At 44.7% G+C, this 123,280-nt stretch overlaps 2 protein-coding genes across 4 annotated transcripts; one reads left to right on the forward strand and one right to left on the reverse strand.

Annotated features, from left to right (window-relative positions):
* Positions 1–16,009: 16,009 nt before the first annotated feature.
* Positions 16,010–30,434, forward strand: SH3BGRL3 (SH3 domain binding glutamate rich protein like 3). 2 transcript variants are annotated; one of them, XM_040424242.1, is made up of 4 exons: positions 16,010–16,140; positions 18,127–18,294; positions 26,700–26,734; positions 29,955–30,092. In XM_040424242.1, the coding sequence occupies exons 1-3, from the start codon at positions 16,090–16,092 to the stop codon at positions 26,703–26,705; spliced, it is 225 nt and encodes a 74-aa protein (XP_040280176.1). In that variant the 5' UTR covers positions 16,010–16,089; the 3' UTR covers positions 26,706–26,734; positions 29,955–30,092. The 2 variants fall into 2 exon arrangements, with proteins under 2 accessions (XP_040280176.1, XP_040280175.1); XM_040424241.1 differs by lacking the exon at positions 26,700–26,734 and having other exon boundaries at positions 29,955–30,434.
* A 10,745-nt stretch (positions 30,435–41,179) lies between these two features.
* Positions 41,180–99,954, reverse strand: UBXN11 (UBX domain protein 11). Of its 2 annotated transcripts, XM_040421894.1 has the most exons (14): positions 99,822–99,954; positions 99,705–99,745; positions 96,691–96,759; positions 96,520–96,614; positions 88,816–88,873; positions 88,664–88,743; positions 78,030–78,117; positions 77,706–77,920; positions 77,555–77,632; positions 58,750–58,867; positions 53,335–53,438; positions 43,953–44,023; positions 41,772–41,897; positions 41,181–41,698 (listed from the first exon to the last, which is right to left on the reverse strand). In XM_040421894.1, exons 1-14 carry the CDS (start codon positions 99,914–99,916, stop codon positions 41,554–41,556), a joined length of 1,383 nt encoding a protein of 460 aa, XP_040277828.1. In that variant the 5' UTR covers positions 99,917–99,954; the 3' UTR covers positions 41,181–41,553. The 2 variants fall into 2 exon arrangements, with proteins under 2 accessions (XP_040277829.1, XP_040277828.1); XM_040421895.1 differs by lacking the exon at positions 96,691–96,759 and having other exon boundaries at positions 41,180–41,698.
* Between the last annotated feature and the right edge of the window lie 23,326 nt (positions 99,955–123,280).

The following is a 123,280-nucleotide window of genomic DNA, read 5'->3' on the forward strand; positions in this document are numbered from 1 at the left end:
AACTGTGTGGTGCCAGAGCTACTATGTAACAGCTGATTGGCGGGGTATTCGATCCCTGACGATAGGCTGCTGGGAAACCCACCAATCCCATAAACACAGGGACTGTAGGCCCCTTTGGTTTTGGAGTTCACAATTAACTGCTTGCAGTACCTGTAGCTCTTTTCTTTGATGGGACTGTTTTTGTAGTTTATTACACAGCCTCTGGTCGATGGCAGCCCAGCAGAAGTGAGAACAGATGCACGTTTAGAATAAAAATTAAAAAAAATGCTGATCCTGATTTAATGTTTTTCATAATTAGACCAGTCTATCAATTTTTGAATACCTTAATGTGCCTCTAACTGCACTTCCTTGGCACATAAAATTACACTGTTCTAAGAATCTATGTATTTATTCTAGGTGTAAGAGGTCTTGTGTTTTTGTGTTTGTTTTTTTTTTTTACTTTAATACAATAAACGGCTTTAATAAAAAAAAATAAAAAAAAGTTGGGCATATATATGTCATAGAGGGTCTACTACCACTTCAGCCTCACCCATATTGTTCTGGGGCTGCTGTTGGTTGAATGGCTGGTGATGGTTTTGGTAGCTGTGCCCAAGGTCATTGGCCCCTTTCAGATGAGCGAGTGTCACGCTGCAGACTCGCAGCGCAGCACCCGACCTCAACTTCGTGCTCTGCCGGGGTTGCATTATATTGATTTATGATGCTATGTAACCCTTACAGTTCTGGAATGTATTGGATAACACTGACAGCATTATGTCAGTGTTATCCAGTACATTCCAGAACTGTAAAGGTTATATAACATCATAAATCAATATAATGCAATGCGACCCCGGCAGAGCTGGAAGTTGAGGTTGGGTGCTGCGCTGCGAGTCTGCAGCGTGACACTCGCTCATCTGAAAGGGGCCATTAACTGATTGGGATTGTGTTTCATTTTAAGTTAGGCTTGTATCGTGGTTTTAACCCTTGTAATAAGTAATATGTAGTAATGTAACCTCCTCTGGTTTAAACTCAATGATAAATCTGTCAGTAAGCTCCCAACAGTAACAGCTGCAGGCAGCCAAAATATTACCATGTAACTTTGGCTATATGAGGAAAGCAAAGATGTGATCCCTGAAGATAATTTACAAAACTAAACTGCACTTCAGTGCACTTTGGATCTTTTGAGATTAAAAAAAAAAAAAAGTTACCGTAAGTACTCTTTAACCACTTTACATCCGGGCCATTTGCCCCCTTCCTGACCAGGCCTAATTTAGCAATTCTGACATATCTCACTTTGTGGTAATAGCTTTGGAACGCTTTTACTTTTCCAAGCCATTCAGAGATTTTCTCGTGACACATTGTACTTCATGATAGTCATAAATCTGAGTCAATATATTTCACCTTTTTATTTATGAAAAATCTCAAATTTACCAAATTTTGAATAATTTGCAATTTTCAAAATTTCTATTTCTCTGCTTTAAAAATAGAAAGTGATAATTTTAGAAGAAATTCTTAAAATTTTCAATAACATTGCCAAAACCAAAGCCAAAACTTTTTGAAAAACCAGTTCAGGTATGAAGTCACTTTGCGGGGCTTACATAGTGGATACCCCCATAAATGACCGCATTGTAGAAACTACACCCCTCATGTTACTTAAAACTAATTTTACTAACTTTGTTAACTCTTTAGGCGTTCCACAAGAATTGAAGGAAAATGGAGATCAAATATTTCAATTTCACTTTTTTGGCAGATTTTCCATTTTAATTCATTATTTTCTTTAACACATTGAGGGTTAACAGCCAAACAAAACTCAATATTTATTACCCTGATTCTGCGGTTTACAGAAACACCCCACATGTGGTTGTAAACTGATGTAAGGGCGCAGAAGAAAAGCAGCGCCACATGGTTTTTGGAAGGCAGATTTTGCTGAACTGGTTTTTAGATGCCATGTCCCATTTGAAGCTCCCCTGATGCACCCTTATAGTAGAAACTCCCAAAAAGTGACCCCATTTTGGAAATTGGGGGATAAGATGCCAGTTTTATTGGTACTATTTTTGAGTACATATTTTTTTTGATCATTCATTATAACTTTATGGGGCAAGGTGACCAAAAAAATTGGTTGTTTTAGCACAGTTTTTATTTATTTTTACAGCATTCACCTGAAGGGTTAGGTCATGTGACATTTTATAGAGCAGATAGTTACGGACGTGGCGATACCTAATATGTATACTTTTTCCTTTTTATTTAAGTTTTACACACTAGCATTTTCTAAACAAAAAAAAGATGTTTTAAGTTTCATCGTTTTTTATAACAAGATTTAAAAACAGCAGAATGTAGTGGGCGCAGCCACTGGAAGAAGGCATATTACGGTGGATGCAGCCGCCAGGTATTAAACAATATAAATTGGTCACAGCCACCCAGTAAGGGCTCTTTCACACTTGCGTTATTGTCTTCCGGCATAGAGTTCCGTCGTCAGGATTATCCTAATGCATTCTGAATGGAGAGAAATCCGTTCAGGATGTCTTCAGTTCCGGAACGGAACGTTTGTTGGCCGGAGAAAATACCGCAGCATGCTGCGCTTTTTGCTCCGGCCAAAAATCCGGAACACTTGCCGCAAGGCCGGATCCGGAATTAATGCCAATTGGAAGGCATTGATCCGGATCCGGCCTTAAGCTAAACGTCGTTTCGGCGCATTGCCGGAGCCGACATTTAGCTTTTTCTGAATGGTTACCATGGCTGCCGGGACGCTAAAGTCCTGACAGCCATGGTAAAGTGTAGCGGGGGACAAGCATACTTACTGTCCGTGCGGCTCCCGGGCGCTCCAGAGTGACGTCAGGGCGCCCCAAGCGCATGGATCACGTGATCGCATGGATCACGTCATCCATGCGCATGGGGCGCTCTGACGTCATTCTGGAGCGCCCCGGGAGCCGCACGGACTGTAAGTATACTGCTCCCCCGCTCCTACTATGGCAACCAGGACTTTAATAGCGTCCTGGCTGCCATAGTAACACTGAAAGCATTTGGAAGACTGTTCCGTCTTCAAATGCTTTCAGTTCACTTGCGTTTTTCCGGATCCGGCGGGCACCTCCGGCAACGGAAGTGCACGCCGGATCCCAACAACGCAAGTGTGAAAGAGGCCTTATAGGTAAAATGTGGTGGACACACATCAAGTTCAATAAACAGGTTTAACACTAGAAAAGATTACTAGTGTAATAGTATCCTTTCATGTGAGACACCTGCCAACCAGGTGTCAATGTAATAATAAGCTAAAAAGAAAAAACACAAGTAAACATGAGCGATTGAAGAGACCAGTCTGTGAGGACGCTAGAGGCAATAGGAGAAATTTATTATCAGAAAAATGAGTGAGGTAGGTTCCAACCGGGAGAATCTTGGCTGAGACATTCAGGGGGCCCATGTTCGCTCATGTTTTGCGGGAGAGAGCATTGAGGGTGGAAGAATTTTTTTCATAGTGGCATGTTGTGTTCAATTCTAATATCACTTCTGAGATGTCGGGCGTTTCCAATGACAAGTCACTATTAATTTAGCACTGAGCAGTACACGTCCCACTATGGGCCTATGAGAAGGGTGTACATGATGGATGCCCAGGAACAAGGGTGCTAATTCCGGGGTCGGGTGTATGGTTACCTTCGTCATCTCCTTGAGTAACGTGAACACTCTTTGCCAGAAACCTGCAAGAACTGGGCATGTCTATAATATGTGGAATAATGATCCGAAGTTCCCACATCCCCTCCAGCAAAAAGGGGTAGTAGAGGGGTAGATAGTATGTAGCCTCTGAGGAGTAAAATACCAGTTTAGGAGCATCTTAAACCCCCCCCCCCCCCCCCGCTTTGTAGTGGGTGACACACTTAAAATTGGAAGTTAAAAAGCCAATAGCAAGTGACCAGGAGTTGTCAGAGGATGAACGCCCTATTTCCTGTTCCCACTTCGTGAAAGGTTTAGTCTTAAATATATCAATACACCAGGAAATTGATATATTTGGAGAATCCCCGTATGAATAGGCGGGAGTGATATGAGAATAGACGTTAGAAAATGTTTGATTCTGAGATAGTTGAATAACTCCCCAGATGGTAGCTGAAATAAGTTTTGGATATTGGTGAATGGGAGGATTCCATCAGCAGAAATAAGTTGAGAGACCCTCCCAATCTCCTTCTCACTATGTCCTCTGACTTTGCTCAGTTCTCCATGAAAGAGATCTAGTGGGTGGGTAGAGTGGCGGCATTTCAGATGATGACTCTTCCTAAACTGATCTATATATTCCGAGATCTCCCGATTTCGGTCCCAGAACTATTCTTTAAAAAGGCACAATCTATTTTGTCCAAATATATCTGGAAATCGTCCAAACCTAGAATAGCTCAGACACAACTCTTTCTAAGGAAAAGAGCAGGTGGAATAGGTCTACCCTCTATTAATGAACATTACAAAGCTATTGGGCTCTCACTTGCTAGGGACTGGTGGATACAAGACTGCTCCAAGGCTTGGCACCATATTGAATCCCATTCAGTTGGCGGAGGTTCCTTGAGGGACCTTTTAATCCGTATCCTATGGAATTGGAAAATCCCTGACCTCCCTTCTTTCACAATATTTTTATTAAGTTATTGAACAAAATAATACAGGCATTTAGTAATAGCAGCTTGTACAGACATCATGACATTTCCTCCATTGACTACCCGTATCAGGTTAAGGGAAGGGGATGGGAGGGACATAGGGAAGAGAACAAATATAAACAAACAATAATAACCTGTCCATGGTCCAAAATTATGCCCACTGCACAATTATATCTTATGCGCGAACGGTATTCAGAGCGCTCCCTGGTGACTCAAAGGTCTCATAATGAACTCCAGCTTCATATGCACTTTGACACCCCTTACATTGACATATAAAGAACACCTACTCCCAAAGATTTCCACAACTCTCTCCTCTATCCATTGGTAGTGGGAAATTTCTCTTTCCACTCCCCCCAATTGTTCAAGTAATGTTTAAATCTGCCCTGACACGAAGCCAAGGTGCCTTCCATTTCACCTGACCTCCCTTCTGACTGTGAAACATACAGGGAAGCTTTGGTTACAGATTCATGATACTTTTGCAGACTCCAGAGATTCTCTGTTCTCTCATTCTGACACCTGTACTTTGGAGACACTAATCCAGAACATGAACTTATCCAAAAATTATGTTTTAAAGGGATTCTGAAATCAGATTTAACCCCTCTAACCTAAACATATGCTCATGTCCAGACTAATAAGAAGAATCCTAAGCTGGCCTTATTAAACCTCACTGTGGCTCTATTTGCCCAAAATACAGGTTTTTATAACCTGTCAATCACTTAGTTAGGGTGCCCAAGGGGAGGTCCGTTAATACAGGGTGTCCGGCCTCACCCCTCGCCGTCTGGTGCCCAGCGCCGCCTACCCTGTCTTCAGCGCCTCCTCCGCAATCCTCCCCATCCCTCTGCCAGATCCCGTGCCTGCACACTAGGCTCAGCCTGATGCGTCCGTGCGGACTCCTGGCAGCGGCTTCGTTGACCGAAGTACACATCAGGCCGGCACATGCGCACTTCGCTCAACGAAGACGGGAGGTGGTTAAATAACATGAAATGGGAACATTCTCACCCATCCACAGTGTAGAACTACTTTTCTACTGCAGTTCTTGTAAACACAATTTCTACTACTCTAAAAGAAAGATGGAAACATTGAGCACACACAAGGGCTATGGAGACTTGTTCACTGATGATTTTTTTTTTTGCCTCCTAAGTGCAAAATGTAGAAACTTTTACTAATACTTTAAATTATTTTTTTTATTCGTACCAGTTTGTGTAAGACCTTGATATAGCTGGCTACACTGCTGCTTCTGGCATATTTGACAGCCCACTGCTCCTGCCTCTGCTCTACACCTACCTTCTATGTGTTAGAGCAGCAGGAAGGTTAAGGAGGTGGTGCACAACTGATAAGCACGTCGAGAGGAGTAAGCATCTAAGGCTGCGTTCACAATCTCCATTTCAGAGATCCAGTTCAAAGGCTGGCGGTCAGCTGGACAAAAAACAGTTGCATGCAAAACAAAAACAATATAAAATATCCATAGATAAGCAAAGCAGTGAATAAAGCTAATATAACAGCGGGGTCCCTTTTATAGAAGTGTGTTCAATAACACATTGGGAACAGGACCACAATCCTATAGCCCCTCTGTAGCTATCTAGCTTTTATCCAAATATTGCAACCAAGGTATAGCCAATATTTAATTGTTTACAATAAGCCTACTATAATCAATATGTTGATTTGAGTCTAATTTTTTTATTTGCGATCAGTTAGCCCCACGTACTGAAGGCCACCCTTACACTCTTACAGATAAACCACACAAGTACTGTCACAAGTTATTTCATTAATTGGATACTTGCACTCATCTGGTTTTTCTTTCTAGAGAATACAAATTGTTTCTCCGGGTGCAATGAATGACATATTTTATGCGTGGACGGAAACTTTTTTTATTCCATGTATACTATCCCCTTCTCTCACTGTAGCACACTGTTACTGACCAATCTTTAATAGTGTGACTTTGTCTCGATACAGTGCCCATCTGGGTGCTAACTTTACAGAGGGTTTTCATCACCTATGCTCTCAGCATAAGGGCTCATGCACACGGCCATGCCCGTATTACGGCTCGTGTGCACACTGTATCACGTTAACTTGAATTGGTCCACAATCCGGAAGTAGTGAAATGGAGGCATAGAAGCACTGCGGAGTGCTTCCGTGTGGTTTCTCCCCATGCCTCCACACTGCAAAAAATTGAACATATCCTTTTTTATTTTTTGCACTGCGGACGATCACAGACCCATTCAAGTTGAATGGGTCTGCATCCATCGGTGGCAGCCGCACGGATGATGCCCGTCCCTTGGGACCTCAAATTGCGGTTCCCAATGCACGGAATGGCCGGCACACGTTCGTGTGCATGAGCCCTAACATTAGAGATTAAGCTTTACATAGCCCACTTCTGACACTGACAAAGCATTTCAGCCCTGTATTTATTCATCCTCACAGTAATGAGCCCAGTAGCTACAGCTGCGTTTGCCTCAGGCGAGGTAAAAGTTTTGTACTGGAGTGGGAGGGAATGGCGTGTCCCACTACCAACACCTACATGCCATTCCATAAAAATCCAAGCCCTTGAAACACTTCAAAGTGCCTCAACAAACCACCCAGCTCTCCTGGATTATTTTACCTCTCCCATCTGAGCGTTCTGGTTGATATTTACACCACCCTTTAAATACCCTCTTAATTCTGTCTTCATCCCTGTATTAATAAAAGGTGGAGTTACCATCTTAATCTCAACTTCTTTTCCCCCAATAAGTTCTTGTTCACATTTCTGAGTCTGTTTGAAGTCCAAGAAAAAAAAATCCATCCGCATTTCATTCATTAAGTCATCCATGTTTGGTCTGTGTGTCCGTTCTTGCTTTTTCAAAAGTATCTCCTATCAATGAAAAACGGACCAAACATGGACCCACAGACTTCAATGGGCATGTTTGATCCACATCACAGACCAAACCATGAGGGAGTTTTATCAAAATTGGTGCAAAGAAAAACTGGCTAAATTGCTTATAGCAACCAGTCAAATGCCACCTGCAAATTTTTCAGAGCTCCTTTGGAAAATGAAAGGTGGAATCTGATGGTTGCTGTGGGCAACTAAGGGTACTTCCACACTAGCATTTTTCTTTTCCGGCACTGAGTTCCGTCCTAGGGGCTCAATACCAGAAAAGAACTGATTAGTTTTAACCTAATGCATTCTGAATGGAGAGCACTCGTACATCAGGACGTCTTCAGTTCAGTCACTGAGAAGTGTTTTGGACGAAGGAAATACCTCGGCATGCTCCGCTATTCTCTCTGTCCAAAATTCCGGATCAGTTGCGTTCATTTCTATGGGGCCGCCGTCTGCCCCATATAAATGAATGGCACCATGTGACGCGCATGCGGGGAGCAGTGTTTGGTGGTGGATGGACCCTGGGAAATCCGGGGTCCTCCAGCCACAGCGCTCCCCGCTTCTCGTTGTAGGTGTGGGTCCCAGCGGTAGGACCCTCACCTATCAGACAATGGGGGCATTTCCTAGCGATATGCCCCCCCATTGTCTGAGATGGGAATACCCCTTTAACCGCCTCACGTCCGCCCATAGGACATAAACGTCCTATGGGTGGACGTCTATTTCTGACAGCACGTTTTAAAACGTCCTGTCAGAAATAGCAGCTGCACGCTAATCGTGCAGCTGCTGATCGGGTTGCCTGCTGTCAGTGACAGCAGGGCAACCCTAAGACAAGGCAGGGACAGTTCCCAGGTGTCCCTGCCTTCACGATCGCTGCAGACACAGCGCTCACCGAGCGCTGTGTCTGCAGAGCAAGAAGCGCTGTGCGCTTCCTGTTCCGGCCCGGCGGTCATGTGACCGCCGTGACCGGAGTGTGCAGGAGCTGTGTGAGGTCTCTCAGAGACCTCGATCAGCCCTGCTGTGAGGCTGTACAGCGCAGGATTGCTGCTGTACAGCCTCTATAGGGGTGCATTTGTCCTGTAACTGGGGCTACTATGTCAGCCCCAGTTACAGGAGAAATCAACAGTGTAAAAAAAAAAAAAAAATTGAAGTAAATGTCCCCCAGAGGTCTTGTATGGCCTTATGGGGGACGAAAAGTGTAAAAAAAAATAAAGGGTTTAAAAAAAAAAAAAAAAAAGTTTCACATGTAAAAAAAAAAAAAATCCCAAGTAAGGAATAAAAAAAAAAAATTTAAAATAGAAAAAATAAAATAAAATAGACATATTTAGTATTTCCGCGTCCGTAAAAACCAGCTCTATAAAAATATCACATGACCTAACCCCTCGGGTGAACACCGTAAAAAAAAAAAAAAAACGGTGTCAAAACAAGCAATTTTTGTCACCTTGCATCACAAAAGGTGCAACACCAAGTGATCAAAAACGCGTATGTCCCACAAAATAGTACCAATAAAACCGTCACCTCATCCCGCAAAAAATTAGCCCCTACATAAGAAAATCTCTCAAAAAATAAAAAAACTATAGCTCTCAGAACATGGACACATTAAAACATAATTTCCACTTCACCACCATGACGGCCCAGAGAGATTGACCCCTGACCTCTGTAGGGGCAGGAACAGAGATAGGTTTAAAAGGACCCCTCCCACCACCATTCACCAGTGTGTTCCTGCCCCTATAGCGGCCAGGACAGAGTAAAGTCCTCTCTGGCTTTCAGGGAGGTGAAGTGGACCTCGTTTTATTATTTTTAAGTACCTGGGTGACCGCATCGGTGGTGTTCCTTGCCTCCCTTGCGGGTCCTTTTCACCCAGAGATGCGTCCCCTGCTCTCCGGCGGACTTTGTTCCTAAGCTGACAGGGAGACGCCGGGGTCACGCTCCCTGTTGTGGGAAGCCTGCCCTGAGCTGCCGCTGAGTCGCCTGCCTCCAGGGAGGTAGCCGACCGGAAAGACGCTCAGCGCTGTCGCGCGCTTCTGACGTCACTTCCGGGCCGCCGGCGGAACCCGGAAGTAGACGGAGCTCCTATAAAAAATGGCACCTTCCCGTTGCGCTCTCTGCAATCGTGCTCTGACCGGAACATGTCGGACCAGGAGAAGGAGCCACAGCAGCAGCAGGAGCAGACCGCTCCCGAGCGCCCCTGCGTGAGTAGCCCACCTGGGCAAAACGGCAGCTTCACAGGTGGCAGGGGGGGGGGGGGGGATGTGTGCTTAGAGTTAACCGCTTTTCCCCTCCCCCTGGTGTGTCTGCTGGCATACTGCATCAAATTATGCTCCTATACTAGTCTGACATAAATTTAATGGGCTGCCTCTCTCACTTTAGGCCAAACTTACCTTAAAAAAAGGAAAAAGGACCGCCAAATGCATCCAGTGCTCCGTCAGGCTTCCTGAGGACTATACTAAAAAGCTTTGCAAGCATTGCATTTCTAAAATAGTGAGAGACGAACAGCCCTCAATTATGCAGGAGTTTAGATCCATGATTCAGGAGGAGGTTAGGTCCTCACTGGCCTCCCTCCGTGAGGATTCCAGGGGGATCCGCCCACCTAAAAGACCCAGGGGGGCGGACATTCCCTCTGACTCCGAGGATTTAGAAGATGATGCCTCATCCTCTAGAAAAGAGGACGACGACCCCCTTTCTGAAGGAGAGATCGTAGAGGACTCTAGGAAATTTTTCTTCACTCCCAGTGAAATGAGTGACCTTTTAAAGGCGGTCAGGGATACCATGGGGGTGGAGGACATTCAGCAACCCCACACAGTTCAGGAAGAGATGTTTGGGGGATTGAGGGTCAAACGCTCCAGGGTATTCCCCATAAACGGAAACATTAAGGAGATGGTGATGGATGAATGGGCCCATCCTGAAAAGAAGCTAGGAATTTCCAAAGAGTTCAGAAACCGCCTTGTATTTGACCCGTCAGACTCAAAAATTTTTGACGAGGTCCCTAGAATTGACGTCCAGGTGGCGAAAGTCAATAAGAAAACCTCACTTCCATTTGAAGACTCCTGTCAGTTAAGGGACACTATGGAAAGGAAGGCGGACAGCTTATTAAAAAGGTCCTGGGAGGCAGCCATGTTTAGTGTCAAGACAAACATAGCCGCTACTTCAGTCGCCAGGTCTATGTACCTGTGGCTGAATGAGTTAGAGGGTCATCTAAGCAGTAAAACTCCCAGGGAACAGATACTAGACTCTATCCCCTTGCTAAAGTCTGCCACGGGTTTCTTAGCGGACGCTTCCGCAGAGACAATTAGATTTTCAGCCAAGGATGCAGCCTTGTCCAATGCGGCCCGAAGGGCACTTTGGATGAAATCTTGGTCGGGAGACATCTCTTCCAAGATGAAGCTGTGTTCTATAGCCTTCTCGGGTGAATACGTGTTTGGTCCCGTATTAGACACGATCCTCGAGAAGGCTACTGATAAAAAGAAGGGGTTCCCTGAGGATAGGACCCCTAAAAAGAAACCCTCCTTTCGTGGTCAATATGCCCAGAATAGTTCCTTTCGTGGAAAGGGAAAAACCGGACGTTGGAGTTACCCAAAAGGGGGGAGGGGTAGAGGGTACCTCCTTAATCCCCAAAACAAGGGTGGCGAGAAACAGTGACGCCAGGATAGGGGGAAGACTATCCCAACATTTTGCTCAGTGGCAGCAGACTTCTCCGAGCCTCTGGGCGCAAGATCTTGTCAAGTCGGGGTACAGGATAGAGTTATCTTCCCCCCCTCCAGATGTATTTCTGATTTCTCACCACCCTTCTCCTTTTCAGCACAGCCAGATCTGGAAGGAGGTCCAGAATCTCCTGGACCTGGGAGTAGTAATTCCGGTTCCCGTGCCTCAACGGGGGCGGGGGTTCTACTCCAGCCTTTTCTTGGTAAAAAAAACGGGGGGCTCCTTCCGCATGATCATAAACCTCAAGAGGCTAAACAAATTTGTGATCTACAAAAGGTTCAAGATGGAATCTTTAAATTCTACCATCCCCTTAATTCAAAGGGACGCGTCCCTCTGTACAATCGACCTGAAGGACGCATATTATCATGTTCCCATTCACTCCCAGTCTCAGAAGTTCCTGCGTTTTGCAGTAAGGGATCACAGAGGGTCTGTTCACCACTTCCAGTTCGTGGCTCTCCCCTTCGGGCTGGCTTCAGCCCCAAGGATTTTCACGAAGCTGGTGGTAGAGATGGTCGCCTCCCTGAGACCTCAGGGGGTGACGGTCGTTCCTTATCTAGACGACTTTCTACTAATTTCAAACACGGTGGATCAATCTATAGCAGATCGAGAAACCTTCTGTTCCCTTCTGACATATCTAGGCTGGGTTATAAACCTAAAAAAGTCATCCCTAGTTCCGAATACCAGGGTAAAGTTCCTGGGGGTTTTGCTGGATTCGGAAAAACAAACTACCTTCCTTCCAGCAGAAAGAATCCAGAACCTACAGTCCTCAATCAGGGCCTTCCTGAGACGTCGCTCCTTCTCGTTCAGAGAAACAATGAGCCTTTTAGGTCAGATGACAGCCTGCATCGTAGCAGTCCCGTGGTGCCAGGCCCATTACAGAGCCCTTCAGTCCTGGCTTCTAAGAAAATGGGACAAAAATCTGACCTCTTTAGACAGGAAGATCCTGATCCCGGGCCACATAAAATCTTCAGTCCGGTGGTGGCTTCAAACAAAAAATTTTAAAAAAGGCATGGTCTGGTTCAAGACCCCGGCAGTACATATTCAGACCGACGCCAGCCTAAAAGGGTGGGGCGCAAAAATCTACTCCAATCTCTACCAGGGAGACTGGCCTCTAGAAATTGCAGCTCAGTCCTCCAACTACAGGGAGCTCAGGGCAGTTTGGGAAACAATACGAGCAGCTGCTCCAAAACTAAGGAACCAACATATAAAGGTCTATTCAGACAATGTAACGACCGTGTCCTACCTCAAGCATCAGGGGGGCACACGGTCTCAAAAACTGGAAGGTCTGTCCAGAAAAATCTTCCTCTGGGGGGAAAAAAATGTAAGATCAATATCGGCAGTTCATTTAAAAGGAAGCCTAAACTGTGCGGCGGACTTCCTCAGCAGGACTACCATAGACCAGGGAGAATGGTCCTTAAACATCGAGATCTTCAATCTGATTGTCCAGAGATGGGGCCTTCCAGTGGTAGATCTCTTTGCTACAAAGATAAACACAAAGGTATCAACCTTTTGCTCCCTAAACCCAAGGGACAGGCCCCTAACGATCGACGCTTTCTCCCTGCACTGGGACTGGGATCTTGCATATGCCTTCCCCCCGTTCCCATTAATCCCAAGGGTTCTACAAAAAATCATCAGGGACAGAGCCAGAGTCATCCTGGTCACCCCGTACTGGCCCAAGAGAAGCTGGTTCTCGATTCTAGCCAAGCTCTCCCCACAGGAAGCATTTATTCTCCCAGCAAGAAGGGATATCCTGATCCAGGGGCCGGTTCTCCATCCTCATCCGGAAATCTTCAAACTCTCGGCCTGGATCCTGAGTCCAACCTCCTGAGACAGAGAGGTCTCTCTGAGGGGGTTATATCTACCTTGAAGGCCAGCAGAAAAAAGGTGACTAACGCCATTTATTTTAAAATCTGGAAAAGATTCTGCACCTGGTCAGGCAACGAGGCCCCAGACCAAACCAGACCAAATATACAGAAAATTCTGGATTTCCTTCAAAAGGGACTAGAATTAGGGTTAAGTCCTTCCACCCTGAGAGTCCAGGTCTCAGCGCTTAGTGCCTATTTCGATTCCGAATTAGCCAGCCATAGATGGATCCAAAGATTCCTGAGGTCCGCAGCCAGACTAAGACCATCTCTCAGATCAAAGGTGCCTACCTGGGACTTAAACATTGTCCTTAGAGGACTCACAGGTCCACCCTACGAACCCGTGGACGCATGTTCCTTGAAGAATCTTTCTCAGAAGGTGGCTTTTCTTATAGCCATAACATCGGCAAAAAGACTGAGTGAGATTCAGGCATTGTCAATCAGACAACCATATCTCACAATACAGGAGGATCGTATTACCTTGAGGTTAGACCCGACATTTTTGCCAAAGGTAGTAACAGACTTCCATAGAAACCAGGAGATCATTCTTCCCTCCTTTTGTGTGAATCCTAAGAATCCTGGAGAGGAACGTTTCCATACCCTGGACGTCAAACAAACGGTACTAAAATACCTAGAGGTCACCAGAGACCTGAGGAAGGTGGACAACTTACTAGTGCTCTTCTGTGGTAAAAATAAGGGGAAGGCAGCTTCCAGATCTACCATTGCCCGATGGGTAAAACAGACTATTACAGACTGTTACAAGATCGAGGGCATCAATTGTCCAGAAGTCATCCGGGCTCACTCCACAAGAGCTATATCTGCCTCTTTCGCTGAAAGGGCAGGCGCTTCCCTAGATCAAATATGCCGGGCTGCAACTTGGTCAAATGTAAACACCTTCATTAAACATTATAGGCTTGACTTATCCAGGTCTTCCGACCTCGCATTTGGTCGCAAGGTCCTACAGGCCGTTGCCCCACCCTAAGACGTATATAATCTGTTATGTCTCTCTGGGCCGTCATGGTGGTGAAGTGGAAAGCCGGAATTAGACTTACCGGTAATTCATTTTCCACTAATCCACCATGACGGCATGATATCCCGCCCTATATATATAAAAAAAAAAAAAAAAAAAAAAAAAAAAAAGGAAAATTTTTTTCCAATGACTTGGTATGAGTTAATACCAAAAAAAAAAAAACACTTGGAGTTGTTTCACTCGTAACCGGTGGTTGTAGCACTATAATCTGGAACTCACTGGTGAATGGTGGTGGGAGGGGTCCTTTTAAACCTATCTCTGTTCCTGCCCCTACAGAGGTCAGGGGTCAATCTCTCTGGGCCGTCATGGTGGATTCGTGGAAAATGAATTACCGGTAAGTCTAATTCCGGCTTTTTTGGTTTCAAAAATGCTCTTATTGTGTAAAACTTTAATAAATGAGAAAAAGTATACATATTAGGTATCGCCACGTCCGTAACAATCTGCTCTATAAAAATGTCACTTGACTGAACCCCTCAGGTGAACGCTGTAAAAATAAATAAATAGAAACTGTGCTAAAACAACCAATTTTTTGGTCACCTTGCCCCATAAAGTGTTATAATGAATGATCAAAAAATCATATGTACCCAAAAATAGTACTAATAAAACTGGCACCTTATCCCCTAGTTTCCAAAATGGGGTCACTTCTTGGGAGTTTCTACTGTAAGGGTGCATCAGGGGGCTTCAAATGGGACATGGCATCTAAAAACCATGTGGAGTTCCTTTTCTTCTGCGCCCTGCCGTGTGCCCATACAGCAGTTTATGACCACATGTGGGGTGTTTCTGTAAACCGCAGAATCTGGGTAATAAATATTGAGTTTTGTTTGGCTGTTAACCATCGATGTGTTAAAGAAAAAAATTGATTAAAATGGAAAATCTGCCAAAAAAGTGAAATTTAAAAATTTGATCTTCATTTTCCTTTAATTCTTGTGGAACGCCTAAAGGGTTAAAAAAAAGTTTGTAAAATCGGTTTTGAATACCTTGAGGGGTGTAGTTTCTACAATGGGGTCATTTATGGGGGTATCTACTATGTAGGCCCCACAAAGTGACTTCAGACCTGAACTGGTCCTTATAAAGTGGGTTTTGGCAATTTTCTTAAAAATTTGAAGAATTGCTTCTAAACTTCTAAGCCTTCTAACGTCCTAAAAAAATAAAATGACATTTCCAAAATGATGCCAACATAAAGTAGACATATGGGGAATGTTAAATAATAAATATTTTATGAGGTATCACTTTCTGTTTTAAAAGCAGAGAAATTGAAATTTAGAAAATTGCGAATTTTTCAAATTTTTGGGTAAATTTGGGATTTTTTCATAAATAAAGGTGAAATATTTTGACTCAAATTTATGACTATCATGAAGTACAATGTGTCACGAGAAAACAATCTCTGAATGACTTGGATAAATAAAGGCGTTCCAAAGTTATTACCACATAAAGTGAGATATGTCAGTTTTGCAAAATTTGGCCTGGTCAGGAAGGGGGCAAATGGCCCAGATGGGAAGTGGTTAATGTGTCCTATCCTCTTCCTTTCTATTATCTGTACTGGATACTTCCACTCATGGAATCTAGCACTGCACTCTGTAATTGTAATGTGCAGTTTCTTCTAATCTTCAAGGTCTGGTTCCTAGGGATATTTTTTTTTGCTTTTTTCCCTTGTTTTACATCTGCTTCCCTGGAGATTTTAAACAAAACATTCAATAATGATTTTGTGGCCAAATCTTTGTACCTGTGGCCAGCAAGTCTTCCTCAATCCCTGACTACCGATGGAGCAGCTGTTTGGACCTCTCTGGACTGTTATTATTTATTTCCCCCCACATTTCATGGATACATGTTCTACAGGTAAGTACAGGAAATAAATCGCCATCTAGTACTCCCAGTGGCGGCTCTGTCTACTCCCATCTCATTCCCCAGGGACAGCAGGCAGAACCGCAGTGCACGTCGGGACTTGTAGTTCACAGCTGGTGGTCCGCGATTGGTCTATGTATAGACACGTGCTGGGAGAGGTCGGAAGTCCACATTTAACAGAAGTGGCTGTAAAAGATCAGGATGGCTGGGAATCTGACGTTCTACATGACCTCGGTGACCAGCTCCCGTGAGGTGAGGGGCCTGGCGTGCCGTTACACCGTGGGGGATGGGGGCTGCTAGCGGTCTGCAGGCGGCGGCTGATGTGACTGTGGATGATTTACTAATTGCTGTCAATTACCTGTCAGCTGCACACTAGCCATGTCCACTCCTGGACTTCTGTGTGTCTATTGATCATTGCTTTATAGCGTTCACATATACTGTAGTGCTGTACAGCGGGTAACATAGCAGTCCCTGTCCCCAGAGAGGTTTATTAAAAAAAAAAAAATGTAGAAAAATACACAGTGTGTATATACTGATATGTGGTGCAGCAGGCAGTCATTTTGGGCGTCCGTTATATACTTCCTCCTACATAGCAGATGCAATCCATGCAGTACTTAGGGTACTTTCACACTAGCGTTTTTCTTTTCCGTCTTAGGGGCTCAATACCGGAAAAGAACTGATCAGTTTTATCCTAATGCATTCTGAATGGAGAGAAATCCGTTCAGGATGCATCAGGATGTCTTCAGTTCAGTCTTTTTGACTTTTCAGGACGGAGAAAATACTGCAGCATGCTACTGTTCTATCTCCGTCCAAGGTTCCGGAACACTTGCCGGAATGCCGGCATTTTTTCCCCTTGAAATGCATTAATGCCGGATCCGTTTTGCTGGAACACTCGGGGCCGGATAAGTTTTTGCAGTCTGTGCATGCTCAGATCGCAAAAAATGTGAAAAAAAAAATGCCGGATACGTTTTTCCGGATGACACCGATCCTGATCCGTCTGCCATCAGTTTGCATACATTTTGACGGATCCGGCAGGCAGTTCCGGCGACGGAACTGCCTGCCGGAATCCTCTGGCGCAAGTGTGAAAGTACCTGTCCGGCTGCCTCTCAGTGTGCACTGCCGCTGGAACTCCGCCCCCATCATAGTCAATGGGGACAGAGCGGCAGTCCGGGGGCACACGTGAACTAGCGGCAGGACGGATCCGACAGGCTGTTCACCCGCCGGAACAGCCTGCCGGAGTCCCCTACCACTAGTGTGAAAGTAGCCTAACTAGTTAACTTTAATACTTTAGATAAAGTCTGAGCCGAGCCGCGAGCCCTCTTAATGACCTCGCTGTCCATAAGCTGCCTGCTCCCCCTGCTACTGATTGACAGCTTTCTCCATCGAGAAAGCTGTCAATCAGCTGTGGACAGGGGGCAGCTTCTGCCTTTCATGAATACAAGGTTTAGAAGGTGTTTGGCTTGCACTGCACCCCATAAAATGTCATTTGATAAAAACTACTGCGAGAAAATAGCGGACCCCACCATTTGGGGTGTCAGCTTAGTTGAATTGCAGCCTATATTACCAGTGAAAAAACTGGTGGGGGAGATTTATCAAAACTGGAGCGAAGGAAAACCGGCTTAGTTGCCCATAGCAACCAATCAGACTGAGTCTTTCATTTTCCAAAGGATCTAAGAAATGAAAGGTGGAATCTGATTGGTTGACATGGGCAACTCAGCCAGTTTTCCTTTGCACCAGTTTTGAGAAGTCTCTCCCAGTATCTTTACTCTGTAATAATCCCAGATGTCCGTTTTTAGCAATGAACCCCATTTCTCCTGTATTTGAGGATCAAAAACGCATCTGTTAAAACATTTCAGCCTCCGTTGTCGCAGGGTAATGCAATGCCGTAATTGGACATTTGGCCGTTGTCTAGCAGTTGTGATGGTGTCACCCTGTGCTCTGAGGAGAGCTGTCCCCATAGAACGGATGCACGTTATGACTCAGTTCTGCCATTCGCCTTCTGGAAAGTAAAACGTTCTTCAGCCTGAGCATGGCTTTTTATCGGCATCTGCTGTTCTTCTATATTGAGACTTGTATTACCACATTGTTCCTTTTTTTGCTCCTTCACCTCTTCTTCCTCTTTTCTGCATAGCCCTTCTATGGTCTGTTGGTTTCTGGCCATTGTTCTACACATTTCCCTTCTTCTCAGTCACAGTTAGTAAAATAATTCCTTATGAGCCATGTCCTCTTCCCTCCCAGACGAAATCTCAGCAGAATGAAATAAAGCGGATACTGGATTCACACGGAATCACATATGATTCGGTGGATATTTCCATAGACAAGTGCCTTCTGGACAAAATGAGAGAGAAGGCCGGCAATCCCTCTGCTGTTCCACCACAGCTCTTCCGTGGAGAGAAGTGCATTGGGGTAAGGACCACTTTTTTCCTATACTTAAAGTAGTTACAGGGAAGCTCCACTTACATGGAAGGATTTCCTGTAAGATCTACCTTTTGGTCAGTGAGCTGATTAATAGTCACATACCAGTTATGAGGTAGGACATTTCATTTTCAGAAGATTCCCATTATGAAATATGGAAGCTGCTGGTATGAACTGCTATGTAGAGGTTCTATTACACAAACTGATCGGCACACGTTTAAAATGCCTTTGCACGGGCCTATGCAAAGTGAATGGGGACTAATGATCGTTGCTACGATTGCTCATCTCCCCCTTTCACTTTGCATTTTGTCAGGAGCACATGACCTGTTTACATAAGATGATATGCTGCCAACAAGGACTTATATGGGTGCCGTATGAATGATGTGATCACCTGGCAAAGAAGCATTCGCTTGTTTGTCAGGTGATTAGCAGTCCTTTTTTTGCCAATTTTAATAATAATAATTTGCCTGATCCTCCGCCAGTGTAAAAGGTCCCTTAATAAGAAATGTCATCTCTTAAACCAGCTCAAATCCCTAATGAGCTACAGTAGGACCTGCAACATTCCACATATATGCTGTTTCTTTACTTTTTTATCAAGTGCCACGGTGAGGCCATATGTGGCCATCATGAAGGGAACTGGTTACAGGACAGGCCCCTTGGCAAAGCCTAGAGAGGTCAAATGACACGGGATGAGCTGTTTTCAAATTCGGCGTACAAGGTTCGGGTTATCTAAGAATTCTGTTATGCATTCCGCTACCACCGCCCATAAGTTATGGTCCATGGTAACTGAATCCATAACGGAATTCTTAGATAACCCGAACCTTGTACGCAGAAATTACTGAGGGCACAATGGGTGTAAATTATATATACTGAGGGCACCAATAGGATTATACTTTATACTGGGGGGCAGAAGCAAGCACTTTATTAAGATAATTACACCACTAGTGTGACGTAAAAAAGTTTTACATTATGGCACCAGAACTGCAGCTTTGCCAGATTCAAGACGATGGAGTGAACTGAATGATGGAAATAACATTGCAGTGAAATTGTGCAGCCCCTTAGAGGCAGTGACAAATGTCTTATGTCAAGTTGTCCCACTGTGAGAGATCTGTCATAAGTTACCGTATATCTCTACAGGAGGGATCAGCTTCCACCATACAGTATGTTAAGCATGAAAGAGTCAGACTCCTAAGAAAACACTAGGGGTAATTGTAAGTTGATTGAAAATCCTACTTTATAGAAGGAACGCACCAGTTTAAAAGCCTTTTTTAGTGGAAACACTGAAACATAACAAAGACTAGTGCACACAACAGTGAAGCCTCTTTTCCTGAGATTTTATCTGCTGCCCACATTGGATTAGGCTAATTTTCCGTTCGCATAAGTAAACAGACATTGACACACGTCAAGGCATTCAATCCTTTTGTAGACCCTTTTTAAGAATTGGCGTTTACCTCTTCCTTTGGCAGAGAGTTCAAGTCTTGGCTTTCCTGAATATAAAGAACTTCCTTTGACTTGTGCGTTCTTTCATTATGCATGCATTATGAGGCTAGACTTATGACAGTAAGAATGTAATCACACTTAGAGCCTTAGGTGCATAGAAAATAGCATCGACCGATAGGTGTGAATATACTCTAATAGATGAGTAAGTTCTGAATATGGTCACAGAAATTTGGGATTCTTCTGACTCCATTTGTTCTGGTCTTTGCACAGACTAGCTGTTTTCTTTGAGCAAAAGAGTCACAATGATTATATTCTTCAGAGAAGCATTTGATATCTTGCAGGAAAGCATTTTTTTGTTTCAGATAATTAGTGTGAATGATCACTAATGGTCATACCAATGAAATGATGTTCTTTTATTGCTGAGAGCCACCTTCTTTTTATGACCTACTGTAGGAGTCGTAAGAGGAAGCTGATTAAATGCCAGCACAATTTTAGTCTAATATTCAGCATCAAGCATGGGTACCAACGCTGCTAGGTTTTTCATAGTACATGAGGCTTACAAAATATTATGCAGATCATAATCACAGGTCCTCTCTGTTGTTTCCTGCTGGCCAGAAAGTGAAATCTCCCCCTCGCCTATGACAGCATCCATGGCCTCTTACTTCTTAGGACAGGAAACAGGAACCAGAAACCGCTTTAAAAGATGGACCACCCTCTCTGCCTCCCGTTCTGTTTCCTGTCTTAAGAGGACAGGAGGGAATTTGGAAACTGCAAGAATACCATTGAGCTGCAGGTGCCCCGGCTATTTAAAAGTGTATATACTCGTGCGGCATAAGCCTTCATTAGGAGCCGCTGCTAAGTCTGGGCCTCTTTCTCCCTCCTCCCCGCTCTGCTCCTTCTCAGCCCCTCTGCGGCTGTGTTGCATGTCCGGCTGTCAGAACCTTGCCTGTAACCAGGGGGAGCAGCCTGGGCAGTGACGTACTTCCGGTGCGACAGTAGAGGGAAGCAGGTGCTGTAAGCCGGAAGTGGGGGGAGCCGGTGTGCGCACCTGGGTGAGAAAAGCTCAGCTGCCTCGCTGGTGAAGAAGCGGGCAGTTCCTCCATTGAGAAGATTCAGGTCTGAACATGGAGCTGTCTCAGTGTGAAGACGCCACTGAAACCACCAATGATACGCTGGTACCGCGGTGGGGTAAGAGGGGTGATTCCCCCTACGTGCATATTGCTGATTACTCATGGGGGTCATCTTCTGTGTCTAGAAAAGGTCTCCAGATCCAAAGACAAGGGTTGTGCTAGATGTAAAAAGAAGCTACCCTCTGCTCGGGCAAAGCCCCTTTGCCAAGCTTGTGTGAGCAAGTTAATGGAGGCGGAAGCTCTGTCTCTGATGGGCAGCATCAAGCAGATGATCCGGGAGGAGGTTAAGGAGTCAGTTAGCGGTCTTCTAAAGAGCCGCCCCAGTACCTCTGCAGCTGCATCAAATCCCCCCTCTAGCGACAGTGATGTGCTTTCTGGATTGGAGGAAGAGGGAGGATGTCTTTCATAAAATGACTCATCTGATGACAAAGCCGCTGGAAAGCCGCTTTTTCATACAGAGAACATTAATTCCCTAATAATAGTAGTGAGAGCTACTATGGGTTTAGATGACCAAAAGCAGTCAGTCTGTCCAGGACTCTGTTTGAAGGTCCGGGCCCTTAGTCTTTGATGTACATAAAAATATTCAGGCTGTTATTGATAAAGAATGGAAAAAGCCCTCCTCTGTTAAGCGTAAATACCCCTTTGATGAGGAAGTGTCTACCTCTTGGGATAGAGCCCCAAAGCTAGATGCCCCGGTGGCCAAAATAGCTAAAAAGCTGCGCTCCCCTTTGAGGATATGGGTTCTCTAAAGGACCCAATAGATAGAAGGGCAGACATTTATTTAAAGAAAAATTGGGATGCCTCAGCGGCGGCCTTTAAACCAGCTGTTGCCGCTACTTCGCTAGCTAGATCCCTTAAGGCATGGATGAAGAAGTTGGAGGATCACATTAAAGGGCGTACCCCTAGAGAGCAGTTATCTTCTTTTCCTACTTTTTATAATGCCCTAGATTTTATGGCTGATGCTTCGGCGGACTCTTTAAGATTATCAGCTAGGGCTGTTTGGTTGAAAAGCTGGAACGGGGATGCTAGCTCTAAAGCTAAGCTTTGTGCTATTCCGTGTGGGAATTCTTATTTGGCCCGGTCGATCTTCTTGATAAGGCCTCTGATAAGAAAAAGGGCTTTCCTTCTACCAGTCAGCAGCCCCCTAAAAGATCTTTCCGCCCCAGGTTTAACAGAGAAGTTTTCAGGGGAAGAGAAAGGTCTAGACAGTATACAGGAGCAGCAAAAAAGTCAAAGGGGTTTCTTTTTTCCGGGGCAGAGGCCTCAAAGAAACAGCCCCAATGACGCCAGGCCACCAGTGGGCGGTCGTCTGTCTCACTTCTAAGGTCAATGGCAAAAAGTCTCCAACAGCCCATGGATAAATGCAGTTATAAGAGAGAGTTTAAGATTAAAATTTCAGAAGCTGCCAGCAGAGAGATTCGTGTTCACAGACTATCGTTCAGACCCCCCCCCCCCCCCCCCCAAAACAGGCAGCCATCATTTCAGAGGTTATTCCCTATTAGCAAAAAAGTATTGGTGGAGGTTCCAAAGCAAGAAGAGGCAAGAGGATTTTACTCAACTCTTTTTCTTGTATAAAAAAAAAAAAAGCCGAATGGTTCTTTTCGTACAATAATAAACTTGGTGTCTGAACCGTTATTTGGTGTACGAAAAATTTCGGATGGAATCCATCAAGTCAGCAGTGAACTATCTCTTCCCAGGTTGTTACATGGCCACAGTGGATCTCAGGGATGCATATTATCACGTTCCTATCCATCACCACCACCAAAAATCTTTGAGAGTAGCAGTTCTCCTAGAGAACGGGTTTCTGCATGCTCAGTTTCAGGCCCTTCCCTTTGGACTATCTCAGGCCTCAAGGGTTTTTACGAAGATCATTGTGGAGATGATGGCTCATGTGAGGGAAAAGGACTTGGTGATCATTCCCTATCTAGACTATTTTTTTTCTCATGGCTCAGTCATGTCACATCTTGGAAGAACAAATTACCTGGTTGAAAAAGGTTCTGGACAAGTTAGGATGGGAGATAAACATAGAAAATTCCAGTTTGCACCCAAGTCAAAGGTGCAGTTTTTTGGGGATGATCCTAGATTCAAGATCCCAGAGGTGTTTGTTGCCCTTGACTAGCAGCGGATTCTCTCATCTCTTTCTGCTGTGCATCTAAAAGGGGTAGACAACGTAGAAGCAGATTTCCTCAGCTGTCATAATCTATGCCAGGGCGAATGGTCCCTAGACCAAGGGGTTTTCAACAGGATTTCAGCCTTATGGGGCGTCCCGAAAATAGACCTCTTTGCCACCAGGTAAAACAGAAAAGTAGAGGGATTCTTTTCTCCATCACCGAAGGAACAGCTGAGGGCTGTAGACGCATTAGCTCAGTCCTGGGGAAGGAGTCTTCTTTATGCCTCCCCTCCTGAAGCTGTTGCCAAGAGTCCTCAAAGAGATCAAGGAAGATTGTGCTACGGTTATAGTAATAGCCCCGTTTTGGCCAAATAGGGTGTGCTTTTCAGATCTCCGCAGAATGTCAATTGCCACCCCCTGGGTTCTTCCAGTTTTCCGGGGACTTCTAGCTCAGGGACCAATCATTCACCCAGAAGTGGAGAGTCTTCATCTGACTGCCTGGCTATTGAGAGAGAAATTTTTAAAAAGAAGGGATCTCTCTGACGATGTTATCACTACTCTGTTGGCGAGTTGTAAGAAGGTCACTTATGAGATTTATTTGAGAATTTGGAGGGCTTTCTGCAGATTTGCCAATAGACCAGTGGATATTCTAGAGACTCCAGATATTCCTCTTGTATTAGTTTTCTTGCAGGAAGGTTGGAGAAAAGAAACTTAGGCCTAGCACTTTAAAGGTGCAGATCTCAGCCTTAAAGGGGTTGTCCAAGTTATATTTATTGATGACCTATCCTCAGCGATTCGTACCATTTGAAATTAATGGAATGGCTTGGGTGTAATTACACCTGCTCACCGCTGCAGATGCAACAGCGAGCAGGTAGACAATGAAGAGGAGGCAGTGCTGGCACGGCGTGCGCCTTCTCTTCAAACAGCTGATCGGCGGGGCTGCCGGGTGTCGGACCCCAGCCGATCTGATATTGATGACCTATCCTGAGGATAGGTCATCAATAAATATAACTTGGACAACCCCTTAAGTGCTTTATTTGAATTTAAATTGGCAGGGCATCCCTGGGTGAAGAGATTCATCACTGCAGTTTCTAAGTTATCCCCTGCTTGCAGAAATAGGATCCCTCCTTGGGATCTAAACTTTAGTTCTTTCAGCCCTGACAGCAGATCCTTTTGAGCCGATAGCCAGCATTTCCCCTAAGATGCTCTCCCTAAAGCTGGCTTTTCTCCTAGCTTTTACCTCTGCTAGAAGAGTTGGTGAGATTGCTGCTCTTTCCATTGACTAACCTTACTTAAAAATTTTGGAGGATCGGGTGGTTATTTCTCCTGATCTTTCTTTTTTGCCAAATGTGTCTTCCTCTTTTCACCGTTTCCAAGAGATAGTTCTTCCCTCCTTCTGTGCTTCTCCAAAAAAATTGAAAAAAATCGGCTTTCCATTGTTTAGATGTGAGGTTTAATTCAGTATCTGCAGGTCACGCAGACCTGGAGGTCCTCCTCCCGTCTGTTGCTTTCCTTTTCAGGGTAATAAGAGGGGCTCTGCTGCATCTTCCCAGACTATCACTAGATGGATCAGGCAAGCTATTTACTTAGCATACTCATCCAAAGGAGCTGTTCCACCATCTGTGTTCGGGGCTCACTCTACTAGATCAGTCTCTACTTCTTGGGCAGAGAGGGCCTCTGCTTCTATAGAGCAGATTTGTAGGGCTGCCACCTGGAGTTCTCCGCATACTTTTTTTTTTCAAGCATTATAGACTTCAGCTGCCTTCTAATGAAGCACTGCGTTTTGTCCGTAAGGTACTTCAGGCGGTTGTACCACCCTAAATAAATCTCGCTTAATTCTCCATAGGGGGGAGGGGGGGGGGGGATTGAGATTACACTTACCGGTAATCTGTTTTCTTTGAGCCTATGACAGCACCTGGTTAATTACCTCCCCCCCCCCCCCCCAAAAAAGGAAAATTCTATATATTAGTTCTTGGAAAAAAACTGGAGGTGGAGAGGGTGGTCCCTCTTTTAAAGCGGTTCCTGTTTCCTGTTCTGAGGAGTAGGAGGCGGTCTCTCCATGGGTGCTGTCATAGGCTCAAAGAAAACCGATTACTGGTAAGTGTAATCTAATTTTTCCTATAATCTAGAGATCTAAGAGTATCTAATACATCGTGTCAGGGAAGTATTTCAGCAGCCAAGGACATATGAGTTAAATCTTTGCTACTAATGGCTCTATCTCAGACTGTATAGGTCTTAATGTTAATCTTCATATTAAGGAATTGTGACTTTAGAGCAAACCCCGGATACCTGAGCTAGCTGCAATATAGCCTGAGATACAGCCAAGTGAAGTGGGAGCTGCAGGTCTCAGTCACAACTCTGTTACTAAGGCTCTATCGCAGGCTGTATAGCAGCTTAGCTGTAAAGGGGTTGTGCAGTGGGTAAATATTGATGACCTATCCCCACAATAGGTCATCATTATCAGATCGGTGGTGGTTCATTTGAAGGGATGAGCAGCTGTTATTACTCTCTGCCACCTCTAAAAGCAAGACAGCTCACAGGTAAATATGAAGAGGCAGCAGCACTCGGACAAGCGCCGCCTCCTCTTCAAACAGCTGATTGATGGGGGTCCCGGGAGTCAGACATTGCCTATCTGAAATTGACCCATCCCGGGGATAGACAATTCAACATTTGCCCACTGCACAACCCCTTTAAAAGCAGACCTGGCTTGTATCTTTAGCTGTTGGGGTAGGTTCACACGGCTAAAATGTGCTGATTCAGCAGCGGAAAACAAGTATTTTTCATTTCCATCCACCATGATGGCCACAAGGATACCGGGCTGTCATGGTGGATTCAAGGAAACAGAATTACTGGTAAGTCTTAATTCCGTTTTTCCACTCCACCAACAGTTTCCCCATTGACTTTAGTGTAAAAATAATAGATGTTTTTTTGTGTAGCTGATTTGAAGTGACATGTTACTTCTTTGAAGCAGATTTCATTGGGGAAGCAGGATTTCAGCTGTGTGGCCTTACCCTTGGGGCTCATGCAGACGACTATAAGGGCTCTGTGCCCGTATTGCGGACCGCAAACGGCAGGTCGGCAATATGCAGGCACTGCCCGTGTGCACTCTGTGGTGCGGATGCAGACCCATTGACTTTAGTGGGTCTGCATTACGCAGGATACTTCCAAAGATAGGACATGTCCCATCTTTTGTGGAGCAGAAGCATGGATTGGAAGTCCACGAAAACACTACAAAGTGCTTCCGTGGGCTTTTGGGTCCGTGCCTCCGCACTGCAAAAGATAGGAAATGCCCTATATTTGGCCGTATCTTGCAGATCACGGACCCATTCAAGTCAGTAGATCCGCAGAACTGGCACAGGGCCCTTATGTTCGTGTGAATGATATAGTGCAGGTTGAAGAAGCCCCTCACCTCTGTCAGCTCCAAGATGGAAAAGATTTCCATCAGTCAGAAAAGACATTTTTGCTCATAAATGATCATTTGCAGTTAAACAGAAATAAAACCATATTTCGCCACATAGAAAGGCATAAAAGAGTTGCTTTTTAGGTGCAATATTTGTATTTGTTACAAGGAGTTCATGGCTCTCATCAATAAGGTTATCTCCTTTCAGCAAATATACAGGATTTATGGGTGCGCTTGCTTTTCCAGGATTGTAATTCCTGTATTTTACTTTTTAACAATTTCCAGCTTAAAACCAGATTTTTTTTGGTTTTTCCAGTTCTAGTGATTTTAATGAAGATATAGTCTTATGTGGTATGTATGAACTCTGCACATCTTAGATTTTTTTTGGAGGTGTGTGTATAACTTTCTGCTTGAGTCACACTTTTATCAACTAATTTGAACTTTTGTGTAAGTTTTATGAAAAATTTAACTTTGATGCAGAATTGCATGAACGTATCTGTGTGTATAAAGTGCAGGCATTTTGACAGTGTGCCGGGTGTCTACTTTCCAAGAATGAAGTGAAAATGTATAAGGGTTTAATATGATTTATTTTATAATTTAGTTTTTATATGTGCATGTCAAAAGTATAAAAAAAAAAAATGTCCTGGTTACCAAAGGTGCAAAATGTCCAAAAACTCTGACATGAAGATTTTGCTCAATCTGCAGGTAGCATATTATACCAGAGGCCAATGCATAGTTTTATGGAAAAAGATTAGGTATAACTTGTATTTCATTCATTTAAATCTCTACTTCTTTTATGCCTAGGACTTTTGGCGGTTATTGACAGCCATCTCTGTAGGCATATTTACATGAATGGCACTGATGAGACCACGGCACTCAATATAAATGCACACTCATTAAATATAAAATTCCACATCTTCTCTTTGGCTCACAGGCCGTGAACAAGGTCCTGGTGGACCGAAACGTTGGCCTTGCCTTAATCTTGTAACTGGATGTAAATAAATATTTAATTATTTTGCATTTATATTGAGTGCCGAGGCATCTTCTAGACCAGGGGTGCACAACCTGCGGCCCGGGGGCCACATGCGGCCCTTGATACCATTCAGTGCGGCCCCCAACCATCTGGTAACAGACATGTATGCCTATGTCTTGTGGCTGCGCACATGTATTTTTCATGTATTTCTCCCATTAGATGGGAGTCCTGGAAGTGTAACTACACATTATTGGTATATAATGTGTGTTCAATATGCCATAAGTACAATATTTCTGTTGTTAATACACCTTTAAATTTTAATTTCGGCCCTCGTCATTGGTTCAGTCTGGCAATATGGCCCCCAACCAGGAAACGTTGTGCACCCCTGTTCTAGACTGTACTGGGTCAATCACCTTACCACTAAGCGCTAGAACACATGATCTGTGGAGTGCCAACCATTCTCTTTCCTGCAGCTGATGTGACCACCCCTTGACTACTCCACACAGAATGAGCTAAAATTTAAATGAATAAATTACAAGTTTTGCTGAATCCTTTGCCATAAAACTATATATCAGTTTGCTCAGCTCCTCCTGCTCTATAACCTGCTGCAGTTTGCACTGAATTTTCAATGTGACAAGCTTGCTTTAAGGGGCACAATTTCATGATCCAGCCCTTCCCTTTTTCCGCTACATACAGAAGATTGGGGACACTACTACCCATTCTGGGACTTATGCATAAGAGGAAGCAGATGGGGCCCTGCGATCAATGTTTTGCTTAGACCCCAGGACTAAGGAGATGTGAGATCTCTGCTGTATGAATTTTTTTAGCTTTTGCCTGGAGGTTCATGTAAACCCATTACTAACTGCTGAGTGTAATCTAACATGTACAAGACTAAACCTTTATGTACTGTAGAATTGGTGCCATTTCTGCATGTGGTGAGATAAAGCACAAGAAAGAAGCGTGCGGCTACAAAACTGAAATCACACAGTGGTAGTTTCCTGTTTCAGCAATAGGACGCTCGTACACTGGAGCCCATGATGTGTGATCATTTCAGAAGTCGAGGAACATCTTGAAATGTTTTTTTCTCAAGAAGATTGCATAGGTTTGGTCAATATACTTGGCTGTTTGGGAAAGACTGTGTAATATGGAATAGTGAAGAGTTTGCTTAGGGCGTTACATCAGATCAGATACAATATATAAGGTGGGTTAAAACCTGTTTCAACCACACACAAATATTTAATTTCTGCTTCATCATGCATACAGCATATGCCAAGTACAATAGCTGTTGTGGTTCATTTTTACTGGGTGCTATGCGCTGGCTGTTTGCAGCCGTCTGTTATTACCTGCAGATGTGGATAGGCTGCAGGTAAGGGCCTACGCACACAAGCTCAATACAGCACCCACAGACTTATGGGGCCCTAATAAGCCTCTGTATACCTCCATTGTATGAAGGTCATATGGGCCAACACTCCCCCAGCATGGGTGTTCAGGTTGAAGGATTGCCATCAAGTTTGCCAAATAATTAGTTCATTCATAGTGACTGTGACGTGTTCGCCAGTTTATAGACGAACTGGAAGCAACATGTTCATGAGAGGATGGTATACATGCAATTACCTGTACTTAAAAGGAAAAAGGAGCCTTTGTTTTTCTTCTATGGAACTGCCTGGCAGTGCCCAAAATCCATGACACTGCATTTTAAAGGGGTTGTCTGAGCTACAGATGTGAATGACCTATCAATAACAGATCAGCGGGGGTCCAACTCCAGGTAAACCCATCGATCAGCTGTTTAAAGGGGCTGTGGCATCCTCTTCAGTGCTTACCTGAGGCTGCACAGGGTCATTTCAGCTGTTCTTCCCATTCAGGTAAATGGGAGCGGAAGCTGTAAGGACACTGCACCACCACTAGACTGTGGGTAATTTGGAACCTAATGGGGTGCTCCATGTAAAACTGGGATGATAAGAAATAAAGTTAAGTGAGATGCTCCACCAAATAGAGTTGTGCATGCAACCAGCACAACTCGGTGAAGAGGGTCTATTGGATAACACATATGTGGACTGCTTCACCTCCCCACCGGGTCACCAATTCAGGCTCCATAAATCACGTATAGACGTAGATACAAAAAATGGGATACAAGGCCTCTTTCCACCATAAATAAAATTACTTTTTTTTTTTTTTTTAAACTAAAATAAATGGGCAGTTACGACATTTCAAAGGTGGTCTGCCTTCTTCAAATACCTATCTGTATCAAAGGAAGGAGGGAAACCTCATCTGAAACGCGTCAGACCTATCTGTTTCTTTTAAGTGGAATAAAAGTCATTTTATGTATGGTGGACAGCGCCCTGGTAACCTATTTTTTGCATCTACACTACAAAGCAGACGGCATGCAGGTAAATATTGAAGAGGGCTCAGCGTTCGTACGATGCTCGTGGCTCCTTCATCTGGTTAGCGGGGCTGCCGGGAGTCATGCCTTTTTAATGACGTATCCTGAGGATAGGTCTTCAATATGTGTAGCCTAGACAACCCCTTTGAGTGTATAATGTATCGCCATACATTGAGTTTTGTTTTTTGCTCACGTTTACTCCTCTTTGTTTCTTGCAGGGTTTTGAGCAGCTTATGGATGCTGTGGAAAATGGCAACGTGAACGAGTTCCTAGAGGTGCAAAATTAAGCCTCCTGTTACAGTCGCAGTGGAATCGACCCTGCATCTATTCTGCTCATCTTTAAGCTGGCTCCTATTATTTCCTATGTCACTTTTTAGTCAGTTTTGTCACTGAAAACTTGCAAAGTGGTGTTGCGACTTATAATTTTTGCTATATTATTTTTTTACTTTACACCTTTGGTCATTCCAGTTTTGCATAAAATAAACCTACATTCCAGAGGAATGTGATACTATCCATTCCAAAGTAAGCCTGGATGGCAAGAGGCTATTTTTTACCTTGTGATGTTGCAAAAGCCCCTTACCCTTCTGGCCGCTTTCTGATCTCCCGTCCCCATTCCTATTATGACTGTGAATATAAATGTGTCTTTCCTGCCAAAGAGGAAGTGAGTCTTCCAGCTGATCAATAAATGTGTTTCACAAACGCTGTCCCTGCGTATTTATTACATGTTGTAATGGTTTTCTTTATGAGCACTTACCTGGAGGATGTAAACACCTTGGAAGACTTTGAACCTCAACATTTCGAGGTTTAGCTGTGTGTTTGACCAAGGGCACTTTATACAAGGCATTTCAGATTTTATCAAGGACCAAAGTCACAGGAAGAAACTGCAATGGTTGTTTTTTTTGGTTTTCCATATACACAGGCTAGTTATCTGCCTGATAGCGAGCACTGATCGGCCATATTGTATTAGCAGTCATTACCGGTAAGTTCCATTTACATGAAGTGATGATCGATTGTTAGTACAAATTGCTGACTAAAAGAAATGTCATCACAAAATGACTTGCTGTTTAAATCCCTTTATTTTTTATATATATTTTTTAAGAATTTTTTTTATTTACTTTTAAAATTTCCATTTAAATAAAGATAAAATCCTGCCATTTTTGCACTGGCCACTATGTCTAGTAATTGGTGCCACTTCTTGGTCTGTACAGATTACTTTACTTTACTGCAGTTACCTGCGTATCTGTCATTCTAACCCTGCCTGTAATGATATCACTTCTGTGTATAGATAAGGCAGGATCTATTATTCCCAATAGATGATTGTTACAGCTTATCTATTCTTTTCTTGACCTCTGCACTGGTCACAGCGCATGTTTAGAAAACTTTCCAATGTAAGTCAATAGGGTCCCCTACTGACCATTTTGACTATGGAACATGGGGCTGCCATAAAGCAATTTTTTTTAATGCTGTGTAAATGCTGGTAAGAACAGCTCAGGCAAAATGACCACCTCCATAATCATGTTCAGGAAATAGAAGAAATAAATCTGTAATCAGAAAATAAAAAGATTAGAAAAAAGTAGGGATCGACCGATTATCGGTTTTACCGATATTATCGGCCGATATTGAGGATTTTGAACGTTATCGGTATCGGCATCTATTTTGCCGATATACCAATAACGTATTGGGAACACAGAACGCGCTGCTCTCAGCGCTCTCTGTGTTCCCTCCGCAGCACAGGGGAGAAGGAAGCAGTGTCTCCCTCCCCCTGTGCTGCCGCTGCCGCCAATGAGAGGAGAGAAGAGGAGAGGAGGGGAGGGGCTGTGGCCACCACTCCACCAATGAAGATAAGTCTTTCATTAATTCATACACAGGAGGCGGGAGCTGGCTGCAGAATAACATAGCCGGCTCCCGACCTCTATGAGCGGTAGCTGCGGTCCGCGGTAGTTAACCCCTTAGGTGCCGCGGATCGCAGCTACCGCTCATAGAGGTCGGGAGCTGGCTATGTGATTCTGCAGCCAGCTCCCGCCTCCTGTATTTGAATGAATGAGATACTTATCTTCATTGGTGGCGCAGTGCCCCCCCCCCCCCCCCAAGCCCCCCAGTATTAAGCATTGGTGGCGCAGTGCGCCCCCCACCCCCATCCCAATAGTAAAAACATTGGTGGCGCAGTGCGCCCCCCACCCAGTATTAATCATTGGTGGCAGTGGCCACAGGATCCACTCTCCCCTCCGATCGGAGCCCCAGCGTAATCCTGGGGCTCCGATCGGTTACCATGGCAGCCAGGACGCTATTGAAGCCCTGGCTGCCATGTTCAGCTCCATGCTGCTGTGTGCACAAAGCACAGAGCAGCAGGGACAGTGTGAGCTCCTATTCACCCTGATAGAGATCTATCAGGGTGAATAGGACAAGGGTTCTAGTCCCTAAGGGGGCTAAAAGTTAGTAAAACAAAACAACAAAAAAAAACACAAAGATATTAAGTATAAATGAAAAAGATTTACAATAAAAATACACGTTAACAATAAACATATTAATTTTCAGCAGATTTGTGTAGGAAATTATTTTTTTCTCAAAAATGAAAATTCCCAGAATATCGGTATAAATTATCGGCTATCGGCCTGAAAGTTCACAAATTATTGGTATCGGCCCTAAAAAAATTATATCGGTCGATCCCTAGAAAAAAGGCTATGTTACGATCTTATGTTAACTGGCAGATAAAGTTTTTTTTTCCTTTTAATGCCGCAAACAAATATGCGATCAGCCCGCAAATGAGTATTTGTTTGTCAGCATGTTACACGGAGCAATGATCGGCCGAACAAACTTTCACAGGAATGTTCCTGATCATCGGTCTGTGTAAAAGTGCTTTAACTAGAGTGTTTGAAATAGACTAGCTAAGACCTTGGAACCTGTGTACAATATTGTCATTTAATAGCAAGTTAAAAAAAATAAAAAATTGTAAGCTGGCAGTACACTTGAGATAAGTCTTCCAAACTGGGGATTTGTCAGGGTTGACCACATTGATCTTGTCTAGAGGTCTCATGACAGCAAAGGTATCTGAAATTTAAATTCCACAGCAAGGCCTAAGATCTGAGTGGATTATTCTTTATTGCGTGAATGGGGTTGTATCATTAAAACTGAGGAAACCAAGCAGAAAATAGATAATTAAGACTTGTAAGAAATAGCATGTGTTGTATGTCAATAATTTTTACTGGGACATACACCAATTTTCATTGGGGTGCATGTCTTTTGGGAAGATCTGTATACTTTAAGGCAGTGTTTCCCAACCAGTGTGCCTCCAGCTGTTGCAAAACTACAACTCCCAGCATGCCCGCACAGCCAAAGGCTGTCCAGGCATTCTGGGAGTTGTAGTTTTGCAACAGCTGGAGGCACACTGGTTGGGAAACACTGCTTTAAGGTACCAGTACTTTCACAGAAACTGTATCAGTGTGTGCATCTATATTCTATCCGTCTGTTTTTAACGTGCGTTTTGCATCAGTTTTTAATGTCTGTAAAAAAAAATAATAATAATGAAATTAATTTTAACCCCTGCAGGCCCCCAATGTATATTCTGCCCCCAGTATAATGCCCATGTGATGTCAGGATGCTGTGAGTATCAGGTCCTGCTGCCTACAGTGTGGAGCAAGTGGTCCCGCGCTTAACATTTTAACTCCCTGCCTTTCGTGATGCTAGTTTTCTTTTTTTTCTTTTTTTTTTTCAGTGGGGTCCATCTAGCCATCAAAATGGCCAAAAATAGGACGTCCTTTTTTTGACTGGTCTTTAAAAAAACTTTCAGCTATTTGCAATAAACCAAAACCAGAACAATTTAAATAAGTAATGCTGACAGATGCTGGTGTCTGGCTATGCATCACATTTGCATCAGATCATAAAAGCAAGAGAGCTCCCTACTAAGTAGTAAAGACACTTGTCATGAAGGGGGTTGAATAAATCCGAGACTGGAGTAGTCATTAAAAGTGGCATTTTGAGAAACCACTTGCTATATTTTTTGAGTTGAGCTATTTAAATGGTTCTTGTTTGGTTGACTGCGAACAGCTGAAAGTTTGTAAATTTAGAAAATAATCCTCATTTGCAATTGGGTTAAAGGGAACCTGTTACCGGGATTTTGTGTATAGAGCGGAGGACATGGGTTTCTAGATGGCCGCTAGCACATCCGTAATATCCAGTCCCCATAGCTCTGTGTGCTTTTATTGTGTAAAAAAACTGATTTGATACATATGCAAATTAACCTGAGATGAGTCCTGTACGTGAGATAAGTGAGGGACAGGACTCATCTCAAGGTTAATTTGCATATGTATCAAATCGTTTTTTTTTTTACACAATAAAAGCACACAGAGCTATGGGGACTGGATAACACTGATGTGCTAGCGGCCATCTAGAAACCCATGTCCTCAGCTCTAGACACAAAATCCCGGTGACAGGTTCCCTTTAAATCATTTTGTTTGCAGTTGTATCTTGAAGAGGTTTGTCAGGGTTCAATTTTAACCCATTAGTGACCAGTGACGCCTTTTTACGGCGGTCACTAAGGGGCCTTAGGCTGGGCCAGTCTAAGCACTGCACGTGGAGATCCGAGCTCCTGCTCTAACAGCCCAGACTGGCAGGAGTGCTGATCAGGGCTGTTTAACCCCTTAAATGCCACGGGCAATGATGCCCACTGCATGTAAGTGGTGACAGAGGGAGTGGACTCCCTATGGTCTCCCATCGGCACCCTGCAAATGTGATCGCTGGCTGCCGATGTGTGTAAAGGCTGGCTGGGGCCTGCCCCAAGCCTGTCTTGAGTGTTTTCCTCTATGGCGCAGCCTGCTGGTCAATGTCAGTATAGCACTGGCATTATAATGCAATGTAGGGATAGTGCATTGTATTTTAAAAGCAATCAAAATAATGTCTGTTATAGTCCCCCTTGTAGGACTATTTAGTGGTAAAAATTAAATAAAAAAATTCCAATAAAAATAGGCTTTTTTTTTCTCCATTGAAAATAAAAATCTCCCTCCACACTTTGCAAATATGTAAATTATCATCTACGGTGAATGCTGTAAAAAATAAAAATAAACAAAATGCCAGAATTTCTAATTTATTCTTAGTCGCCACCAAAACAACTTAATAACAAGTGATCAAAAAGTGTAAATTTACCCCCAAATGATATAAATGAAAACTACAAGTCGTCCTGCAAAAATCAAGCCCTCACACAACTCTATAGAAAGCAAAGTAAAAAAGTTATTGGTCTTGGGTAGCGGCGATGCAAAAAGATTATCTTTTCATTACACAAAAGTAGTAACACGTAAAAAAAAAATAATAAAAAAAAAATATTTGGCATCACTTTAATCATACTGACCCAGAGAATAAAGATAATCTTATTTATAATGAAAAATGAACGCCGTAAAATTTATAATTTCAAAACTCAGTGGCAGTATTGCTGTTTTTTTTTTTTCCCCCTCCCAGAAAGAGCTAATAAAAGTTAATCAGAAAGGTATGCGTACCCCAAAATTACACCATTAAAAACTACAACTTGTCCTGTAAAAAACAAGCCCTCATACAGCTACATAGACGTAAAAATAAAAAAGTTATAGCTCTTGGAACTTTGGTCAGTGTGAGCGATACCACCCCTCGTTCCCCGACTGACGCCGGATGTCAACTACGTTGAGCTCATGAGTTACGGTATGGTTACTGGCAGTGGCGGATTACAATAGGGACGTTCGGGTCGGCAGCCCCGGGCCCAGCACCGCCCCGAACGCCCACATACTGCGGCGGGGCACGGGAGCGCATAGCTCCCTGTCCCGTCGGCGATCACCGCCATAGGCTTCAGGCACAGTGAAATCCCGACGCGTACCTACTTTGGGGGACAAACAGTAGGACATATTAAGAGACATCAATTAAATGGGGGGGGGGGGAGAATGTGGGGGCTGTGGGGCCAAATTATTATGGGAGGGAATACTATGTGGGGACAAATTACTGTGTGGGGCCAAATTATTATGGGAAGGATTACTATATGGGGCAGTGTGGGGGCAAATTATTATGGGAGGGACTACTATGTGGGGGCAAATTACTATATGGTGCAGTGTGGGACTTTTTAAAGAACCAAATGGAACTAAAATGACATCAATTGTTTTTGAAATACAGTATTAAATGTTTTTTTTGTGATTTCTTCATTGACACAATTATTCAACCCATTAAAGACTACCACTCTTAAGAACAGAGGTTCATTCAAGTGTTTTCGATCAGGTATTGAAAACACCTGTGGATGTCAAGGAGCAGCAATCAAGCATAATAAGCACCAATTAGGCAGATTTAAAAGGACTGTGATACTCAGCTCCTTCTAGACATTTACTGGTGTGTTTACAAACATGGTGAAGTCAAGAGAATGGTCCAGGAAGACAAGAGAAGAGGCGATTTCTCTTCACAGGAAGGGCAATGGCTATAAGAAGATTGCAAAGATGTTAAACATACCAAGAGACACCATAGGAAGCATCATTCGCAAATTCAAGGCAAAGAGCACTGTTGAAACGCTACCTGGTCGTGGCAGAAAGAAGATGCTGACTTTGACTGCTGTGCGCTACCTGAAGCGCAAAGTGGAGAAAAGTCCCCGTGTGACTGCTGAGGAACTAAAAAAAGATTTGTCAGATGTGGGTACTGAAGTTTCAGCTCAGACAATAAGGCGCACACTGCGTAATGAAGGCCTCCATGCCAGAACCCCCAGGCGCACCCCCTTGCTGTCTCCAAAGAATAAGAAGAGTCGACTGCAGTATGCCAAAAGTCATGTGGACAAACCACAAAAGTTTTGGGATAGTGTTCTGTGGACTGATGAAACAAAATTAGAACTGTTTGGGCCCATGGATCAACGCTATGTTTGGAGGAGGAATAACAAGGCCTATGAAGAAAAGAACCCCTTGCCTACTGTGAAGCATGGTGGGGGGTCAATCATGCTTTGGGGCTGTTTTGCTTCTACAGGTACAGGGAAGCTTCAGCGTGTGCAAGGTACCATGAATTCTCTTCAGTACCAGGAGATATTGGATGAAAATGTGATGCAGTCCGTCACAAACCTGAGGCTTGGGAGACGTTGGACCTTTCAACAGGACAATGATCCCAAGCCTACCTCCAAGTCCACTAGAGCATGGTTGCAGATTAAAGGCTGGAACATTTTGAAGTGGCCATCGCAGTCACCAGACTTAAATCCGATTGAGAACCTCTGGTGGGACTTAACTGGAAAAGGATGTTGTACTAAGTACTAAGATTGAATGTCACTTGGGGGTTGAATAAAACTGATAATGATGTGAGCACAGAAAAGACATTTGTGGTTATTTCATTATAAATGTTATGTTATATTTGGGTGCCGCAGGGCGACAATCTACTCCCTGCTACCTCTCCTCCCTTCCTTGCCTTCATAGAACATTGCAGCTCACACGCTAGCTGCAGAATGCTGCGAATAGGTTCAGCCACATCGCCTCCCTTCGCCTATCGGATTTGTCTGACTTACAAGTGCCTCTTTGATTTAATTGTAAACAAGATGACTGAAATGATCAAAATCAATGTCAAACTGGCCAAAACACTCAATTTCAGTGGGGGTTGAATAATTTTGAACACGACTGTATGTGGGGGGAAACTATTGTGTGGGGGCAGTGTGGGGAAATTGCTATGTGGGGGCAAATTACTATGTGGAGGCAGTGTGGGGGAAATTACTATGTGGGGGAAATTACTATGTAGGGGCAGTGTGGGGGAAATTACTATGGGGGGATTACTATATGGGGCAGTGTGGTGGAAATTACTATATGGGGGTGTTGCTATTGGGGAGGCACTGTAGGGGCAATTCTATTTTTGGGGACACTATACAAGGATTGTTGCTTGGAGCACAATAGAGGGTGGTATTATTATTACTCGGGGCACTTTAGGGGACATTATAGCTGCTGTGGACACTATAGGAACATTTGGGGTAATTTATCAAACTGGTGTAAAGCAGAACTGGCTTAGTTGCCCATAGCAGACAATCAGATTCCACCTTTCATATTTCACAGCTCTTTTGGAAATCCAGTTCTACTTTACACCAGTTTGATAAATGACTCTAATTATGTCTATTAGGGTCACAATTTTTTCAGCAGTATAGTACCTTGGACATTGGGGAGCAAAACGGGCACAGTATTGGGGGTGGCAGCAGGATGACACTGTGGGGACACCAGGATGAGGAGGTTGATGGAAAAATTGAGAAATCTAACGTGTCTGTGTTACAAACTGTAGAGACGAGATGCAGCTGAAAGAATTTGCCATGGTGGTCTGGGTCAAATGGAGGAGAAGAGGAAAGAGAATGTCTACATGACAGGAGATGTCACTGGATGTAAGAGGTATGTGGTGCTGTATTCTCCTCCATGTCTTTTTTATTATAATTATATGTATTTTAAATTTGGCGACCAAATTTTTCAGTTTAGGACCCAATTTGGGGTATTTTTTTTAGTCTGAAGATGTCATATGGCTTAGGAAGAGACTGTGACGCTCATGAAGCACCGCAGCCTCTTCATACAAAAAAAAACTAAAACTAAAATGGAGGGAGGAGCCCAAGTTTGGTAAACAGCCCCGGGCCTATCATGCACTTAATCCGCCCCTGGTCACTAGTTACCAAGACGTGACGTTACGTCCTCCCGGAGGAGCAGGTAAGGTCAGCTTGGTATACTGATGACTCCTGTCCACACGGGCACAGAGTGGCAACAAGCTGAGAGAGCCTTTTCACTGCCCCAGTGAAACAGAGCTTGCTCAGCCCGGGAAATCTGCCACCAGCTTCTCGTTTGATATAAGCCCAGTCCGCTAACGGGATTATATAGGTTGAGAAACCAACCCGCGGTAGCTTATAACTAGGCCGAAACACGGACGTGGGGATTCGTGATCGAGATACAAGACAGCACAAGATTAAATTATATATTTAATCGCCTTAAGAGCACACTAGGCGACAATACACTATACACAAAGAATATATGCAGTGGTCTGAGGTTACAAATACAGGTAATATGGTACACACAGGATTACACAGAGCACAAGTCAGTTACCGGGTAGATGAATGTTCCGAAGGTTATGATGGTGGAATAGTCCTTGGCTGCGGTCACGTGGGGGCAGTGATGTCAGTAGTTTCCAGGTCTCTCCGAACGCATGGCACGATGTGACCCCCTTTCAAAGACACGCCCGCTTGCTGGCACAAGCCTTTTAACCTGTAGCCAGCCCCTCCCGGCCTCTGGGAGGAGTCTACCCCCCCCCTCTGCTGGACCGGCAGCAAATGACCCACAAAACCCTTTAGGGTTCATAGCTCCAGACCAGAAGGTCACAGGGAGATGGTTCTGGGACCAACGGATCCGCCTGGGTTCCGGCTACCAGTAGAGTCCAAGCATGGTACCGTTATTTGGTTTCTGTGGGGAGATATATATATATCTCCCTTCCCTGGCCTACCACCACAGGCCTGTTCATCGTGGCCACAGGGTCACAAATATGTATCCGGTTTGTGCGATTAATAATTCCTTATAAAATCGCCGGTTCCATGCTGTCTGCTAGATTTGATTGAACTGGGGAATGGACTAGACCTCATGCTGAGAGATTCTTCCTGTCACATTATCTTGGTTCCTTGCTGACTGGTTGAGGTGTGAATTCGTACGCATGTGGCCTCCTTGAAGCCAGAACCCCTGTGGCGTTCACTACCTCTGCTATCTGACAAGCAGAGGGTTGAAGTGAGAACTTATTTTGCATGTATACTAACAAAGGTTAATCAGATGAAAATAATGGCTGCCAGTAAATAATGATCCATATTCCTCAGTCAGTAAGGCCCAAAACAGGCTGGTCACTAAGGGGTTAAAGAGTATCTGTCAGCATGATCAACCCTATTAAACCAGACATATTACCTGGTAGGGTTGTTCATGCTGATTAAATTCATACCTTATTTATTTATTTTTTTATCCAGGTTGAAATACTGCCAAGATATCTTTACTTTTATTTACAGTATATGCAAATGAGTTATTTTGAGGATCACTAGTGCTACTCCAGTGTGCTCTATACACTCCCCCTTTGATTGACAGTGCTAGACATCTTGTATAGCCCTGTCTTTTGATCCTGTGCTGTGGCTCACATATGGTCATTGGTGGCCCAGCATTATTGTGGTGTACCAAGTCACTGGAGTCAGTGTAGTTTTTCCTAGAGGAATGAACGATTTTGCTAATGTGCTGTGGCAAATATGTGGGTGCAAGTGCTCATTGGTGGCAGTGGAGTGTCTGGAGAAGGCTGTACGGGGAGGAGAAAATACTTTGCAATCCTCCCAGCAGCTGCACTCCTCCTCTATCTGTGAAGCCGCCGTCGCCTTTATTTCCGGGTGGAAAGACGTTGCGGTCAGCGGCTTCACAGACAGCTAAGGAGTGCAGCTGCTGGGAGGATCAAAAGGTCAGTATTCTCTCCTTCCCGTACAACCTCTGTGCCTTCTCCAAAGCTTCAGATGCCACAAGATTTCTAGGAGGAGTACACAGAGCACCAAGGGGCGTAGCATTAGCGGTGCTCCAATAATTTTATAGCTATTTTCTCCTAGTTTCCTGTCCTTTGTTGAAAGTAAAGGGACTGTCTCATCAAGACAACCAATTTTATCATTGAAACTGCTCTAGTAGTCAGCTAGGCAAGCTTAAACTATTAGATGCTTGCCACAAGTGAATGGTGACAACATATTAAGCCACTGGGTCAAGCTCACAGAGTGAAAGATGCTCTTTATAATTGACTTTCCACCCTGGTTATTGGTAGGATGGGTCCCCTCTCCAACATAATCACTTTTAAATCAAAAACTAAATTATACCACCATTAAAAGACTATGCCCGAGTCCTGGTGCCACTCAATCATTTCAAATAATCGTGCCTATTTGTGGTGTAAGGTAAACATTCATGTGAGAATTCCTATCAGAATGTTTCCACTTGTGTATTTATCCAAGCAAGGGTTATATCACACGTGAAGATTCAGCAGGCGATTGTCAGGAGGGAAGCATTCGTTCCCGACAATCACCTTCTCGCTAGTGGAGGAGACCTCTGCTATTACATGCAGTCATCTCCTCAGTATGGGGAGGAGCAATCACTAATGCCATCGTTCGTCCCCATACTGCATCTTTATTTGCAGCAATTAGACGGCATGCACTGTCGCTGGCAATTAATGATTTTTTTTAGCCTGCATTAAAAAAAAAATGCAGTAATAGGCGGCACTTTTACACAGGCAGATCATTGCTAAACGAGCGTTCATACGGACGATTGTTAGCAATCTGGCCGACCGTCTACAGGTCTGATAAATCCCTAACTCTATAATGGTTGACATCGTATTGACGTGAATAACAGTAGGAATTGCAGCCCTGGAGCATAAAGTGCTGCTGAAACAAGTGACATACTAAACAGACTCGGAAAACAAAGCAGTTTACATGATCCCACAGAAGTTTACTATATTTGTATATGATTGTTTGCGTCCATATTATAGAGAATTTATCACATATCTGGCTAAATATGTCATTCAGGCTGAACACCATTGTTTTCAGTGACATTATTTCAGAAATCTGTTGTCTTTGCAGCGATATATTTGCTCCTCCCTACACGTGAACAACTTCTGAATTAGTTGGGCAAGGTGACTGTCAGATACAGGTATTTGCAGTAAAATTTCATTGTAACTTGTTGATCGTGTTCTTCATAAATTAGTACACACTGGATAAAATTCTGATAAAATATATTACACTAGTCAAAATTTAAGTGTACGTTTGTTTTACATGTTACATTAGCTCTTAAAAAAAAAATCACAGTACAGATGCTTGGTCGTTGGGAGTTACTTCTGTTATTCAGAATCTTTTGGCTTCTTCCTTCTAAGTAGGAGCAGTGCATTGGGTACAAGGCCAGCCTCTTGAAGAGTACAAGTGGTGTTGTCATAAACATAGTGGGGAAATCCACTGATTATATCACAGGATGAAACATCAGAAGCACTGTTGATAAAAATGAAGAGAATTGGTATGGTAGCAAGAGAGTAATTAGAGGGTATTTAGGAGCAGCACTCACCTATGTTGAGAAAGGTAGGCCCGCAGATCTCCAATGGTCTCAGTGGACAACATTCGCACCTTGTAAGTGTGGTCTCCAGCCTCAGACTTGATTCGTAGGGTGCACACAATTACATTTGCCTGGGATCTGGTATTAATAAAGTTTTGCATAAATGTTGGATTTTCTTATACAGTGTCCTCAAGTATTAGAGACTAGATGATCATGGAGTAAGGGTTTCTCCAGCCTAGAAATTTGAAGCAATGAGAGTTCTCCGTGGCGACCCCTAGCAGCAGCTCTTCAGTGTGGTTAATAGAGAGATCCTCTATTACCTCTACTACCATATATGCTACTGGGGCATAAAAAGAGGTTCTCAAAAGATGACTCCCACTTTCACCACTCCTGACATGCCTCAGGAGCATCTATTCTTATTACTCTATGATGTGCCATTCCTTTATTATTTGCACTAGAAGCTATGAATTAATTTCTATTAGCCTTCAGTAAGGGTACAGAGGGGAGGTAACCAGTTGGGGATGTACCTGCACAGTCTGACAATGGCAGCACTGATTGGATAGAGTGAGTCTGTGCAGGTACACCCCTCAACTGGTAACACCCCTCTGTACCCTTACTGAAGGCTAATAGCAATTCATTCATAACTTCGAGTAGAAATAATACAGGAATGGGGCAACATAGAGCCATAAGACTAGATGCTCCAGAATTGTTACTACATGGGGAATGCGTAAAGCTATTAAAACAGGCATGTCAGGAGTGGTTAAAGGTCCTTCCTAAAGGGAACCTGTCATCAACTTTATGCTGACCTCACTGAGGGCAGTATAAAGTAGTGACAGAAATGTTGATTTCAGCGGTGTGTCACTCATCAGCTAAAAGTAAGTGGTCGCCGAGAACCAGCATCATAATAATTGCAGCCCAGGCCTTGAAAAGAGTCAAATCTACCAGAGAAGAGTCATGGTTATTAATAATCTCCTGCTCTCCACCCACCTGCTGATGATTAGCAGTTCTCTCCTAGAGAGAAAGGGAGAAAACTAGGTAGAAGACTCAGTCATCAGCAGATGGGCAGGGAGAGCAGGAATTCATGAATAACCATGACTCTTCTCAGGTAGATTTGACTCTTTTCAAGGCCTGGGCTGCAACGATTATGATGAGCTGATGAGTGACACACCGCTCAAATCAGCATTTCTGTCACTACTTTATACTGCCCTCAGTACGGTCAGCATAAAGTTGATGACCGGTTCCCTTTGAAGAGTACTAATATTTGCCCAGCTTCAGGAGGAGTGTTTTGCCTTCTGATGGCTCTGGCATGTGCACCCTGTTCAGCTCTTGTTTACATCTCTTATTAGCACACTTGTACAGTTCTAATATTTGGCGTAAAAGTCACAAATTAAATTGCACGCCATATTTGGAGCATAATTTGTGACTTTTCACTGCAGTCCGTCATATTTACTATAATAGAGTTTTATAATAATAATCCCGGGTGTCGGACCCCCACGATCAGTAAGAAAAAGCTACAGAACCCCTTTAATTTGTTTTTTAAGACTTGCAGAATTTTTGGTGCATTTTGTGCCATGTGTTTTAGGTAAAAGGGCCACATCACAGCGTGTTATCGGTGGCTTTTTGGCCTCCTTGAATAAAAATACAAGTGGCAATATGTGTTGTGTTTTTTATGGCGTTCTTTCATTGAAGTTTTTTAATGGCTTTTTGTCATACCAATCCACATAGGAAGTGACATCAGAGGGGGGTATTTCTTTTACCTATATTTATTTACATACTTGCCTGTAGAAAAACACATGGATTCCAAAATAAAGAGTCATACAAATGCATATACACTGGCACAGATTTACTAATATGTCTATGTCTAGAATCCTAGTACAACTAGGGCTTCTACACTTTTTTTCCAACTTGCTCGAAAAGATAGCAGGGCCTAACATGTGCCATTTTGAGCTAGAATTGCACCACAATTCTGGTGTAAAATTCTGTTTCAAATTAAGTCTACCAATAGGTGGTATAGAGTTCAGCAAAAGTGTATATCCCTGCACCACATTTATTATTCAGCCTGAGTCACTATTATAAAAAAATATATATATATGTCATAATACAAGCCTGGCACAGTGTTTTGCAGCTTCCATGCAAACAGGACATGTTCTATTAAATAAAGGAAAAGTGTAGTCTAAATTTCAGATCAATTACCCCTTTTCCATTGACAACACAAGCGGAGATACTACTAGGCTCTGTTGCATCTTCTCATCTGCTTTGTGCCCCTGAAATATATGTTATATAAGGCATAAAAAGTGACAGATTAGCATTCTGACCTATTTACAATAATTACAATTAGTACACTGATACAGGTAATTATATACCAATGATGGATAGACTAAAGAGAAACTTACAAAAATACTGACCCTTTAATATGTGTATAGCCAGCTTTTATGCTCAGTAGATAGTGGTCTATCATACAACAATCTAAAGTTGGCCATACACATTCATTGGTGGGGTGAAATGTAAAGTGTAACTGTCATGTTTTCATAAATAAAAGGTTAGCATATGTTACTGATGCTGCAGCATTATGCATACAGCAGTCTTTAGTTTCTTCACATATCACAGTTTTCTTTGAGCTTTTCCCTTAGTTACAGCTATTTTGAACCCTACAATATGAGGACATTCTCAAGATGGCTCATCTGCCAGTTCTCTGAGGCCAAAACTGCTTTCCCTCACTTCACATACAGACTTGCTGTAGCCAGCAGCCCCCTGCCAGCCAATCAGATTGGATTACTGAGAGACACGCCTTCTCAGAAAATAGTAAAGGAAGGGTCCCGGAGACAGATAAAATCCTCTTTCAGCTCTTCTTTATTAGTTATGGACATCGACAGACATAACCATCAGGTGCACGGCAAGGTTGACGCGTTTCGGGTGAGTACCCTTAGTCGTAACAAATTGCTAACTGTGGCCCCTCAATATAAAGGGGTTGAAAGCACCCCTCCTCCAATGGGGAGGAACTGGTTTCAAGCAACATCCGTTGCACCACACCTAGACACACCTTTTTTCTTTCAGCTTGCATCAATCAGTTTGTAATTGGTAATACACTGTGCGAACCTGTCCTTGACATCTTAACCCCAGGTTGCCCTGTGATTTCTTTCAACAGAAGTCGCACAGTGTGAATACTTCATTCCATAGAAAACATAAAATATATGTAAAAAAACCTTTGATACAAACATGGACATACTAAAACAAATACAAATACAATGGCCCTATGTATTCAAACAAGTTCTAGTTAGCAGCCTGATATTGACAATCTCATAGTAGATTTGTCTAAAAATATAATGATAATGATACATTGTTGCATGTCAGTGGGGCTGCAAAAACACCACTTTCCCAGTAAAAGGCCGGACGTTTTGAATATAATTGCAAGATAAATCAGGTCACAGATGGAACATGACAAGAAATTGCTACAGTCCTGCGCAGGTTCGTTGAAAATCTTTTCTTACAACATCTAAAATAAAATAGGGAGATGAAAGCGCTGTATGATGTCAGCGCTATAGGAACAGTGACGAACAGAGATGTACAACCCTCATAGTAGTAGGGACTCTCACATGTACAATATTAATGTTGTGATCATATACATCACACTAATACCCCTAAAAATGGCGAGAAGGACATCAGAGATGTGTACCCGCCCGAATGTGGATAGACCTAACATAAAATGCTAATAGTGACACACATCGATATTCTGCTGTATGTGCCAAGCATTTTATTGATATATATAGATGAGTTCTTTCTTGAGGTTGAGACCCCCTGGTACCCAATCTAAAAATCCAGTAAGCCTCACGTAACAGAATTTTCTTACGATAATCCCCACCCCTTTGCGGAGCTAATACACGTTCGATGGCATACGCCTGAAAAAATGATACTTGGCGGGCATGAACGTGTATGAAATGTTTAGCTATATTTTCGAAATATTGAGGATATTGGGGTTACTGATATAGTTGAGATGTTCTAATACTCTGTTTTTGAACTTGCGAACAGTGCTGCCCACATACATAAGGTCACATTTGGTGCATCGAATTACGTAGATAACGCCTTCCGTATTGCAATTGATGTACGTGCGAATTGGGAAGTTATATATATGGTCTGCACTGTCAAATGTTTTTGTGAGCAGGACATATTCGCAGGTCCTACAGCGGGCACTGCCGCATCTCGTAAATCCTTTGTATATAAGCCAACTAGGCTTGGATTGTATACCACTGCCGCTGGCAGTGTAAAGAGACGGGGACAGTGAGCTAGACAGGGTGGGGGCCCTTCTGGAAACAATTCTACAACCTGATTTGAGTGCTTCATAAAGAATAGCATCGTCAAACAAAATGGGTAGGCACTTCTTAATTGCGGAGCTGATTGTGCTGAACTCATTACTGTATGTTAGAGAAACATACAGTAATGAGTTCAGCACAATCAGCTCCGCAATTAAGAAGTGCCTACCCATTTTGTGGCGTATGCCATCGAATGTGTATTAGCTCCGCAAAGGGGTGGGGATTATCGTAAGAAAATTCTGTTACGTGAGGCTTACTGGATTTTTAGATTGGGTACCAGGGTACCAGGGGGTCTCAACCTCAAGAAAGAACTCATCTATATATATCAATAAAATGCTTGGCACATACAGCAGAATATCGATGTGTGTCACTATTAGCATTTTATGTTAGGTCTATCCACATTCGGGCGGGTACACATCTCTGATGTCCTTCTCGCCATTTTTAGGGGTATTAGTGTGATGTATATGATCACAACATTAATATTGTACATGTGAGAGTCCCTACTACTATGAGGGTTGTACATCTCTGTTCGTCACTGTTCCTATAGCGCTGACATCATACAGCGCTTTCATCTCCCTATTTTATTTTAGATGTTGTAAGAAAAGATTTTCAACGAACCTGCGCAGGACTGTAGCAATTTCTTGTCATGTTCCATCTGTGACCTGATTTATCTTGCAATTATATTCAAAACGTCCGGCCTTTTACTGGGAAAGTGGTGTTTTTGCAGCCCCACTGACATGCAACAATGTATCATTATCATTATATTTTTAGACAAATCTACTATGAGATTGTCAATATCAGGCTGCTAACTAGAACTTGTTTGAATACATAGGGCCATTGTATTTGTATTTGTTTTAGTATGTCCATGTTTGTATCAAAGGTTTTTTTACATATATTTTATGTTTTCTATGGAATGAAGTATTCACACTGTGCGACTTCTGTTGAAAGAAATCACAGGGCAACCTGGGGTTAAGATGTCAAGGACAGGTTCGCACAGTGTATTACCAATTACAAACTGATTGATGCAAGCTGAAAGAAAAAAGGTGTGTCTAGGTGTGGTGCAACGGATGTTGCTTGAAACCAGTTCCTCCCCATTGGAGGAGGGGTGCTTTCAACCCCTTTATATTGAGGGGCCACAGTTAGCAATTTGTTACGACTAAGGGTACTCACCCGAAACGCGTCAACCTTGCCGTGCACCTGATGGTTATGTCTGTCGATGTCCATAACTAATAAAGAAGAGCTGAAAGAGGATTTTATCTGTCTCCGGGACCCTTCCTTTACTATTTTCTGCCTGCTACGGGAACACTTCCCCAGGGCCTCTGGAGCCGGGATTATATGCAGACCAGTTAGGTGAGCTGGATTATTTTTTCCTATTACACGCCTTCTCACTCTGAAGTCTAATGCAGGCATGCAGTGTGCAGTGTCTGTCTTCTGTTTACACAAAAGGGAAGACAGACAAGCCATATAAACAGGGGACATTAATGAAAGCTGTTATTATAAGGTAATTACAGATCTATTGGCAATTATTGACAGACTAACTCAGGTATACATGCCTAGCTCTAATAAACGAGTAAATAAAAAACAAAATATGACAGTTACACTTTAAAAACAAGCGATAATTTTAGCAGACCAACGACATTAAAAAGATATGTTGTGTTTTAAATTTCTGTCTGAAAGATCCTTTGTTCAAAGAAAGATCATTTATAAATGAAAGATCTATTCTTTGAAAGAATGGTCCTAGAAAGATATTTTTCGCCCATTGCCCAGTTTCATTGAGCATTGCCAGTTTTAATCCATATTGGTCACTTTGAACAACTGTCAACGGCCAATACATCTGTGAAATGATCGTTTACCAGAGTATTGTATGTTCAACTGGTGTTCAAGTCCACTCAGTTTTTTTCCCCCTAAACTGGATCCATGGTTTGCCAGTTTAGCATGCTACTGTATGTTGCTGGTGGTATCATTCATGTGAACAATTCCACGGATGACTGTCCACATTGCAGCCAATGCTGATCTCATGTGTATGGCTACCTTAATGTAAATAGGGCCTGACTCCCTTGGAACTTGATGGCACCAGATATTTCTGGCAATTGCTTATCCTCCTCTCTCTGTAGCAAAATAGAGTCACTTGGTTGAATTAAATTTCCTTTGATTTTTGAGGAGTCAAGGTAGCTAAACCTAAGCATACATGTTTATTTCAATATCATTGGGGAATAAGCAGCTGCAGCACACATCTGGCAGCGGCTGGGGTAAAATTTCAATATGTCATACTCTATTTTCACCCCAACTTTGGATGGCAGCTGGTCACATAGTCCACAGCAGTCTATAATTGGTGGGTTTGGCCAACTTTTATCTAATGTGTATATCCTGTTTGCCATTTTAAAAATGTATCCTAGAGACTACATTCTACTACATAAATCACTTGATACACCTATATGCTGCGGGTTCAATGACCAACACAACACAGATGGGTGCTACCCTTATGTATACATCCACTAAAATATAGCACCACAAAATAATATCAATAAAAAAGGCCATAATCTTTATTGAATCACCATGAAAATATCATTAAATTACAGACACATACCGACATGAAACGAGGTGCCATGCTGCAAAATACATAAAATATGAAAGGAGAACTAAGAACGTCTTCTGAGTCTCTGTTACCAAGGATGGATCTTGCCTGACAACAGGCAGTGGACTGCAACTTAGATGAGAGTGAGGACCCTAGTGGCCATGCCTTTCTGTTAAAGTACAGCGTTTCTTTAAGTTGATTAGAGGTACTTTAGCATCTGAGATATGGTGCCTTATTCATACTTTCAAAGTCCCAGATGTTTGTCCCATATATTGCAAGTTAAAGGAAGTGCAGGTAGCTAGATATACAAAATTGATGGTGTTCCAATTGATATACTGGGGGTGGACTGGCCATAGACCCTACAGGGAAATATCCCAGTGGGGGCGATGCTCAGTGGGCCACCAAAGCCCTCACGGGCCACTGGGTACATAATGATCAGATGCTCTCAGCATTAATTAGTGCTAGGACGTTCTTATGTTCCTGGCCAGAGGCCGCAGGTCTCTCTCCTGAATTCAACTGTATTGCCGTCTTTAAGATGATGATACAGTTGAATACTGTGGTGGAGGCAGCAATATTTTGAGCTGCACTGTGATATTAGTTTTTTCTGGAGCGGTATTTGCTGCACTATGGTATTGCTGGTCCTGTCTACTTCTGTTGTCCTGCCTACTTGTTTTGCCCTACCTTCTTTCAATTTGGACCCACCTACAGCATGTGGCCACTTAGTTTTTTTTCCAGGACCAATTTAAGTTCTTAGTCCGTCCCTGTTGATAGAAGTACGTATATTAGATACTTGGGAAGTGGCACATGACTGAAAGGAATCATATACGTTAATATACCTGCGTGCCTTACAGTTACAATGTCCACATTTACATGAACTGGAGAATGACAATAAGGCCTCATGCACACGACAGTTGTTTTTTGCGTCCACAAAAAAAACTGGTGCGGCATCGTTTTTTTTTTTTTGGAGGATCCGTTTTTTTCACAGATCCCTTGTAATAAATGCCTATCCTTGTCCGCAAATGTGAAAAAGTAGGACATGCACTATTTTTTTTGCTGAAGAAACACGGACAACGGACGCGGAACACAAACGAATGAACTCTTAGTATTTTTTTGCTGACCCATTGAAATGAATGGGTCCCCATCCTATCCGCAAAAAAAAAACGGAACGGAGGCAGAGAGTTGTTAATTTAGCATCTTCAGAAAAAAAAAAAAAAAAAGAAGAAGAGGCTTGTTGATAAGATGTTACCCAATGTTTATGCCCTTGTATGTGCAAAATTAACTCCCTTTCTTAGAATAAAGCAGAACACCTCATCCTGTTTCAAAGTGGGCAAATATTCACAAACAATACTGACAACCTGATCGTACTGTTTGCTGAAAGTGGTCACAAAAGTAACTGACTGTTTAATAAGGCTACTTTCACATCAGTGTTTTTGCTGTACGGTTTTGAGAAGGGATCTCAAAACCACAGCAAAACGCTTCAGTTCTAATAATACAACGGGTCAGAAAGGATCCAGTTTTTGGTGCCAGATCCAGGTTGGTGCCCGGCATGGGAATGCAACAAACCAGAACAGAATGCATTCTGGAGCACTCCGTTCTGGTTTATTCAGTTTTGTCCCCATTGATAGTGAATGGGGAGAAAACTGAAGCGTTGTGCTGCGGTTTTAAGAGCCTGTGCTGTATCTCAAAACTGGATAGCACAAAGCGGATGTGAAAGTAGCCTAAATTTGTAATTTGCCTTTCTGACATCCTTATTACATCTAGATACAGCTTTTCTCAAGGTGGAACCAGAGTTGCCTCTCTCTTTTTCCTCCATAAACAAGGTATCCCTCTAGGATGAACCAGCCGGCCATAGGGAGTATTCTCTACCACAGGGCATGCATAACAACAATCTGCTGGTAAAGTGGAATTACCTGCGGTACCTTTTCTGAAAAAGTACCACTGGTAATTCAATTTTATCAGCAGATTCATGTGCTGCTTCTCAAGGATTTCATAGATGTAGTGCTATTAATTGCAACACCACCAATGTTGTACATCTAGCTACCTTTACTTCCTGTAACTTGCAATATGTGGGGCAGACATATTGAGAAGTTTTAACAATTTGTAACAGGGTTGTAGTCAAAGTTGCAAAGAATTAAGGAAGGCGCTATATTTCTGATGTTACCTCTAATAAACCTAGGGGGTCATTTATACCGAATCTGTGACTTCTTCCCCATCCATGCCATGCATGCTCGGACTGGCCCACTGGGGTACAGGTGAATCCCCCGGTGGGCCCCTAGCCCCCCACCCCCTGCACAAATGGCACATAACACAGTAGACTTACTACCAAAGTTGCTGCAGGGACCCCCATAATTAATGATCTTGTAGCATCTTGCTGCTGTATTCTGCTGTGTGAGCAGGTAATATTTGGATGTATCCATATGGGGGGGCCCCCCCAAGATAAATTTTACTGGTGGGCCCTAGACAGCCCTTTCCAACACTGATGCCATGTACGCCAGTTCTAAAAAAAAGGGGGCGTGGTGTGGGTGGGGAAGGAGGCAGGCCGCTGGCCCGTCTCATTTATTATTTTCTACGCCTGCTTTAGGCCTCATGCACACGAACGTTGTTTGTTTCAGTGTCCGTTCCGTTTTTTTTGCGGATAGGATGCGGATCCATTAATTTCAATGCGTCCGCAAAAAACACGGACAGCACACCGTGTGCTGTCCGCATCAGTATGTACGTTCCGTTGCCCCGCTAAGAAAATAGTGCATGTCCTATTTTTTTCTAGTTTGCGGACAAGGAAAGGCATTATTACAATGGATCCGCAAAAAAAAAAAAAATGGATGCCATACGGAACGTCATCAGTTTTTTCTGCGGACCGCAAAACACAAACGGTTGTGTGCATGTAGCCTTAGGCGTAGAAAATTATCCAAATCTATACCAGCAGGAGAGCTGGTGTAGATTTAGGCCGGCGCCTCTACATAACTTAGGCACATCGAGTGCCAGCACAGGGGTATTAGGACCAGCTTCTAAAACGTTGGTCTTAATAAATGACCCCATTAATGTCTCTTTGACTAAATATTTTAGGGATGTATATACCAGTGATTTTTCTAGCTTTTGTTTTCATCCCCATACAAGAGGTGATTATACTAGGAAACTTTTGAATCAGTAAAAACTAGGCACCCATTAGGCTTGAACAAGTGTCAGAACCTTAATTATTATTATTATTATTATTAATGCTTATATGCCGGATAATAGAGTCTTTCCTGTTGTATTGGAATGGTTAATATTCTAATTGATTTCTCCTGATCGTCATCTTTGTTTCTCCCTTTTTTTAAATGCTGATCACATGATAGTTCACATCATGGAACTGATATGAAGGGGCTTGGTTTATTAAACATTGTATGTTATGAATAAGGACTAGGTTTATGTCCGACTTGCTACTATAGGGGATCCTGTATACATGGATGTAATTTTAATCTCATTTTGGTGGAAATGAAGAAGATTTGAATCATATCACAATCTGTCGCAGTGCAGGATTTCCTTTTCCTGTGTTATAGTGGATTTCATGGTCCGTACCCAGAAGATCGTTGGGTGCGGTGAGCTGATCTCCTGTGTGAGGTTTGTTTGATACTTGCTTATTGTTTCATTATTTAGTGCTGCTTTGGAGGCCGGTTGTAAATGGTTTTACTGCGCTCTTAGTTCCCTTTTCATAATGTCTGTATTTTACATCATGGTACTCATTTCATGTGGGTATGTGTCTGTATTTTAAAGAGAGTCTTTCACCTAAAATCACCATTATAGAACACTAACATCAGGACCTCCATTACATTCCCCATATTGGAATGCTACCTTCCATATTGCTGCCCATCGCTGATTTTCTCAGAAAAACACTTTTTTACTTCAATGTTACTTAGCTTTTATAGGTGCCCAGGGGCGGCGTTCATTCGGCCGTTGCCCAGGCCCCTCGTCACTTTTCATATGAAATCCCTCCCCTTTCACCCCTCTGGCCCGCCCTAGGTTCTTCTTATTACGTCCTCCTCTTAGTGAGAAATCCAGCGCCAGCGCCGTTCAACAGATTCGCAGCGCCTACGCACTTCATTCCCCATTATGGGCAGAGGCACAAGGCCGGCTAGATCGGGATGTACGGGCCGGCACATGCGCATTAAACGCTCTTGTGCCTCTGCCCATAATGGGGAATGAAGTGCGCAGGCGCAGCGAATCTGTTGAACGGCGCTGGCGCTGGATTTCTCACTAAGAGGAGGACGTAATAAGAAGAACCTAGGGCGGGCCAGAGGGGTGAAAGGGGAGGGGTTTCATATGAAAAGCGCCGAGGGGCCTGGGCAACGGCCGCGTAAATGCCGCCCCTGGGCACCTTTAGAAGCTAATTAACATATTGAATAAAAGTGTTTTTCTGAGAAAATCAGCGATGGACAGCAATATGGAAGGTAGCATTCTAATATGGGGAATGTAATTGAGGTCCTGATGTTGGTGTCCTATAATGGTGATTTTAGGTGAAATCTATTTTTTATGCTATTTTTTAATGGTGATTCAATAAAGATTATAGAATTTTTTATTGCTATTGTTTTGTGGCGTTATATTTTATGGAGTGGATATATAGATAAATCAATTGGTTAAAAACTGGGGAACATCTAAAATGAAGACTGTGATATTAAGAAGCACCAAACATAAATACACAGTGAGAAAATATACCTACCAACAGAATGTCTCTAACGGGACCCTGAATATCCATGACACGGCCACTTTGGATAACAGATTTAGGGAGCCTATTTAAGAATTGTTGTACAGAAAGCCGGGGTCCTAAAAACACCAATGTATTTTATTAATTACATATATTTAAAGAGGTTTTATCATCTAGGACATTGATGGCATATCGCTAGGATATGCCACCAGTGTCAGAAATATGTGTGGGTCCCAACTCTGGGACCCGCACATATCTCCAATATGGGCTCTGAGAAAAAAAAGCACAAAAAACATGCACGGCGTGCTCTTTGACTTCTGTGACTCGGCTATTTTCATAAATCCCATAGAAATTAATGGAGGGTGACTGTGCATGTGTGGTGCGCTCTTCTTCACTTTGGATGCTCGTTCTAGAGATGGATCCCAGAGGTAGGACTCGCAACTATCCAACATTGGTGGCATATCCTAGTTATATACAAAATTAAATATACCAAGAGTCCATGACAATGTAACGACCACCGTGTCACGGATCCTCCCACTTCTCCAAACTCCATAAATTAATCCATATACAGTACAGACCAAAAGTTTGGACACACCTTCTGATTCAAAGAGTTTTCTTTATTTTCATGACTATGAAAATTGTAGATTCACACTGAAGGCATCAAAACTATGAATTAACACATGTGGAATTATATATATAACAAACAAGTGGGAAACAACTGAAAATATGTCATATTCTAGGTTCTTCAAAGTAGCCACCTTTTGCTTTGATTACTGCTTTGCACACACTTGGCATTCTCTTGATGAGCTTCAAGAGGTAGTCCCCTGAAATGGTTTTCACTTCACAGGTGTGCCCTGTCAGGTTTAATAAGTGGGATTTCTTGCCTTATAAATGGGGTTGGGACCATCAGTTGCGTTGAGGAGAAGTCAGGTGGATACACAGCTGATAGTCCTACTGAATAGACTGTTAGAATTGGTATTATGGCAAGAAAAAAGCAGCTAAGTAAAGAAAAACGAGTGGCCATCATTACTTTAAGAAATGAAGGTCAGTCAGTCAGCCGAAAAATTGGGAAAACTTTGAAAGTAAGGGCTATTTGACCATGAAGGAGAGTGATGGGGTGCTGCGCCAGATGACCTGGCCTCCACAGTCACCGGACCTGAACCCAATCGAGATGGTTTGGGGTGAGCTGGACCGCAAAAGTGAAGGCAAAAGGGCCAACAAGTGCTAAGCATCTCTGGGAACTCCTTCAAGACTGTTGAAAGACCATTTCAGGGGACTACCTCTTGAAGCTCATCAAGAGAATGCCAAGAGTGTGCAAAGCAGTAATCAAAGCAAAAGGTGGCTACTTTGAAGAACCTAGAATATGACATATTTTCAGTTGTTTCACACTGTGTTAATTCATAGTTTTGATGCCTTTATAGTCATGAAAATAAAGAAAACTCTTTGAATGAGAAGGTGTGTCCAAACTTTTGGTCTGTACTGTATATTTTTGTATTTTACCAATTCATAACATGTAGTACATTCTTAAAAACGACACATTCACTTGGAGGTAAAAAAAAAGTCAGAGGAAAGTTCACTTGGAGGTAAAAAGTCAGCATAACTGGACACACAGAGGCGACATTTATAGCCTTATGCCACCAATGTCCAGGTGACAACCACTTTAAGTTGGGAGATATGTGAAGAGACATTACTTTCAGGCCCGTCGCTAACAGACAGGCAAAACAAGCAATTGCTTGGGGCCCCGAGCTGGCCCGGGGCCAAGCAGAGCCGGTGCTTGTTTTGCGGCTGAGTAACTCAGAAGATCCGATGGTATATTCTAACCCCCAGGCGTTCCCATGGTGACAGGGACGCTTGCCTGGGGGTTAGAATATACAGGGCCACGCCGCTCACAGCAGTATATTTATAAACTAATCAGTAACTACTTTAACTTTAATCATTGCTCATTGCTGAGCTCTTTACTTGGATTATAATTTATTTGGATATGGGATATCTTACTTTGTCTTAGCTCCGGTAATAGCAGGCAGTGCGGGGTGCGGCGTTCACTCACTGACGTCACCCGCCTGCTCCTCCCACTAGGCGGCGCAGGCGCGTGACGTCAGTGAGTGAGCGCCGCCCCCCCGCACTGCCTGCTATTACCGGAGCTAAGACAAAGTAAGATATCCCATATCCAAATAAATTATAATCCAAGTAAAGAGCTCAGCAATGAGCAATGATTAAAGTTAAAGTAGTTACTGATTCGTTTAAAAATATACTGCTGTGAGCGTCGGGGAGGGAGATCTGTGGATGGCACTGTAGGGGGATCTGTGGATGGCAGTGCCATCCACAGATCCCCCTACAGTGCCATCCACAGATTCCCCCTCCCCTAAACAGTGCCATCCACAGATCCCCCCCTAAACAGTGCCATCCACAGATCCCCCTCCCCTAAACAGTGCCATCATGGCACTGTTTAGGGGAGGGGGGGATCTGTGGATGACACTGTTTAGGGGGGGATCTGTGGATGGCACTGTTTAGGGGGGAGATCTGTGGATGGCACTGTTTAGGGGAGGGGGATCTGTGTATGGCACTGTTTAGGGGAGGGGGATCTGTGTATGGCACTGTTTAGGGGAGGGGGATCTGTGGATGGCACTGTTTAGGGGGGGATCTGTGGATGGCACTGTTTAGGGGGGGGATCTGTGGATGGCACTGTTTAGGGGGGGGATCTGTGGATGGCACTGTTTAGGGGGGGATCTGTGGATGGCACTGTTTAGGGGGGGGATCTGTGGAAGGCACTGTTTAGGGGGGGGATCTGTGGAAGGCACTGTTTAGGGGGGGATCTGTGGATGGCACTGTTTAGGGGGAGATCTGTGGATGGCACTGTTTAGGGGGAGATCTGTGGATGGCACTGTTTAGGGGGAGATCTGTGGATGACACTGTTTAGGGGGAGATCTGTGGATGACACTGTTTAGGGGGAGATCTGTGGATGACACTGTTTAGGGGGAGATCTGTGGATGCCACTGTTTAGGGGGAGATCTGTGGATGCCACTGTTTAGGGGGAGATCTGTGGATGCCACTGTTTAGGGGGAGATCTGTGGATGCCACTGTTTAGGGGGAGATCTGTGGATGCCACTGTTTAGGGGGAGATCTGTGGATGCCACTGTTTAGGGGGAGATCTGTGGATGCCACTGTTTAGGGGAGGGGGGGGGATCTGTGGATGCCACTGTTTAGGGGAGGGGGGGGATCTGTGGATGCCACTGTTTAGGGGAGGGGGGGGATCTGTGGATGCCACTGTTTAGGGGAGGGGGGGGATCTGTGGATGCCACTGTTTAGGGGAGGGGGGGGATCTGTGGATGCCACTGTTTAGGGGAGGGGGGGATCTGTGGATGCCACTGTTTAGGGGAGGGGGGGATCTGTGGATGCCACTGTTTAGGGGAGGGGGATCTGTGGATGCCACTGTTTAGGGGAGGGGGGGATCTGTGGATGCCACTGTTTATGGGAGGGGGGATCTGTGGATGCCACTGTTTAGGGGAGGGGGGGGGATCTGTGGATGCCACTGTTTAGGGGAGGGGGGGATCTGTGGATGCCACTGTTTAGGGGAGGGGGGGGTCTGTGGATGGCACTGTTTAGGGGAGGGGGGGGGGGATCTGTGGATGGCATTGTTTAGGGGAGGGTGGATTTGTGGATGTCACTGTTTAGGGGGGGATCTGTGGATGGCACCGTTTAGGGGGGATCTGTGGATGGCACTATTTAGGGGGGAGATCTGTGGATGGCACTATTTAGGGGAGGGGGGATCTGTGGATGGCACTGTTTAGGGGAGGGGGGGGATCTGTGGATGGCACTGTTTAGGGGAGGGGGGGGATCTGTGGATGGCACTGTTTAGGGGAGGGTCTGTGGATGGCACTGTTTAGGGGGGGATCTGTGGATGGCACTGTTTAGAGGGGGATCTGTGGATGGCACTGTTTAGGGGGGATCTGTGGATGGCACTGTTTAGGGGGAGATCTGTGGATGGCACTGTTTAGGGGGAGATCTGTGGATGGCACTGTTTAGGGGGAGATCTTTGGATGGCACTGTTTAGGGGGAGATCTGTGGATGGCACTGTTTAGGGGGAGATCTGTGGATGGCACTGTTTAGGGGGAGATCTGTGGATGGCACTGTTTAGGGGGAGATCTGTGGATGGCACTGTTTAGGGGGAGATCTGTGGATGGCACTGTTTAGGGGGAGATCTGTGGATGGCACTGTTTAGGGGGAGATCTGTGGATGGCACTGTTTAGGGGGAGATCTGTGGATGGCACTGTTTAGGGGGAGATCTGTGGATGGCACTGTTTAGGGGGAGATCTGTGGATGACACTGTTTAGGGGGAGATCTGTGGATGACACTGTTTAGGGGGAGATCTGTGGATGACACTGTTTAGGGGGAGATCTGTGGATGCCACTGTTTAGGGGGAGATCTGTGGATGCCACTGTTTAGGGGGAGATCTGTGGATGCCACTGTTTAGGGGGAGATCTGTGGATGCCACTGTTTAGGGGGAGATCTGTGGATGCCACTGTTTAGGGGGAGATCTGTGGATGCCACTGTTTAGGGGGAGATCTGTGGATGCCACTGTTTAGGGGGGGGATCTGTGGATGGCACTGTTTAGGGGGGGTCTGTGGATGGCACTGTTTAGAGGGGGATCTGTGGATGGCACTGTTCAAATTTCATGCACATTAAATGCAACAGCAGTATTTGCACTGTAAACCTCCTTTTTTATTTATATAAAGTGTGGGTGAACTTAAACTGTATGGCTATACTGTGGTTCCTGTAGGCTTTGCGTGCGTAAGGTGGGGAGGGCGTGGAGGGGGGAAGCCTCCATGTCTATTTTGCTTGGGGCCCCCAAATTCCTTCAAACGGCCCTGATTACTTTGCTCGCTTTGTGACCAGGCAGCTTCAGACTGAATTCCCACTTTGCACTACAAAAGCATGACAATACTTTAATAGGAGTGTTACTCTACCATTAAAGGGGTTGTCCCATGAAAAATATTCTAGTTTTCAAACCAGCACCTGGATCTGAATACTTTTGTAATTGCATGTAATTAAAAATTTTATATAACCACTGAGTTATTCAATAAAATGTATCTGTACAGCGCCACCTGCAGTTTGTTTTTTTCTTATTTATTTGACTTGCTCACTGAGAAGGCCGCACATGCTCAGTTTCATCCTTCAACTGCCTCCTGAGCTGTGATACGCCCCCTTAGCTGCAGCAGAAGACACTCCTCCTAAGCTCTCAGCTTGATGTAAATCTAGCAGAGCAATGAATGGGGAGATCTCTGGATTCATGTGAGGTACAGGGCTGGTTCTAGCTTTGTTACATTAAGCATGGGATAACCCCTTTAAGTTAAGAAGGAGCCTGAGCCTTTTCAACCACTGAGAGGTGCTTGAGAGGCTTCTGCCTTATGATCAACATTCATTTTACTATACCTGGTATCTCACTAGTCTCAGTTGGGTTTCCTTCTGCACACCCAATACTTTGACCTGGACCTGGAAACCGATCCCATGACCTACGTTCACGAAATACAACGTTACGCATATCTGTAACCTGGAAAGAACAAACATTAAGCTACTTTTTATGGCAATTATTTTACAGCAATAAAAATGAATACTACATGTTTTTATTACCAGTCATGAAGATACAGAGTTAGATGCATACAATGTGAAGTGATACTGAATGACCTGATTTAACTTCTTTTGTGTAAAACGATATATATGTGGCTGTAGAATAATTAAATAATACAATACGTAATCTACCACTTTAGCCAAGCAGAATAATTTTTGTATGTTGTTTTTTATGTTTCTAAGAAAACAACTCTAGGCCTTTTTAGCGGAACGGAACAGCTGGCCCCTAATAGAACAGTACTATCCTTGTCCGTTATGCGCACAATAATAGGACATGTTTTTTCTTTGAACGGAACAGAAAAATAGAAATACGTAAACGGAAGGCATACAGAGTACCTTCAGGTTTTTTTTTTAGGATCCGTTGAAATAATTGGTTCCGTATACGGTCTGTATACGGAACACAAAAAACGAAAAAAAAAAACGTTCATGTGCAAGAGGCCTTAGCATGGTTCTAAGACTGTATGGGGTAAAGTAGAAGCAGAGTCTCATTGTAGATTTCTGCTCTTTTTAGGGCTCGTTCACACGAACGTGTGATGCCCGTTGCCGTATTGCGGACCGCATTTGCGGATCCGCAATACACGGGCACCGTTCCGTGGCCATTCCGCATCACGGATGCGGAACGGAAGAACGGAACACTACGGAAGCACCACTTCTGGAGTTTCGTTCTGTGCTTCCACACTGCAAAAAGATAGAACTTGCTCTATCTTTTTGCGGAACGGAAGGATCGCGGACCCATTCAAGTGAATGGGTCTGCGATCCCCATGCGCCTGCCCCATGGACGGTGCCCCTGCATTGCGGACCGCAATTTGCGGTCCACAGCACGGGCACGGGCTTCACACGTTCATGTGAACGAGCCCTTACACTGTTTTAGCGCAACACTTTTTTATGGCACCAAAGCGTGGAGGCAAATGATTGGCTCTGGCGGTCACCTCACTGCTGAAGCCAAGTATACAGAAACTGGCAAGAGTAATACTTCTTTTATTGGTCCATGACATTTCCCCAGAAAACCTCTTTAAATTAAGAGATTATATTTAGCATATTCGCTACTAGATCTCTGCACTAGGCATACATGCCTGACTGCAAAATTACTGCTGCTGTATACCACACTTAATGGGGTTGTCTCATTTCAGCAGGTGGCATTTATCATGTAGAGAAAGTTAATACAAGCCACTTACTAATGTATTGTGATTCTCTATATTGCTTCCTTTGCTGGCTGGATTCATTTTTCCATCACATTAGACACTGCCCATTTCCAGGGGTTACGACCACCCTGCAATCCATCAGTGGTGGTCGTGCTTGCACTCTATAGGAAAATGCACAGACCTTTCTGGTGGTTGGGGCTGTAGGAGCACACATAGGCACAGATGAACAGCAGCTTCCACCACGACCACCTTGTATCTGCGCTGCATGGACATAACCTCTGGAAACTAGCAGTGTATAATGAGATTGAAAAAGGAATCAAGCCAGCAAAGGAGGCAATTTGGACAATCACAATACATTAGTAAGTGCCTTGTATTCACTATCTACATGATAAATGCCATTTGCTGAAGTGAAACAACTCCTTTTTTTTTTTTTGCTTAAAGAGATTACAGAACAAAGGACAGCATACTGGGGGCACCAAGGCACTGGCACTGGGAGGAGCATTATATACTGGCAACTGGGGGAGCGTTATATACTGGCAACTGGGGGAGCGTTATATACTGGCAACTGGGGGAGCGTTATATACTGGCAACTGGGGGAGCGTTATATACTGGCAACTGGGGGAGCGCTATATACTGACTGGCAACTGGGGGAGCGTTATAAACTGACTGGCAACTGGGGGAGCGCTATATACTGACTGGCAACTGGGGGAGCGCTATATACTGACTGGCAACTGGGGGAGCGTTATATACTGACTGGCAACTGGGGAAGCGCTATATACTGACTGGCAACTGGGGGAGCGCTATATACTGACTGGCAACTGGGGGAGCGCTATATACTGACTGGCAACTGGGGGAGCGCTATATACTGACTGGCAACTGGGGGAGCGCTATATACTGGCAACTGGGGGAGCGCTATATACTGGCAACTGGGGGAGCGCTAAATACTGGCAACTGGGGGAGCGTTATATACAGGGTTGCCAACCTTAGTACATAACATAGTACATAAGGCCGAAAAAAGACATTTGTCCATCCAGTTCGGCCTGTTATCCTGCAAGTTGATCCAGAGGAAGGCAAAAAAAACCCTGTGAGGTAGAAGCCAATTTTCCCCACTTTAGGGGAATAAAAAATTCCTTCCCGACTCCAATCAGGCAATCAGAATAACTCCCTGGATCAACGACCCCTCTCTACTAGCTATAGCCTGTAATATTATTACACTCCAGAAATACATCCAGGCCCCTCTCTTTAAATTTTTCTGGACAACTGAACCAAAAACTTTTACAGACATATGCCACACCCTCTTTTAGCAGCCACCCCCCCCCCCCCCTTCACGGCCTCAAAATGCCCTAAACATAACACCGAAGAATTAAAGGGGTAGCCCAATAGTTAAAAATAAAATATGGCATCTTAAAGGGAACCTGTCACCTCCAAAACACATTTTAAACCGACATCATTACCTTACAGGAGCCCCCAGTGTGTTCCTAATCATGTTTTTCATTCCTCTACTAGTTGTTGTGTACTTAATAAAAACACTGTTCTAATCTGTGTTTTCGCTATCCTCAGAGGCAGCTTGAAGTCAAGAGGCAGCGGCTTCCTTGCTTCAAGTCAAGCTAAGCCCGCCCCTTACCCATCCTCCCTTCACTGTGATTGACATCCTGCTGTGAGGCTGGGATCGTGCAAGTCTCCCGCATGCGCGGTGCGCTCCTTGTCACTGCGCGATCCGTCTCCGGCTCCCGCATTAAACCGGCCACTTTCCTCTCTCTGCGCATGTGCCGGGCTTTTCCATCGTGTGAGCGCACCCGGCACATGCGCAGAGAGAGGAAAGCGGCCGGTTGAGTGCAGGAGACGGATCGCGCAGTGACCAGGAGCGCACCGCGCATGCGGGAGACTTGCACGATCCTAGCCTCACAGCAGGATGTCAATCACAGTGAAGGGAGGATGGGTAAGGGGTGGGCTTAGCTTGACTTGAAGCAAGGAGGCCGCTGCCCCCTTGACTTCAAGCTGCCTCTGAGGATAGCGAAAACATAGATTAAAACAGTGTTTTTATAAAGTACACAACAACTAGTAGAGGAATGAAAAACATGATTAGGAACACACTGGGGGCTCCTGTAAGGTAATGATGTCGGTTTAAAATGTGTTTTGGAGGTGACAGGTTCCCCATTAACTTCCTCACTTTTCTATCATCCTCCTCCCCCCGATCATCCAACAGTGTTATCCTGCTGCTACCCTCAATACTGTGCTGATTATGTTCCCCAATGACCCCAAACACTATACTGTAGAAATAATAGTGCCATACAGGTAGTCCCCCTGTAGTAACAGAGCTCCCCAAAAGTCCCACTAATAATGAGTGCTCTCATTAGTAATAATGCCCCAATAGTGATAATGTTCCCGAAAGTACCCCTGTTAGTAGTAGTGCCCTCCATATTGTGCCAAATAATTATAATACCCCCAATAGTTATACAATAATTAGTAGTAATAATGCGTCATAAGGCTTTATTCACATAGCCATGGTGTCGCTGTGCACAAACTGCTGGTCTGCAAAACACAGGCACCGGCCGTGCGAACGCTGCATTGCGACGCGGACCTATTGACTTAAATGGGTCCGCAATCCGGTAGGTACGGTGAAAGATAGGACATGTTCTATCTTTTGCCGTATCTTGTGGATAGTGGACCGATTGAAGTCAATGGGTCTGCGCCACAATGCAGTGTGCGCATGGCCGGTGCCTGTGTTTCACGGACCTGCAGTTTGGGGTCCACAACATGGACAAAGCAACACCATGGCTATGTGAATGAAGCCCAATAGAGATTTTTTTCCTCATAGTGCCTCCAGTAGTAACAGTGACCCTGTAGGTGTGGAAACCTGGGTCAGCTGGCGCTTGGAGGAAGCATACACACTGGGCCTGGGCTGGGGGATGAGAACGGTCCTTAAGGGCAGGCTAGGTGCTGCTCCTCCTCCAGACCTCGCCTCATGTCTTACACTGCCCACACCACAGACTCACTAGGGGTTCAGGGCAGGCTCCATGTTATTTCCAGCCCCAGTCCCGCCTGCAGTCTTCTCCTTCTCTGTGTGCGGCGTGCGCTGGAAAGCATCAAGCAGGTAACAGGGCTGCACTTTCATTGCTGGCCCAGTGGGGCTCCTCTTTATCTCATCATGCTCTGCTTCACTTTCCAGAGCAACGCAGGCTCGCAGCATCGGCTTCCTTCTCCTTGCTTGCTGCACGGTTCAGGACAAATATTCTTACGGACAGTGTTTTTTCCTGCCGGACGCTACGGACAGCAGAAGAAAACACCCACTTTTTGCGGACTGTCCGTAAATTTACGGACGGTTGGCAACCCTGATTATATAGTGGCTGTGCAGGGGAGGGCATTATATACTGGCTGGTACTAGGGGTGCCACTATGGGGGAACATTATACACTGGTACTATAGGGGGACTAATATATATACACACACACACACACACACACACACACACACACACACACACACACACACACACATACTGGCACTATGGGGAAAAGAGAAACATTATATACTGGCACTAACTACAGGGAACTATTGGGGGGAGCAATATATATAGGCTACAGGGGAGTTATAACTGCAAGAGGGTATTAGAGCTACAGGGGGCACTGGAAGAGGGGCATTATAAATATTGGAGGCATTATTATTATTGGTCACATTATAGAGGGCATTGCTAACTGGGAAACTCTTGGGGAGTATGATCACTATTGGGGGCACTATTACTAATGAGGGCAGTCTGGGAGCACTATTACTATAGGGCAGGCATGCTCAACCTGCGGCCTTCCAGCTGTTGTAAAACTACAACTCCCACAATGCCCTGCTGTAGGCTGTTCAAGCATGCTGGGAGTTGTAGTTTTGCAACAGCTGGAGGGCCGCAGGTTGAGCATGCCTGCTATAGGGGAATCTTTATGGCACTATTATTTCTGACAGTATAGTGTTTTTGGGAGCACAGCGGGCACAGTATTGGGAGTAGCAGCAGGATGACAGTGTATAAAATGGGGACGGATTTGTGGTCTGTATAAATATGGGGACGGATTTGTGGTCTGTATAAATATGGGGGCTGATTTGCAAAATCTGTAATAGTCCCCTATCTACCATGTACCATATAGTAACACTGGTGTCTTCGTACTCTTATGTAGCTGTACACCCCTGACCAAAGACTCCTTCCTGTTAAGGTCTGGACCAAAAAGAAAGTGAAGAACTCCAATCTGTCACCTGTAAATCAGTGGGTCTGCCCTTCACTACGTCTTTTAAATGTGTTAATATATTTATCAGGAAGTAATGTCACTTAGAGGCAGCGGGAAAAGCAACTTGCCTGCTCCGCCTGGGAGCCAAAATACCTTGTCCCAGCCCTGAAACAATTGTTTAACACTCGTCCCCAACATCTTATGGCCCTGAAGACCCCTTCAGTCACATAAAGCCAGTGGGATATAATGCTGTAATGCTGAATTACTTTAAAAAGGTGTTATCCTAATTAGAGTTCTTGAAGCCCTACCCTTAGAACAGGTCATCAATATCAGATCAGTGGGGGTCCAACACCCCCACCAATTCACTTAAATGAGAGCTGTAACCAGCATGCCCACTATACAGAACACAGAGCTGTCTGCTTCTGCTCCATTTTCTGTGGACCCGGAGGATAGGTCATAAATATCTGTAACCACCTTTAACACTTAAAGGGGTTCTCCGAGCTTTGGGGAAAATCTTGCTGTGTGCTGACATGTTTGGAGGGAAGATAATCTGCTCATAGCGCCGCAGATTCTGCCATCTCCACTGCACTCACTTGACCGCTGGGACTGGATGCAGGCTTTCCCACTCAGGTCCGGACTAGATGTGTTCTTTAGTCTTTTTATTTCCCGCATACTGTACATGCAGCAAGAACACATCTGTTGGGGACCTGAGCAGAAGAGTCTGCATTCAGTCCTGGTGGTCATGTGAACACATCAGAGATGGCAGAATCCGCGGCGCGATAAAGGGGTAAGTACTGAGCAGACTATCTTCCTCCACAGGAAAACTCATTTAGGTTTTACAGTGTATACATACTTGTAAAGGGTTTTTAATCATACTACATTATATATACACTGTATAGATGGCAACCCTCTTCTAATACCGTATGTGCATGCTAAGGCTACTTTCACACTGGCGGTTTTTGCGGATCCGCCATGGATCTGCAAAAATGCTTCCGTTACAATAATACAACCGCATGCATCAGTCATAAACAGATCCGTTTGTATTATGTCTTCTATAGCCATGACGGATCAGTCTTGAACACCATTGAAAGTCATTGACTTACATTGTGTGCCAGGATGGATCCGTTTGGCTCAGTTTCATTAGGCAGCGTTTTGGTGTCCGCCTCCAGAGCGGAATAGAGATTGAACGGAGGCAAACTGATGCATTCTGAGCGGATCCTTTCAGCATACTTTCAGAAGCACATCCAACTGACACAGGGCGATGCATTTCCAACAAATGAGATTTTTAGGTGCCGCCTGAAAGACGTGATCACCCAGCAAACAAGCATTTTCCTTGTCAGGTGATCGGCAACACCTTGACACGTGTGAATTATTGGGAACGAGCATTCATACGAACATGTGTAAATGTCCAGATATTGATATTGGTCTGAAAACTCAATGTGTAATCCCACAGAACTAGAAGAAATCAGTATCACAACTTGAATTAGTAGCATTTTAGAGATAATCTAAACCTAAAACATGTCCCAGCAGATAATATCAGCATAGCTGATGGCAAAATGTTCTGCATGACCAGCCATGTTGGTTTGGGAGAGGCTCCAGTTCAGATAATTACTGGATAGGATTCTGGGTGCTAAAGCAAGATGACAAGATTCTTTAGGGCGAGCTGATATATCTGACAATTTTAAATACTATGTGGGAGATTTATTAGCACACTAGACATTAAGCCCGTTACAATAACAGGAGCTAGAACAGTAGTGCATAAACATTAGTAGGAACAGTCTATATTAGATGGCAAGGGGATGGCTGGCACTGACTGGTGGTGCTGAGACTGCTGGCACTGACTGGGGGCTGAGACTAGTGGCTGTTGCTGGTGGCACTGACTGGTGGCTGAGACGGCTGGCACTGACTGGTGGCTGAGACGGCTGGCACTGACTGGTGGCTGAGACGGCTGGCACTGACTGGTGGCTGAGACGGCTGGCACTGACTGGTGGCTGAGACGGCTGGCACTGACTGGTGGCTGAGACGGCTGGCACTGACTGGTGGCTGAGACGGCTGGCACTGACTGGTGGCTGAGACGGCTGGCACTGACTGGTGGCTGAGACGGCTGGCACTGACTGGTGGCGGAGACGGCTGGCACTGACTGGTGGCGGAGACGGCTGGCACTGACTGGTGGCGGAGACGGCTGGCACTGACTGGTGGCGGAGACGGCTGGCACTGACTGGTGGCGGAGACGGCTGGCACTGACTGGTGGCGGAGACGGCTGGCACTGACTGGTGGCGGAGACGGCTGGCACTGACTGGTGGCGGAGACGGCTGGCACTGACTGGTGGCGGAGACGGCTGGCACTGACTGGTGGCGGAGACGGCTGGCTCTTAGTGGTGGCGGAGACGGCTGGCGCTGTGACTGGTGGCACTGACTGATGGCTGAGACTGCTGGCACTGACTGGTGGCTGAGACTGCTGGCACTGTGACTGGTGGTACTGACTGATGGCGGAGAGTGCTGAGACTGTGCGGCTCTGTCATGCATGGACAGTTATGGCGGCACTCCGACGAGGACAGCACACCATAACCTGCAAGCGGCGGCGGTGATTGGGCAGCGCGCAGGTGCTGGCGGCGTGTGGAGCGCCGTGTGATGATTGGTCGGCTCGACGCACATGCAGTTCAATTATCGGCACACACGCACAGACACACAGCCCTGAGCACGCACACAGGGCGGGGTTGCGTGTGGGGCGGCGGTGTATATATATATATATATACTTAGTGGAGTCCTTTATTCACCAACTAGTTATCCGGCACATGTGCCTCCCGATATGGGATCGGGTTAGGTGTGCTTAATTCCAGCACTTCCTGTCCCTTCTGCATGTCCCATTTGATGATATTCTATTACTTAATATACTTCTACCAGGTTACTAGGATACGCTACCTTGTTTACACTGGTCATGTGATTTATTTTGTGACAGTGACACGCGGACATGCGCATGGGAACCTTAGACCTGTCTTGTGACACTTCGCCTGATCATGCGATATATCACGTGATCATGACTCGTGGACATGTGCATTGATACATCCTTTACGCCATACAATTATGTCCTTTCCAGATGAGCAGTCTGTGTTCCCCACAAGTTACCACCCCCTACACCTGACGTTAATACACATCAATTAGCAATTATGTATAATGGTGGTCCTTTATATATGAATTTAAGAGAAATATTTTTTATACTAGAGCACTGAGCACTTTATTTAGTATATAATGTATAATCAAGTACACTGTTGATCTTTTTAATGTATATTATGGCAGAGTTTTGTAAACTACTATTAAGTGATTATCAATTATGTAAATGAACTGACACCCTATAAATATGCACTAGGTCCATGTATGTATTGCTTGAGAATGGTCCCAGAAAGTGGACTGAAACGTTGCGTGGTTTAATAAAGGACTCAACTAAGTTTTCACTTATGGAAGTGCTGCGGTTGTTTTTCTTTTGTATGTTCTGACGGTTGGTTATGTCTATACTGCGGTTGGTTAAACAATTTTTTTGTCACCTTACATCACAAAAAGTGTAATAGCAAGCGATCAAGAAGTTATATGCACCCCAAAATAGTGCCAAAAAATGAGCCCCTACCTAAGACAATCGGCAAAAAAAAAAAAAAAAAAAGAATCTGCTCTATAAAAATAACACATGACCTAACCCCTCAGATGAACACAGTCAAAAAAAATAAAACAAAAACGGTGTAAAAAAAATAATTTTTTTACACCGTTTTAATTTTATTTTTTTGACTATGTTTATCTGAGGGGTTAGGTCATGAGAGCCATCGTTTTTTTTTTCTGGGCGATTGTCTGTGGCCAAATAGAATTAAACTTGGGGAAGGGGATTATAAATTTAGTACTCCATGGAAGTGTGGTACTCTCTGAAGCAACCGTCAATGCAGAGGCCCAGATGATCGGGGCACGTGTCACACTGAGTGGTGGTGTCCTTCCGTATCCCTCTCCGGTGACACACTCTGCACTTTTTTTGGGTCCGTCCCTTCTTTCCAGTATGGGGGACCACACCTGGAAAGTGTTGGCCAGGGACGATCCGGGCGCCTCCAGTTCCCGAGGTACTCCGGCTTGCTCTTTCCCAGTCAGAAAAGATCAGGGCCTTGAGGACTGCCTCATAGAACTGAAGGAATTTCCCTGTGTTGCCAGCGCTCTGGGACAGCACAAAAGTGTTGTACAAGGCAACCTGTACCAAGTAGACCGCAACTTTTTTGTACCATGCCCGGGTTTTGCGCATGGCATTATATGGCTTGAGGACTTGATCAGAGAGATCAACTCCTCCCATATACCGATTGTAGTCAACGATACAATCAGGCTTGAGGACCATTGCCGCGGTACCTTGCACAGGGACAGGGGTGATGCCGTTACCGTGAATTGTGGACAGTACAAAGACATCCCTCTTGTCCTTATATCTGACCAGCAACAAGTTTCCACTGGTAAGGGCACGGGTCTCACCCCTGGGCATAGATACCTAGAGGGGGTGGGTAGGGAGGCCGCGTTGATTTTTCCGCACAGTCCCACAAGCGGACGTGGATCTGGCGGCGAGGGACTGGAACAAGGGGATACTAGTATAAAAGTTATCCACGTACAGGTTATGTTGTCCTTGTATAGTCCTTGTATAGCGCTCTAGAGGAACTCAATCCGATCGAAGCGCTTGTGGACGGCTATATTTGTGAGCCCCTACGTCATCCTACACAAATAGCCAGGTCTTAACCAGCTTCCTAAATTCCAGGTAATCTGATGTTGTTCTGATATGTTCTGGGAGGGAGTTCCAGATCTTGGGGGCTAATGCTGAGAAACGTCTGTCCCCCCTTGTCTTGAGGCGGGTTCTTGGCACCGACAAAAGGGAGGCTGAGGTGGATCTCAGTTCTCTAGGAGGATGGTAACGTGTTATCTTTTTTTGCAGATAGATGGGGCCTGTTTTGTGGAGGGCTTTGTGTGTTAAGCAGCACAGCTTAAACTGCACTCTCTCTTTCACTGGGAGCCAGTGGAGTTCCCTGCGTGCTTTTGTAACAGAGTCTGTCCAGTCTAGTTTCTTGATGAGCCGGATGGCTCTGTTTTGACAGAGTTGCAAAGCTCTCAGATCTTTCTCTGGTAGCCCCGCATACATTGCATTGCCATAGTCCAGGTGAGAGTTGACTAGCGCTCCCACCACGACCTGTCTGCATGTGTTGGGGAGAAACGGTAGGGCTTTTTTTTAGAAGGAATAGGGCGAAGTTTGCTTTCCGTATTACTTCTTTAATCTGGGGACGGAGGCTCATTTCTTGATCCAAAATTATCCCCAGACTCTTTCCTTGTGTGGCGATGGCAACGTTTTCCCCAAAGATAGACGGGGCGGCAGCCTCAGGTGTTTTATGTAGTGCAATAAGCTCAGTCTTGGTCGGGTTGAGTTTGAGGTGGTTATGTGCTAGCCAGTTCCTGGCCTTATTTAGTCCTTCTTGCATGAGTTTATAGTCATCAGCGGATTTCGATACTCTCAAAAGGATCTGTGTATCGTCCGCATAAGACTCATAGCTGATGTTATACTCCTTCAGAATGGCGAGCAGAGGTCGGACATAAATGTTGAAGAGTAATGGCGAGAGGGGAGATCCCTGAGGGACTCTCCACTCCACCTTCTCGACTGGGGAAAAGAATGAGCCCAGTTTGACTCTCTGAGCTCTGTTTTTCAGGAAAGAGTCAAACCAGGCAAGTCCGTGGTTATCTACTCCAATGTCAGCTTTTAATCTATTTAGGAGGATGGAATGGCTGATAGTGTCGAAGGCTACCGACCTGTCTAGGAGAACCAGCCAGGTCCCCCCTCCCTCGTCAGCGACCCCTAGGGCTTCATCCCAAAGGCTGACCAGGGCTGATTCCGTGCTGTGTGTTGGCCTGAAGCCCGACTGATGTTCATCTAGAAGTCGATGCTGTTCTACGTGCAGCTGGAGTTGGCTTGCCACTGCTATCTCCATGATTTTAGCTATTAGGTGGATGTTGGTAATCGGTCTGAAATTGGCCATCATATTTATGTCTGCTCCTGGTTTCTTGAGGAGGGGAGTTATGATTCCTAACTTGAGAGTCTCAGGGACGTTACCACTGAGAAAGGAGTCATTTATAATTCTTAGAATTAACGGGGCAATGGTGGTCGTGCATTCAATAAGAGATTTAGTTTGGATATTGGAGAGGGGATAAGTTGCTTTGGACATATTTTTCATGCTTTTAGTTAGGTCTTCAAGGTGGTAACCCTTATCTAGCAGTTGGTGCATAAGGTCCCACACAAGTTTCCCGCTAACACCCAGAGTGGGGGGATATTCTGAGGGTTGAATACGTTGAAGCCTCTCGCCCCTCGTACACGCAAAACTTGCAAGTGTACCCTGAGGTACTCTCACAAAGTTTTACAGCTTCACGCCATACCTCGCCCGCTTAGAGGGAACCTACTGGCGGAAAATGAGTCTTCCCTTGAAAGCAAAGAGAGACTCGTCAACAGCGACCTCCCTTCCAGGTACATAGGCCTCCAAAAATTTGGCCCTGAAGTGATCGATGACCGGCCTGATTTTGTACAGGCGGTCATAGGCAGGATCACCTCGGGGGGGACATGCTGCATTATCTGCATAATGCAGGCATTTCCGAATGGCCTCAAAACGGGAACCTGTCATGGCCATACAGTAGAGTGGGGTCTGGTAGAGGACCTCCCCACTCCAGTACTGCCTGACACTGTTTTTTTTGACTAGGACCATGTGCAGCACGAGGCCCCAAAACATGCTCATCTCAGCTGCACTGACCAGAGTCAAGTTACCGGACCTAGCCAAAAAGGAGCCCGGGTTTGAGCAATGAACTGTTGGGCGAACAAGTTTGTTTGCTCCACCATCAGATTCACAAAGTGGTCACTGAAAAAAAACCTAAAAAAAGTCATTCAGTGAAGCTCACTGTGGGAATCTGGATTCCTGGTTGCCAACCAAGTCAGGAATCACAGGCTCAAAATCCTCTGGGGTACACCAGACAAGTTCACCGGTAGGGGGCTCAGGTGGACTTATCTGGTGGGCAGGAAAACTTGTACGAGCCCCAGGGCGGCTCATACTAGTGTGGGCCACAGGGTCCCTGGCATGGGGGTCCACTTGCTCTGCCACCTTGGGGGCTCATTATCATCACCAGATGATGAGGAGGACGCGGATAACAAGAGGAAAGTGGGGTCATTCTCGTCCTCACTGGGGCTCTCTGAGTCGGAGGCAAGCAGGGCGTATGCCTCCACGGCCGAGAACGTCTGACGGGCCATAGGGGAGTGTGTGCGTGTCTGTAAAACTTTATTTAGTGTGCGTGTGTGTGTGGGGGGACGTGTGTTCACATTCACTACCCTAACCCACCCTAAACCAAACAAAAAAAAAATAGCCTAAAAAAATTGAAAAAAAATAAAATAACACCGGAGACCCGAATGACCGGAAACGCAGCAAACCGCAGGTCTGAATTGACCTGCGGTTTGCTGCGATCGCTGATACGGGAGGGGGGGGGGGGGTCACAGGACCCCCTCGGCATTTTCACAGAGTGACTGCTGAATGATTTCAACAGGCACTCTGTTCCGATCACCGCCCACCGCGCGGTGGTGATCTGAAATACACATTATTGGAGGCGATGATACCAATTATTATCTTTTTGTTTATGTTTTTATGTTCAAAATTGGGAAAGGTGGCGATTTTAATTTTTTATACTTTTGGATTTTTATTTTATTTTTTTAAACAGTTCTTCTTTGTTTTTTTTCTTTTTACGCCTATGGAACTTGAGCCTCATTCAGTCACCTCCACAGACTGCAATAATATAGAATTACAGTCTATTGAGCCTGTGACATCTTCCTGTTAAACCTGCTGTAGTCCCAAGTCCCTAGGCTGAAAACCGATAGGCACCCTGCAATTTTGCTGTTGGGAATGATCTTTATGCCCTCACTGAAGGCAGCATAAATTAGTGACAGAAATGCTGATTTCAGCAGTGTCACACATCAGCTAAAAGTAAGTGGTTGCCGAGAACCAGCATCATAATAATTGCAGCCTGGGCCTTGAGAAGAGTAAAATCTAGCAGAGAAGAGTCATGGTTATTCATAATCTCCTGCTTTTGGCAGTTCTCTCCTAGAGAGAAAGGGAGAAAACTAGGTAGAAGACTGTCAGTCATCAGCAGGTGGGCAGGAGAGCAGGAATTTATGAATAACCTTGACTTTTCTCAGGTGGCCATGACTCTTTTCCAGGCCCGGTCTGCAATGATTGTGATGTTGGTTCTCGGCAACTGTTTACTTTTAACTTATAAATGACCGACCGCTGAAATCAGCTCACCTGTCTCTACTTTATGCTGCCGTTAGTATGGGCAGCACAAAGTTGATGACAGGTTCCCTTTAACCAGGCCCCTTTGTCTGACTAACCATTCAGATGCAATGGCCGCTACCAAGCCCTGCACACTAGAATTCTGGCTTCAAATAAGGCGCAAGTAGAGCAGTTACGATTTTTTGCTGCACTTGCAAAAAGATTTTGTGGCTTTTTGAGCACTGCGCCTTCTAGCGTCACCTACAGATTTGGAGCAGAAATTTGGTCAGAATTTCAGATTAGATCACTTTTATGACACATTTATACAGGTGAAACTCGAAAAATTAGAATATCTTGCAAAAGTCCATTTATTTCAGTAATGCAACTTAAAAGGAATTGCATTAATGCAGCTTAAAATTAGAATTTTGTGAAAAGGTTCAATATTCTAGGCTCAAAGTGTCACACTCTAGTCAGCTAATTAATCCATACCCCCTGAGCAAAGGGTACCTGAGATTGTGACTTTGGGGTTTTCATAAGCTTTAAGCCATAATCATCCTAATTATAACAAATAAAGGCTTGAAATATCTCGCTTTGCATGTAATGAGTCTATCTCATATGTTAGTTTCACCTTTTAAGGTGCATTACTGAAATAAATGAACTTTGCACAATATTCTAATTTTTCGAGTTTCACCTGTAGGCGCAATTTTTTTTCCCCCCCAAGTTGCAAAAAGTTGCAGGCATCCCCCAGGCATACTTTAACTGAAATAGGTCCAACCACACTGCACTTGCATATATTTATTATTATTTTGCGCTATTTTCAAAAATTCAAAGCACAGCTTTTACGAGAGAAAGAGAAAGAGAAAATGAATATATACAACAATCAGTAGAGGAAAGGAAAAAGACCTAAAATACTAAATATGTTACTCATAACATTTCTGGCTGCACTACATCTAATACACATCTACAGCTGTCTAAGGTGTGAATTGAATTTTTGAATGATAAATAAAATTTAAATATTGCTAGATTCTAGAAAATGCTTAACCCTTAGGATACCGGAGGTTTTTTCGTTTTTATTTTTCTTCCCTACTTTCCTTGAGCCATAACTTTTTTATTTTTCCATTCACAAAGCTATAGCGCTTATTTTTTGGTGGGACAAGTTGTACTTTCTAATGCCACCATTTAATATAGCATACAATGTAGTGGGAATTGAGAAAACTTAATTCCTCCACTGTTTTACATGTTTTGTCCCTACGGCGTTCCCTTTGCGGCAAAATTGACCCATGCCCTTCATTCTCTGGGTCAGTACGATTACAATGATACCACATATGTAAAGGTTTTTTATGTCTAAATAGTGTAAAAATAAATGTAAACTTAGAAAAAAATTAAGTTTTTTACATCACCATATTCTGACCTCTATAACTCTCTATAGTTATATCTACTGAGCTGTGTTTTTGCGGGATGATGTGCAGTTTTTATTGATACCATTTTGGAGTGTGTTTGATATTTTATTACTTTTTTTGGGTAAGAGAAGCAATGAAAAAATTTGCAAACCAGCCATTTTGACCCTTTTTTTCCGTTACGCTATTTGCCATATTGGAAAATTGTTTTATATTTTAATAGTACGGGCATTTTCGGACAGGATAATGCCCATGATGTTTATATTTTTTGTTATTTATGTATTTTTTTGTTCTACAGAAAGGGGGGGCGAGAGACCCACCATACTGAAATCAATTTCCAGCATCCTCATTGGCCGCACAGGATGCCAGTAAGAACATAGAAACATAGAATGTGTCGGCAGATAAGAACCATTTGGCCCATCTAGTCTGCCCCATATACTAAATACTATGAATAGCCCTTGGCCCTATCTTATATGAAGGATGGCCTTATGCCTATCCCATGCATGCTTAAACTCCTCCACTGTATTTGCAGCTACCACTTCTGCAGGAAGGCTATTCTATGCATCCACTACTCTCTCAGTAAAGTAATACTTCCTGATATTACTTTTAAACCTTTGCCCCTCTAATTTAAAACGATGTCCTCTTGTAGCAGTTTTCTTCTTTTAAATATTCTCTCCTCTTTTACCTTGTTGATTCCCTTTATGTATTTAAAAGTTTCTATCTGTCTCGTCTTTCTTCCAAGCTATACATGTTAAGGTCCTTTAATCTTTCCTGGTAAGTCTTATCCTGCAATCCATGTACTAGTTTAGTAGCTCTTCTCTGAACTCTCTCCAAAGTATCAATATCCTTCTGGAGATATGGTCTCCAGTACTGAGCACAATACTCCAAATGAGGTCTCACTAGTGCTCTGTAGAGCGGCATGAGCACCTCCCTCTTTCTACTGGTAATTCCTCTCCCTATAAACCCAAGCATTCTGCTAGCATCTCCTGCTGCTCTATGACATTGTCTGCCTACCTTTAAGTCTTCTGAAATAATGACCCCTAAATCTCTTTCCTCAGATACTGAGGTTAGGACTGTATCACCGATTTTATATTCTGCTCTTGGGGTTTCTACACCCCAGGTGCATTATCTTGCACTTATCAACATTAAATTTTAGTTGCCAGATGTTTGACCATTCCTCTAGTTTTCCTAAATCCTTTTCCATTTGGTGTATCCCTCAAGGAACACCAACCCTGTTACAAATCTTTGTGTCATCAGCAAAAAGACACACCTTACCATCGAGGCCTTCTGCAATTTTGCTGATAAAGATATTAAACAATATGGGTCCCAGAACAGATCCCTGAGGTACCCCACTGGTAACAAGACCATGGTCTGAATATACTCCATTGACTACAACCCTCTGTTGTCTGTCCCTCAGTCACTGCCTAATCCATTCAACAATATGGGAGTCCAAGCCCAAAGACTCTAATTTATTGATTACCCTTCTATGTGGGACAGTATCAAAAGCTTTACTAAAGTCTAGATAAGCGATGTCTACTGCACCTCGACCATCTATTATTTTAGTCACCCAATCAACAAAATCAATAAGATTAGTTTACCATGATCTCCCTGAAGTAAACCCATGCTGTTTTTCATCTTTCAATCCATGGGATTTTAGATGTTCCACAATCCTCTCCTTAAGTATGGTTTCCATTAATTTCCCCACTATTGAGGTCAGGCTTACTGGCCTATAGTTGCCTGATTCCTCCCTACTACCTTTCTTGTGAATGGGCACAACATTTGCTAATTTCCAATCTTCTGGGACGACTCCTGTTACCAGTGATTGGTTAAATAAATCTGTTAATGGTTTTGCTAGTTCACCGCTAAGCTCTTTTAATAGCTTTAGGTGTATCCCATCAGGCCCCTGTGACTTATTTGTATTCATTTTAGACAGCTGACTTAGAACCTCTTCCTCTGTAAAGACACATGCATCAAAAGATTCATTAGTCTTCTTTCCTAACTGAGGTCCTTTTCCTTCATTTTCCTTTGTAGAAACTGAACAGAAGTATTCATTGAGGCAGTCAGCTAGTTCTTTATCTTCCTCCATATACCCTCCTTCTTTTGTTTTTAATTTGTTAATTCCTAGTTTTAGTTTCCTTTTTTCATTTATGTATCTGAAGAATGTCTTATCGCCTTTTTCACTGACTGAGCTAATTTCTCTTCTGCCTGTGCTTTGGATGCTCTTATAACTTGTTTGGCCTCGTTCTGCCTAATCTTATACATTTGCCTGTCATCCTCGTGTTTTTTTTTTATAATTACTAAATGCTATCTTTTTGTTTTAAATGATTTTGGCCACTTCTGCTGAGTACCACAGTGGTCTTTTCTTTTTTTTTGCTTTTACTGACAAGCCTAATGCAATTATCTGTTGCCTTCAATAGTGCCACTTTTAAGTAGTCCCATTTCTCCTGGACTCCAATGAAACTGTTCCAATCTGATAGGGACTCGTATACCACTAATCTAATTTCAGAAAAGTCAGTTTTTCTAAAATCTAAAACTTTTGTTTTTGTGTGGTGTGACTCAGTCACTGTACTTATAGTAAACCACACTCACTAGATCCCAAGCTTTCCCCTACAGTAATATCAGATACCAAATTCCCATTTGTGAATACTAAATCTAAAATGGCCTCCTTCAGGGTTGGCTCCTCAACTACTTGCTGTAGAGATAATCCCAGTAGGGAATTTAGAATATCTGTACTCCTGGCAGAACTAGCTATTTTGGTTTTCCAGTTTACATCAGGAAGATTAAAGTCTCCCATAATGATAACTTCCAGTTTTTCACCTTTTAGATGCCTGTGATCTGCATTATTGCCAGTTGTGGTCATTAACCGCGAGTCTCTGCTTGTTATCGTTACACCCAAGCTCCACTCATTTGTGGCCAGACCCCTCGCTGCTTTGCCACTGTCTGGCCCTGTCAGTCAAAGCAGTGAGGACCTGGTCACAAAAAGGAGCTTGGGTGCAACAAGAGCAATGGTGACACCCTAATTGCACCAAGGCCAAATTTGCAAATTTAAAAAACGTATCATAACTTGGGAACCAAGTCTCGATCAACAAAACAAAAAAAATTATTTTACTAAATAAACCACAGCTATGTGTCCATGCAAACAGTTGGAAAGGGAGACGGCTGGTGATAGATTGCCCTTAAATCAAATCACCATAAACCCCATTAGAAGTGATAATGTAGCTCAGCATGAACAAAAAGTACAGTATAATAAAAATTGTATATGTATAGAATTATAAAGTACAATGCAGTAAGTGGTGACCTCTATCACAACCAGAGATAGTTTTTAAAGGAAACTCTGCTTTAACACAATTAATTTGCTGCAAATCTACACAAGAAATGTAGTAATACTTTTATCATTTATCAAACTGGTGTAAAGTAGAACTTGCTTAGATGCCCATAAGCAACCAGATTCCACCTTTCATTTTGGACAACTCCTTTGGAAAATTAAAGGAGGAATCTGATTGGTTGATATGGGCAACTAAGCCAGTTCTACTTGACACCAGTTTGATAAATAACCTCCTTTGTAATCAGTTACCTGAAAAGTAACTCCATCAGGAAAGCGTGTCTGCAATTCTGAAGGAAAGTATCCATCCATAATGTCCCTCAGGCATTGCTGCAATACAAAAATCATGTAAGTTAGGAGGCTTCATCCCCAGCTTTGCCCCTCTTGCCTCACATTCTCCTACCTGTGTTAATGGCTCTTGGTAGGAACGAAAAGGCCCCTGGAACATGATGATTCCATTTTTATATAAAGTAAGTGGTAAAGGCTCAGGAGGCCTCAGGCGTGCTGTCCCCTCTTTATACTCTACATGTGATACACCTTCTCCTCCCAGCACATTCAAGTCCTGCAGATTCTCAAGGACCAGATCAAAATCTGGTTGGAAACTGTAGGAAGAGTGTCCTGTATATTTACAGAAAAAACATGTTTATTGTGGCGATTATTTGTTTCATTTCAGTTTGTACATATTAAAATTAAGATTTTGTAGGTTGCAACAGAATATTGAAATCACCTGCACTGCTGTGTAGGGTCTCCTGCTTGGAATCTTCATATGAACCTTCATCTCCGACCCAAATAAGTCCATAATCACTAAGAAATTGCTGCGTGTAAAAAAAGCAACAAAAATTAACTCTTTTAAGGGTCCATTCAAATGACCGTAAGGGCTCCGTGCCCGTATTGTCGCCAGCAATGCACGGGCACCAGTTGTGTGCACTCCGTGGTCCGTGGTATTACACAAGACACGGAAACAGTAAGGATAAGTCGCTTCCATACCTCCACACCGCGACAGATAGGACACGTCTTATCTTTTGCCGTATCTTGCGGATTGCGGACTCATTCAAGTCAATGAGTCCGCATCCGCACCACTGAGTGCACACAGCTGGTGCCCATGCATTGCGGACTGCAATTAATGGTCTGCAGCGCGGGCACAGAACACTTATGTGCGTCTGAATGAACCCTAAGGGCTCATGCATGTATTTTTGGTGCGTATACGATCCGTATTTTGGGAGGGTCGGATGCAGACCCATTCACTTCAATAGGGCCACACCCATATGTCCGTTCCGCAGCCCCGCAAAAAAATTGAATATGTCCTATTCTTGTCCATTTTACGGACAAGGATAGGACAGTTCGATAGAGGGCAGGACACGGCTGGTGTACATGTTTTACAGACCTCACTAAAGTTAAATGGGTTGTCCAGGCTTTTAATATTGATGACCTATCCCTATCATACCAACCATTACAAAACAAATCGCATATTACCATTTATACATCTGTAAATATGAATTTGATTTAGTGCAGCCAGAAATGGGTCTAAGGCTGGACATACACATTACATAGCTGTCATTCTCTCCTGACCACTCCATACAGGGCTGAGCGTACATGTGTTGTATCGGGAGAAGGGAGAAAACCACTGCCACACATCTGTGGTAGTCACTTATCTCCCAGGGCACAAAAGGATTAGTAGGCAACTGAAATCCATCTACCATTGGAAGAGAGGCCCCATACATATTATGTGTATCGCAGGTCCCACCTAAATTGGGTCTAATGTGTATGGCCAGTTTACTTGTCAAATTTCAAGTCTTTTCCTTCCCCATCATTATGGTAAATGCTCATTTTCCCTCTATAACGGTGTTGTTCCTAGTGTGGAGCTGGAGACCAGAGCTGTCTCTCACCTGCTGATCCCCCTTCTCTCTCACAGCATGAGTCTCACATGCAGGCAGAAACATGTCCCAAACCCTCTTCTCAATCAAGTATTACTCTATTACACTAGAGAGATTCTTTGGTGAGGTTTCTGAACATTTACAGTAAGCTTAGTAAGGAGAAGAGGACTACAGGTTGAGAGATATATATATATATATATATATATATATAGGAATCCACACCATCGCATTTACAATCACAAAATTTGTCACACAGGTAAATCAGGTGTCCGGGAAGATTTTAGACCGGGTCTCCGATCTCTAGGACGTACCGTTCCTGAGATATTCCCCAAAAAATGCATTAGCCAATAGAAGCCTGGTCACATGACCCTTATCAGCCAATAGAAGCTTGCAGGCCCTTAGTCTCCACATACACACAGTTTTACACCAGATTTAAATTTTTCTGCACTGCTGGAGGTCAGCTTTAAAGGGGCAGGGCACTGTGCATGACACTGTTAAGGGAGCACAGTGCTGTGGAGGTCACAGTTAAGGGGGCAGGTAGTGTGGCCATTCAGGCCACCCGCAAAAGACAGACTTAAAAACCCTGCCCCCAGGTCTCACTAAGCCACGCCCAGACCATGTTAGGCCACACACCTTCCCACTCAAAAATGAAGGTAAAAATCAACTTCTGTCATCCCTGTGTCCTTCCAGGCCCTGCGCCGGATGGAGGACAGGGAGTCTGAAAGCTGGACTGTCCGGCCTAAAACCGGACCTCTGGCTCTAGTGGCAGGCTGCTGTGGAGGCCACAGTTAAGTGGGCGGTCCGCTATGGAGGTCAGTGTTAAGGGTCGGAGGCCACTGTTAAGGGGATGGGGTGTTGTGGAAAACACTGTTAGGCCTCATGCACACGTTTTTTTTTTTGCGGTCCGCAAAACGGATTTCCGTTTCGTGATCCGTGACCGTTTTGGTGTCCGCCTGGCCGTGCAGAGCCAAACCGATCCGTCCTGACTTACAATGCAAGTCAATGGGGACGGATCCGTTTGACGTTGACACAATATGGTGCAATTGCAAATGGATCCGTCCCCCATTGACTTTCAACGTAAAGTCAGGAGTCCCTATTATACCATCGGATCGGAGTTCTCTCCAATACGATGGTATATTTTAACTTGAAGCGTCCCCATCACCATGGGAACGCCTCTATGTTAGAATATACCATCGGATTTGAGTTAGATCGTGAAACTCAGATCCGACAGTATATTCTAACACAGAGGCGTTCCCATAGTGATGTGGACGCTTCAAGTTAGAATATCCTACGAACTGTGTACATGACTGCCCCCTGCTGCCTGGCAGCACCCGATCTCTTACAGGGGGCTGTGATCCGCACAATTAACCCCTCAGGTGCCGGACCTGAGGGGTTAATTGTGCGTATCATAGCCCCCTGTAAGAGATCAGGTGCTGCCAGGCAGGAGGGGGCACACCCCCCTACCTCCCCAGTTTTAAATTCATTGGTGGCCAGTGGGCCCCCCCTCCCTCCCCCTCCTAATTAAAATTCCCCCCCCCCCCCCCCATCATTGGTGGCAGCGGAGAGTTCCGATCGGAGTCCCAGTTTAATCGCTGGGACTCCGATCGGTAACCATGGCAACCAGGACGCTACTGCAGTCCTGGTTGCCATGGTTACTTAGCAATTTTTAGAAGCATTATACTTACCTGCGAGCTGCGATGTCTGTGACCGGCCGGGCGCTCCTCCTACTGGTAAGTGAAAGGTCTGTGCGGTGCATTGCTTATAGCAGAGACCTGTCACTTACCAGTAGGAGGAGCGCCTGGCCGGTCACAGACATCGCAGCTCGCAGGTAAGTATAATGCTTCTAAAACTTGCTAAGTAACCATGGCAACCAGGACTGCAGTAGCGTCCTGGTTGCCATGGTTACCGATCGGAGCCCCAGCAATTAAACTGGGACTCCGATCGGAACTCTCCGCTGCCACCAATGATGGGGGGGGGGGAATTTTAATTAGGAGGGGGAGGGAGGGGGGCCGCACTGGCCATCAATGAATGTACAGTAATACAGGGGAGGGGGGGCCCACTGGCCACCAATGAATGTACAGTAATACAGGGGAGGGAGGGGGGGCCCACTGGCCACCAATGAATGTACAGTAATACAGGGGAGGGAGGGGGGGCCCACTGGCCACCAATGAATGTACAGTAATACAGGGGAGGGAGGGGAGGCCCACTGGCCACCAATGAATTTAAAACTGGGGAGGGAGGGGGGGTGTCCCCTCCTGCCTGGCAGCACCCGATCTCTTACAGGGGGCTGTGATCCGCGAACTGAGGGGTTAATTGTGCGGATCACAGCCCCCTGTAAGAGATCGGGTGCTGCCAGGCAGCAGGGGGCAGTCATGTACACAGTTCGTAGTATATTCTAACTTGAAGCGTCCCCATCACTATGGGAACGCCTCTGTTCTAGAATATACTGTCGGATCTGAGTTTTCACGAAGTGAAAACTCAGCTCTGAAAAAGCTTTTATGCAGACGGATCTGCGGATCCGTCTGTGTGAAAGTAGCCTACGGACGCGGATGCCAATCTTGCGTGCATCCGTGTTTTTTGACGGACAGGTCATATTTTTTTGACGGACAGGAAACGCGGATCACGGCCGCGGATGAACAACGGTGCATTTTCCGAGTTTTCAACGGACCCATTGAAAGTCAATGGGTCCGCATAAAATCACGGAAACCGTAACAACGCCCATGGATGCACACAACGGTCGTGTGCATGAGGCCTTAAGGAGATGGGGTACTGTGGAGCTCACTAATAAAAAGGGGCGGGCTGCTGTAGAGGTCACTGTAAGGCTCCATTCACACGTCCGCAAATGGGTCCGCATCCGTTCCGCAATTTTGCAGGACTAGTGCGGACCCATTCATTTTCTATGGGGACGGAATGGATGCGGACAGCACACAGTGTGCTGTCCGCATCCGCATTTGCGGAGCGCAGCCCCGATCTTCGGGTCCGCAGCTCCGCAAAAGATAGAACGTGTCCTATTCTTGTCCGCAGCTGCCGGGCGGGCGTGTTGCGGATCCGCAATTTGCGGGTCCACAACACACCACGGACGTGTGAATGGAGCCTAAAGGGGGAGGGCACTGTGAAGGTCTCTGTTAAGGGGGTAGGGAATGATGGAGGTCACAGTTAAGGGGACGGTTCGCTATGGAGGTCAGTGTTAAGGGGCGGGGTGCTGTAGAGGTCACTGTTAAGGGGGTGGCGTGTTGTGGAGGTCACATTTTAAGAGGATGGAGCTCTGTGGAGGTCACTGTTAAGGGGGCGGGTTATTGTGGAAATCACTGTTAACAAGACAGGGTACTGTGGAGGTCACTAATAAAAGGGCGGCCGCAGTGAAGGTTACTGTTAAAGGGGCGGGGTACTGTAGAGGTCACTGTTAGTGGATACTGTTGATACCTTTTAACGACACACAAACATTAAATAAAATAGATTAAATATACCTATGCAAAGCTGCTAATTTTATATATATATATATATATATATATATATATATATATATATATATATACACACACATACACATACACACATACACACATACACACACTTGCAGAAGGACCCGGCTTCGAACAGGTATATTTCTATTTCATTTAATGTTTCTGTGTGTCGTTAAAAGATATCGACAGCATCCCCCATAACAGTGACCTCTACAGCACCCCGCCCCTTAACATTGACCCCCCCACAGTGCCCCACCACTTTAAAATGGGACCTCCACAGCAACCCATCCCTTTAACCTTTACAGCAGCCTGCCCCTTTAACAGTTAGTTTCACAGCACCCTACTCCCTTGACAGTGACCTCCTCAGGGGCCTGCCCCCTAAACAGTGACCTCCACAGTACCCCGCTGCCTAAACAGTGACCTCACAGTACCCTGCTGCCTTAACAGTGACCTCCACAGCAGTTGCCTCATAATAGTGGCCATTTCCCCCTTAACAGTGATCTCCACAGCGCCCGCCCCTTTAACAGTGACCTCCACAGTGCCCACCCCTTTAACAGTGACCTCCACAGTGGCCGCCCCTTTAATGCTAGGGCTACACGACGACGTGTTGCACTGCGACATGTGACATGCTGCGACTTCGACACATCAGTCGCAAAAAATCCATCCAAGATGGATGCATGTAGCAGTGTAGTTGTGCCCTATGTGTCGTGCGACTTATTGTCGTCCTGTAGCCCTAGCCTAAAGCTGACCTACAGCAGTGAAGAAAAATGGCTGGGTTGTTATGGAAACCTGGAGTCAAACTGTGTGTATGGCAGTTGGGATTTGAAGAGAAAGACTTGCAGGCTTGTATTGGCTAATGCAGGTCATTTCTAAGGAACAGTACGTCCTAGACACCTGATGTACCTGTGTGCCAAATTTGGTGAAGATCGCTCCAGTCGTTTGGTCGCGCATAAAGAACAGACAGACAACCGCGCACTTTAGTCCGGTAGAGATTGGGGAATTAGTTAAACCCTTTCAGTACACCTCATGTATCTTAAAGCATCTCTAGGTAATACCTTGGGCCCCCTGGCAGTATAGTCCTGCCTTCCCTCCCCCCCCCCCCCCCTTTTGATCGCTTGCCATTACACTTTTTGTGATGTAAGGTGACAAAAAATGGCTTATTTTACATGGTTTTTATAAAAAAAAATTAACGGTATTCACCTGAGGGGTTAGGTCATGTGATATTTTTATAGAGCAGGTTATTACGGACGCGGCGATACCTAATATGTCTGCTTTTGTATATGTATGTAAGATTTACACAATGATTTAATTTTTGAAACAAAAAAAAAATAATCATGTTTTAGTGTCTCCATAGTCTGAGAAATGGTTTATTTAACAGTTTTTATTTTTTATTTTTTACGGTGTTCATCTGAGGGGTTAGGTCATGTGATATGTTTATAGAGCCGGTCGATACGGACGCGGCGATACCAAAAATGTCTACTTTTCTTTTTTTACCAATTTTTTTTTACTTTATTTGGGGAAAATGACGTTTTAGTTTTGTTTTTTTTACGTGAAACAAAATTTTTTGGGGGGAAAACTTACATTTTTCAAATTTTTTTTCTCTTACTTTTTTGTCCCACTTTGGGACTTCAACTTTTGGGGGTCTAATCCCCTTTACAATGCATTCCAATACTTCTGTATTGGAATGCATTGGCTGTATGAGTAATACAATGTGTATTACTCATACAGCTTCCTGCCTGTAAGATCCAGGGGGCTGGATCTCACAGGCTCTTCACCGGAAAGCAGCCCCGATGCCCAAGGAAGGCATCGTGCTGCCTTTCATGCCATCGGGTCCCCATTACAGCAGCACGGGGACCCAATGGCTTCCACAATCGCCGGAATGACCCGTAAACGCTGCAAACCGCAGGTCTAAATTGACCTGCGGTTTGCAGCGATCGGAGATACGGGGGGGGGGGGTCACAGGACCCCCCTCGGCATTGTCACAGGGTGCCTGCTGAATAACTTCAGCAGGCACTCTGTTCCGATCACCGCCCGCCGCTGATCGGAAATACATAAGGACTCGGACATCAGGGCGTACCTGTGTCCCTAAGAGGTTAACAGTGACCTCCACAGTGCCTGCCCTTTTAACATTGACCACCCCTTTAACAGTGACCTTCATAGTGGCCGCCCCTTTAACAGTGACTTCCACAGTGCCCGCCCATTTAACAGAGACCTCCACAGTGCCCGCTCATTTAACAGAGACCTCCACAGTGCCCGCTCATTTAACAGAGACCTCCACAGTGCCCGCGCCTTTAACAGTGACCTCCACAGTTTCTGCCCCTTTAACAGTGAACTCCACAGTGACCTCCACATTGCCCACCCCTGTAACAGTGACCGCCGCTTTAACAGTGACCTCCACAGTACCCGCCCCTTTACCGGGGACCTCCACAGTGCCCGCCGATTTAACAGAGACCTCCACAGTGCCCGCTCATTTAACAGAGACCTCCACAGTGCCCGCTCATTTAACAGAGACCTCCACAGTGCCCGCCCCTTTAACAGTGACCTCCACAGTTTCTGCCCCTTTAACAGTGAACTCCACATTGCCCACCCCTGTAACAGTGACCGCCGCTTTAACAGTGACCTCCACAGTACCCGCCCCTTTACCGGGGACCTCCACAGTGCCCGCCCCTTTAACATTGACCACCCCTTTAACAGTGACCCTACATAGATCACTCATTTCTGTTAGGCCTCAAGTAAAGTGACAAAGCTATTCTTGTACTGCACTGCAAGAAATTGTCAACACTTGTTTTTACCTTGGTTTTGCTTTGCTTAACACCTTAAAGGGTTTCTGTCATGAGAAATAACGTTATGTAGCTGACTGTCATTAGCGATGTGCTAATGTCAGCACTACATAACAATATGTATGTTAACTCCCTGCCTGCTGCCGTTCTCTTAAAAAACAGACTTTTATAATATGCTAATGAAGTCTCTAGGTGCTATGAGGGCGTTGCTGCAGCACCTAGAGGCTCCGTCTAGTCTCCTTTTGGCACGCCCACGTCCACTTGGTTAACGTCTTTCTTCTCCGCATCGCCCTCATAATCCCGGGCCTGTGCCGTTCCATTTAGTATTCGGCGCACGCGCAGCGAGTGAAGGATGCTCAGCTGCTCGGTACTATTTTGGGGGGCATATGCCTTTTTGATCGCTGCACTTTTAGTGATGTAAGGTGACAAAAAAATATATATATAATTTTTTTTCTAGCACAGTTTTTACTTTCTTTTTTATTTTTACAGTGTTCACCTGAGGGATTAGGTCATGTAATATTTTTATAGAGTCGGATGATATGGACGCGGCGATACCTAACATGTCTACTTTTCTTTTTTTCCCTATTTAAAAAATAATAATAATTAACTTTATTTTGGGAAAAGGGCGGGGTTTTTTTTCACTTGAAACTTTAAATTTTTTTGTAAAATGTTATTTTTTTTTTTACTTCTTTTTTTCACTTTATTTTTTGTCCCACTATGGGACTTCCATATTTCAGGGTCCGATCCCTGTTTCAATACAGCACAATACATTTGTATTGTGCTATATTGAACTGTCAGTGTCTTACACTGTAAGATGCTAACAGTTGCCTAGGAGACCTAGCCCTGGGGCTGGATCTCCTGGGCTTCCGTAGCTGGCAGTACCGATGCCTGCCATAGCAACCATCGGGTCCCCGTCACCGCAGCACGGGGACCCGATGGGGATGTACAAGCTCCCGCAAACCCCCTGTATGCCGCGGTCAGCGTGACTGTGGCATACAGGGGGTGAATGCGCCGGCATATGTGTTTTCACCGATCCTAGCGTATGCAGCAGGGGCCCGGCTGTCAGTATCAGCCGGGCCCCTGCTGCCGATTGCGGCAGCGCGTATGGGGCAGCCGGTTAACCCTAGGACGAGAATGCTCGTCCTAGTGCATTAAGTATTAGCCAGTTAGGACGAGCATTCTCGTCCTAGGTCGGCAACGTGTTAACGGTTATTTGTGCCGCAATCTGCAACTTTTCCCCACTTACTCCAAATCTAAAAAAGTGGGCAGGCCCGTCCCATTTATTATTTTCTACATCTGTTTTAGGCATAGAAAATGGTCTAAATGTAAGCCAGCAAGAAGGCTGGCTTACATTTAGACAGGCGCTGGATGTAGCGTTCAGTGCCTCTTCACAACTGGTGGATCCAGCGCCAGCTATAGGGGTTATTAAGACCAGCGTCTAAAATCCCATCCTAATAAATGACCCCCTGTCATGCCCTGCTCGGGTCATGTGCGGAGGTCTGCTAGGTTAGCAGCACATGTGTAGACTTTTGTTATTGTTTTGGAGTGGAGCTGTATCCGCCTCCCTTCAGGTGCACTGGGTGGGGTTATTGGTAAGAGTTTGAATTATGCCCACTCCCAGTGTCCTGGGCGGGTTATAGCTTCTGTCTGGTTTAGAGGAAGGAAGGAAGGATTGGCTGTTCCTGCTCAGCAAAAGATAAGTTGGTTTTGTTTTATTGTGGTTGTCTGTCTGGGCTGTTAGAGAGACGCCTGCCCCCTCCTGGTCTGAGGAAGCAGGCTGCCTCTTTCCCCCTTTCACCATCTTAGGGATTCTAGGGAATCTTCAGCCCAGGCACGAGGAGACATTCATTCCTACCTTCAGGGTCTGAATGTGGGCATAGCAGTCTAGGGAGAGCTGGTAGGGATTTGTCAGGAGGTGACCCCATTCCCCAGCTTCTTGCCTAGACACTTGTTTGTTAGGTCCTGTTTATCTTGTATCCTGTCCGCCGTGACACCCCCTATGTTTCCAACAATAAGTAGTGTTAGTTTAAATGTTTTTATTTTCACAAGAGTTAACGGCTCAGAAGGGAAAAAGTGCCATTTGGATTTAGGATGTTTTGTGAAGCTTTTGCTGGAACAGTTTTGGTGCTGTCACATCTGCAACGCCCCTGAGATACCAGTACAGTGAAAACCCCTCATGAAATGATGCTATTTTGGAAAGTACACCCCCAAGGAGTGTAGTGATGGTTTTGCCCCCACACGTGTTTCATCATCATTATTAACATTGTACTATGAAAATTAAAAATTAAATTTTTTTCTAATAGTACGTTGCATTAGCCCCAAATTTCCACATTTCACAAGGATTCAACTTAAAATAAGGATGCCACAAACTCTTACACAATTTCTCCAGAGTATGGAAATGCCCCATACATGGTCGCAAAGCTTTGTATAGGGACAAGGCAGACTCAGAAGCGAAGAAGTTCCATTTGGATTGTGGAACATGGATCTTGCTGAAACAATTTTTTTAAAGCCATAACTTTTTTTTATCCAATTTGTCAACTGTGCAAAATAAGTGCAACATTTTATTCTTTGGGTTGATATCAAATTTACATAGCATTTTAAAACTTTATTACATAAATCACTTTAAAATAATTATGGGTATGGGGCCATTTTTTACTTGAATTTTTTATTTTTATTTTAACATATTTGGGACTTAAACTTTCAACACTCTTATCACTGGTAAAATACATTACAATACTTTTGTGTTGCAGTGTATTTTATCTGCCTGTATAATACAGGGCCTAATAGGTTTCCATACATGGCAAATCCAGAGACCATTCTTAGGTCTCTGGTTGCCATGACCACCATACAGCCCCTGCAATCACGTTGCGGGGGGGACCAGTAGGGTAAAAAGGGAGACTACTCCATCTGTAAACCACTTAGATGCTGCAGTTACATAGCTAAAGGGTTAACCAGCTAGGACCAGAGATAGCTCTGATCTCAGCTGTTGCAGCAAGAGCTATAGGGATGGAGGGTACATTTGACTGAGTGCTCCAGATAAATGTGAGTTATTATAACTTGTGAATAATGATGTGGAATGTTCCGGTACTATGTAAATAACGGGAAATAATTAACATGTACAGAGGATTTTGTTAGTTATGTAAATTAACTTGGCATTTTCTGGTTGATGTCTATTGAATCACACATTCCATGCATTAAACAATGCTGACCCAGTAAGCTAGAGTAGAGCATTGATAGACATACCTCCATGTCATTTACTTGCTTTTGCAGTTCCTGACATTTTTTCTCAAGCTCGTGAACTTGCTCCTCTCCTTCTGGATGTTCTATAATCAGAAGACTCGTCAGTAATCTCATCAGTCACTCCGTTCACAGACATTAATAAACTGATGTCTCACCTTTCCTCTGTGTTTGTAATTTATCGATCTTCTGCCCCAAGATTGCAATCTCTTTATCCTGAAATACAAGTCCATGAATATTAACATTGTCTACACAATGTCTGTGTGAAAGTGTCTACAGTGTCTAATGGCTATACAGAACGGTATGGTCCACATCTCAAAAATTCTTTAAAGGGAATATGTTATCCACTTTACCCTGCCCACATTGATGGCAGCATAAGGAGGTGAGAGATGATTTAACGGTCTGTCACTAATCTGTTAATGTGGTTTCTGGGAACTTATTGTGTAATGCTGGCAACCTGAACTGGAGAAGAGTCAGGTGCAACCAGAGAAGAGTCCGGCTTATTTAGGAGCTTCTATGTAAATGCTGCAAGTAGGACAAAGGGGGCACAGGATCTTATGAATAAGCCAGACACTTCTCTGGATGCACCCGACTCTTCTCAGACACATGCAGTCAGCATTATACAGTAAGTTCTCAGTAACCACTTTACAATAGCTGATAAGTGACAGACCACTGAAATGAGCATGCCTGTCACTACATTTTGCTGCCTTCAGTGAATGCAGCATAAAGTGAATGACCTGTTACCTTAAAGTTACCGTAGTTAATACGAGTCCTCAAACACGTATGCTCTGGCTGATTCCATATCTTCTAAAGAAGTCGACAGACTGCTTCCATAGCTCCCATAGAGTTGAATGAAGAATGAGTACACACACGTGGTCAGCTCTGTTCTGGTAAGGGGGGTTCCCAACATATACAGTATTTATTGCTAGAGGGGCTGCACACTACTACTTCATCCATGCAATAAGCAGGATCTCTCTTAATCACAATCGTACACCACTTTCTCTTAAATGCATGGGAACTCTTCGATCAATGTCATTTTACTTCCATAGAGCAAAAATTACATACAATAGACACAATCACCAATCAGAACATGCTTGAGAAAGAGGGTGTTCTCTGAAAACGTCACGTTACAGGGGAATGTCAGGTCAAGCAAGTAGGGGACCAGGAGAGCAGGGCAGGCCAGACAGGTGCTGGTAGTGGGAGACTCAATTATTAGGGGTACAGATAGGGCAATCTGTCACAAAGACCGGGATTGTCAAACGGTGTGTTGTCTTCCTGGCGCTCGAGTTCGACACATCGCAGATCGGTTTGATAGAGTACTGGGAGGGGCTGGAGAAGATTCAGCGGTCATGGTCCATGTTGGAACCGATGACAAAGTTAGAGGTAGGTGGAGTGCCCTTAAAAATTATTTCAGGGATTTAGGGCACAAGCTCAAGGGCAAGGACCACAAAGGTGATGTTTTCTGAAATACTACCTGTACCACGAGCCATTCAAGAAAGGCAGCAGGAGATTAGGGAGGTTAACAAGTTGCTCAAGGACTGGTGTAGGAAGGAGGGGTTTGGGTTCCTGTAGAACTGGGCCAACTCTTCTGTTGGCTACAGGCTCTGTCATAGGGATGGGCTGCCGCTCAATGGGGAAGGGGCAGCTGTTTTGGGGAGAAGATGGCTAGAAGGTTGGAGGAGTATTTAAACTAGGGACTGGGGAGGGTAATTACATTATAGGAGGAGAAGATAGTGCAGATAGAGACCTGGGGCGAGGTAATGGGACTGGGGGAGGAATGGAGGGAGGGACTAGAAGAGTTCAGAAGGAAAGGTGTAGGGTAAAAACCGACTAATAAAACTGGTGAATTGGAATTAGTGATGTACAGGGTTACAGCCTTAGAAAAGATTGTAAAAACCGGAGAGGGGGAGGGGTCTGCCTTTATGTAAAGTCTTGTCTAAAGCCCACACTCTGGGAAGATATAAGTGAGGGACATGGACATGTGGGGTCTCTGTGGGTAGAAATACATGGAGGCAAAAACAATAATAAAATACTAATAGGAGTTTATTATAAACCACCTAATATACCAGACTCCACAGAAAATCTACTTCTAAACGAGATAGACGAGGCGGCATATCATGAGGTCGTTATTATGGGGGACTTCAACTTTGCAGATATAGACTGGGAAACTGAAACTTGTATATCTCATAACAGCTGGTTCAGACCTGAGCGTTTTACAGCGCGTTCCTACGCGCTGTAAAACGCTCAACAAGGAGAAACCAATGCCTCCCTATCGGCATGGTTCTCACCTGGGCGTTTTACAGCGCGTACGGTCGCTCTGTAAAACGCCAGACGCCCCAAGAAGTTCAGGAGCTTCTTTGGGGCGTAGTGTCCCGCGTTCCCGTACATAGACTTCCGGGAACACGCGACAATGGGCGTTCGCTTCTGTCCGACAAGCGATTGTAAACGCCCGTACAATCGCGCGTACAGAACGTACGTTCAGTACGCTCAGGTCTGAACCCGCCGTAAAGGAAACAGGTTCTTGTCAATAACCAAAGACAATTTCCCAACTGGTTCAGGACCGGACTAGAGGGACGGCCATACTGGACTTAGTACTAACCGATAGACCTGACAGAACAACAGATGTGCAGGTTGGGGGACACCTGGGAAATAGTGACCATAAAGTAATAACCTTCCAATTGTCATTCAAAAGAGTGTTTTTTCAGGAAGGCACAAAAATACCAAACTTCAAAAAAGGAAAATTTAACTAGCTAAGAGAGGCCATTGGCCTAACTAACTGGGACAATGTCCTCAAAAATAAAAATACAGCCACAAAATTGGATATTTTTTAAAGCACCCTAAACTCTAAATTGTGGATACCTTATGGGAATAAAAGGGTGAGGAACAAGAAAAAAACAATGTGGATAAATAGAACTGTAAAGGGAGCAATAAATGACAAAAATAAAGGGGGCCTGGATGTACCGTATTTTTCGCCCTATAAGACTCACTTTTTCCCCCCAAAAGTGGGGGAAAAATAGCAGTGCGTCTTATGGGGCGAATGCTGCTGATTTTGCCATATTTTCAATAATACACCCACCGCGATGCCGCGCGGCGGGTGTATCAGCTGTGAGGGAGGAGGGTCTGGGGGCCGGCATCTGCATTTATAATGACAGCAGGGCCCGTGCAGTGACTGTATTCTACTACACGGGCCCCGCTCACTGTATAATCGTATCTGTATTCTGTAATATTTAATTGTGTATATAATGTAATCGCATAATCAGCGCTACTTACAACTACAAGCGCTCGGTAGGTAGCAGAAAGGAGGGAGGAGGCAGGACGGGCAGGCGGCGCGTCACTCACTACGTCACGCGCCTGCGCCGCCCACTTTATGAATGAAGCAGGCGGCGTGGGCGCATGACGTAGTGACTCACGCTGCCAGCGCCCGTCCTCCCGGCCTACCTCCTCCCTCCTCTCTGCTACCTACCGAGCACTTGTAGTTGTAAGTAGCGCTGATTATGCGATTACATTATATACACAATTAACTATTACAGAATACAGATACGATTATACAGTGAGCGGGGCCCGTGTAGTAGAATACAGTCACTGCACGGGCCCCGCTGTCATTATAAAAGCAGATGCGACCCCCACCCCTTGTATTGAGGGTCATTTACTACAGGGACACTGTTATGGAGGGGATCTGTGGATGACACATAGCATAAGATGCTATATATGTGTCATACACAGATCCCCATAACAGTGCCATCCAGAGACCCCAATAAGAGCCACCCACAGATCCCCCATAACAGTGCGTCACCCACAGATCCCCCATAACAGTGCGTCACCCACAGATCCCCCATAACAGTGCGTCACCCACAGATCCCCCATAACAGTGCGTCACCCACAGATCCCCCATAACAGTGCGTCACCCACAGATCCCCCATAACAGTGCGTCACCCACAGATCCCCCCTAACAGTGCGTCACCCACAGATCCCCCATAACAGTGCGTCACCCACAGATCCCCCATAACAGTGCGTCACCCACAGATCCCCCATAACAGTGCGTCACCCACAGATCCCCCATAACAGTGCGTCACCCACAGATCCCCCATAACAGTGTGCCATCCACAGACCACAATTAGTTCAAAACCCACCAAAAGCACACCTATTGGTTCAAAATATTTTTTTTCTTATTTTCCTCCTCAAAAACCTAGGTGCGTCTTATGGGCTGGTGCGTCTTATAGGGCAAAAAATACGGTATATCTGGAGGGTAATAATATTACAGGCTATAGTTACTAGAGAGGGGTCATTGATCCAGGGAGTTATTCTGATTGGAGTCGGGAAGAAAATTGGCTTCTACCTAGGGTTGTTGCGGGTATCGAAATTTTGATACCCAATCGATACTTTTGTCCCGGTATCGATACGGTACCGGGATTTCCATTTTTTCAATACTGGGCTGCGCAGTCTAGTATCTCTGAACATGAGAGAGCTGCTCTCAGCACGCTCATGTTCCCTCAGCAGCACAGGGGAGAAGGAAGCAGTCTCTCCCTCACCCTGTGCTGTTGCTGCTGCTGCCAATGGGGAGAGAGGGGCAGAGGAGGGGAGGGCGCACTGCGCCACCAATGATAGTACTTTTCCTGGGTCCTGACTTTAAGTATTAGACTACACAGAGCAGCGCCCAGGGATGTCCCAGCACTTACTATTATTCCTGGGCGCCGCTCTGTTCGCCCGCTGTGTGCCTATGCCCCATTACAGTCTCCTGCAGTCCTGCTCCATATGCTAATTACTATCGGAGCAATGGGGAGGAGACAGCAGCTTCTCTAGTGGGCGTTCCTTCTCCACTGGCTGTAGCGCTGTCCAATCGCAGCGCAGGGAGAAGGAACGCCCACTAGAGAAGCTGCTGTCTCCTCCCCATTGCTCCGATAGTAATTAGCATATGGAGCAGGACTGCAGGAGACTGTAATGGGGCACAGCGGGCGAACGGAGCGGCGCCCAGGAATAATAGTAAGTGCTGGGACATCTCTGGGCGCCGCTCTATGTAGCCTGCTGCTTAACAAAGTCCGAACCCATATAAGGTGGTCTTTAACACATAATACAGGAGGCAGGTGTCGGCAGCAGAATCGCATAGCCGACATCCTGCCTCTGACAGGGAGCTGTGATCTGCGGCAGTTAACCCCTCAGGGGCGGCACCTGGGGGTTAACTGCCGCTGATCTGCTGCCAGTACCTGCCTCCTGTATTAAGGGTTAATTATCATTGGTGGCGCAGTGCGCCCGCCCCCCTCAACAATCCCAGTATTATAATCATTGGTGGCAGTGGCCACAGGGTCCCCTCCTCTTCATTGGTGGCAGTGGCCACAGGGTCCCCTCCTCTTCATTGGTGGCAGTGGCCACAGGGTCCCCTCTCCCTTCCTCCTCATTGGGGGCAGCTTCTGATCGGAGCCCCAGCAGTGTAATCCTGGGGCTCCGATCAGTTACGATGGCAGCCAGGACGCTACTGAGGTCCTGGCTGCCATAGTCAGCTCCCTGCTGCCCTGTGCACAGGGCACAGAGCAGCAGGGAGAGTGTAAAGTCCTATTCACCCTAAGGCCCCTTTCACACGGGTGAGTATTCCGCGCGCATGCGATGTGCGAGTTGAACGCATTGCACCCGCACTGAATACCGACCCATTCATTTCTATGGGGCTGTTCACATGAGCGGTGATTTTCACGCATCACTTATGCGTTGTGTGAAAATCGCAGCATGTTCTATATTATGCGTTTTTCACGCAACGCAGGCCCCATAGAAGTGAATGGAGCTGCGTAAAAATCGCAAGCATCCGCAAGCAAGTGCGGATGCGGTGCGATTTTCACGCACGGTTGCTAGGAGACGATCGGGATGGAGACCCGATCATTATTATTTTTCCTTATAACATGGTTATAAGGGAAAATAATAGCATTTTGAATACAGAATGCATAGTAAAATAGCGCTGGAGGGGTTAAAAAAAAAAATATATAAAATTTAACTCGCCTTAATCCACTTGCTCGTGCTGCCGGGATCTCGTCTGTCTCTTTCTTTGCTGAACAGGACCTGTGGTGACGTCACTCCGGTCATCACATGATCCATCACATGACCCATCACCATGGTAAAAGATCATGTGATAGATCATGTGATGACCGGAGTGATGTCACCACAGGTACTGTTCAGCAAAGAAGGAGACAGATGAGATGCCGGCAGCGCTAGCAAGTGGATTAAGGTGAGTTAAATTTTTTTTAATTTTTTTTAACCCCTCCAGCGCTAGTTTACTATGCATTCTGTATTCAGAATGCTATTATTTTCCCTTATAACCATGTTATAAGGGAAAATAATACAATCTACAGAACACCGATCCCAAGCCCAAACTTCTGTGAAGAAGTTCGTGTTTGGGTACCAAACATGCGCGATTTTTCTCACGCGAGTGCAAAACGCATTACAATGTTTTGCACTCGCGCGGAAAAATCGCGGGTGTTCCCGTAACGCACCCGCACATTTTCCCGCAACTCCCGTCTAAAAGAGGCCTAATAGAGCTCTATCAGGGTGAATAGGATAAGGGATTAGAAGATCCCAGGATAGTTATTAAATAAACTGTAATAAAAATTAAAAAAACTTTAAAAAAACACACCAAAATATTAAGTATAAATTACCCCCTTTCCCAATTTTACATATAAAATATATAAACAATAAATAAATAAACATATCGCCACGTCAGAAAAGTCCAAACTATTAAAATATTTAAAAAATCTGCGCGATTCGCCATTTTTTAAAATGCGGAATGCACCTGGCTTTTTTGTTTTATTTTATTTTTGCGTGGTGTCGAATATCGCAATACTTTTTTATGGTATCGAAACTGAATCAAAATTTTGGTATCGCAACAACTCTACTTCTACCTCACAAGGTTTATTTTGCCTTCCTCTGGATCAAATTGCAGGATGACAGGCTGAACTGGATGGACAGATGTCTTTTTTCAGCCTTACAAACTATTTTGCTATGTACCATATTTTACATGTTTTGGACTATATTTACATTGGTGATTGCATTTATTGTATTTCAATTTTTGCACTATGGAAGTAAACTGACATAGATCGAAGTAAAGAATTCTCATACACTTATGCAGTCCCAACATTCAGCCCTTTAGGGCTCTTTCACACGAGCGGATCCCGTGCGGGTAATCCGTTGTGTGAAAGACAGCCAAGCCCCGCTGCGGACAGCAGAGACACGGAGCATTAACATGATTGATAACGCTCCGTGCCTCTCTGTGATCTTTCTACTACAAAATCACGATGACAACTTTATCTCACTGCGATTTTGTGGCCCGATTGAAGTGAATTGCGACCCGCAAAAAATTCAGATTGGATGTGGACCAAAAATACGTTAGTGTGCATGAAACCTAAAACTTGGACAGTTTAAGAGAAGTCTCATATTCAACAGGACCTATGCGCACATTCATTTATTTCTTCACTGACCCATTTATTTCTATTGGCCATGCACACATCTGTCTGCATTTTCGGGGATCAATGTTCCTGATCTGCAAATTTCAGGGCAGGTCCTATTCCTGTCAGTTTTTGCAGATTGCCTCACCTATTCATTTCAAACGAACAAGATGCTAATAAGATGCTAAGAGGATGGAAAGGGGGGCCGTGGTGAGCTCAACTTCAGCCGAGGACGGAGCTTCCCCCTTGACTTCAAGACGATAGTTTACACAGCACGGACAGTTGAATAAAAGTCTTTTCTCAGACTTTTGGCGCATGGTGCAGCAAAGACACAGACTACTCTGGAATCATGCTACAGACTACAATAAGGAGGTGCTGGTGGTTTATTACGCTTTTTCTAGGTGACAGGTTCCCTTTAATAGACATTCAAGAACCTCAGACCTTTAGCTGGATTTCCCGGGTTTGTAGTTTCACTCGTGTCTCCAACTCACTCACTCTCTTCACAGTGCTGCTTAATAGAGCAAAATCACTTAAACCTGCAAGAAAATAACACATATTGTTAACTGTTCACTATCCAAGGGTGGAATTAGGATTTCTTCTTGGGATTCTCACCAGGTTCCTTCTCAGGTGTGTGGTGTTCCTTCTGTTGAGGAAAAATGTTGCCGGACGGGAGACTTGCAACTGGTAAAAAGCAAGTGAAGAGGTCTATGAAATCAGAACCACATAATGATCCCGATAGTTATTGGGATAATAACCGGGACACTATGGCAGTATGAAGTCGCACAACATACACATTGATTAGACTCTGGCATATGACAAATGCATTGTGTAACACAGGGATGTAGTTCAGGGATCAGCAACCTCCGGCACTCCAGCTGTTGTGAAACTACAACTCCCAGCAGGCTCCATTCACTTCTTTGGGAGTTCTGAGGACAGCCAAGCGAGTGTGCATGCTGGGAGTTGTAGTTTCACCACAGCTGAAGTGCCGAAGGTTGCTGATCCCTGATGTAGTTGATACATTTGCTGGATCATTTTACCCCCTTCATGACCAGAAATGTGTTTGCTTCCTGTTAGAAAATAAAGGATTGAAAACCATCATTTTAAAGGGAACGGGGGTCTGTTTTTTCTTATTTTTTAATAGCACAAAGTATCTCAAATTATTTTTTTTGTGTCCCCTCTTCATTACTGTCATTTATTAGTAGGGGGTAAAGTTTACGGTAGGTAGCGGGGGCAGAGGCACAAACTGTGGTGTTTCATTTTTCCACATTTTGTTAAATTTTTGTCCTTTAATTTTTTTATTTAATTTTACACATTGTACACACATCAGGTCATACAAGACCTTTGGGGGCATTTCTCTTTTTTTGCTGCCATATCAGCTTCTGGAGACTTAGGGTGCTGGCACACAGCGCAGTTCTGACATGCTGCTAAACGGAAAACGGCATCCTGCATGCATGTCAGAACTGCGCTGTGTGCCAGCACCCTTACTGCAGAGCGGATCGGACTCTGGCACCCTGTGATCACATGATCGTCCGGACATGTATTAGCCTCTTCACTGAACACCATTGGCCTGATTTATCATAGACCGGGGAGTACTCTGGTCTACGACAATCCTGCGCACTGCCAGGGGCTGCTCCTAGTTAATGCGAGGCGTATGTCTCATCATAAATTAGGCACAGGCTTCGGCAGTCCGTGCGCCTACACTGAAGCCAGAAAACTGGCAGACATTTAGGATAAATCCGGCCCTGTGCATACAGCAATTGGAAAGATAGGGACTTAATAAACGTAGTGCATTTTACTCCAGCACACTTTTTATTAAGACAGGAGTATGAAATAGGAGTCTCAATAAATCTGCCTCAAAGAACGTAGGCAGTAACGCCTGGACCTGCTGCGGCTCAGAAATTTCTAACAGAAATAAAAACTTAAAGGGAACCTGTCACCGGGCTTTTTGGTATAGAGCTGAGGACATGGGTTGCTAGATGGCCGCTAGCACATCCGCAATACCCAGCCCCCATAGCTCTGTGTGCTTTTATTGTGTAAAAAAACAATTTGATACATATGCATCATGAGATTACGGCGCTCTAGCTTTCTGACGTCGGGGAGCAAGGAGGAGATTCTGAGGATGTGGGGCGATGCTGGGCTCCTTCACGCTGAACTCATCTCAGGTTAATTTGCATATGGATCAAATTATTTTTTTTACCCATGCAAATTAACCTAGGATTAGTCCTGTACGTGAGATGAGTCCAGCGTGAAGGAGCCCATCACCGCCCAGCATCCTCAGAATCTCCTTCTTGCTCCCCGACGTCAGAAAGCTAGAGCGCCGTAATCTCATGATGCATATTTATCAAATCGTTTTTATTACACAATAAAAGCACACAGAGCTATGGGGACTGGGTATTGCGGATGTACTAGCGGCGATCTAGCAACCCATGTCCTCAGCTCTATACCCAAAATCCCGGTGACAGGTTCCCTTTAAAGGGGTTGTCCGATGTAGAGCTGAACTCAGTATGAAATGCCCCGATGCTCATATAAGGGTCCATTCACACGTCCGTAAGTGTTTTGCGGATCCGCAAAACACGGACACCTGCAATGTGTGATACGCAATTTGCGGATCCGCACATCACAGACACTATAATAGAAAATGCCTTTTCTGGTCCGCAATTGCGGACAAGAATAGGACATGTTCTATTTTTTCCAGGAACGAAATTGCGGATCCCGAAAAAACGGATGCGGATCCCGAAAATGTGGATTTGCATCCGTTCCAGCCCCATTGAAAGTGAATGGGTCCGCAAATTGCGGAACGAATGCGGACCCAAATTACGGACGTGTGAATGGACCCTTAGAGGGCCTGGCTGGGTGAAAAAGGGGATATGTCCAGATTCAGCTCTGAATCCGGACAACCTCTTTAAAGGAGTTGTAGTTGCAGCGTTTGTATACTGATGACCTAATCAATATCAGATTGGCGGGAGTCCAACTCCCAGAACCCGGCTGCTTGAAGAGGCCGTGGTGCAAATGCTGCGTCCTTCACTGTTTAAATGCACTCTGTCTCCTTTGTAGCGGCGGTGCAGTGTAATTACAACAGGTCAAGTTACACCGCACCTCCACTACAAGCTAGATGCAGTTAAACAGTGAGGATGCAGCACTGGTACAAGCACCGTGGCCTCTTCAAGCAGCTGATCAGCGGGGCTGGCGGTAGTCAGACACCACACGATCCAATATTGATGACAAGATATGATGTGACTGATGTTTATTAAAGGAGTTCTGCAGTGGCCTAATACTGATGAAGGGGTGCAGCACTCATGCCAGGCAGCCTCTGCATCGAGGCAGAAGATCCTGAGGTGGCATCATGTCTGAGATAGGAATAACCCATTAATAGGAAACCTCCTGCAATGTTTAAAGGGATTGCATCAAAAGCAATTGCCCATTGTCTTATTACAATCGCTCCCTTCAGTATTCACCAGTAACCTAGACATGTCCACATAAACCGCAGGACTGTGCTGATTAAGAAGATTTGGAAATGTGATCTCCCTCACACCCAGCAGGCTGTTGTAGTAATTCTCCTGCGGCTAAAGGGAGTTGCTGTCCATGCAGTTGTCCGCTGCGGTTATGGCATGAGTCTGGAAACGTACCTGAGTATGCTGCATTGGCTTTAAAAGGCGCAGCTCTTCTCCTAGGAGGAAAGAAAACAGCAATGAGTTATACACAAGACGTGAGCGAATGTAAGAGTGCAGAGGGGCTGCGACTACCCTGCTCTGGCCGCTTTATCCATGAGCTCAGGTGTGGGATCGCCAAGGATCTTACTCCTGCGGGATCTCCCTAATGTAAATAACGGGCTGCTCATCCTGAGCACAGCGCGCCGCCATATTGTTTGGAGCCGGTCGCTAGGAGACGAGGACTTCCGGCGGAGACTAGCCGGAAGCCGGGCTCCGTCTATGGGTTTCAGCATGGCGGCTGTGTGCTCGTGTAGATCAATGTCTGCAGGGCTCCTCCTCACTACTGATCATGGAAGGAGGCGCACATGGTGCAGAATATACAAATCTGTGGTGTCTGCTAAAGGCTTGGTTCTCAGTGAGCTCGGCACCTGAAGTGTCTGCAGGCCATGAAGTATGCCCCCAGGAGCTCATGTTAGAGAAATGTACACTTTGTGTTCAGAGACGTAAAAATAAGGCTGACAAGGACACCCCTTGGCCTATATGGTTAATGGGAGCCTAATGCACTGGCAGTATTCCTCCCGCGTACCCCAAACTTTAACCCCTTCCAGACAGCCATATTTAGCAATTCGGATGCGTCCTTTATGTGATAAGAACTTTGGAACGCTTTTCACAATTTCAATAATTGTGAATTTTTCTTTCTGTAACTTTGGGATTTTTTTTTTATAAAGCTAAAACACCTGAACCTAGATTTCCCACACTAACATGAAGTACAATGTGTCGCGAAAAAAAATATTCTCAGAATGGCTTGATTCTGAGAATATTTTTTTTCGCGACACATTGTACTTCATGTTAGTGGCAAATCTAGGTTCAGGTGTTTTAGCTTTATAAAAAAAAAAATCCCAAAGGTACAGAAATAAAAATTCACAATTATTGAAATTATCTGCTTTAGGGCTCATACACACAAACGTATTTTCTTTCCGTGTCTGTCCCTTTTTTTTGCGGACTGTATGCAGAACCATTCATTTCAATGGGTCGGCAAAAAAAAAGCGGAAGCTACTCCGTGTGTATTCCGTTTCCGTATGTGCACGTGACCTATTATTGTCCGCATTATCGACAAGGATAGGACTGTTCTATTAGGGGCCAGCTGTTCCGTGTTGCAAAATACGGAATGCACACAGACGTCATCCATATTTTTTGAGGATCCATTTGCGGACTGCAAAATACATACGGTCTTGTGCATGAGCCCTTAAAAGGGCATCTGTCAGCAGATTTGTACCTATGAAACTGACTGACCTGTTACATGTGCGCTAGGGGTGGACGATATAAAGTTGTGCCACGATATGGATTTTGTGCATATCGCCGGACCGCGATATGATCGCGCTCTCGGCACGCACCATGTTCTCCTGAGCCGGTACAGTGGAGAAGGAGGAAGTCCCTCCCTCCCCACTGTGTGCGGCTGCCGCTGACCACCAATGAGAACAGAGGAGGAGGGGAGGGACTGTGGCCACTGCGCCACCAATGAATGTGCCGGCCATATAACCGATCGGAGCCCTAGCATTACACTGCTGGGTCTCCGATCGGTTACCATGGCAGCCAGGACGCTACTGAAGTCCTGGCTACGATGGTATGTTAGTGAGCAGCATTATACTCACATGCGCCGTGGCCGCCGGTCGCTCCTTCTTCTGTCTGTGCGGCGCATTGCTAATGCTTATAGCATTAGCAATGCGCCGCACAGACCTATGAGAAGGAGCGCCCGGCGGCCACGGCGCACGTGAGTATAATGCTGCTCACTAACATACCATCGTAGCCAGGACTTCAGTAGCGTCCTGGCTGCCATGGTAACCGATCGGAGCTCCAGCATTACACTGCTGGGACTCCGATCGGAACTGCCCACTGCCACCAATGATTGGGGGAGGAGGGGGACCCTGTGGCCACTGCCACCAATGATTAATACTGGGGCTGATAAGAGGGAGAGGCTGGGGGGGCACACGAGAGGCTGGCTGCCATGGTCAGCTCCCTGCTGTTGTGTGCACAAAGCACAGGGCAGCAGGGAGAGTGTAAAGTCCTATTGACCCTAATAGAGCTCTATTAGGGTGAATATGACAAGGGTTCTAGCCCTTAAGGAGGCTAATAGTTATTAAATGAAAAGTAAAAAAAAAAAAGTTTAAACACCCCCCCCCCAAATATAGAAAACAATATATCGCAATATATATCGCACATGCTTAAAATTATATTGCAATATAGATTTTAGGCCATATCGCCCACCCCTAATGTGCGCCTTGTGGTCGAAGGCATCTGTGTTGGTCCCATGTTCATACAGTCCTGATCAAAAGTTTAAGACCACTTGAAAAATGGCAAAAAATCATATTTAGCATGGCTGGATCTTAACAAGGTTCCAAGTAGAGCTTCAACATGCAACAAGAAGAAATGGGAGTGAGACAAAACATTTTTTGAGCATTCAATTTAATGAAAACAACAAATAAACTGAAACAGGCTGTTTTTCAGCTGATCAAAAGTTTAGGACCACACCTCCAAAAAAAAACTAAACCCCCCCAAAACAGAAATCCATGAACTCAGTAATGAGTAGCTCCGCCGTTATTGTTTATCACTTCAAAAATTCGTTTCGGCATGCTTGATACAAGCGTTTCCATGAGGTGAGTGGGAACATTTCACCAAGTGGTGAAGACGGCTGCATGAAGGTCATCTACTATCTGGAACTGTTGTCCATTTTTGTAAACTTTCCTTGCCATCCATCCCCAAAGGTTCTCAATTGGATTTAGATCAGGCCAACACACAGAATGGGCCAAAAGAGTGATGTTATTCTCCTGGAAGAAGTCCCTTGTCCTGCGGGCATTGTGTTGTCCTGTTGAAAAACCCAGTCGTTACCACACAGACGAGGGCCCTCAGTCATGAGGAATGCTCTCTACAACATCTGGACATAGCCAGCGGCCGTTTGACGCCCCTGCACTTCCTGAAGCTGCATTGTTCCACTGAAGGAAAAAGCACCCCAGACCATTATGGCGCCCCCTCCACTGTGGCGCGTAGAAAACATCTCAGGTGGGATCTGCTTGTCATGCCAGTAACGTTGGAAACCATCAGGACCATCAAGGTTACATTTTTTCTCATCAGAGAATAAAACTTTCTTCCACCTTTGAATGTCCCATGTTTGGTGCTCTCTTGCAAAGTCCAAACGAGCAGTTCTGTGGCGTTCAAGGAGACGAGGTCTTTAAAGACGTTTTTTGTTTTTGAAGCCCTTCAGTCTCATATGCCGTCTGATGGTTATGGGGCTGCCTTAACCGCCTCTGGACCGCCGAACGCAGCGACGCGTCCTGGAGGCGGTCGATTCATTCCTCCTGGACGCATATACGCGTCCTCTCGCGAGGCGCGACATTTCCTGTGAACGCGCGCACACAGGCGCGCGCGTTCACAGGATCGGAAGATAAGCGAGTGGATCTCCAGCCTGCCAGCGGCGATCGTTCGCTGGCAGGCTAGAGATGCGATTTTTTTAACCCCTAACAGGTATATTAGACGCTGTTTTGATAACAGCGTCTAATATACCTGCTACCTGGTCCTCTGGTGGTCCCCTTTGCTTGGATCGACCACCAGAGGACACAGGCAGCTCAGTAATAAGTAGCACAAAACACCACTACACTACACCCCCCCCCCCCCCCGTCACTTATTAACCCCTGATCACCCCATATAGACTCCCTGATCACCCCCCTGTAAGGCTCCATTCAGACGTCCATATGATTTTTACGGATTCACGGATACATGTATCGGATCTGCAAAACACGTACGGACATCTGAATGGAGCCTTACAGGGGGGTGATCAATGACGGGGGTGATCACCCCATATAGACTCCCTGATCACCCCCCTGTCATTGATCACCCCCCTGTAAGGCTCCATTCAGACGTCCATATGATTTTTACGGATACATGGATCGGATCCGCAAAACACATACGGACATCTGAATGGAGCCTGACAGGGGGGTGATCACCCCATATAGACTCCCTGATCACCCCCCTGTCATTGATCACCCCCCTGTAAGGCTCCATTCAGACGTCCATATGATTTTTACGGATACATGGATCGGATCCGCAAAACACATACGGACATCTAAATGGAGACTTACAGGGGGGTGATCACCCCATATAGACTCCCTGATCACCCCCCTGTCATTTATCACCCCCCTGTAAGGCTCTATTCAGACGTCCATATGATTTTTACGGATCCACGGATACATGGATCGGATCCGCAAAACACATACGGACATCTGAATGGAGCCTTACAGGGGGGTGATCAATGACAGGGGGGTGATCACCCCATATAGACTCCCTGATCACCCCTCTGTCATTGATCACCCCCCTGTCATTGATCACCCCCCTGTAAGGCTCCATTCAGACGTCCATATGATTTTTACGGATCCACAGATACATGGATCGGATCCGCAAAACACGTACGGACATCTGAATGGAGCCTTACAGGGGGGTGATCACCCCATATAGACTCCCTGATCACCCCCCTGTCATTGATCACCCCCCTGTAAGCACAAAACACCACTACACTACACCCCCCCCCCCTGTCACTTATTAACCCCTGATCACCCCATATAGACTCCCTGATCACCCCCCTGTAAGGCTCCATTCAGACGTCCATATGATTTTTACGGATTCACGGATACATGGATCGGATCTGCAAAACACGTACGGACATCTGAATGGAGCCTTACAGGGGGGTGATCAATGACAGGGGAGTGATCACCCCATATAGACTCCCTGATCACCCCCCTGTCATTGATCACCCCCCTGTAAGGCTCCATTCAGACATTTTTTTGGCCCAAGTTAGCGGAAATTTTTTTATTTATTTTTTTCTTACAAAGTCTCATATTCCACTAACTTGTGTCAAAAAATAAAATCTCACATGAACTCACCATACCCTTCACGGAATCAGACTTCTTCTCACGCTTTAGGGCCCCTAAAATGCCAGGGCAGTATAAATACCCCACATGTGACCCCATTTCGGAAAGTAGACACCCCAAGGTATTCGCTGAGGGGCATATTGAGTCCATGAAAGATTGAAATTTTTGTCCCAAGTTAGCGGAAAGGGATGATTTTATTTTTTTTTTTCTTACAAAGTCTCATATTCCACTAACTTGTGACAAAAAATAAAAACTTCCATGAACTCACTATGCCCATCAGCGAATACCTTGGGGTGTCTTCTTTCCAAAATGGGGTCACTTGTGGGGTAGTTATACTGCCCTGGCATTCTAGGGGCCCTAATGTGTGGTAAGTAGTTTGAAATCAAAATCTGTAAAAAATGTCCGGTGAAATCCGAAAGGTGCTCTTTGGAATGTAGGCCCCTTTGCCCACCTAGGCGGCAAAAAAGTGTCACACATGTGGTATCTCCGTACTCAGGAGAAGTTGGGGAATGTGTTTTGGGGTGTCATTTTACATATACCCATGCTGGGTGAGAGAAATATCTTGGCAAAAGACAACTTTTCCCATTTTTTTATACAAAGTTGGCATTTGACCAAGATATTTATCTCACCCAGCATTGGTATATGTAAAATGACACCCCAAAACACATTTCCCAACTTCTCCTGAGTACGGAGATACCACATGTGTGACACTTTTTTGCAGCCTAGGTGGGAAAAGGGGCCCACATTCCAAAGAGCACCTTTCGGATTTCACCGGCCATTTTTTACAGATTTTGATTTCAAACTACTTACCACACATTAGGGCCCCTAGAATGCCAGGGCAGTATAACTACCCCACAAGTGACCCCATTTTGGAAAGAAGACACCCCAAGGCATTCGCTGATGGGCATAGTGAGTTCATGGAAGTTTTTATTTTTTGTCACAAGTTAGTGGAATATGAGACTTTGTAAGAAAAAAAAAAAAAATCATCATTTTCCGCTAACTTGTGACAAAAATAAAAAGTTCTATGAACTCACTATGCCCATCAGCGAATACCTTAGGGTGTCTACTTTCCGAAATGGGGTCATTTGTGGGGTGTTTGTACTGTCTGGCCATTGTAGAACCTCAGGAAACATGACAGGTGCTCAGAAAGTCAGAGCTGCTTCAAAAAGCGGAAATTCACATTTTTGTACCATAAATTGTAAACGCTATAACTTTTACCCAAACCATTTTTTTTTTTTTACCCAAACATTTTTTTTTATCAAAGACATGTAGAACAATAAATTTAGAGAAAAATTTATATATGGATCTCGTTTTTTTGGAAAAATTTTACAACTGAAAGTGAAAAATGTCATTTTTTTGCAAAATAATTGTTAAATTTTGATTAATAACAAAAAAAGTTAAAATGTCAACAGCAATGAAATACCACCAAATGAAAGCTCTATTAGTGAGAAGAAAAGGAGGTAAAATTCATTTGGGTGGTAAGTTGCATGACCGAGCAATAAACGGTGAAAGTAGTGTAGGTCAGAAGTGTAAAAAGTGGCCTGGTCATTAAAAGTGTTTAAGGTAGGGGGCTGAAGTGGTTAATTTGGGTCGAGCATCGTCCAGTGTCTTGACGGACAGCCAATTGGATCCTCCGGCTCAGTGCTGATGAAATTTTTGGGGGTCTTCCATTTGACTTTTTTGTTCCATAACCCTCAGGATCATTTAAGAAATTCCAAATGACTGTCTTACTGCGTCCCACCTCAGCAGCGATGGCGCGCTGTGAGAGACGATGCTTATGCAGTTCAACAACCCGACCACGTTCAAAAAGGGAGAGTTTTTTTTGCCTTTGCCATCACAACGTGTGACTACCTGACAGAAAATGACAATGAATCCACATCTTTGCACAGATTTGGCCTTTTAAAGGCATGTGGTCCTAAACTTTTGATCAGCTGAAAAACAGCCTGTTTCAGTTTAATCGTTGTTTTCATTAAATTGAATGCTCAAAAAATGTTTTGTCTCACTCCCATTTCTTCTTGTTGCATGTTGAAGCTCTACTTGGAACCTTGTTAAGATCCAGCCATGCTAAATATGATTTTTTGCCATTTTTCAAGTGGTCTTAAACTTTTGATCAGGACTGTATGTGCCCGCATTGCTGAGGCTCCAGGAGCAACGGGGGAGTTGTTGTTACATGTAAAGGCTCTGCAACTGCCGTGTCCTCTCCTCTTTGACAGGACCAAGCAGTGAAAAAACATAATTACACCTGGTCCTGTCAATCAAAGTGCAGAGGGTACAGCGGTTTCAGAGAAAGCGGAGCCTCTAAGTGTAATGGCAACACCCCCGTTGCTCCTAGACACTCATTTGCGTATATTAAAACATAGTTTTTCTCAGCAATGCGGGCACATATGAACTCGGGACCAACACAGATGCCTTCAGCTGCCAAGGGCACATGCAACAGGTCAGTCAGTGTCATGGGTAGAAATCTGCTGACAGATGTCCTTTAAGACAGACAGTGAAACCTTACAAACTTTCAAGCAAATTTAAAAAAAAACAACTTTTTTTTTAATCCCTTCAGTACTGAGCCAGTTTTCATCTTCCTGCCCAGGCCATTTTTGGTAAATCTGACGTGTCACTTTAGGCTACTTTCACACTGGCGTTTCTGGGTCCGCCTGTGAGATCCGTTTCAGAGCTCTAACAAGCGAACCAAAATGGATCAGTTTTGCCCTAATGCATTCTGAATGGATAAGGATCCGTTCAGAATGCATCAGTTTGCCTCCGTTCAGCCTCTATTCCGCTCTGGAGGCGGACACCAAAACGCTGCTTGCACCGTTTTGATGTCCGTCTGAGGAAACTGAGCCAAACGGATCCGTCCTGACTTACAATGTAAGTCAATGGGGACGGATCCGTTTTTTAATGCCACAATATGGTGCAATTGAAAACGGATCCGCCTCCCATTGACTTTCAATGTAAGTCAAAACGGATCAGATTTTTTTTTTTGTTCAAGGTAATGCAAACGGATCCGTTCTGAACGGATACAAGCGTTTGCATTATAGGTGCAGATGCGTCTGTGCAGATACCAGACGGATCCGCACCTTATGCAGGTGTGAAAGTAGCCTTATATGGAATGTTTTTTCATATCCAAGTCATTCTGAGACTGTTTTCTCGTGACACATTGTACTTCATGATAGTCATAAATTTGAGTCAACATATTTCACCTTTATTTATAAAAAAAATGGAAAAATTCACAATTTTAAAAATTTCAATTTCTCTGCTTTTAAAACAGAAAGTGATACCTCATAAAATATGTATTACTTAACATTCCTCATATGTCTACTTCATGTTGGCATCATTTTGAAAATGTTGTTTTATTATTTAGAATGTTAGAAGGCAATTCTTAAAATTTTTAAGAAAATTTCTTAAACCCACCTTTTAAGGACCAATTTTGTTATGAAGTCACTTTGTGTGGCTTAGGCCTCCTGCACACGGCCGTTTTTTTTTCCCGTTTACTGGCCGTTTTTTGCGTTCCGTATACGGTCCGTATACGGAACCATTCATTTCAATGGTTCCGCAAAAAAACGGAATGTACTCCGTATGCATTCCGTTTCCGTATTTCCGTTTTTCCGTTCCATTTTAACATAGAACATGTCCTATTATTGCCCGCAAATAACGGTCCGTGGCTCCATTCAAGTCAATGGGTCCGCAAAGAAAACGGAACACATACGGAAATACATCCGTATGTCTTCCGTTTCCGTTCCGTTTTTTGCTGAACCATCTATTGAAAATGTTAAGCCCAGCCCAATTTTATCTATGTAATTACTGTATACTGTATATGCCATACGGAAAAACGGAACGGAAAAACGGAACAGAAACGGAAACACAACAGAAACAAAAATCGGAACAACGGATCCGTGAAAAACGGACCGCAAAACACTGAAAAAGCCATACGGTCGTGTGCAATAGGCCTTACATAGTAGAAACCCCCCATTGTAGAAAGTACACCCCTCAAGTTATTCAAACTGATTTTACATACTTTGTTAACCCTTTAGGTATTCCACAAGAATTAAGGGAAAATGGATATTAAATTTAAAATTTTTGTCAGATTTTCCATTTTAATCCATTTTCTCTGTAACACATCAAGGGTTAACAGCCAAACGAAACTCAATATCTATTACCCTGTAGTTTACAGAAACACCCCATATGTGGTGGTAAACTACTGTAAGAGCACACGGCAGGGCGCATAAGAAAAGGAGCGCCATAAAGGCTTTTGGAGGGCAGATTTTGCTGGTCTGGTTTTTAGACACCATATCCCATTTGAAGCCCCCCTGATGCACCCTACAATAGAAACTTCCAAAAAGTGACCCCATTTTGGAAACTACGGGATAAGGTGACAGTTTTATTGGTATTATTTTGGGGTAGATATGATTTTTGATCGCTGTATATTACGCTTTTTGTGAGGCAATGTAACCAAAAAACGGCTGTTCTAGCACAGTCTATATTTTTTGTTTTTACAGTGTTCATCTGACAGGGTAGATCATGTGCTATTTTTATAGAGCAGGTTGTTACGGACGCAACAATATCAAATATGTCTACTTTTTTGTTTGTTTTAGTTTTACATAATAAAGCATTTTTGAAAATAAAATGTTTTTGTGTCTCCATTTTCTGAACGTCATATTTATTTATTTTTTCTGCCGATCGTCTTGTGCAGGGGCTAGTTTTTTGCAGGAAGAGTTGACGTTTTTATTGGTACCATTTTTGGGTACATATGAATTTTTGATCATTCAATATTACACTTTATGGGGCAAGGTGACCAAAAAATTGGTTGTTTTGGCACAGTTTTTTTCTTTTCTTTAAGTCATGTGATATTTTTATAGAGCCGGTCGTTACAGACATGGAAATACCTAATATGTATACATTTTCTTATTTAAGTTTTACACAATAAAAGCATTTTTTAAATTAAAAAAAAGGATGTTTTAGTGTCCCCATATTCCGAGAGCCAAAGTTTTTTTTATTGTTTGGCCGATTGTGTTATGTAGGGATTAATTTTTTGCAGAATGAGGTGACAGTTTGATTGATACTAATTTGGGGTGCATGTAACTTTTTGATCGCTTGGTATTACACTTTTTGTGATGTAAGGTGACCAAAAATGGCATTTTTGGCACAGTTTTTTTTTTTTTCATCTGAGGGGTTAGGTCATGGGATATTTTTATAGAACTGATTGTTATGGACGCAGTGATACCTAATATGTCTACTTTTTTTATTTATTTCACTTTAACACAATAAAAGCATTTTTGAAACAAAACAAAAAAAATCATATTTTAGTGTCTCCATATTCTGAGAGCCATAATTTTTTTTTTTTTAGGGGGGGGGTGATTGTCTTATATAGGGGCTCATTTGTTGCGGGATGAGGTGACAGTTTGATTGGTACTATTTTGGGGGACATATGACCTTTTGATCGCTTGGTATTGCACTTTTTGTGATGTAAGGTGACAAAAGAATTGCGCTTTTTGCACAGTTTTTTTTTTTTTTTACGGTGTTTATCTGATAGGGTAAATTATGTGATATATTTATAGAGCTGGTCATTATGGACGTGGCAATACCTAATACGTGTTTTTTCTTTTTTTATTATAAAATCAGGGGAAAGGGGCTTTTTTTCAGTTTTTTTCAAATTCATATTCAATTTTTTATTATTAATAACTTTTTTTATGCCGAGAGGTGGCAGGAATAAAACTACAGTTTGTAGTGAATGGGGCCAGAGTGGACTTCCGGCGGCACTGTGGACTTTCAGTAGCACAGATCCGGCAGGCTGTTCCCCCGCTGGAACAGCCTGCCGGAAAAAGCTACCGCTAGTGTGAAAGTAGCCTAATACACTAACGGTTGCCTAGAAGACCCAGCCTGGGGCTGAATCCCTTAGGCTTCCGTAGAAGACAGGTCCCGATGCCTCTGCAAGGTATCAGGCTGCCTTCTCACTCATCGGGTCCCTGTCACCACAGCGCGGGGACCTGATGGGAACCCTCATCCTCCGCAAACACCTATAGAAAGAGTTAATCCGCCAGCATTGCTGTAAAAGCATCGCTATCAGTGCCTGCCAGGCCCTGCACTGATCGGGCGTGCTCCACTCTGCTGCACACCCAATCAGCATGACGTAATAGTACGTCAAATTGCGGGAGGTCATTTCCCGCTATGACGTACTATTACGTCATATGTCGGGAAGGGGTTAAGGACCTATTCTGTTCTGTTTTGAAGTGACTTTGAGGGACTTACATAATACAGGGTGGCCCATGAAAAAGTAGCCCGCCTCCAGCGATAGTATGACAAGAGGAACAAGCAAGTGTATTGTTTTTTTTTAATTACCCACAAGTCACAAAAGATGCTGAACGTGGACCCCGTTCATGTCCATGCACCACGTGGGATTATGTTGGCTGATACGGCTTATGATGCTGCAGAAGATGGAACAAAAAAATTTAAAAAAACATAATTTTTTCACTTTGCTGCTGATTTAGCTCAAATTATAGCAAGCTATCAAGAAAAAGACATCCCAATTGTGTACGTTATCCACTCCCAGGGCATTTTATGGTGGCCAAAATTAAAGGCATACCTTTCAGCTTAGATACCAGTATGCTGTCTTTGCAATGGCTCTATGCAGCAGAAATGTTAAAAAGAACACTACTGAGTAAAATAGACACTGCAACTTATTCAACGAGGGGTTTATTGCAAAATTAACATTTTCCGTTTTCTTTTAAACCTATTGTTGAAAGATGAAACAAAACATAAAAAAACTGCATTTTTTCACTATACTGCTGATTTAGCTCAAATTACTAAAAATAAATACTGTATTTTCGCCCTATAAGACGCACCGGCCCATAAGATGCACCTAGGTTTTTTTAGGAGAAAAATAAGAAAAAAAATATTTTGAACCAAAAGGTGTGCTTTTGTTGGGTTTTGAACTAATGGTGGTCTGTGGAAGACACTATTATGGGGGATCTGTGGATGACACTGTTATGGGGATCTGTGGATGACACTGTTATAGGGATCTGTGGATGACACTGTTATGGGGCATCTGTGGATGGCACTGTTATGGGGGATCTGTAGATGGCATTGTTATGGTGGGATCTGTGGATGGCACTGTTATGGGGGGATCTGTGGATGGCACTGTTATGGGGGGATCTGTGGATGCCACTGTTATGGGGGGATCTGTGGATGGCACTGTTATGGGGATCTGTGGATGACACACTGTTATAAGCATCTGTGGATGACACTGTTATAGGGATCTGTGGATGACACTGTTATGGGGCATCTGTGGATGGCACTGTTATGGGGGATCTGTAGATGGCATTGTTATGGGGGGATCTGTGGATGGCACTGTTATGGGGGGATCTGTGGATGGCACTGTTATGGGGGGATCTGTGGATGCCACTGTTATGGGGGGATCTGTGGATGGCACTGTTATGGGGATCTGTGGATGACACACTGTTATAAGCATCTGTGGATGACACTGTTATGGGACAGGATCTGTGGACGACACTGTTATGGGGGGGATCTGTCGATGACACATATATAGCATCTTATGCTATATATGTGTCATCCACAGATCCCCCCTATAACAGTGTCCCTGTGTAAATAGTGAATGACCCCCAATACAGGGGGTGGGGGCCGGCAACTGGTGTTGGAATGGCAGCGGGGCCCAATGCAGTCACCGTATTCTATTACACCGGGCCCCGCTCACTGTAGTATTCATATGTAACGTTTAGGCATGGGAGCTTTGTTAAACTATAGAAATCCTCTGCAGCAGTAGCGAAATCCACGTAGTACTCACTTGAAACTCCCGTAGCAGGCAGGCTTGATGGCAGCGTAACATCACTCACTACGTTACGCGCCTGCTCCTCCCACTTTATGAATGAAGCAGGCGGAGCAGGCTCGTGACGTATTGAGTGACGTTACGCTGCCGCCTCGCCTGCCTGCTACGGGAGTTTCAAGTAAGTACTATGTGGATTTCGCTACTGCTGCAGAGGATTTCTATAGTTTAAAGAGGACCTTTCACCGATTCTTACCCTATGAACTAAGTATACTGCCATGTAGAGCGGCGCCCGGGGATCTCACTGCACTTACTATTATCCCCGGGCGCCGCTCCGTTCTCCTGCTATGCCCTCCGGTATCTCCGTTCCCTAAGTTATGGTAGGCGGAGTCTGCCCTAGCGCTGGCCAATCGCATTGCAGAGCTCACAGCCTGGGAGAAAATAACCTCCCAGGCTGTGAGCTCTGCGCTGCGATTGGCCAGCGCTAGGGCAGACTCCGCCTACCATAACTTAGGGACTGGTATCTCCGCCTACTATAACTTAGTGAGCGGAGATACCGGAGGGCATAGCAGGAGAACGGAGCGGCGCCCGGGGATAATAGTAAGTGCAGTGAGATCCCCGGGCGCCGCTCTACATGTCGGTATAGTTAGTTCATAGGGTAAGAATCGGTGAAAGGTCCTCTTTAACAAAGCTCCCATGCCTAAACGTTACATATGAATACTACTTCTGATGGGTGTATAGCTAGAATAAACTGCCTTTCGACTAATCTCCTTATTTCTTCTGCTTCCAGTGGTAGGTTGGGGCCTCTAACGTAATTTCTCAATAATTATTTCTTGATATCAAAGAAATGTTTGTGTTCCCCCAGACTTTTTGTACAGCACATAGGAGTTGTACATTGCCATCTGTAGCAAATAGATGGATAACTTTTTATACCAGACATAGGACTTGCGCATTACCTTGTATGGTTTAAGTACCTGATCAGACAAGTCAGTGCCCCCCATAGGCGTGCGCAGCCTATTGCATTAGGGTGTGCACCCTAAAGCACAAACACACACACGCCGCGCGCGTGTATGTATATATTATATACACGTATACACACACATATATATATACACAAATACACTCTGCATGCATACATACAGACCCGCACTATCTTGTACAGTCTGCTGTGTGGGCGCGCATAGTGTGAGTTCACAGCGCGGCCTCACACTGTGCGCAACCTTCACAGTGGTGCGCCGAGGACCAGGAAGGAAGAGGGGAGTATAGCGCTTTCAGCGCTTCCCGGCCCTGACAGAACCTCGAGTCGGCTTGATTAGGGTGTGCCCACTGTGGCTTCTGTGTGAATCGTACTTAGCATAAGAATATCCTTTCTGCCCTTTTAGTGTAGTGCCAGCAGGTTGCCACTATGAAGGGCATCAGATTCTTCTCTTTGTAGTTTTTTTTTTTCCAGCAGGGATTGTAGAAAACCTTTGTGATTTCTCCTGAATATGCCACATGCCCCCGTATTTGCTTCTTGCAGGCTCTGGAAAAGGGGAGCGCTTGTGTAGTAATTGTCTATGACTTATTTGTACCCCTTTTGTAACAGTGGGGACCCATTAGTTCCCAGACGACTTTTGCATTTGTCCCTAAACCCCCAGCTGGGCATACTTGGGGGTTTAGTTCGATGTCCTACCCTTGGTACACTTGAAATGCAGAAGTGTAACCTGTTGTGCTTTCACACAATTTGTAAAGTTTTATGCCATATCTGGCCCGCTTGGATGGAAGGAATTGCTTGAAATATAACCTTCCTTTAAATTCACCAAGTGACTGATCAACTGATACATTTTCAGAGGGGGTATAAACAGTTAAACATTTGTCAACCAGATAATTTAGAAGTGGCCTAATTTTATATAACCTGTAGTAATCAGGAGAAGAATTTGGGGGGCACTGACTGTTATTGAAATTGAAGAATTTAAGGAGAATTTCATATCGATATCTGGACATAATTGCTAACTTGGGGTGCTTTGGATGAGGCTTACCTCCCAATAAGACCGTTTTGTATTTTTTTTTTTTTTTTACGATACCCATTGCTAATAATAAGGCCAGAATTTTTTTTTTCATTTCATCCACATTTGTGGATGTCCATTGTCCATGCCTGGCATAGTTAGAGGACTTTTTTTTTTTTATATATATATATTGAGTACCATATAACTTTGTCTCTTTTACAAAAAGGTCGTCCGTTACAAACAGCTGAAAAAACTGTAGTGGTTAAAATCCTGTTACATCCAATGTAATACCTAGTACAACTTTAAATTCTGGGACAAACGGGATGCCTGTACTTGGGGGTTGCCAATTCAGAGAGGCAATTTGAGGGAGCAGTTCAGGCACTTGTGCCTCTCTGCTGGCAGTTGGCATATCTCTGTTGGTGGTAGGCACATCAGGATTTTGTGCACTTGTAGATGGCATGTTTCTGCTGGTGGTAGGCTTGTCAGGATTTTGTGCACTTGTAGATGGCATGTTTCTGCTGGTGGTAGGCTTGTTAGGATTTTGTGCACTTGTAGTTGGCACATCTTTAATGGTGGTAGGCGTGTCAGGATTTTGTGCACTTGTAGTTGGCATGTTTCTGCTGGTAGGCTTGTCAGGATTTTGTGCATGTAACGGATCTCCTAGCACCCCGACCGGGTACCTCCGTTGATGGATGCTCCCAGTGCTTCCCGAGGACTCCAAGCACTCCGCTCTACACCAAAACCACCACAGGAGCTCTTACAAGAGCTAGAAGTAATAGCCAGGGGAGTATAGCAAATCTTTAGCGTATAGCAATCCCCACACACATGAGACGAGGCTCTATGTTGAATGTAAAACAGGAACTCTTTAATGGGTTATTTTCCAGCATTTTATGCAGGTCTCCTAGCAAGGGACACTCCCCCTGGGGCCCTTGTAAAAGACTGTGACAGTTTATATTTTAGCCAATCACATGCATTTACAATATTGAAACCTTCCCAGCAATTGTACACAAAATCCCCTTCCCTCTGTCTGTAACGCAATCAACAAAATACAATGAGCATTGTCTGTGACGCAATTAACTAACACACTGGCATTGTCTGAGATGCAATTAACTAACACACTGGCATTGTCTGAGACGCAATCCACAAAATACAATTACCAAACGTAATGGGCTAACTTAATCACTCACAGACAGAAAACACACATTTTTCCTACATCCAAGGATAGCTCTGATCTGGGTGAACAACATATCCAAAAATCAGATCCGAGCAGGGGTTCCCGAATTCCATGGAAGTCACATTTGGCTGGCCGCAAGCATGGCTTTCCTGCCCAAAACAGTTCCACAGATTTAAGCTGTGCGGCCGGTCTGTCTTCTCCTTCAAAGTTAGTATGGGCCCTAATCCTGGGGCAAGAGGCTGGCAACCCGGCCCCTCCAAAACCCAGTGGCGAGGTTGGTTTTGCCACAGTGCACTTGTAGTTGGCATGTCTCTGCTGGTAGGCTTGTCAGGATTTTGTGCACTTGTAGTTGGCATGTCTCTGCTGGTGGTAGGCTTGTCAGGATTTTGTGCACTTGTAGTTGGCATGTCTCTGCTGATGGTAGGCGTGTTAGGATTTTGTGGTTTGGTGGTTCTGCACCTCTTTGATAATCATCCAGCATGCACACTACTGTCAGAGCTCTCTGTGTCCCTCTCCTCAAAACCACAGGAACTGACATCACTATCAGCGTTATCAGACACCTCAGTGGTTAAGCACAACCGTCTGTGAGCCTCTTTTGCATAGTTTCTGACACATATTTCTGAAAAGAGTAAAATACAATTACACAGTTTTTAGCAATTTTCAGTGTTTGTAGACGTGAAAGGACATTTAATTAACCAAACCATATAAATTGGTCTCTTTTACAAAAAGGTCGTCCGTTACAAACAGCTGAAAAAACTGTAGTGGGTAAAATCCAGTTACATCCAATGTAATACCTGGTACAACTTTAAATTCTGGGACAAACGGGATTCCTGTACTTGGGGGTTGCCAATTCAGAGAGGCAATTTAAGGGAGCAGTTCAGGCACTTGTGCCTCTGCTCAGGGCCGTAGATAATTTTTTTCCTGGGGGGGGGGGGTTCAGCTTTCTCAAATTATAAGAGTCATCATCCACATCCACAGATATCTCCCCCCCCCCCATAACAGTGTCCCTGACAGTGTCCCTATTGTAAGACGGACCCGCCGTTCCTTATGTAAGTGACTAAGTGAGCTACTTGTGCAAAGTATATGTACTACTACTATCTAATAATCTATCACTAACTTACTGGGACTGTCAGGACTCCAGATAGGCTCCAGGCTGGCTCCCGCTCTTCAAACACTAAAACTAGGCGGCCGGCGGCAGCGTAACGTGACGTCACTCACTACGTCAAGCCGCAGGCTCCTCCCACTTTATTAATGAAGGCAGCGGAGGCGCGTGACGTCGGAGTGAGTGACATTACATGGCCGGCCCCCGGGAGACTGAGTCACGGAGGCGGAGCACCAGAGCAGTGGGGGTGGACTGAACTATGACACTATGAACTATGGTAACTATGACACAAAGACACATACAGACAGTGTGTCTGTATGTGTCTTTGTGTCATAGTTACCATCTGTGCGGTCGCTGGTCGGACACTAGTGCGGGGCTGGCAGGTGGCAGTGCAGGAGGCGGAGCACAGGGGTGTGATTAGGGTGTGCCCAGGCACACCCGGCACACCCCGTGCGCACGCCTATGCTGCCCGCCCTGCAGCCTCCATCACCTCTCTGTGTGCCGCACTGCCCGCGCTGCTATTGCAGGCAGAGGCACGCCCGGGCCATTCTCTGGCAGGTTAGGAAGACAGACACTCTGGGGGGGGGGGGGGGGGGGTTTGAACCCCCCTATCCCCCCCCCCTTATCTACGCCCCTGCCTCTGCTGGCAGTTGGCATATCTCTGCTGGTGGTACGCACATCAGGATTTTGTGCACTTGTAGATGGCATTTTTCTGCTGGTGGTAGGCTTGTTAGGATTTTTTGCACTTGTAGTTGGCACGTCTTTAATGGTGGTAGGCGTGTCCTCTCCTCAAAGACCACAGGAAATTACATCAATATCAGCGTTATCAGACACCTCAGTGGTTAAGCACAACCGTCTGTGAGCCTCTTTTGAATAGTTTCTGACACATATTTCTGAAAAAAAAATAAAATGAAACAGTTTTAGCAATTTTCACTTTGTTTGTAGACGCGGAAGGACATTTAATTAACCAAACCCATGAAATTTTATTTATGAAAATTGTGAGTTTACACAATTATAATAAAATGTCTGGAATATAGAAGAGCTTAAAAATGAAAATAAAAAACCTAGGACTCATCCTCCCAGAGCCAGAAGGCAGGTAGTACCACAAGTTAGCTATCTATCCAGATGTAGTAATAGTAGGACACAGTTCTCTTTGGCTTCTGAAAGGCGCAATATTATCATTGAGGAGAAAGAGGATGAGATTGTGGATTGGATGGCTCACTCTGTCACAGCAGGATGATATGGAGGACACTTTTGTGTCTGGCACCGTGCCCTGGAGCCAAAGGTCACATCATTCCTCCTGCTCCTTCTCCTTGCAGCACCAGCGAAGTGTTGCAGTGGTGGACTCTCTGTCTTCACTGCCCCTACTAGCAGGGTGCCTTTTTTTGCCTAAGAAAAGGCAACAAAACCCCACCGCGCCTTACAGCAGATAGTCAAGAGAGTCTCCCTGTTGATGACTTATAGAATAGAATTCGGAGGGGGGACAAAAAGCCCACCGTGACATCACAGTGGGGCGGAGGGTGAGGACTATGACAAATGCTTACATGTTAAACAGGACCTGTGAGGCAGATTGGAGTGCCAAAGAGGAGGATGCATTTAAGGAGAAAGTTGGTGGCAATAAATAGTGGAGATAATGTACGGCCAAAAAAACTGCCAAGGTCAAATCTGCTTATATTGTGGTCAGCTATGGAACTAGTGATGCCACTAATACTGTGGGTGTAGGCTCAAAACATGCCAAACCTTCTCAAGAGCAGCTGCCACTATCTTGCGTATGGCATTACCAAGCAATACTGTGTCCTTGTCATCATCATCAGCTTCTTCTTCTCCTGTTTAGACTCCTCCTCCTTGTCCTCTGCACCATCGTGAGACATCCTTAAAGGGGTTCTGCACTTTGTTTTAACTGATGATCTATCCTCTGGATAGATTATCAGCTTTTGATCGGCAGGGGCCGACACCCAGGACCCCCGCTGATCAGCTGTTTGCAAAGGCAGCGGCGCTCCAGTAGCACCACGGCCTTCTCACTGTTTACCGCTGGCCCAGTGACGTTATGACTAGTATCAACTAGCGTGGGCGGGACTAAGCTCTGTTCACTTGAATGGAGCTTAGCCCCGCCCAAGCCAGTTGATACTAGTCGTGACGTCAGTGGGCCAGCGGTAAACAGTGAGAAGGCCGCGGCGCTACTGGAGCACCGCTGCCTTCTCAAACAGCTGATCGGCGGGGGTCCTGGGTGTCGGACCCCCGCCGATCAGAAGCTGATGATCTATCCAGAGGATAGATCATCAGTTAAAACAAATTGCAGAACACCTTTAAGGGAATGTGTGGCCATGAGAAATCTAGTTGCTGGTGGTGCAGTTTCCGCCATCCCACTTAGTTTTGGTAATGGTGGCGCAGTTCTGCTCCTTCATCATAATTTCATACTGCCGTAAGACATTCAAACCTCTGCCCAGCTGTCCATTTTTTCAAAATGGTTGCTTAAAATTGCAGTTCTAACTGTGTAGCAAAGTTCAGGACCAGCTCTTATGGGCAGGGATAGTATGTGTCTGTTGGGGACCCACAAGGAAAAACTCCCATGGAGGATGAGGACTTGCCACTGGAGGAGGAGCAGGAGGATGGTGGTGATGACAACGGACACAACACCCAATTGTCTCTGTGAGGGGGGGGGGGGGCACAGCTGGAAACTGGCTTCGTGGGCAGTTTGCTTGTTTGTTTATATATTGACAGGCGTATCACATCAAGTATTCTGTTGATTACTGGATAGCGATGCTTTTAGACCCTCGCTATAAAAGCAAAATGGGGGAATGTTTTCCTGCTGCCGAGTAGGGAGGCCAAATTACTTTATTACCAGGAGACAGCTTTCGGCGAGCAGATGCCTGCTGCCAATGTGCCTGAGCCACCTCTTCATAACTCCGGCGGATCCACCGTCAGATATAGGGGTTATTAAGACCGGCAGCTATAATGCGTGAATAGTGATTAGGCCCCCCTTCCCCCCCACCAGGGCCTTACTTGAACTGACTTTACATGTGATTGCTGCTTGGACCAAGGCCCGGTGTGATGGAGGTATAAATGACAGTCTGTAACACACAGTCTTGAGATAAAACTAATGGCTGTGACACAGGAAATGAGGGGACACTTAAGTGTGTATTAGCCCGGTTTAAAAAGTGTTCCCGGCAATCGTCTGCTTGCTATTAGGGTCCATTCACACATCCGCAATTCCATTCCGCATTTTGCAGAACGTAATTGCGGACCCATACATTTCTAAGGGGCCGCACGACGTGAGGCCCCGATCCGGAATTGCGGACCCGCACTTCCGGGTCCGCAATTCCGATCCTGAAAAAAATAGAACATGTCCTATATCTTGTCCGCAATAGCGGACAAAAATAGGCATATTCTCTTAGTGCCGGCAATGTGCGGTCCGCAAAATGCGGAACGCACATTGCCGCCGTCCGTGTTTTGCGGATCCGAAAAACACACACGGATGTGTGAATGGTCCCTTAGGCTACTTTCACATCTGTCATGGATCTGCAAAAACGCTTCCGTTACAATAATAGAACCACATGCATCCGTCATGAACAGATCCGGTTGTATTATGTCTTCTATAGCCATGGCGGATCCGTCATGAACACCATTGAAAGTCAATTGGGGACGGATCAGTTTTCTATTGTGTCAGAGAAAACGGATCCGTCCTCATTGACTTACATTGTGTGCCAGGACGGATCTGTTTGGCTCCGCTTCGTCAAGCAGGCAGCGTTTTGGTGTCCGCCTCCAGAGCGGAATGGAGACTGAACGGAGGCAAACTGATGCATTCTGAGCGGATCCTTTTCCATTTAGAATGCATTAGGGCAAAACTGATCCGTTTTGGGCCGCTTGTCAGAGCCCTGAACGGATCTCAGAAACGGAAAGCCAAAACGCTAGTGTGAAAGTACCCTTACATGCAACGATCGTTATACCATCGCTCTTCCCTATATTGAATCATTGTTTGCCGGCAGAAGATCATGAATAGACACCATGATCTGCCACCTGGAAACAATGATTTTTTCACAAATCAAAAGATTTGGATTGCATGATGAACAAGCATTTGTTTGTTCATCAGGCAATCTTCGGCAGTATTAGACTGCTAGAAGATCGCTAACGCGCGTTCGTAGTAATATTCGAAGCATCGCCAGGTGTAATACACCCTTAATACCAGCGTAAGGTACCATATATGAATTATCCACAGATCCCCTATAGCAGTGCTTCATCCACAGACCCCCATTGGTTCAAAACGCACCAGAAATGCAGTATTAGCTACCTGTGAGATGCTTCCAGAAGAAAGGCAGAGCTTAACCTCTCTTTGGATTCAGTCACTGGATTCAGTGTTAAGACAAGGCAGCTGATGGCACAACTACCAACCCTGTCAGTTAGCATCAGTCAGTGTGACCCCCTTGAGATGCCAATGAACCCCAGATACTAAGTATAGTGTAAGAACCCCTAAAATTGTTGAGCAGCTGAAGTGGAAGTGCAAGGTTTTTGTTTGGCAGCTTGCATTGTTGTTTTTGGAGTCTGCACTTCGCAGTTAGGAATTGCAGACTTTGCAGAACAAATTGGATTTGTGTGCACCCCCAGCTAGAATAGTGTGTAGGGAATCGCTGTGTAAGGATTTGCACCTCAGACAGACTTTGGAGGTAACTCACATTTCAGCAAGAACTTTGTTGGAACTGTTGAACAAGATTTGTGCCTCCATGTAATTTTTCTCAGTCCATTTCTTTCACTGTGATATATTTGTTTTAAATGAGTCACATGAATGCCATGTACTGTACAAGTGACAGTGTATCCCTACATGACTGTCGTGGGCCAAAAATCTGGTGGTAGCTCAGGCCAAAGACTGAATTCAAGAATTTGAGTGTTAGGCCTCATGCACACGACCGTATTTTTTCACGGTCCGCAAAACGGGGTTCCGTTGGTCCGTGATCCGTGACCGTTTTTTCGTCCATGGGTCTTCCTTGATTTTTGGAGGATCCACGGACATGAAAAAAAAGTCGTTTTGGTGTCCGCCTGGCCGTGCGGAACCAAACGGATCCGTCCTGAATTACAATGCAAGTCAACATGGGGACGGATCCGTTTGACGTTGACACAATATGGTGCAATTTCAAACGGATCTGTCCCCCATTGACTTTCAATGTAAAGTCAGGAGTTAAAATACCATAGGATCAGAGTTTTCTCCAGTCCGATGGTATATTTTCACTTGAAGCGTCCCCATAACCATGGGAACGCCTCTATGTTAGAATATACTGTCGGATATGAGTTAGATCGTGAAACTCATATCCGACAGTATATTCTAACACAGAGGCGTTCCCATAGTGATGGGGACACTTCTAGTTAGAATATACTACAAACTGTGTACATGACTGCCCCTGCTGCCTGGCAGCACCCGATATCTTACAGGGGGCTGTAATCCGCACAATTAACCCCTCAGGTGCTGCACCTGAGGGGTTAATTGTGCATATCATAGCCCCCTGTAAGAGATCAGGGGCTGCCAGGCAGCAGGGGGCAGACCCCCCTCCCTCCCCAGTTTGAATATCATTGGTGGCCAGTGTGCGGCCCCCACCCCCGGCCCCCCCTCCCTCCCTCTATTGTATTATCATTGGTGGCCAGTGTGCGGCCTCCCCCTCCCTCTATTGTAATATCATTGGTGGCCAGTGTGCGGCCTCCCCCCCCCCCCCCGATCATTGGTGGCAGCAGAGAGTTCCGATCGGAGTCCCAGTTTAATCGCTGGGGCTCCGATCGGTAACCATGGCAACCAGGACGCTAATGCAGGCCTGGTTGCCATGGTTACTTAGCAATATTACAATATTAGAAGCATCATACTTACCTGCTGCGCTGTCTGTGACTGGCCGGGAGCTCCTCCTACTGGTAAGTGACAGGTCTGTGCGGCGCATTGCTTAATGATCTGTCACTTACCAGTAGGAGGAGCTCCCGGCCGGTCACAGCGCAGCAGGTAAGTATGATGCTTCTAATATTGTAATATTGCTAAGTAACCATGGCAACCAGGCCTGCAGTAGCGTCCTGGTTGCCATGGTTACCGATCGGAGCCCCAGAGCGATTAAACCGGGACTCCGATCGGAACTCTCCGCTGCCACCAATGATCGGGGGGGGGGGGGGGGGGGGGGCCGCACACTGGCCACCAATGATATTAATACAATAGAGGGGGGGCCGCAGTGCCCACTAGGGGAGGACTAATGATCCTCTGGTGAGCACCACCCTCAACTGCATTGGCATCTGGAGGACACATCACCCTCAAGTGCATTGGTGTCTGCTGGGCCTCTGGACTACAGTATGCTGGGACCAAGCAGGTGGCGCAATGATGTCACTGCATCGCACTAACTATTCAGGAAGTCAATAGCAGTAAGTACAACTTGTGGGAACAGAAATAGTGATAAAATGTAAAATTCTGTTCACCAATTATCTGCACAACCTCAAAATCTGTCATAATGCCACAGTGCACAAACAAACTCCCATATCAGCTATGGGTCCATGACATATGGAAACATTAATCCTGCAGTCATATTCAGCATCTTCCTCCTTCTGAGGCACACAGCAGGAACAGGTACAGAATTGAGCAGAA

This window comes from Bufo bufo, chromosome 3 (genome assembly GCF_905171765.1).
Source record: "Bufo bufo chromosome 3, aBufBuf1.1, whole genome shotgun sequence".
Lineage (NCBI taxonomy): Eukaryota > Metazoa > Chordata > Amphibia > Anura > Bufonidae > Bufo > Bufo bufo.

Bases quoted from the DNA above. Each gene is read 5' to 3' on its own strand.
- UBXN11 (XM_040421894.1), bottom strand. From the start codon at position 99,916: ATGAGCAGCCCGTTATTTACATTAGGGAGATCCCGCAGGAGTAAGATC. The intron at 77,921-78,029 runs GTGATTTCAATA...GTAAATATACAG, and splicing joins GACCCTACACAGCAGTGCAG to GACACTCTTCCTACAGTTTC. The intron at 77,633-77,705 runs GTAGGAGAATGT...TTTGTATTGCAG, and splicing joins ACCAAGAGCCATTAACACAG to CAATGCCTGAGGGACATTAT.
- SH3BGRL3 (XM_040424241.1), top strand. From the start codon at position 16,090: ATGGCTGGGAATCTGACGTTCTACATGACCTCGGTGACCAGCTCCCGT. The intron at 16,141-18,126 runs GTGAGGGGCCTG...CTTCCCTCCCAG, and splicing joins CGGTGACCAGCTCCCGTGAG to ACGAAATCTCAGCAGAATGA. The intron at 18,295-29,954 runs GTAAGGACCACT...TGTTTCTTGCAG, and splicing joins GTGGAGAGAAGTGCATTGGG to GGTTTTGAGCAGCTTATGGA.